Below are 140,239 nucleotides of genomic sequence, written 5' to 3'. Positions count from 1 at the left end.
CTGATGCAAAGCTAGCTAAGGATTTCCAAGCAGTCCTTAAAGAATTCCAGAAAGCTCAACGGTTAGCAGTTGAGAGAGAAGCTGCATATGCACCTTTTATTTCTCAAGCAGGTCTGCCACAGAGGTAATTTGCTGTACATATTTTTCTGCTTTGTTGCCATACTACAGTTTTTTTTTCCTTCTTCATTTCTAGCCTTCCTGGTAGTCCTGAAAAGTAGAATACCTGGAAACTATATCATGCCTCTGTTAGAATGAAATGATCAAGATTTTTGTGTGCCAGTTGTTAAGTGCAGTAAGATTCCCATCAGCTTCACTAAGATGCATATAGGAAATTCAGTTAATTATAATTAACAGTTCGTGATGCCTTTTAGGACTTATCTGTTCTCAACCAACTGTCCACACTCCACAGTTTTATCAATCCTGGCATACCTTCACACATCCACAGTATATTTATGGGGCATTGTAAATTCTGGTGCGAAGTTACTTGACAATTCAAAGCTAACCCAACCTTCCATAGACCTAAATATCCGAATTATATTCTGTTCTAAGATGAGCCTTTAAAGTGAATAATTTTAATTTCTCCTTAATATTTTCTAATGTTTTATTATTTGCCCTGTTATTGAAAGAAGTTGTGCTCACTACACATTTTTCCACAAGAAAGTTAAACTCATTTGACTAAGCACTAGCATTTAGTTAATGACTGCAGTTGTGGTTTGCTAGCCCCTGAGCCCAGCTGTCATAATCTCATTTTCTAGCTGGGAACACTTTTTTTTTGCAAGAAGTTAGGGAAAATGTGGCGGTTGTTTATTTTACATGACAAAAATTTTCATCTTGCATAGTTTATTTTAGTTGGCTCTTCAAGGGAAATAGTTAGTTAGTTAGTTAGTTACAGTAAACAGTGGCCTTCTGAAATTTTTTCCGTCATGTTTCAATACCTCGTTTTGTAATAATTTCCTTCTGTAATATGTGGACTCAATAAGTTTCAACCGTTGCTTCTTTTCTCCTTGTAATCTTCTTCTATTTCTAAAGCTGTTTCAGTTTATTACCACCTTATGCCTAACCTCAGAGTGGCCATGTTTTGCAGCTACAATTCAAGCGAGGTGAATAATGGTGCTGATAAGTTGGCTGAGCAGCGGACACAGCTTCTGGAATCTAGAAGGTAAGATGATTATGTATGCTGTGTTTTGTGGAACTACTTGTTCTGTACAGGTTGTATCGAGTTTTGCAGTTACTTTGTTTAGATTTCTATCGATTTATGTCTTGATATCTTTGGATATGCTGTAATTTCATTGTCTTTTCTAGTAATAAAATTCAGGCTTGCCTGTTGTGGACAAAAAATAGATTTATTAGCTTGTGTTCGCTTTGGCCACACATGTATTCCTTGTTTGATATACAAGATGCTTGGAAAGGCACATTCCCCTTTCTTTTCATGTCAAGAATGAGCCTTTTTTCCCCTTAAAAATGATCATTTTCTGAATATCACTAGGTGCTAATTTGATATCTTTGATTTACCACAGGCAAGAGCTTGTCTTCTTCGATAATGAAATTGTGTTCAACGAGGCCATCATCGAGGAGAGGGATCAGGGGATACAAGAGATTCAGCACCAAATTACTGAAGTAAACGAAATCTTCAAAGATCTTGCTGTGCTAGTCCACGACCAAGGAGCAATGATTGGTATGTAACCTGTTGGGCTGACAGATGAGATATCTGCATTTCAATATGTTCAAAGCAGGCCTGCCTATTTTCCCATCTAATTCCGTTTCTCTTATTTTGCTGCAGATGACATTGACTCCCATATAGAGAATGCAGTTGTTGCAACTTCACAGGCAAAAGGCCAGCTTTCAAAAGCTGCTAAAACTCAGAAGTCGAACTCTTCACTGGTAATTTCAGGAGCCCTCTGCTACACTATCATGATCCTTTTTTTTTTTGAGAAATAGAATCCTCCATCTTCGTCAATCTCACTTGGCCACACATTATCTTTCCCCCCTTCGTTGCAGATATGCTTGTTGCTGGTCATTTTCGGAGTTGTCCTGCTCATAGTGATAATAGTCCTTGCAGCCTAAAAAGCTTGAAGGGCTCCTGAGGCTCCGAAATCTGATCAAGCTTAGCATGAAGAATTCCTTCATAAGTTATTTTTGCTATGCAGTCAGGAATGTATCCTGGTTTCCGCCTGGAGGTGGTGGTTGGCGTTCTGGTTGTGGTATGGTGGTGTATGTGGTGATGGTGTGCGCCTGGAATGCATCAGTTCATATAAGCATAATCGTTTCCTGTCAGCCTAGTGCTTCTTGTCTCACAGCCTGCTCTGTTTATATCTGTAATGTATCGTCGATGATTGCGTGCTGTAGAACAAGGAGGCTTACATTATCTGTGGTATGACATTTCTTGATTCCGTAAGAAATCATTTGCAATATATCAATTTGGTGTTCCTTCTCCCATGTGGCTAGATGATATTATGGATAAAAACAAAGGATACAGGAGTGGCTGCTGAACCCAAAACAGCGTGGGAGTGATATTATTCGGATAGCACTCATTTTTCTCAGTGCCTTTTTTGTTTACCCTTGCGTATCCAATTTATTTGGCAACTATGACCCAATCTAGATTCAACCAGCAATAATTTTTAAAATATCTAATCACTTACATAAAAGTGCCACGGTTAAATCTACTAACAAAATTGTTACGTTCAAAAAATCACATCTACAGCTACTGGGTTTCTGTGCACTCTGAAGGTTCAGGTTGGATCTGCATTCTACGATTACTGCAGATTCCGTGCTCTGACTAACGGAGGAATGAGCATCTTGTTTCCAGATCCTGATACATGATTGTAAAAAAATAAACAAGAGCAGTATCTACAACAATATAACATTATAGCTTCAAAAAAATTTGCACACATCATCATCATCAAGGTGTGTAATAATTATTCAAACAACATTAGATGCCAAATCAAAATGTGCAGTCATCACTCGCAAACTCACAAAGAAAGTAATGACAGAAGCACAGATGGTTGGAATGATAGCATTAGGAAAACACAGGATTTCATATATATTAGGAAAACACAGGATTTCATATATATTACAAGAAAGAGAACTAGCACAGTTTGCATGCAACACAACATGGATGGGATAGAAGATTAGCTCCTAAAAGAAGAATAGTATAGTTTCAACATCTATACTAACATGGACCTGAAACTCCTAACCATCACGAAGATAACTGGAACAAACACCAAAAGTGAAATCAATTTGAGCACCAATTGATGCCCTCTTCTCTGGCCGGAGCTGCCTCCGCTGAATTTCAATCCACCAACCAGATAAGTGTTTATTAGGATAAACATCAAGCCCCAAGGACTCTATCACACCCGCATTCAGTACAAAGAACTTAGCAAACTCAACATGTGACCTTTTGCCCGAATAATAACTGATCTGTAATTTCTTGAGGTGGTGATTAAGGCATTCAATACGGCCCCGGGAACAATGACGCTGCGTGTTTTTCCCGGCTGTAGGTGTCTGAAAATGAATAATAAAACCAAGCCTCAGAACAACAAAGCTGCAGTAATAGAAAGGTAAGAAACAATTGGAGACTGAATAACAAAAAAAGGTAACCTTGATGTACAACTTCTCCATGCAGGGAAAGCATTTCATGAAGTTAATAACCACATCCAGTCTAAGATTATCAAGCCTGAGCTAAAACCATCACACTGCAGATCACAGTAGCTATTCTAACATCATGCAATCCCTGAGTGTATGGATCAGGTATATCCGTGACTTAGCAGAAAGGGAATGTATAGCCGTAAGTGATGAAGCTGAGAACAAAGAAAGCCGCGTATACCTTAAAAACATTGGTGCCAAGCTCAAGCCTGGAAATGTTATCAGCGAGGCGGCCAAGAATCTTCAATTTTGGTGCCGAAATTATTGAAATGTGCATGTTGTCTTCGTACGGCCCCTTGTGGTGAAGTGTTTCTAGACAAGAGGCATTCTCAACAACGAGTTCCTGTAGCCTATCTGCATATGAGCCATGGAAATACATCTCGACATACTTAAGCTTCAGGGCATTGATTTTGAATTGGTGGAAGCCAGAGCTATAACCCATGGTCAAGCTGTTCAGATCAGGGCAGCCGGAGAGCATGGCGTGTAAGGAGCCCTCTGAGATGGTGACCGTTTCAAGTACGAGCCTCTGGAGGTTAGGGAAGTGGACCTGGTTGACAATGGCTTCTGGAAAATGGCAGCTGCCAAATTCGGCAACGCGGATGTTGGACACGTGCAGGGCAGAAAGTGGCACCTGCGGTCCCGGTGAAGACCCATTGATGATGTATCTGAGTACAAATTTGTCCAGAGCGGGGCAGCCATCCAGCATGGCGTGCAGAGAGTCCTCCGAGATAGTCACTGATGCAAGTGCGAGGTGCTGCAGGTTGGGGAACTGGAGCTGCTGAGCTGCGTCTTCTGGGAATTTGCAGAAGCTGAATGTAGCGGCGCGGAGGGTGGACGCGAACCGCAGTGCAGAACGAGGCATCAGATGGCTGGGCAAGATGTAGGGGTGGAAGGATAAATTGAGCTATTGGAGCTGGTCGAGGGCTGGGGACCGGAGCCAGCCGTCCAAAGTGGCGGAGTCGTCAGGTCGGATGAAGGGCGGGCTGCTGAAACGACGACCAACGCCGTGGTGCTCGGAGAGGATGCGGGAGACGACGGCATGACTGAAGATTCCGTCAGAAGGGTCGAGGTTGAGGGGCGAGGAGCGCCAGAGGGGGCGCCATCGGGTGGAGAGGATCTGGGTGCGGGCACCTTCCTCGGTCGGGAGGAGCGAGATGACGCTGCCCAGGATCTCGTCGGGGAGAAGGCTGATCAGATCGGGGCCTCCCGCTTCTCCTCCGCCCCGAGGCGGCGGCTCTTCGCTGTCGGGTTGCTGCGACTTCATCCTCTTCGCTTGAGCACGGGTGACGACGCCCATGGCGGGATCAGATTGCTCGGAGCTGAGCCTGGGGAGCTGAGGAGCGAGGGGTTGCCGGGTAGCCGAGGAGCGACTGAGCGACCCGTCGAGAGGAGTGCGGGTGCGGCGGCGGCGGGGATGGGGACTGATTGGAGCAGGCGCCTCGTCGAACTCGGGCTCGGGGTAGAAGAGAGAGGTTCAGGAGAGGCATGGCCCGTGGGCCTCAAAAAAGTAAACCCAGCCAAGGAACCGAACGATGATGCGTGCTGAATTGGCTTTTTTAGCATATTTTTAATTATTTTTTACAGAAATAGTATCCCGATTTTTTTTAACAGTAATAGCCCCCTGTGCTATGACCTATGGCGCCAGGGGCCGGCGCCGTGGTCCATGGCACCACGACCCAAATGTAAAAAAAAAAAACATTTTGATCTTGGCGCCATGGTCCACGGCGCCAGGTCCCCTGGCGTCTATATAAGGCCCAAGCCTCTCATTTCTCTCCTCATTCTCTCATTTGATTCTTCATTTCATCCTGAAACGACTAGAAATAGAGAGGTGAGGGAAGAGCGAGGAAAGTAGCGAAGCTCTGCGGGAAATTCGTCGCGGCAATGAAAGGGATCGAGGGTGTGTCCGAGCGACCCAAAAGGGGGAGGGGTGAATTGGGTCACTAATCGTCTTCTAAAACCTTCAGCTCCAACTAGTGCATGAGATGAACCTAATACGTACTACACATGCTAGTTCACACTAAGGTTTATCTATGCGATCCTCAACTTACCCAAAAGGAGGCTTGCAATCTAGTTCCAATCCTAACCAAACTAACTAGAAAAGGTAAAGGCAAACAAGCAATGAAGAAACGTAAATACGGTAAGTAACGAGGTGAGGGCAAGAGGGATGCAAACTCCTGCAAAGACACGTGGATTTATCCCGTGGTATCGGTAGGCACAAAGCCACCCCTAGTCCACGTTGGCCGGCCACCAACGCACACAAGGGCCAAGCACCGAGTCTCTTCCGATCACCGTCTTGCACCAGACCACCAAGGCACACTGGCAAGCAAAGGCTAAGTAAGTGCACCAAGTCACCAAGACAAGATCACCGCCACCGTCTCTCTCGGTCACCACGGCACCATCTTCACTACGGAGCTTCTCCACCAAGGAGGGGGGCTCCTCTTCCCCCGCACAAAGTGTCGTCACCGCTCCACACCAAGTCGGAGGGTCGTCGACGTGTACACTTGCTTAACCGTGGCTAAGACTTCTCTTATGCTTGCTCTCTAAAAAACTAAGCCTATACAAGTGCACAAAGCACTCTCTCAAAGCTTCTCACAAGCTAGATGTGGCACTAAGCTCAACTAGGATGGTTGGAGATGATTGTTCACTTGGGCAGCACTTCCTTCAATTCTTCAGGGTTCCAACATTATGCTGCAACTAACCTTGGGGGTTTATATAGCCCACACACCCTAAAAGAGCCGTTGGAAAAGTGGCTGACAAAAAGCGCAATCACCGATAAAACCGATGATCCACTTTGTGCCATCACCGGTTTAACCGGTGAACACATTTTTCCAACTAGCCGTTATACTTCAACTGCTACATTAATCAACCGACGTTAATCAACCGGTGAATGTAATACTATCGTCGGTTTAACCGGTGAGTGTAATTTCTTCACGTTCCATGAAAAACCATCTCTCTGGACAACTGAACCGATGCAATTGACCGGTGCATCATCGGTTCAACCGGTGTATGTATTTCCTTGGTCTTCATGTGTCAATGCACCGACGTATGTATTTTCTTTAACGTCGATTTAACCGGTGTATATATTTTTCTTGGCCTTCATCTGCCAATGCACTGACGTATGTATTTTCTTTAACGTCTATTTAACTGGTGTATGTATTTTCCTTGGCCTTCATCTGCCAATGCACCGACGTATGTATTTTCTTTAATGTCTATTTAACCGGTGTATGTATTTTCCTTGACCTTCATGTATTGAGTCTTCGTCGGTTTTTTCAACTTGTTTTCTCCATATTTTCATCCCTTGGACCTACAGGGCTGTATATAATCAACTAAAATACACATATTAGTCCAAGTGTTAGGTTGTCATCAAATCACCAAAACGCATATGAGGAAATATGGCAACCATGACATGAGCGGTTATTTCCCTAAAAAAGGCCATTTTCCTTACAATCTCCCCCCTTTTTGGTGATTGGTGACAACACAACCAAAACAAGCAAAATTGCATATAGATATTGAAAGAATTGAGATACTTGAGTTGAGAAAAACTTAGCTTGCTTGGATGACTACTCAATGTCCAATGCTTATGTAAAGAATGTGTAGAGTTGATCTTAAGTATTGGCATTATGGTTCAAAGGATCATTGATGTTTCACTTCTCCCCCATTTTGAACCATAGATACCTCCCCCTATCACCATGCCTTCCATTTGCCATTGCACTTCCTTGATTTTCTCCCCCTTATTGATGGCCTTCTAGGATCTCTCCTAGAGATAGAATTTCACCGTGTTGAATCTTTCTTCTTAGATGCTTGAAGATGTGGGGTCTTTCCATTGTATGCTTGCTTTGAGACATCTCTCCCCCTTTGTCATCAAACACCCAAAAAGTGACCTAAAGGTCTACAACGGCCACTCACAAAGAAAGAGCATTAGTAGCAAAATAAATTAACTTGGTGAGAGGTGTTTTACCTAGCCATGCCTCCCTATATTATTTATCTCTTCAATCTTTGGGAGTTATAGCTTGGTCTCCTTCCCTTGTCCAACCTTTCTTGAATAATTGATACCAATTGTACGGTTAATTGCAATGTGCAACAATTTGATATCGAAGGATTGTGTGTATTACCATTTGAACTAAGGGAGTGTGACTACAACAAATATCACTTTGAAAGCATATTAGTCACAATTAAGACAAGATATAGAGCAAGCTCCCCATAAAAGTGTGCAATAAGATTTGAAATACATAGAAAAAGAATTATGCACTTGTAAAAGCTAACAAGGGGGGTACTAGCTCTATAGCTTGAAAGACATGGCACCAAAAGATAATATACATAAAACATGTACCATGATGGTTTCCACTTATTTTAGCTCATGTAGGTTGCATAAAGATTAGCGATAGATAAAGACAACCTACCATATGAAAGTCTAGGAAAGCACATAAGATGAAAAAGAAGCATATAAGCATGCAAACCTAGTGAGATATGAGCAAATTTAGTTGCATTGTAAGAAGCACCAAAAGTACCAAAGAAGTTTGATGCACCTTACCAATTGCATTGTTAATTTGTAATACCTTGCTCATACCTTTGTAAGTGGGTGAAAGGGAATTTGGGTAATTGATCCATAATACCCAATTTGACTCCAATCAAAATATGATGCATCCCACTTTATGCATCGTAGAACTCGCCAAGTCTCCAAATTCCCCGTCTCCTTCTTGGATCCTAAGTCTATGGAATCCAAACCATTTGAGTGCTTTCCATGGTTGTGAGCACTTCCTTTAGCATCCAAATAGGTCGGTTCCATCCTTGATGTCTCCACCCCATGACATGAGCAACCACCTTGCTATTTTCCTTCTTCTTGAGAATGTAGCGGTTGCTCTTTTGCTTGAATTTGTGGGTGGGCTTAGTGTACACCAATGAAGCCTTCAAGTATGGAGATTTGTTTTTCTTGACCTCCTTAGCCTTCTTGTGGCCCTCCTTGCTATTGTTCAAGTTCTTGGGCTTGCTGTTTTCTTTGCCCTTTGCTTTGCCCTCTTTCTTCTTGCATTGATAGGACTTGTGGCCTTCTTTGTGACACTTGAAGCAAGTCACGGTTTCTCCCTTCTCAAGCTTGTTCATGCCCTTGAGGCGGTTATCTTGAGAAGGTTGGGCTTGCTCTTGAGTGTGCTTTCCTTTGAGCTGCCTCAAGTCTTGCCGTAGCTTTTCTACTTCTTCCTTGAGCTTTTCATTTTCCTCGATAATGAGATCAATATTTGTTTCTAAGATCACATTCTCATTGAAAGAAGTTAGATCACAAGAGGTAGACGCATTTACCTTGATGATAGGTATAACACAAGGAATTTTGCAAGAAAATGATTTATCCGATGATGATTCACTTTTAGATTCAAGGCTCTCATATTTCTTTTAAGCTCTTCATGCTCATTGTCTAACAAATTGAATTTGTTTAGCAAGTTCTCATATCTTGAGACAAATGAGGTATGAATCTTTTATTTAGCTTTAAGAGCTTTGATTTCTTTATTTTGTTTAGTGAGATATTCTTGTTGATTATGGAGGAGTGTCATCATCTCACTAGTTTCATCGGTTTCAACATCGAATTCATCATTTGAGGAGGAGTCATCACTTACATAGTTACTACCTTGTGCCATAAGACACATGGGTGGTGGTGATGATCTCCGAGGGCGACGAGTGGTGGAGCTCTTGGAATTTTTGATGTTCTTGCTACTTGAGCTTTCACCACTTTTCTTGGGCTTGTAGATGGCGGAGAGAGCTTGAGATCTTGACTTGCTCTTTTTCTTTGCCATCTTCTCCATCCCCACCGCATTTTCTCTAATGAGAGTTTTGTACCCAAGCTTATAAAGCTCATGTACATGCTTGGCTATCTTGCGGTGGTGATATAGCACGACGCTTGGGTATTCTTCATCTTCACTTGAACTTGATTCATCATCACTTTCTTCCTCATCCTCTTCTTCTTGTTCACTTGAGCTTGATGAGTTTTGTCGCCTTGGTTGGTGCTTGCATGAGTGCTTGGCGGCGAGACTCTTGTGGCTTGAAGAAGAGGTGGATTCTTGCTCCTTCTTCTTTGTCATTCCCATACTATATTCATGGGCGATGATTTGATTGATGACTTGATTTGGTGTAAGCTTGACCAAGTCTTCCTTTTGCAAGTGTGAGTTGATGATGTCGTAGTCGGGCTTGCGAAGGCTTCGGAGGATCTTCCGGTTAATCTCCCAATCTTCAACTTGATTGAGACCTAAGGCATTAATTTCATTTACAAGAATATTTAATCGTGAGTACATGTCATGAGCATTTTCATTGGGAAGTTGCTTAAAGCTACTAAGCTCCTTGCCGAGAATATGATATTTTTTTATTGGCAACATCCTTTGTGCCCCCATGATTTTCGATGATTTGCGTCCATAGCTTATGAGCATCTTCACAAGCATAAACATGATTAAACACACTATCACATAAAGTGGACAATAGAGTAGATTTTGTAATGGCATCATATTGCCTCTCGGCCTTAGTCTCATTCTTTTTCCCTAACTCGGTGACACGCCAAATATCAAGCCCCCGGGATTGAAGGTATGCTTGCATAAGAACTTTCCACCATGGAAAACCCGTGCCATCGAAGAACGGAGCGCTATCGGTATTCATCCCTTCCGTCGGACACACAAACTCACTAGGCGGTGAAACCTATTGATCCAATGAGCAACGAGGCTCTGATACCAATTGAAAGGGATCGAATGTGTGTCCGAGCGACCCAAGAGGGGGAGGGGGTGAATTGTGTCACTAATCGTCTTCTAAAAACTTCGGCTCCAACTAGTGCATAAGATAAAACCCACACGTCCTACACATGCTAGTTCACACTAAGGTTTATCTATGCAATCCTCTACTTACCCAAAAGGAGGCTTGCAACCTAGTTCCAGTCCTAACCAAACTAACTAAAAAGGTAAAGGCAAACAAGCAATGCGGAAACATAAATACGGTAAGTAACGAGGTGAGGGCAAGAGGGAAGCAAACTCCCGCAACGACACGTGAATTTATCCCGTGGTATCGGTAGGCACAAAGCCACCCCTAGTCCACGTTGGCCGGCCACCAACGCACACAAGGGCCAAGCATCGAGTCTCTTCCGATCACCGTCTTGCACTAGGCCACCAAGGCACACTGGCAAGCAAAGGCTAAGTGCACCAAGTCACCAAGACAAGGTCACCGCCACCGTCACTCTCGGTCACCACGGCACCATCTTCACTACGGAGCTTCTCCACCAACGAGGGGGGCTCCTCTTCCCCCGCACAAAGTGTCGGCACCGCTCCACACTAAGTCGGAGGGTCGTCGACGTGTACACTTGCTTAGCCGTGGCTAAGATTTCTCTTAAGCTTGCTCTCTCAAGAACTAAGCCTATACAAGTGCACAAAGCACTCTCTCAAAGCTTCTCACAAGCTAGATGTGGCACTAAGCTCAACTAGGATGGTTGGAGATGATTGTTCACTTGGGCAGCACTTCCTTCAACTGTTCAGGGTTCCAACATTATGCTGCAACCGGCCTTGGGGGGTTTATATAGCCCACACACCCCAAAAGAGTCGTTGGAAAAGTGGCTGACAAAAAGCGCAATCACCGGTTAAACCGATGATCCACTTTATGCCATCACCGGTTTAACCGGTGAACACATTTTTCTAACTAGCTGTTATAATTCAACGGCTACATTAATCAACCGACGTTAATCAACCGGTGAATGTAATACTATCGTCGGTTTAACCGGTGAGTGTAATTTCTTCACGTTCCATGAAAAACCATCTCTCTGGACAACTGAACCGATGCAATTGACCGGTGCATCATCGGTTCAACCGGTGTATGTATTTCCTTGGTCTTCATGTGTCAATGCATCGACGTATGTATTTTCTTTAACGTCGATTTAACCGGTGTATGTATTTTCCTTGGCCTTCATCTGCCAATGCACCGACGTATGTATTTTCTTTAACATCTATTTAACCGGTGTATGTATTTTTCTTGGCCTTCATCTGCCAATGCACCGACGTATGTATTTTCTTTAACGTCTATTTAACCGGTGTATGTATTTTCCTTGGCCTTCATGTATTGAGTCTTTGTCGGTTTCTTCAACTTGTTTTCTCCATATTTTCATCCCTTGGACCTACAGGGCTGTATATAATCAACTAAAATACACATATTAGTCCAAGTGTTGGGTTATCATCAAATCACCAAAACACATATGAGGAAATATGGCAATCATGACATGAGAGGTTATTTCCCTAAAGGGGCCATTTTCCTTACAGGCAATTTCAGGTAAATTTTTTTCCACGTTTGTATATTACTAATTACTAGAGTAGACTATTAGTATTTTAATTAATAGAGTTATAGATGCTATTACTTTGTGTAATAGAGTAGATTAACAAAATACAGTAGGTTACTAGTACTGTAATTAGTATTGTACATTAGTATTTTTATAGAGTAGATTATTAAACTAGTAGTGTTTTAGTGTAATTAGTATTGTAGATTACTTTAGCTAACAGAGTAGATTACTTTATCTAACAGAGTAGATTAGTATTAGTATAGTAGATTATTATTTTAGTGCTATTATATGATTTATTGAAGTAGTTTTAATTAATAAAATATTTTAGTATTATAATTGATTGGATTATTAGTTTAGTAGTATTTTAGTATTTTCGTAATAGTACTGTAATGAATAGAGTATTATTTCAATGTAAATTTAAATTAGAAAGTATTAAGAAATATTAGAAAATGTTTAGAAATATTTAAATAACATTTAGGAAATAATTTAAAATGTTAGAAAATTTGAGAAAATATTAGAAAATATTTAAAAAGAAAGCTAATATTTTCAAATATTTATAAATATTAGAAAGTATTAGAAAAAATTTAAAAACATTATGACATATTAGGAAAAATTAGAAAATAGTTAAATAATATTTATAAAATATTTTAAAATATCATAAAATATGAGAAAATCTTAGAAATGATTAAACAATAAACTTAGTATTAGAAAATATTTGTAAATTTTTGAAAATATTAGAAACTATTAGAAAATATTTAGAAAACATTTTTACATATTAGGTGAAATTAGGAAATATTTAAATAATATTTAGGAAACAATTTGAAATATTTGAAATTTTGATAAAATATTTAGAAATATTAAAAAAATGAAGTTAATATTAGAAAATATTTGTAAATATTTGAAAATATTAGAAAGAAAACATTTTGACATATAAGGAGAAATTAGGAAATAGTTAAATAGTACTTAGAAAATTATTTTAAATATCAGAAAATATGAGAAAATCTTAGAAATTATTAAACAATGAAATTAATATTACAAAATATTTGTAAATTTCTGAAAATTTTAGAAAATTTGGTTTTGTAGTGTATCCTTGTATCGTATTATCCAAATAGCAAAAGCAATTATAATAGTGAAAGCAGTGAAATGACCATCTGTTTCCAGCAGATATGTCCAGCAAGGTGCAGTTCACGCTCTTTTTTGGATGGTACAGTTGACCGTGGACCAAACGGAGTTGAATTAAACAATTTCAAGAAGACAACTAAATATGTTGATAGACCAGCACAAAGGAGTTTCGAATCGATATATAATCGGCTGGTCCTTGGGCTGAGAACAAATGTGGAAACTCATTTACTGTCGATACAGACCCTTGTGAATTGGGGTAACGAAGGAGTAAATCTCTGGGAGTTGATGATGATTACCAACACTGATGACTAAAAAATATATATTGATAATGCCTTGCAACGTGGCTGGCCTCCAGCCATGGTTGTTCGGTGCTATCCGAATGGTCAAGGTGCAGTTGGTGGCCAGGAGGAAGATGAAGCTGAGGAAGAGGTCCCAGAAGATGTGCATGAGGAGGTTCCACGTGTCGAAGAAGACGTTGCCGTCGGTGCAGGGGCAGGAACAGGGGCACAAGCAGAAGGTGTGGCAGATGAAGGTGAGATTTTGCCTGCTATTGTGCAGCAAATGCAGACCGAAGATATGGAGGCTGCACAGATGGAGGAGCAAGAGTATTCGTCAGATGAAGACTTTCTTGTACCATAAGAATGGAGAGATCCTGGATTTGGTAACCCTATGATAGCTGCTCCAAGTGAACAGGAATGCGAGTACAGAGGAAACGAGGTGGTTCAGGGAGCCAGATATTCGAGCAGTGGTGATTTCAAGGACGCAGTCAAGAGATGGGCAGTATCTCTTGGTAAAGAAATCAGAGTTGCTCAATCAAACAACAGTGTCTACGATGTGGTATGTGTCAAGGAAGGCTGCCCACGGCGAGTTCATGCCTACAAGGGGATATTGAAGTCGTATTGGAAGGTTTCTATTGTCGTGGAGCATACTTGTGTTTTGGAAGGTGCGCAGAATGTCCACAGGAACATGACAACTGATTTCGTAGCTAATGAAATATATGGGATGGTAATGGAGAAGATGCACCTGGAGCTCAAAATGATAATAAGGCATATTTAGTGCACTTATCATTTCAGCATCAGCTATGGTAAGGTATGGCGGGCCAAGCATAGGGTGTTCGAGAGGAGGTTCGGTACGTATGAGGCATCATACGATAACCTACCTTGTTTGTTTGAAGTAATCGCACAGAGAAATCCTGGAAGTGCATATTCTATCAAGCAAATCCCTAACCACACTGGAGGGCCAAGCATACTACAGAGAGCCTTCTTTTGTCTCGGTCCATGTGTGAGAGCAGTCCAGTATTATCTACCAGTGCTTTGCATAGATGGTACCTTCCTGACCGGAAAGTACAGAGGAACAATATTGACAGCCATAGGAGTTGATGGCAATTAGCAGCTATTGCCGGTGGCTTTTGCATTCGTGGAGAGTGAGAACACGGACAGTTGGTTGTGGTTCCTTCAACTTGTTAAGCATCATGTGGTCATTGGTAGAACTAATGTATGCCTGATCAGTGATAGGCATGCAGGAATCCTGCAAGCTATCAATACCCTCCAGAATGGTGTTGATACTTTCCCTCCAGCATGGCCAGACATTCACAACCGGTGGTGCATGAAGTATATGGGGGCAAATTTTCATGATCATTTCAAGAATAAGGATCTTATGGACCTGTTCAAGAGGTTGGCATCTCAGAACCAAGAGCGCAAATTCAAAACCCTATGGAGGATGCATGATAGGTTGACTGCGAAGCACGCTGGAGACACTGCAGATCCACCAACAATAAGGCCTTTATCTGATTGGATTCGCAGTGTCCCTAAACTGAAATGGGCTCTGCTTTACGATACAGACGGTAGAAGATATGGAATCCAGACAACAAACAACGCTGAGTCATACAACATGATTATGCGGGGAGTGAGATCACTCCCGCTGGTTGGTATAGGTGAATTCATACTATTTGGTTGTGCAAAGTACTTCAAAGATCGTTACATGGCTGTCAGTCCATCCCTGGGTAACCCAGCAATGTTGTTTGGTTACAAAATAACAGAGTATATGAATTCCAAGATTACCAAATCCCGTCTGCACGACGTGCGAGTGATGGGAACAATGGAATGAAGGTTCGAGGTGACATGCAAAGGAAGATCGAACCGAGGCATGCATAGAAATCGAGTGCTGCACGAATGCGTGCTTGCTCAGGATGGGACAATCCATTGTTCGTGCTACAAGCCTAGCCTATTGCATAAGCCGTGCTCGCATGTCATTGGTGCTTGCAGCGAGGCAGGTGTTCAGCCGGGGTCATTTGTTTCCGCGTAATTCAGGAAGGACACCATTGCAGCAGTATGGAATCAGAAGGTGTTTGGGTTTGCAATGGTCGATACTTATGTGCAAGAAAACGCCCTCAAAATTTACATTCCTGATCCTGCAACAATGATTGCTCATCGAGGCCGTAGATAAACACGTCGGATCCGCAATGGAATGGATGAGGCAGAAGCTGGGAGGTCGATAAAATGTTGTACTAACTGTGGTAATTTTGGCCACAACTACAAGCGGTGTCCTCTGACGGACTTACCTGGGACAGCTGAGGCAGGCCCATCTGGCAATGCCGCTGATGGAGCGCCTCCGGACTTCAGAGCCTCATCGGCGCGGCGGTCAAGTGTTTCTGGCTCATCTGCACGCTCAAGCGTTTCCAGACGGTAATGAATACGTTTTGTTTAGGATGTATTTGCATTCGTGCTGTGTTTAATTTGATATTGTTTCATTTTTAATTTTTTAACATATTGTATTTGCTAATGCATGTAATGATTTATGGTGTCAGTTATGTATTGTTTTGTTTTTTATTGCAGGTATGGCGCAAGGTTTAGCACCCACACCTGAGTTGCTCGACCCCGCTATTGACTCCGGGCATCGCTCTTTTATAATAGCGGTTGAGCACAGACAGTTGTCCGTGTTGCGCCCTCGTCCGTCGGCGGAGCTTCTGCGCATTGACCATCGATGGACTGAGAGGTAATCTGAGTTTCTTTAGCTTAGGGCTCACTGTTTAGTAGTAAGAGTGAACTTAATGTTGTTTCTGAAACTGTTACAGGCTGAGCGGCGCGGGTCTTATCACCTTGGCACGGCTTGTCGATGCCACGGAGAGTTTGAGGTTAGCGGTTGACAGATCCCTGTTGACCGCGCTGGTTGATAGATGGAGGCCTGAGACGCACACATTCCACCTTCCATGTGGGGAGATGGCACACACCCTACAGGACGTTTCCTTTGTCCTCGGTCTTCCTCTGGTGGGGGAAGCTGTAGGACCCCGTGTGGTTCGGCCAACGTGGATGGCCGAGCTAGAGGCAAGGTTCGCCGGAGTGGATCGGATTGTGGATTTTGGGCCAATCATCCTGCACCCCGCGTCCGCGCGGGGGCCGGCGAAGAGGTGGCTTCTACAGTTTCAGGTTTGTTTATTCGCGTCCATATCAACTGCATTTGAAGAGTAGTAAAGGTATTGATTTTGCATGAATACTAACCCTGACTGTTTTTCTTGTAGTCGCATATGCTTGAGGAGGATGCCAGAATGTGTTGTCGGTCAAAACCCTCCGGCGAGTAGCGACAGGCAACACGAAGAGCCTGGAGGCTGGCACCAGTCCCTCGGTCAACGGCCCAGATCCTGGCACACGCCGACGCTTCCGAAGATGCAGGGTGTGCCACCTGACCTATACCCGATCAGGAAGGTGCGAACGTGATTTCGACGATTTGCCTGCTTGCACAAACATGTGTGAACATTAGTCCTAGCCGTGGTCGGCTCCCCAGGATGACTCTTGCATCGGCTTTACAGAGCCGATCGAGTCCCGGTGTCAGATCAGATCTGTATATCCGGATATTAATAGATAAAGCAAATAACTGCAAAAACTGCTTCAATTAGATCTAGCTAATCCAATCCACGACGGTAAAAGCTTCACTGCTAGATCAGAACATCCTACATGTAGTTAGGCCTAACGAGCGTAATAGATAACCAAACCTTAACCAGAATAGAGGCCTAAGAATAAGCGAAAGCCAATTCCCGGATCAATCCCTATTAAGATCAAGGCAAAGCATCTAATACGTCGCCGGATCGTCCAACCCGTTTGCAAGGCCTAGCCTAGCAGATATTAAGCTGATTCTTAAGTATAAGAATAAACCATAATAGATTAGATCTACTAGATAGAAAAGAAGCAGTGTGTTATCTCTACGCGACTAACTCTATGCAACGAGAATTAGCGTAAGATTAATACATGATCACGCAGAGATAACATGATATTCGTAGATGATAAACAACAAGAGCATGATAAATCTACTAAAAGTCATGCTACGAACATCAGGATAACTAGCACTACTCGTCATCAAAAATGCTTCAGTACGAGTAATACCAAGGTAAAAGCAAGAACAATGCTGCCCTGATCGCAAGATGGGATCAGGGCAGCATGACGCTTACGTGATGACGTTCTTCTCTTTACGAATATCATAGGGTACATATTTATAGTCCGGAGACTTGGAAAACAATCTAAACCAACGTGTCCAAATCGGACTCTATCTCTAATCCAAACTTAACTAAATCTAAAGATACATGGCCCACATGGCCCAAACACTCATGCAGGAGCCGATTCACAAGCCTTCTTTAATTCCTGCTTTAAGCCCAACTTGCTCGCGGCCCATTAATTAACCCTGTTAATTTATGGTGATAACACGATGATAGTGTCTCTAGATCGCTGGAGGCGTACCTGCTGTGGTTACTTGGCTTCGTGATGTTCAGCAACGGGCATGGAAAGTCCGTCGACAAGATCTTCCTACCGTACGCCCAGGAGATTACTGACACTGAGCCAGGTCAGGACGTCCCAGTGTGGAGCTGGGGCTCGGCCGTGCTTGCAGCGATGTATCATGGGCTCTGCGAAGGTTGCACAAAGACGGAGGAGAACGCAATCCTCAGTGGATGTCCACTTCTTCTGCAGTTGTGGGCGTATGAGAGGTTCGCGATAGGTCGTCCGATAGTCGACCTATCACCCTACGAGCAGGGGTACTACGAGCACGGCAATGACGACGAGATGCCAACGATGGGTACACTATGGTTGAGCAGTCGGATGGTAAGATGGTATTTCTTTTAAGTTCAATTCGAATCATGCGTATTTTTAACAAATGTTTAATTGGTATTCCTTTATTTTTTCTAGAGGAGCGGGGCAAATATTCAAACAAGACGATGGTATTATGAATTTATTTATGAGTTTGATCAGCTACACCACGACGATGTTATCTGGGAGCCATACAAGACGTCAACGGTAGCCTTGCGTGCTCCACTTGGACTGTCGCCTTGGTGCGGAGCGAACCCTGGATTGTGGTTCACGACGGCACTGTTGGTTTACGACATTTTTGTAGAGCCACACTGTTCGGACCGAGTTATGAGACAGTTCGGGTTCCGGCAGCCTTTTCCTGTACCGCCACCTCTACACCGGGTTCCACGACAGAACTACGGGTAAGGACGCACACTTGTGTTATACTTGCACGTCTGCAATCATCATAACCTAACACTTGTTTTTGCTTCTATAGTTTGACCAGGCTAGGACAGTCATGCACGAGGACTTGGGTCGACAAATTGCAGCCATGGGTTGAACGGTGGGACAACACAGACGAGGAGGTCATCCACCCGACAGGTCCCCACATGAACTCCTGGTTCGATGCTTACTTCGCCTGGTACCAGCCTGGTACTCGATGTACGATCACGTTTGCTCAGACACACCCTCAGATTCACGTACCGAGTACGAGGGATGTATATGCCCATCACCGGGATGAGGCCCTCGTGGGAGCGGTAAGTTAAAAATCTTCATTTTCTACTGCCCGTCATATTTTAATACCGTCTTACATTGCGTCTTATTTATGTGCTTGCAGGAACAAGTTGCCCTTCGTCTTTACAACGACCTAGACACGATTCATGATAGGGTCAGCCGCGGCTCACCACTGAGTCACATCGAGCAGAGGGAGCATCTATCGAGTTCCAGGGATCAAGCTTTGTACCTCCTCAACACATTCGGCCAGTACCCTCCAGCTAAATCCTCGCAGGGTTCGTCGCAGGTACCACCAGCACAGTCACAGTCGTACACCACAGGTAAACTTGGTCGTTATTACTCTACCGTACATTTGCAATTAACTTCATAAATATGAAATTATTGTTACAGCATCGTGGGTGCCTATGGGACCTCCGTCGTACGTGGGAGCGGGACCTTCTCATGCTCCCACTCAGGCCTACGCCACAGGTAAGCAATCGTAACACTAAATTAAGCAAACGTATTTTCATATGCTCACGTGCACTAATACGTTGTTACAGAAATGCCCGGATCCTCGCACGTGCCGACACACATCTTCGAGGGTCACAACACCGATGACCCGTTCAGTTTCTACATGGAGGACATATGTGGACCCGATGGCAATACCGATTTCGACATTCTCGGTTCCTCACAGATGGGAGGCGCGCCACTCTACCCCTCACAGAACGCGCCTACGCAGACCCCACTGCCAAAGCCACGTCCAACTCGAGACGCAGGTTCTCCGGATCGTTTCACCTACTCCGCGGGTCACGTTCGCGCACAGGACCGGGCAAGGAGGACACGTCGTCGTAGGGAAGGGTAGGCCAGTTTCACTATGTCTTTGATGGATTGTAATGCATGAACTTAATAATAATTTATGCGACGGTACATTTAATTTATTTGTGTGGACCGTTTATTATCAGTGCGTAACAAAATAATAACATCTTAAAATAACGACGTAATTAAAAGTCCGGGTTCATTCTAACGTCCGGATCGATTCGAACATGCAACAAACGATGTTTCAAATAGGTAACAAACAACGATATAATTAATAGTCCATTACATAAGAACACACATAAAAGTCTACTACAGGATAACACGTGAATAGAGCGCACAATTAAACCATACAACTACTGCGTGCAACGAGGCCACTTTCCCTTCCTCAATGCGTCTAGATTGTCCTCCAAAGCTGCTTTAACATGGCGAGCACGCTCAAGCTTCCGCTCCCTATCCTCCCTAAGCTCAGCAGCATGCCTTCTTTCCATTTCTTCTTTCCTCTCCTTTTCTGCAACCTCCTCCTGGCGTCTCTTCTCCACCCTCTCCAGGCGCTCCGCTTCCCACTTCTTGCACAACTCCATGTACCTCTTGTCCTCCGGGATGATCTCCATGTCAATCCACTGCTCAAAATCACAGAGCGGTGGAGGGGTCTGCAAAATATTCAATGGTTGCACGTGAATCATACATTTAAAATTATAACATCAAAAGTATTGCACCAAAAATATACATTCTCACCAGCAGCCCAATGCGAATCATACGACGTGGTGGGTCGAAGGCATAATTTGCGCACATCCAGTACCTCTGCTTATACGTGTCCTTTTCATCAGACTCGGCTACCTTGCAAGGATTGCCGCAAAAGCACATCGGCACATGAACTCCACTAGGCAGCGGCAAAGCGGCGTAAGCATTACCCACCGGCACCGTAGGCTTACTGGATTTACCACGCCTAGGCATCATACGGATTCATAAAACACGAATTAAAAATTTAAAAATAAAATCTTAGTACTGCAAACTACGGTTCAAAAATTAAAACCTAGTGGAAACTACGGTTCAAAAATACTAACTTAGACTATATATAATTCAACTAATATCAATGAAAATATAATTACTGGCACTACATTAATAAACAGACATTACATATTAAAACTAACTTAATTCTACTCTTTTAATTAAAATAATAGTACAAAAATAATATATTTCTACTCTACAAATGATATTTATATACTAATTTACATCTATATATTTATAATACAACAATATCTAAAATTCAGGAAAAAGACTTCCAAAACAATATATTTGCACGAAATAATATACGAACGCGGGAAAAAATTACCTGAAAGTGCCGCGTGAAAATTTCGTCAGCTTCGCTGCTTTCCTCCCTCTCCCCTCACCCCTCTCTTTCTGGTCGCGTGTGGATGAAATGAGGAGAGAAATGAGAGGCTTGGGCCTTATATAGGCACCAGGGGACCTGGCGCCGTGGGCCATGGTGCCATGGCCCACGGCGCCAGGACCCAAATATAATTTTTTTATATATATTTAGGTCCAGGCGCTGTGGGCCACGGCGCCAGGATCCCTGGCGCCATGGTCCACGGCGCCAGAGGGCTATTTCTGTAAAAAAAATTTGGGATGCCATTTCTGTAGAAAATGATTAAAAATATGCTAAAAATAAAAAAAGCCTGCTGAATTGCAGTCAAAGCTTAAAAAAAACTGGCGGTGTAGTGTTATGGAGAAACTGAAAGTGAAACACTGTCATTAGGTAACTGGTGGTGTTTGAGTTGAGAATTTGGTATCTGGCATATAAATCTGTTTGAATATGTTAATTAACCACAAATTGTCGTGAAAGATGACCACATGTGGGGGGTCCATGTGTGATGTCACGAAATTTCAATAATACCTATTTCCTCTGTATTTGGTATCAATTACACTACCATCATAGTTCATCCAAGAAAAGTTATATATGCTGCCGAAGTTTTTCTAGTAACATAAACTTTAACTTAACCCTTGTTGGGTCCGGAAATGACCGACTACTAGTCTACTGGATTGCATGTTATCGCACGTCGGATCGGATATGGTCTAGCACACAATAACTCGAGATTTATACGGGTTCAAGCTTGAATGCCCTACGTCCAGTTGCGAGGTGGTCGATCGTGTTGCTCGAGCCCGAGTGCTCAAAGAATTGGAGAGTTACAAGCTTTCAAGAGTGAGTGAGTGCGTGTGATCTCTCGATCTGTTGCTATATCTATATCTCTCCCTCCTACGCGGGGGACCCTTCTTTTATAGTTCAGGGGGGGCACCTTTTATAGAATGACTATCGTGCTGCTAAAGAAAAGAAATCGACTGGCTCGATCGGCCGGGGCTTCCTGTTTTTCCAGTCGGGTCGTCTTCCCTATCAGCCAGAGTAGGTAAGCAGCTTCCGACCGAGATCCTTCATGAGCTCTTGTCCCTGTTCGTCTCGTTCTGCCAGTCAAGGCGGATTTCTCGCTGATGAGCACGGTATGGCGACCTGCAGAGGGCCTTACCCTGTCACCATTCCGTGTGACGGGGTGTTAGTAGGGCGGTCATGATGACACCGTGTGAAGGGATATGAAGTGACGACCCCTTCCATCGCCTATCCTCGAGGACGGACAGATGAAACAACGTTCACTATTAGAGGTCAGTGGGCACTGTAACCCGTGTGAGTGGAGTGGCCGGTTGGTACGGCGCATCCGCCGCCCCTTCCCTCAGGCTTTCTCTCCAACGGCCCCCCCTCCAACTCCCCCTATATGTACTTTCTACTATATTTTACTATCTCCCTCTAAAAGGTTCCTCCTCCTATATTTCTTTCTCTCCGACCATTTCCCCATATACATTCCCCCTATACACTATACCTCATTCATTAATCATTTATTTATTATTTTTAAATTTTAAAAAAATCATATTATATTTGTAGTACCATAATACATATTATTATCATGTTACGAATTCCAAATAAATTTTTTATCATAAATAAATAGCGTGATTAAAGTATAGGGGGAGATGTGATCTCCCTCCATACATGGGGGGAGATTCATCTCTCCCCCTTACGTAGGGGGAGCTGTGGGAAAGCCATTGGAGCGCTCGCTCCCCAAAGCCCCCTAGGGGGGCGGTTTACGGTGCCCCTTGGAGAACGCCTCATGTGGGTTTGTTAGGGCGTGGCGTGCGACCGAAGCCTACCCACTCGCCGGTCGGGGTCGTGCCACGTGGAGGACAACGCCCAATCGGCGGGCTAGGACGTTTACTCTCCTGACTAACTGGTCGCTCGGCCTACATGGGCTCGGGTGTGGCTACGGCCCCTGAGAGCGGAATCTCCCTTCCGAGCGTCATTTGGCTTAGCTGTATTAGTTGCAGAAGTGGGTCTGCTGGGGACCGTGGACCCATCACCTCTGTTTGCATGATTCATATACAATTTTAAGTAATCTTTAGAAATGGTCATACTTCAAAAACATTGAGATTGACCCAAAAATTATTAACCTATTCCTGTATTTTTCTTCCTGCTTGGGCATTTGGCAACATTGAATTGTTTCAAACAATAGGACAGCACGAACCCTAAAAAAGTGGGATTAACCCCAACAAAGTTCCTTTGGTGTAACCAACAGCAAGCGCAATTATGGTGGGTGCTAATTGTTCTGTTTAGTTCACTGTACCTTTTGAAGTTTCCTTTCTTAAATGAAAGACCTCTCTTACGTATTCTAGAAAAGAATTGTAATGAAGGAATGCCGTTCAAATTGAACTAACTCGCGAGACAAAGTTATACTACAAACTTCCCTGACTATATTGCTCTTTCTGAAGAACAGTTCTGAATCACTAATATTCAACTCAAGTTTTATTCTGTGAAAATGACCCATACAGTAATCATCCAAAAACGACTGGATGATACAACCAGGCAGCGCCATGAAAACGCGTAGGCTTTAGCTTTGCAGGCACCGGGACAAGAACTTCCATAGGATCCCACCTCACACGCATTCCTTTTCCAATTTCTTAGGTTCCACTTGACAGTATTGTTATTTCACGACACGGAAACCGTATTACTGAACAAAGCAAGCAAGAACAAAGAGGGTATCCATGGCCCTCGGATAAACAGAGGTCTCCAGACAGCGATCGAGAAACGAGTTGACGAGGACTCCTCGCCTAGGTCTTGCCGTCTTGCCGGAGCAGAGGAGTAGAGGACCAGGTCCGTCAACCACTCGCACTCCCAGTTCAGTTAGCGCTAACTTCCCGCGTCCTTCTAGGAAATTACTTCACTCCTAGTGCTACCTTCCATGGGAAGCAACAAGGGAATCAACGAGCTCCTCCCACAGTCCTATATAATTGTTCGCGCAAGATGCAAGAAGCTCGCAAGAAGAGTACCTAGAATTCTCGCGCTTTGGTCACGCACGGATCTGCGAGCGAGATAGATGGACGCCGCCGGCAACGGCGACGGCGACCACGTCCAGATGGTGGAGTTGGGCCAGCAGCCGGGCGGCGACAACGACAACCCCCCGCAGAATGCTGGCGGCGGCGGCGGCGGCCGGCACGCGCCCAACTTCGACGCGAACGACGCGGGCACGCTGCTGGTGGTGGCGACGCTGATCTCGGGGCTGTCGTACCAGCTGGGGACCAACATCCCGGGAGGGTATTGGCAGGACGACGGCGCGGGGCACGTCGCCGGCGACCCGATCATGCGGGACAAGCACCGGCGGCGGTACTGGCTGTTCATGGCGGGGAGCTGGGTGGCGTTCGGGAACTCGATGCTGCTCACTGTGGGGCTCCTCACGGGGGTGCCCGCCGGGTCCCGGTTCATCCGGGGCGCCTTCCTGGTGGCCTACTCCAGCCTCGTGCTCACGTCATGGCCGCGCTCGCCGTGGTCACCTCGTACCTGCGCCTCGACAGGCTCCCCAGATGGGCGCAGGCAGCTTTCCGTCAGCTGCTGGGTCGGTGATCCGACCGTGAGCTTGTAAGTGTGATTCTTTTTTGGCCTAATGTTCTGTTAAAAAAAGGGTGTAGTGGTAGTTGTTGCTCTTGCTGTTCTCGTTCTTGTTCTCCGCTGCTGGTTGCTCAATCAATAACTACAGGGTATGTGAACTGCTCTGGTCGTAATGTGGTGTTTGTTTCTTCTTGGCCTCTTGGGCTGAGATGGTGTAGTGTCTTTTTCCCCCCTCTCCAGCATTTTTTTTGTTGTCCCGGTATGTTGTGTTCGTTTGCCAAAGCCGTCGTGTAAAACGACGAGAACAAACTTATCCGGAGTCGAAAGTGGAAACCAGCTGCAACTCTGCAACCTCACCATCCACCATCTCGGATGGATCCTCGGCCGGCAGCTCGGAGCAGCTCACATTTTGGAGCGTGCGAAGCAATCCCGGCGAGGGCCCCGGTCGGGCGGCAGGGCCCGAGCGAAGGACGACACGACGGTGCGGCGGAACTGTCAAATTAAAATTCTAAATTAAAACTCTAAATTAAATTTAATAATGGCATTTGAACATATCGAGCGCATTAGCTTAATAGTTTAATTTGACGGTCCGATCGAGATAACACCGATAGTCCCACGCGATGGTGGGCGCAGATGGTACAAGCACGACAATATACTTGAAAATAGAACAACACGACATAAATAATACACAACTTCTTACAAACCCAGTCCAAACAAAGTAGTTTTACAAAGTTTACATAAATACAATAATTTACAACTTTACACTAGGGAAGCCAGGTTCAAACATAAAGTAACCTACAACTAATTTAGTGTTCAGCCACTGCACTACCGGTCAGACCGGTTCGACCAACCGGTCAAACCGGTCTGCATGAATTCCCCACATGAACTACCGGTCCTTCGACCGATAAGTCCGGTCTAAGCAAAACAGAGGGGTTGCACCCTCAGCTCTCAAGCGTGCAACCCGCCAAACCCCTAATCTAAGGGTCTCGCTCCACGACCTGCCACCCCTCTGCATCCTGGCGGATGAACTTGACACAACAGGGGCAGAAGTCGACGTCCAGAGGTCCTGAAATAATTTGGGTAGCAACAAACCCTGAGCAACTAATACTCAGCAAGACTTACCCGTCCCGTGGGTATAACTTAGCCCACATATCTAGACATGTAAAATATTTGGCTGGTGGTTATTTTGCAGAAAAGCAACTAAAGTAATTCTTTACTTTCATTATTTTAGCCTCAGATTATATATGAATTAACTCTAATCTAGTATTTGCAGGAATCAACTATAACAAACATGGTGGTGCAATCCAAATAACTCAATGTGTTCAAGATTATATATATACATAAATAACTTACATTCTAACATTTTGCTACGATGCAGCAAAGAGATCAAGGCCCTCATATCTACGAGACACGGCAAATCGATTCGATTTAACCTTGCAAGGTAGACCTAACCAACACGGCACGCGTATGCCCCGTCGGACCACACGCACCAACCCTTCTCCTCCCCGCCTCGAACTATAGAACCACCCCACCTTCATATAGTCAGCCAAGCTCAACGTGAGACCACCAAAAGTAAACATATGCATCCCATTTCTCCGCGACTACTCGACTCGCCCTACGGGGTGGTGATGCAGTCCTGTACTTTCGAAGTGGGACAGTACTAGGCTTACCGGTTTCGACTACCTCCTACTCCCGGCATGTTGTTAGTACAATTCAATCCCCGATCAGCACTGCCGACAACGACCGGTCCTTAACCGACTCAAACGGGGCTAAGACAACCAGGAACCCGGTCCTGCTGCCATACCTATACATCATCATCACTCCCCGTTCGGTCTCATATTTTCATATCACATTCAATAACTCAGGGACTGTAACATAAATATATATAACTTATATCTCGCGAGTAACCGGAAATTACTTAACTTCTAAATATCCTATATCTCGCGAGTGACAAGAAGTCACTCGACTTCTATCGGGAACTTATTAAGCATAACATTTCTATCGTCCTATATATGCTAGTATAACTCAAGGAAACCTAGGGATCATGCAAATAGGGTTCCAAACAACTCCTAAACGTAATGCATAAGTAATAGATACATATATAGGTGTCATAATTAAAATAATAGGTTGTGCACCGGGGCTTGCCTTGCGTCTACGGCTCAGTGCTAGGGTGGGATGGGCTTTGGGCCGACTCCCCACGATCCTCCTGCTGCAGGGCTTGCCCCTGTGGCTCCTGTGGCTCCGCAACCACCTCGTACATAATTTCCTCCGCTGCGGCTGCTACACGTATGCATATGCATATGATATGAGAGAATACATGCATGACTTATAAAAATTACAAGTAACCTATATCCGAATTAATTTCTAACTAATTGCACCAACAACCACCTATTTAACCCTCTCAGCCACTGCCCTACCGGTCAGACCGGTACCCCATACCGGTCAGACCGATCCCTTTAACTTAACCACGACACCGGTCAGACCGGTCCCTCCGACCGGTCAGACCGGTCCTACCCAGACTAAAAGTTGGAATCCTTGGCGCGGCGAAAATCGCCCACTAATTCCAACATCCCTCTAGGGACTAGTTCCAGGGTGCCATTGGAGGTGTTTGACCAGAGGGAATCACCTAAGATCATCTAGAAAAGGAGATCGACTCGCACGAGCCTTCATACCTTGAGTGAGCTCCTTCTTGCACGAAGAACTCGAATCCCCGGCACCCTAGGGAGGGAATCGAGGGGAAGATGAGCCACCACACGGACTTGATCCTTTCCCCGGCCTTGGAATCAAAGGAAGAGGAAGGATTGATGAACTAGGGCTTGAGAAGGGGAGAGCTCGGGGAGAGTGAGTGAGAGAGCTGGTGAGGTCGAGTCCACAGGTGAGGAAGAGAGAGAGAGCAACTTAAATACTGTGGGGCCCAAAACGGTTGAAACCAGTTCAACCGATCAGACCGGTTGCTCCGACCAGTCAGACCGGTCTGGCCCAGGCTGACAGGAAATTTTTTGTTTAGCGATTTGTCGCGTGAGTTAGAACTAATGAACATAATACATTTTTACTTACAGGTGATTAATACCTAAAGTGTTACAATCCTACCCCCTAAAAGAAATCTCGTCCCGAGATTTATTGGAGTGCTAAATTGAAAAGATAGGAATTGGTGAATACCTCGATAGGCGTGCAGCAATTCAGGACATTTTGACTGGACAAAGTCCTCCGTTTCCCAAGTGGCTTTCCGCTCAGAGTGATTACTCCATTGCACCTTATAGAATTTGCCAACTTGGTTCCGGGTGACCCAAGTCTTGAAATCAACAATTTTCACTGGGTGCTCTGGATATGTAAGATCGGGCTCCAATTGTAACTCCTCTATATCAACAATCTTGGTGGGAACACGGAGGCATTTCCAGAGCTGAGATACATGGAATATATTATGGACCGCGGATAAGTGGGCAGGGAGTTCCAAACGGTATGCCACTGGCCCACATTGCTCAATAATAAGGAAAGGCCCAACATAGCGAGGTGCGAGCTTTCCCTCCACACCGAAGCGTTGAACTCCTTTCATTGGAGATACCCGCTGATAGACATGATCCCCCACTTGAAACATGATAGATTGACGCTTCTTGTCCACGTAACTCTTTTGTCGGGATTGGGCAATCTTCAAATTTTCCTGAATAACCCGAATCTGCTCTTCTGCTTTATTTACCATATCGGGCCCAAAGAAAGTTCTCTCCCCAGCTTCTGACCAATTCAATGGCATTCTGCATTTCCGTCAATATAAGGCTTCGAAAGGAGCCGTTCTGATGCTCTCTTGATAACTATTGTTATATGCAAACTCGGCCAACGGTAGACATTCATCTCATTTCTGGCTATATGTGAGCACGCAGGCTCTAAGCATGTCCTCTAATATTTGATTTATCCTTTCTGTCTGACCGTCAGTCTGGGGATGATAAGCCGAACTGCGGAGGAGTTGAGTGCCAAGGGCGGCATGAAAATGCTCCCAGAACCGGGCAATGAACTGAGTACCCCGGTCCGAAATGATTGTTTTGGGAATCCCATGAAGACTCACAATACGGTCCATATATAGTTGAGCGTATTGCTTCGCTGTATGTGTGGTCTTTACTGGTAGAAAATCGGCCGACTTGGTAAGACGATCCACAATAACCCATATCGAGTCATACCCCTTGGAAGTTTTGGGTAGACCGACAATGAAATTCATACTGATGTCCTCCCACTTCCAGGATGGAATACTCAAGGGCTACAAAGGGCTGGCTGATCTCAAGTGGCTCGTCTTAACCCTTCTGCAGGTGTCACATTCAGAAACATATTTGGCAACTTCTCGTTTCATTCTCGTCCACCAGAAACGCTGCCTCAGGTCTTGGTACATTTTATTACTGCCGGGGTGGATCGAGTACCTAGAGAGATGAGCTTCATCAAGAATTTGTTTTCGGAGTTCCCAATTCTTAGGTACTACCAACCGGTTCTTAAACCATAAAACACCCTCGCTATCCAGCTGGAAGCATGCCACACGAGGGTCACTTTCCCTGAGCCTTTGCCTAATCTTTTCCATGCCAATATTATTTCTCTGAGCAGCAATAATTTGATCCCACAGTGTTGAAGCGAGGGTAATGTTGGCAAGTGTACCCTCAGCTACCATAACCAGATTCAACTTCTCCATCTCTTGGCATAAGGTTGCATGCATATGTGTTGCTGATATGCAGTTGCAACTTGCCTTTCTACTCAATGCATCTGCAACAACATTGGCCTTGCCCGGATGATAATGAATTTCTAGATCATAATCTTTAATCAGCTCCAACCACCGTCTCTGGCGCAAATTCAACTCACTCTGTGTAAAAATATACTGGAGACTCTTGTGGTCTGAGTATATGTGAACAGGATTGCCCAGAAGATAATGGCGCCAGATTTTCAATGCATGTACCACTGCTGCTAGCTTCAAATCATGAGTGGCATAATTCTCTCGTGTCGCCTGAGGGCTCTGGAGGCATAAGCAATCACTCGCTGATCCTGCATAAGGACAAAGCCTAGGCCCGTACCTGATGCATCACAACAAGTATTAATGACCGAATAATATTCGGCGAAGACAAACAATGATGAGAATGTAACCAAGACCCGTACCTGACGCATCACAATACACATCAAAAGGCCGGGTAATATCTGACCGAGCGAGGACAGGGGCAGACGTCAATAACTTTCTCAAAGTCTGGAAAGCTTGTTCACATTTCTCGTCCCAAACAAACTTCACCCCTTTCTTAAGCAATTCCGTCATGGGCCTAGCAATTTTGGAGAAGTCCGGTACAAACCGCCGGTAGTAACCTGCTAGCCCAAGGAAACTCCGTATCTCGGGAACAGAGGTAGGAGCCTTCCAATTCAGGACATCCTGAATCTTGCTAGGATCAACGGAAATCCTCTTGTCTGAGATGATGTGACCCAAGAACTAGACTTCCTTGAGCCAGAAATCATATTTGCTGAATTTGGCATACAGCTGGTGTTCCCGCAGGCGCTGGAGCATGATACGGAGATGCTCTGCATGCTCTTCTTCATTCTTGGAAAATATAAGAATGTCGTCGATAAAAACCACGACAAACTTATCGAGCTCAGGCATAAACACCGAGTTCATGAGATACATGAAATGAGCAGGGGCATTTGTTAGCCCGAAAGACATGACCATGTATTCATAGAGCCCGTATCTGGTGGAAAAAGTCGTCTTGGGAATATCCTCAGCTCTAATCTTTATCTGATAATAACCAGAGCGGAGATTAATTTTTGAAAATATCTTGGCCCCGAATAGCTGATCAAACAGAATATCAATTCTGGAAAGGGGATATTTGTTCTTGATTGTGACGGCATTCAGAAGTCTATAGTCCACACACAATCTGAGGCTTTGATCTTTTTTCTTAACAAAGAGTGCAAGACAGCCCCAAGGTGAAGTGCTAGGACGAATGTAACCCTTATCAAGCAACTCCTGCAATTGTTTCTTTAGCTCGGCTAACTCATTGGGTGGCATCCGATAAGGTCTTCGGGAAATTGGTGATGTTCCCGGTTGCAATTCAATGGCAAACTCCACCTCACGATCAGGTGGCATCCCAGGCAAATCATCTGGAAAAACATCCGGGTATTCGCATACCACTGGTATGTCCTCTAGCTTTTTGTCCTCGACAAGATTCACCGTATGGGTCAACGGTGTGGGGCTCATAAGACACAATGTCATAGAACCATGAATGGGAGAATTTACGTGCACCGCACATGATGAGGTGTCCAGAATAATCCCATGAAATTTTATCCAATTCATAACGAGGATGATATCCACTTTCTGGGTTGGCAACATGATCAAATGGGTCGTAAAATTTTTTCCCTGAAGCCGTAGAGGCACTTGCTTGGTAGTCTGATTGGTTATCAATTGACCCCCGGGTGAATGAATATGATACGGCTTCGACATGTTTTTTACACCCAGCCCAAGTCTAGTAACACACTCTTTACTGATAAAGGTGTGAGATGCACCCGAGTCGAACAACACAGTAACAGGTTGATCATTTATGGGAAACATACTCGTCATCACTGGAGCTCCCTCAGGAATACCCTCAAGGGTGCTGTAGTGCACTTGTTCCGATTTGAAATGAGCCACTTGCTGCTTCTGACTCTGCTGACCGGACTGCTGGCCCTGCTTCGGTGGCATCGGGCAGTTGCGTGCGAAATGTCCAGGCTGCCCACAGTTGTAGCACGGGAATAAATTGGGGCGCATCCCCGGCTGCTGCATCCATACCTTCTGCTCACCCTGCTGAGGAACAGGAGGCCTGGCTATCCCCTGTGACGATGTGTACTGAGGGCTCCTGTATCCCCACTGCTGCTATGGCTGGTGCTGAAAAGGGGCTCTCTGTGGGCCCGACTGTACCAGACGGAACCTCTGGGGAGCGCTGCTCGAAGATCCCACTGCCAGCGCCTTTCTCTTCTTCTCCGCCTTATGAGCTAAGTGGGCATCCTCCTGAATGATAGCCCCATTGACTAGCTCACTGAATGTGTCAAATTTGATCATGGCCAGGCGATCCTGGAGCTTGCTGCTAAGCCCCTGTTGGAAGCACGCCTGCTTCTTCTCATCAGTGTCTACGTGGTACCCCGCGTACTGTGACAAAGTGTTGAAGGCCTGAGAGTACTGTAGTACACTGTAATTACCCTGCTTCAGGGCCAAGAACTCCGTGAGTTTTCTTCTGATCACCCCTGCTGGGATGTGATGTGCCCTGAATGCTTCTTTAAACTGGGCCCAGGTGAACCGAGTGCCCTCGGGAAACATGGCCACGTGATTGTCCCACCAAGTGCGTGCAGGGCCCCTGAGCTGCTGAGCTACAAACCCTGCCTTGTCCCCATCATTGTACAGGTGCAGAGTGAACTTGGACTCAATGGTCCGGAGCCAACTATGTGCTTCCAGTGGCTCGTCTGCTTTGTGGAACAGTGGCGGTTGAGTGCTCAGAAACTGCTCATATCCAGGGACAGCAGGCTGGTGGTGATGCTCATGCCGCTGCGCTCTGCCTTGCTCCACAATCTCCCGGAGGAGTGCCGTCTGCTCGTCGCGTCCGGTGAGCATGGCCGCAATGGCCTGAGCCAAATCAGGAGGGTTCGGGGGGTGCTGCCATTCTGCATTCAACCATGATTGGATTAGTTACATTTTTTATTACATAAAATAATCATGACTGCAACTAATATCGAATCATGGAAGAAATCGCAGGAAACAAATCATTTGAACACCGGTGTCTGCGCTCAATCGGTCAGACCGGTGCAACGGACCGGTCAGACCGGTCTGCATGGCGCTGTGTGGCTCAACGTGGACCAACCGGTCAGACCGGTAGCCAAGACCGGTCAGACTAGTCGCCACCCTGAAACTAAACTTCACTCTAAAACTTGGGTGACAACCCTTAAACCAATCCCATACGTGCAACTGAAATTAATGTATGCCATGTTGCATGCCATGATGCATAATTTGCAACAGAAGTTTTCAAATACAAAAGAAAAATATACAACAACATGATGCATGAGCGCCTTACGTTAATCTCTCACCAACACTGAACACTTACTCACAACTCTAGGAAAAAACTATATAGGGCTATTACAAGTAATCCCACCCACACTATTAAATGACTTTCATTCTCGGGAATTTATTTTTAATTTGTAATATTTGAAAATTAGTCGTGCTCGTACCATCCCCCGATGCGTTTCAGCTCTGATACCAGCTGTGACGTCCCGCCTCCCCGAGGTCGGGCCCGCTTACATCTGGCAGCTTTATAGGGCATAGACTACCCTCACAGACCAACACAAGTCTTTTCTGCGCATTTTGTCCTCACTCGTGCGCACCCGGGAATAACTTCCCGGTCAGTCACCCATCTCCAAATTGCCCCGGGCCAAGCACGCTTAACCTCGGAGTTCTTTGGAGACCGGCTTCTGGAAAAGAAGTTGCAACTTGTTGACATGAGTATTCTATCAATCCTATTAAGCCATGGACCGGGATGTCACAGATGGTACGAGGACGCGGCGTGCGGTCGTCGTCGGACTCGGCCGCTCGGGTCCTGCGCACGCATCGTCTAGCGCACGCGGCAGGGATGGGAGGGCGGACCGGCGGCTTACCCTTGGTGCGTCGCTCGCAGCGCAGGCAGGCAGCAACAACCATGACGACACGTGAAGTTCTTCAGGTTTTTCAAGCACCGAACAGCAACTTCCATGACGACGCTGCTCTCGGCTCTGCCGTACCAGAGGCAACGGGCACATCGCCGGCGACCCACTCATGCGGGGACGAGCGCCGGCGGCGGTGCTTGTTGTTCATGGAAGCCAGCTGGACGGGGTCCAGCAGCTCAATGCTGCTCCCGGGCGCGCCCACGCCGCCGTGGTACGCAGGCGGTGGGCCTACTCCAGCCTCGTGAGATGGCAATGGGTACCCAATACCCGGATATCCGATGGGTTTTACCCGATATAAAGGCGGGTATGGAATGAATTCTTCACCCGTGGGTATGTTAATGGGAACAATCCTCTACCCGTCGGGTAAATAGGTGCGGGTACGGGTGTGAACTACTCATACCCGCATTACCATGGGTAATTTATACCCGCAACAATCATGCATAGAACATAATAAATTAGATCCATATAGGTATATATATTCAAAAATTGATCAATTTGTTTGTTGCTATGTTATTAATTATTGTCTTCCTCTTTTTTACTTATATTTGATGATTTGTGATTGTATTTATATCATATATTTATTAGTTTTGTGTTATTTAATATGTGCATAGCGGGTACCTAATCGGGTACGGGTTACCCATCGAGTTTATTTTACCCGACGGGTACGGGTATGGGAACGATTTCGTACCCGCATACAGATATAGGTATTATAGCGGGTATATTTTTTTTTTTGCAGGTACGGGTATAGGATGGAACCACCCGGCGGGTATATACCCGTTGCCATCCCTAATCGTGCTTACGTTCGTGACGTCAGAGCCACGCACATCGCTGCCTCGCTGGCAATGATCCTCGTCAGGGTGCTGTTCGTGGTCACCCGAGTGGCCCGAGCAGACCCATCGCAGAAGAGCCCAGGGAAACTGGGTCGTGATTTTTTTTTACCGCCAACCCACGGCTGCTCTCTATGATTGGAACTAAATTATTCTCTTGGAACAAATTATTGCGTTTGAAAAAAAATTCCATTAGAACAGAAAAATAAAATTTGTCCAGTTGAAAAACAAATATTCCACTAGAATAAATTGTTCTGTTGGAACAAAATAGGAAAAAATATTTCATTAAAACTTTCAGGAGGAAAAATAAGAAAAACTAGACCTTCAACCTACTAGTGGGCTGGCAAACCACCCACCACCAGCAAGCAGACCGCGCGCCAGCGCTTGTGCGATAGGTTCGCACGCACACGCGCGCGTGATCCCGATTATTTGCGCCCTCGTATGTGCTCCCTATCGTTATAGATGGCCAAATGGGTTGCCCAGCCGAGCACAGCATGGGCCCATTGTGGCTTGATCTGATTTATCCCGGCCATGCAAACAGGCTATGCCAGGCTGCTTAGCCTAGCACGGCCCGACCTCGTTGTGGCCCGGCCCGATTACAGCCCAACTATGTAAACAGGCCGATTACAGCCCAACTATGTAAACGGGCCGTGCCGGGGCACCCGACATGCCACACCACCAGCCAGGCACAGCACGATGGCCATCTAATTGTGGCGGCCTGCTAGCCCGTGGAGGCCGCGCGGGAGCTTGGAGTAGCGGCTGGCGGAGCGCAGAGTCCGAGGGGCAGGCAGGAGCGGCAACCAGCGAGCGTAGAGGTCGAGTGGGAGGTCCGAGCGCCGGCGCGGGGAGGCCGCCAGCCGGCACGACGACGGCGCGAGCCGCGTGGGGAGGCCACCGGCCGCGTGGCGGCAATGGCGCGAGGGGTGACTGGTGCCCGTGCGGCAGGCACGACGCGAGGAATGGCGGGTGGTCATGCGGCGGCGGCGACACCGCGAGGCTGGCGCCAGCGCGACGTCAGCATCGTGAGGAGAGAGAAGAAAGGGAGTGGAGGATGGTCACTGGTGGCGGGCTGGCGGCTCGATAAGAGCAATGTTGGTGAAAATTAGAGTTAGGAGAGGTGTATATATACGGGGAAGAATAGATTGTAGGATATTAATGGGCCGCTATCGGGCTTGGCTCTTAGTCGGGTTATGCTCGGGCCAGCACTACGGGTCGGGATGGCGGCCTAGGCACAGCCCGCACGATGTAATGGGCCAGCCCAGGCACTACTGCAATTGTGCCAGGCGTGCCTGTTCCATGCTTTTCGGGGATCTTTTTTATTTTTATATTTTTTTTAAAAATGTTTTTTACAGAAATATATTTTTAGTTTCATAATTTACAGTTTTATACCTCTACCGCCCGGCTGCGGGGCGGCCGGCCCCGGCCGCCCCGCAGCCGGGCGGTAGGGACTTATATGTAAATAAAATTTAATTTTTCTTGCATGAAGATCCTGACCGGAGCCGGCCGTCCGCTGGCCAGGCGGTAGGCACTGGCCGCCCGCTGGCCGGGCGGCAGGCAGGGCACCCAGCCATTTCAAGGACAGTCTATCCTATGATGAGTCGAGTTCATTGGACAGTGCGGCTAGCCTATCCTATGATGAGTCGAGTTCACTGGACAGTGCAGGCTGCAGAGTGGAGACAGCCAGGCCTAGAGGGCTATACCCTGGGTGACTTACTGGCTAATCAGATGCAACGCAGTAGACAGCCCATCAAGATGGTTCTCCTCCACGCGGCTATGATTTTCTTTCAGATCATTTCTGAAACAAATTGTTGCTTGTAATGATCATATCAAGGAAGGGCCCACAGTATTTTCCACACCCACGAGATAATTTCAGACGACAGAACTGCCGTGCCCAGTCCCGTCATGTGTATAGAGCCTACTTCTCCTACTAACCACCTTGGTAGCCTGTCAAGCTCGATCCAATTGGAGTCCTTAACGTGACCATCTCACCGGGACCTTCTGACTGATGAACATTCTCTGCACACGTCACTGCTGTACCCAGCCTATTTGAGGGGGGCGCCTGCCGCCCCGCAGCAGGGCGACCGGCTCCGGCTAGAGATCTCCATGCATGAAAAACTAAATTTTATTTATATATAAGTCCCTACCGCCCGGCTACAGGGCGGCAGGGGGTCAGCCGCCCCGCAGCCAGGCAGTAGAGATATAAAATTATAAATTATGAAATCAAAAATATATTTCTGTAAAAATATTTTTTAAAAAATATAAAAATAAAAAAGCCGCTGCTTTTCGCATCGTGCTTCCGGCCGCCCATTTGGCCCATCTCATTTGGCCAACTATACCCATCGAGGCCAACGTTTGAATGGGTGCTGTCTCTGCCTCGTCAAGCCAAGGAGTAAAATAGTCCTCAAACCGATTTCAGGATATCATCTAGATTTCTAAAATTTTAAAATCCACATCCAATTCTTTAAATTTCTAGTCGTATTACCTGAGATCCAAATTTCTAAGTTTTATTAATTAATTTTAAAAAAACTTTTGAGTTTTGACTATTGCGTTTGCTTGAGATGCCTGACGAGGTGGTCCCACTAAGCAAGTGCCCCTACTCGACTTCACTGGAGCAGAGATTCAGGATCAGCACCGATTCGAGCGCATCTCTACAAACCCGCGGCGCCCACCAAAATGAATTGGAATGGAATAGACACCTTGATTAGGGTTGGGAAAAAAAAGCTCGTTAAGCTGGCTTGGTGGCTCGTTTCAAAATTGCTCCGATTACGTTCGTTCTTTTTTTAAAATAAAGATTAGTTGATTTGGAACAAAAGTCAATTTTGGCAGGCTCGGCTCGGCTCGGCTCGTTATGCTCGATTTGAAGTTGCATATCAAACAACACGGGAGACTATAATAAATACGAATATATTGATTTCGAAGAAAGCTCGAAAAAAGTCGAGGCTCGGCTCGATTCCACCCCTAACCTTGATGCCCTGTTTAGTTCTCACCTCATAAACCCCGTAAACGCAAAAAAGCCGTCAAATCGAATGTTTCGACACATGCATGGAATACTAAATTGCGAGACGAATCGAATGAGCCTACTTAATCCATATTTTGCAACAATAGTGCTACAGTAACCATCCGCTAATTATTTATTAATTATGGATTAATTAGCATCATTATATTCGTCTCGCGATTTACAACCCATCTGTGTAAAAAGTTTTATAAATAGACTTTATTTAGTACTTCAAATTAAGAAATTCCTTTTTGCGTTTCATCTATACAGACCCTGAGTGCTCCGGGCATCTGCTGCCCGGATCTTGCTGTCCATGGCTCCTTGAGCGCACGACGGTCGTCCGCCCCCCCCCCCCCCCCCCCCCAACCTTTTTCAGCTCCGGAAGCAGCCAGGCGAGCATCCTCGCGATCGCGCATCCGATGCGTGCGCACGCATGAGAATTGCCCAGCAAGCATGGCACAATCTGCCCCCGCCCCGGGGATCACCTCCGCGCTTCCGGATACTTCTCGCTCGCTCGCTCGAGATCGATAACCCGATCAGGAATCGACCGGCACCATCGGTGCTCTGAATCCTGTGTCCTGATGCTATCGATCACTGTGACGAAGCACGAGCAATAGCAGCGACCTTCGATTCGCTCGAAAGCAAATCATGGAGGAAATGGCAAGAGCTTACCGCCTTAAGGAACCCCCTTTTTCTCAGACAAAAAAAAGGGCTCGCAAAGACTTGCCCTGCCTGCGTGCACACCTTTCTTCCCCAGCAAACTATACCTTGCCTCCATCGGCACCAAGGAGTGGAGGGCGCGCGGGTGGATACCTGTATATACGCGCGCGCGCCCCTCGTGCTCATGGCAACACGCAAGCTGCATGCAGCTTCGTCAACAATGATGGCCTCCTCCTCCCTGCTGCTGCGGCTGCTGCTGACGTCCGTGCTCCTCCTCGCCGCCGCGCGCAGCGGCGACGGGCGAGCCGTGTTCGCCGGCCTGTCGTTCGAGAGCCCGGGCGAGGCGGAGGCCTTCGAGGACGCGCTGCTGCGCCAGGCGTGCTTCAACGTCTCGTCGGCCGGCGGGCGCGGCGAGGCGTGCGTGTCGCGGCTCGACACGGCGCGGGGCGGCGCGGGGAGCGGGTCCGTGCCGGTCCTCCGCGCCGCCCTGCGCGGCACGCTCGGCGAGGCCGTGGGCGCCGCGGGGGCCGTCGGGGCCCTCGCCTCGCTGTCCAACCACGCGCGCGAGGAGATGGCGGTGCGGGACTGCCTCGAGCTGCTGGGGTACTCCGTCGACGAGCTCGGGTGGGCGCTCGACGCCATGGCCGAGACGGACGACGGCCTGGAGGAGCCGGACGCGTCCGGGGCCCGCGGCGCGGCGGCGGCGCGGAACGCGGAGGACGACCTCCACGCGTGGCTCAGCGCGGCGCTGGGCAACCAGGACACCTGCCTCGAGAGCTTCCGCGGCACCGACGGGCGCCTGCTGCGCCGCGTCGAGGCGGCCGTGGCGCAGCTCTCGCAGCTGGTCAGCAACCTCCTCGCCATGCACAAGCGCCTGCGCAGCATCACGCCGCTGCTGCACCACGCGCCGCCGAGGAACAACGGCACGGGCGGCGGCGGCGCCGGCGACCCCGGCTCGGAGCTGCCGCCGTGGGTGATGGACATCGAGGGCGGCGGCGGGGATGAGGAGCTGCTGCTCAAGCGCGCCCGCGCCGGCGCCAGGTCGGCGCGCGTGGACGTCGTGGTGGCGCAGGACGGCAGCGGGCGGTACCGGACCGTCAGCGAGGCGGTGGCGCGGGCGCCGAGCCACAGCAAGAGGAAGTACGTGATCTACGTGAAGCGCGGCGTCTACCACGAGAACGTGGAGGTGAGGAAGAAGAAGACCAACATCGTGCTCGTCGGCGAGGGCATGGGCGAGACGGTGATCTCCGGCAGCCGGAGCTTCTCCGGCGGCTGGACCACCTTCCGGAGCGCCACATTCGGTATGTACATGACCGTCGATACTAAATTAAAGCTCGCGGCGGCAGAGTTATTGCCGTGCATTACTACTGCTTCGTTTAATTTCGAAAGGCAGGATGCACGTGTGTTCTTCCATTAATCTCAACCTTTGCTTGGCATGCAGCGGTGGCCGGAGGGGGGGTTCGTAGCGCGGGACCTGACGATCCGGAACACGGCGGGCCTGGCGGCGCACCAGGCGGTGGCGCTGCCCGTGGACTCGGACCGCTCCGCCTTCTTCCGCGTGGCGGTGGAGGGCCACCAGGACACGCTGTACGCGCACTCGCTCCGGCAGTTCTACCGCGACTGCCGCGTCGCCGGCACCGTCAACTTCGTCTTCGGCAACGGCGCCGCCGTGCTCCAGCGGACGCTGGTGGCCACGCTGCCGCCGCTGGCGCCCGGCCAGGCCGGCAGCGTCGCCACGCAGGGCCGCCGGGACCCGATCCAGAACACGGGCTTAGCCTTCCACGGCTGCGTGGTGGAGGCCCGGCACCCGACGTTCCTGGGCCGGCCGTGGAAGTCCTTTCTCGCGGGTGGTGGTCATGGAGTCCTACCTGGGCCCCGGCATGCAGCCCCGCGGGTGGCTGGAGTGGGCCGCCACCGGCGCCGGGGAGCGCGGCCCGGCGCTCGCCACGCTCTTCTACGGGGAGTACGGGAACTACGGGCCTGGCGCGCGCGTCGCGGGGCGGGTGAAGTGGCCCGGGTACCACATGATCGCCGTCGCCGGCCGGTTCACCGTCCGGCGTTTCATCGACGGGCTCGCCTGGCTGCCCGGCACAGGCGTCACCTTCACGGCCGACCTGTTCAAGAAACGAGGATGGCGACCGCCACCGCCATGGAGCCAATGGGGCCTCGTGGGATGGGTTCGTTTTTTGGAAGGGCGCACATCATGTTACTAGTACATTAACTTCACGTTGGAATGATTGTTTCGGCGGGTAACTAGGGTGGTCTGTATTATGCAACTATGGCCCTGTTTGAAACCAAATTTTTTTCAGAAGTCTCTATCACATTAAAAAGAATCTTACTATTTTACAGTATTAAATAAAATCTGTTTATAAATGTTTTTTTGACAGCTGAGTGCTTTTTCGCGAGACGAATCTAATGAGCCTAATTAATTCATAATTTGCTACAGTGATGCTACAGTACCATTCGCTAATCATAGATTAAGATACATCATTAGATTCGTCTCGCAGTTTAGCCCCAGGATTCTGCAGTTATTTTTAAAATTAACTTTTATTTAATACTTCTAAATACTAAAAAGTCCCTGAGACTTTTTTTTAAGTCCCTGGGACTTTTTTTTAAGTCCCTGTTCCAAAACACCCCCTATATAGAAGTGTCTCCTAATGTTGGTGTAGTAAATTAAATTACATGCCTTATCTGGTGTATTTTCTCTGTTCCAAAATAAGTGCACTTTTAGATTTGAGATGGAGCAATCAATGTTGTTAAGAAATTATATATACCCTTATAAAAGTGTAATCATTGTACTTTGAAAAAAGAGAAAGTAGAACAAAAGCAACTACAATTAGGTTGTCTATATTACACTTATTTTGGAACAAATTTTAAACTCTAAAAGTGCACTAATTATGGATGGAGGACGTATAGCCTTTTTATTTTCTCTGATAATCAAATGGTGTACTTCGTATGTGTCTTATCTGGTAATTGTCCAAGCAAATGAGCTCCATGTGGCAGAATCCCCTTCCAGTCAGCCCCGCAGCCGGACAGCTCAAAACACCAGGCCAGCCAGACATGATTGCGCGAGCTAGCCCTGGGCAAATAAAACCGAGAACGGAGAACCGAATCAAAAAAAACTAATAATCGGAGCCGAACCGAACCAAAACCGAGAATTTCGGTTCCTGGTTCTCAGGAACCGAAATACTCGATTCGGTTTCGGTTCCTAGACTGGTTAACCGAAGAATCGACCTCATTCTAGATTCAGCCCACTAACATGTTAGGTTGGCCCAAGGCCCAAACAAAATCCTAAATCACTACCTCCACTCGCCCACTCTCAACCTCGACCCCCTCCCTCTCCCTGCCTCCGCCTCCCACCCGCACCCCATCACACCGACGCGCCCCTGCCATCCCCGTGGCACCCCCGTCCTCGTCGCCCAATGCGTGTCGCGCGGTCGCGCCCCCGCCGGCCTCGGTCCGCGCCTGGCGCCTGCTTCCCCCGCCGCCAGCGCCCGGCCGCCGTCTCCCTCCCTCCTGGCCACCTTCTCCCTCCCTCCCTCCCTCCCTCCCTCTCCTCCCGGTGCGGCGGCGACGGATCGACGGCGCGCTGCCGCGACGGTGGCGGATCGACGGCGCGGTGGCCACTGGAGGGCGCGACGTTCGGAGATCGACGGCTTGGCGGCGGAGGAACGACGGTGCGCGGCCGCGGGTGAGCGCGGCGGCAGCGGATCGACGGTGCGGCGGTCTAGGGACGGTGTGGTGGCGTCAGATCGACGGCGCGGCAGCCATGGGAGGGTGCGGCGGAGGCGGATCAATGGCGCGGCCATGGGAGCACGCCAGCAGCTCGTCTCGCCGATGAATTTTTTTTCTTTTCTATTTTTTTCATTCTTTGTTTAGTAAACCTCGGTTAGTTTGGTTAGAACCGGAACCGAACCGAACTAACTGAAATCGAATTTTCTCGGTTCCCATTCCTGAGAAGAACCGATCGGTTCCTATTTTTTAGGAACCAAATTTTTGTAAGAACCGAGAAACCGAATCGATCGGTTCAGTTCTAACCGAATGCCCGGGGCTAGCGCGAGCGCACGAGGCCTGATTCCTTTCCATCCACAGCGGACAGCGGCGGCGCACAACACAACCGCGTCTGCGTCTCGGCCTCGACGGGTTTCCTCCTAGCTTCCAACAGACCAACACGTCTTGATCCAGATCTAGATCCAGTCGCAATTCCCTTCCGGTCTCCCCCCAAGACTATTCATTCCATTCGCCCATAGTTGTCCATACAGCCCGCAGCCCGACAGCCCGCCCGATAGCCCGGTTTTTTGGCCTGGCCCAAACCCAGCCCGTCCCGCTCCCCGTCGTGCCCGGGCTAGCCCGGTCCGTTAACCGTGCCCGGGCTTGGGCCGACACCCCAGCCCGTGGGCTGGCACAGCCCGGCACGGATTAATAGGCCGGCCCGTTGGAGGCCCGCTACCTCAGCCCAACAGGCACCGCCCCCCTCCCTCCGGCCTCCGCCTCTTCCACTCCGCCTCTCCCCTCCTCTCCTCAGTCATTCCTTAGTCATTCCCCGAGAGTCCGAGACCCCGACACCCGCGCCTCTGACGCCTCCCTCCCAGCCTCCCTCCACCTCTGACGCCTCCCTCCCTCCACCCTCTCCTCCAGGCAACCTCAGCGCCTCAGCCGCTTGCGCTCGCCCGCACCGGGCCTCCGGCGCTCCCTTCCCTCCCTGAGCTCCCTGCCTCCCTCCATCCTCCCTTCATCTCCGCGCATCCGCGGGCCGGGGCTCCGCCCCCTCCAGCCGGCGGAGCTGCAGATCCGGCCGACAGAGCTGCAGATCTGGGCATCCGGCCGGCTCTTCGGCCGATCTGGCCCGGGTTAGTGCGGCCGGCGCGACGGAAGCCAGCGGGCACGGCGGCGGCAAGCGAGGCGAGCCAGCGGGCGCGGTTGTGGGGCAGGCGCAGGTAAGGAACACCCCCGAGTTACTTTTCCCTTCTCGTCCCCGTCTCCCCTATTTCTACAGTAGACAGAGGCGACTCACGGGCGATTCTCGATCCCGGCCCGCTCCTCGCCGGATCTCTTCCCTCCAACGGCGTCTCCGGCGCTGGGAGGTGAGGGATCTGGTTGGGGACGGGTGCGGTTGTCCATACTACTACCTAGTATTGCTTTAGGTTGAGTATGAACTTGCGTTGGCCACATCTGAATTCTGAAGTAGTAAGAGAGGATGGAAGGGAGGAATGACTTGTATGATTAGCTTGTCGCTGCTTCCTATGAAGCAAGTAAATTGATTGAGTGCATAAGTCAATTCAGGCTGCAAAGTTGTAGAAATTGATTCATGATTTTTTTAATTTATGTCCGTCAAAGTGTCCCCTACGCCATATCATACAACTAGCACTTACCTGAAACTTTTGTTATGGATGGAGTTTTCAAGTGGGTTCTTTGCCTCTTGTTTCAATAATCATGTAACTCCATGAGACTATCATCTTTTATCTGTGCTGTCCAACAAGTCTTTCAACTATAAATGAAAAATCCAATAGTTTGCATATCATTGTCAGCAACTTTTGAGTGCACGAATCTAAATGCTGTTACGCTATTTGCACTTGCACCCATTTGCATTCAACACTTGTTATTTTGTTAAGCTCCTCTTTTGAATTATATTGCTATTTACAAGACCAAGAGACTGTACTCTCTGAATGTTTGGAAGCCAATTGGAAATTTGGTTCAATCAAGATGCAAAGTTTTCCAGCAGTTCCATTTTGTGCCCCACATGGAACACTTGCAACCTGAAGTTCTGATCCCATCATTGCCTCCGTTATATACCTGTATCATATTTTCAAAATTTTAAATTATGATATTATGCATTCTGCTACCTCTTTTACACTATGAATCAGGTGTTATTAGCTTGAAAGAAACAATCACCTTAGCAACATTTTTATTTTGACAACCTGATGCACTGTAGCTCCAGACTTACTGTTGTTTTTTTTTTTGGATTGACACTGGCTCGACGAAAACCATGCTTGGTACTATCCACAACTTGCTTATACTGATTCTGTTCTTTTCGCTTGGCATTATCAGAAGCGCAGCATGGCGAAGCTCAAGCCAAAGGCGTTGCTGGCACAAAGCAAAGTGAAGAAGGTCCCTAGCCAAATCAGTGTGATCACGATCTTCACCTACTTGGTCCTCGGTGTCGTAGTCGTGTCCTCTGTTTATGCTGCTTACAAATACTGGGTAGGCAACGGACCAGCAGTGACAGCAGCAGGCGTGGAGGGGAACTAAACCCCCAAACTATGTAACTGATTTTGTTGTTGTATCATCCAGTTGGATAATTTTGGTTGCTGCAGCCCAGTAAACGGAATATGGATAGATTGTATCTTGCTACAGTTTTACTGTAAACCTTGGGTACATTATATTGATATATGTATGCTAAATTTCTTTCCTCCATATGGATGTCTCTGCTCGAAGCCTGGGACTACCTCAAGTTTGTTATGGTACTCATGCTGTTATGGGATCTCTTGTAAGTGGTTGAAGACACTTGAAAGGTGCGGTGTAAACTTATGCTCATGATGGCAGTGGATATGATTGGAAAATATTTTTTTAGATAAAGGATTAACCCGGCCTCTATACCCACAAGGTGGGTGTATACAGCTAAAACGTTACAAGAATTCTTATTCTAAACTTCAAACGAGGATTTCTCAGAACAAGGAAAAAAGCTAGAAAACAAATATAATTGGGAATTATACTGTGCGCAAAACTAGAATGAGTTTATACTGTGGGGCAAAAGATAACACTACGTCCCTTCGTTTATAGTAGGCATAATAATATGATTTGAAAAGTTATATTTGGATCTCCAATTTCTCCTACAATATTTTTTTTGAAATGTAAAAAAAATATTTATCTTTCAATATACTATATCATAATCAAATGCTGAATTAAAGGATATCTGAAATTTGAACATATTCAAAAACGTTAAAACATTGAACTCTGCATGTAGTTCGATTAACTGTTCGTCAAAATTTACGTTTGATCTTTCAAAATTCCAATGCATGTACTAAAAAAGGCAAAATAGATGTTTGCGTCACTCAACTTTGCTCCGGGGCTCAAATTCATCCCTCAACATCCCTCAACTTTTGAAATGAATCAAGAATTCAAGACTAAAAACAGTAACTAAACTATGTCATATATAAGCGATTGATCCAACAAAAAGTTGTTGCATAAATCACTAACGTAGCTATTCAACACATGATTTCCCTTACAGAAAAGTGTATATTTCATCCCTTAAGTATCGCTAAAGTGTGACTTTCATCTCCTATGTTTTAATTGGTGCATATCAACCCCTTAACTAACTAAACCGGTGCACTAATCATCTATATCTCGATTAAACAAATTGTTCACTAATCATCCTATGTTAGTACCATCTAGAACCGTTTTAGGGCATACAATCATCCAACTAATCATACTGTTCACTAAAGCTTATTTTCTCTCTCCTCCCTCCCCGTCACAAAACCATATGGAGCTCGTGAGCCACAAATTGTGGCTCAGGCTCCTCTAACACTACGGTAGCTCTTGGTGAAGCTGGAGGCAGCTAAAGCCTAGCCAAACAGGCTCATACTCTTAGGGGCGAAGCCACTTTGATCTACCCTAGTGCCATGGCACCAGGGTAAAATTTTGTTTTACCACTAGCATGATCTAAATACTCCATGTATTTCTAGTATGAATTGTATTTCGTTTAAGCGGTGCACCAGGGTTAGTTCATAGCTAGCTTCATCTCTTATACTCTTTTCCCTTTTAGTTATGACAGATAAGTGGTACTCCCTCCGTTCTGAATTATAGGTCATTTAACTTTTTGACACAAAGTTTGACCACCCACCTTATTTAAAAATTTATGCAAAATATTACTTTTTTTTGTTGTGGCTTACTTTATCCATACAAGTTCTTGAAGAATAACTTAAATTTGACTATATTTGCATACATTTTTTTAATAAGACGAGTGCATGTGACATTCTTGGGTATGAATCATGCAATTCAGCCCATTTTCCATGCAACAAAGGATTTGACATAGATCTGAAATAAAAAAATGTTGGAAATAAAATAAGAAATAAAGAAGATAGAGGCGTGCGTGCCTGATGCTCCAATCTGTATGTACGTATTGAAGTTTTTTTTATTCACGTGTGAATAGAACAGGAAAGAAAGCTGTATGCGTGCCAATTTACATGCGAGCGGGTTAGACGCACAATGGAGGAAAATATATACTAAATAGGAAAGAAAACATTTGTTGGAGATAAAATAGGAAGGAAGAAGTAGCAAGTGCCAAGTAGGTATATGCGATGCTTCAAGGACAAACTGTTTGGTTTTGTGAGAAACCAGAGCCGGACACATGGATTTCCATCTGACAAGATAAGTGCCAACCATAAAAAATAGTAATTCCTCATGCACCAGATACTCCAACAAACAACAATTAATAATAATCTCCCTAAAAATCTTCGGTCCAAAAAGAGTGCCGATAAAATCATGCACCATATTTTATTGACTTGTATGTAAAAAAAAATTACCCTCCATATATATCTGCATGTATGGAATCTCCCAAAACTTTTTTATACTAAACTCCATTTACTTGTACAGAAAATCTTGATGGGTTTTAGGAGTCCTAGGTTTCACCTTGAATCCTTGATCGAGAAGATTCCTATCAGATTTTAAAAGCATTTTAAAAAACCATGAGAGCAAGTATTACAACGGGCGAAGAGCCGGCGAAATACCGACGTGGAAGAGAGAGAGGGTATGAGAGAGAAGGCAGCAAGCGTCTGGCGAGTCGCCGGCATTCAGCGGGCGAAAGCACCCAGCAGCGGCGCTTTCTCCGTTCTCATTGGTTGCCGTCCCTTTCATGCAATAAATGAGGCCACAGCTGCTGAATAAAAAATACAGCACCAGCTGAGCTGGAGCTCCTTCTCGCCGGCAAGCAGGCGACGTTATAAATCTTGCTCTGATCCTCCTTTGACGCCACCGGACGTGTTCCAACTCCAAACTCTGAAGTACCAGCGCCGAAGGCCGCCGCCGCCAGACGTACGAGGACGAGGGATCCAATGGCCAAGACCGAAGTGGTCACCGTGACTCCGTGAGATTCGGGCACGACGCGATCACCACCACCGTCACGTCCTCCGGCAAGGCCGTGGAGCGCTGGATCACGGAGGTCCTCTCCGCGCGCCGCATCGACGGCAGCCGCTACGACATGGTCGCCAGGCTCGACGTCGAGTGGCGCCCCAGCTACCGCGGCAAGCAGAACCCCGTAGCCACCCTGCAGCTCTGCGTCGACCGCCGCTGCCTCATCTTCCAGCTCCTCCACGCCGACTACCTCCACGCCGCGCTGCCCGGGTTCCTCGGCGACCGCGCGGTCCGCTTCTTCGGCGTCGGCGTGGACGCGGACGCGGCGCGGCTCAGGGCCGACCACGGCCTGGAGGTGGGCAGGGCGGTGGACCTCCGGGGCTACGCGGAGGAGTACGCGGGCCGCCCGGACCTCCGCCAGGCTGGGCTGCGCGCCATCGCCGCCGCCGTCTTGGGCGTCGACCTCGCGAAGCCGCACGGGGTGACCACGAGCCGCTGGGACGCGCGCAGCCTCAGCGACGAGCAGATCACCTATGCCTGCCTCGACGCCTTCGTCTCTTCCGAGGTCGCCCGCAAGCTGCAACGCCAGGAGCAGATCTTCAGGTGCGTCTCGTGAAGCTGCTCGAGGGCGGCTACCGACCGATCGATCTGCGCGGTGTCCAACGATTGCAAATAAATTCGTTCTAGCTTGTTTTAGTGGTTAAGTTTGTTCTAGTTTAAATTATTTGCATCAGAAAAAAATGTTTGTCATGGTGCGTTGAGACATGCATGGTTCTTGCTGCATGGTCCGAAACCTGCTTGGACTTGGAGCTCCGGTTGCTGCGGGGCCGATCTCCCAGGCGACGACCCTACCCCGACTCGGAGTCCGGCCCGCTCCTCCCTTCCCTTTATATATCGAAGCTGCAGCGCACAAGCAGAAGCATCTTGGAATCGTTCGAGCTCGAGCCGATCCATCGTCGTCGAATTGCAGAGACCTGAGACTGAGAGAGGCAAGCGCGTGCCCCTTCGCTTCTGCGATGAGGAACACGAACACGTTCGCGTACGACACCGACGTCGTCATGGACGACGGCACCACCTCGATCCGCACCACCGTCACCAACTCCGGCGACGCCGTGGAGCGCTACCTCCGAGAGGTCTGCGACGAGCACGGCCAGCGCCTCCTCGTCGGCCTCGACACCGAGTGGCGGGCCATCCGGAGCGGCGCGCACCGGATGGCCGTGCTGCAGCTCTGCGTGGGCCGCCGCTGCCTCGTCTTCCAGATCTCCCGCGCCGACTACGTCCCGGCAGCCCTGGGCCGGTTCCTCGCCGACCCGGGCCACGTCTTCGCCGCCGTCGGGGTCGACAACGACGTCGAGCGGCTCTGCGACGACTGCGGGCTCTTCGTCGCCAACGCGGTGGACCTGGCGCCCGCCGCGGCGGAGGTGCTGCGCCGGCCGGAGCTCCGGAGGGCGGGGCTCAAGACCCTGGCGCGCGAGGTGATGGGCGCGCACGTCGACAAGGACAAGGGTGTGACGCGGAGCGAGTGGGGCCGGACCCTGTCGGCGGTGCAGGTCCGGTACGCCTGCATCGACGCGTTCGTGTCGTACGAGGTTGGCCGGCTGTTGCGGGAGCAAGCGGGGATGGGAGATGTGGGGGCGACCAGCGCGACGATGGCGCCATTTGTGGGGTTCGAGCTGCCGTAAGGCCTGGAGATGATTGTCAGGGCTGTTTTTTTTTTTGCGAAAGAGAGAGCTTCATTCATTAACCAGAAGAGTTTATATCTCGGGCAATAAGTTGCTCCACACAAAAAGGGGCGCGATAACGCTAGACTGCATTATGGTTTAAGCGCCTCGCGAGCTGCGCAAGCGCATGAGCAAGAGTTCAGCTCTCTCTTAACTTAACGAAACACTACACTCGGTAGCCTGTTTGCTTCATCCAGCGCCTCCTGGATCGGGAACATCGAGGGCGACCGTTGGGTCTTTGGCTGAGTCAGAGATTTGATTACGCTGGAGCAGTCGCTTTCGACGATCGCCGGCCAGACTGTCCATTCGGCAGCCAGAGAAAGTCCTTCGGCCCTGTTTGGTTTCCCTATCATACCTATCACACACGATTCCCGAAAAAAAAATCTTACATGCATGGAGTACTAAACGAAGTTTATTTGCAAAACCTTTTCACGGATGGATGTAACTTTTCACGACGAATCTAATGATAGTAATTAATCGATGATTGGCTACAGTGATGCTACAGTAATCATCCTCTAATCGTGCGGTCAAAGACCTCATTAAGTTCGTCTCGCGAAGTAGCGCAGGGTTGTGGAGTTAGTTTTGTAAATTGTCTTTATTTAGTACCCCTAATTATTGGTCAAAATTTTTGTACTACTTATGCTACTCCAAACCAAACAGGCCTTCGTTCCTTGCACGCGAGGGCCTCCACCTCCTCCGCTGAACCTGGAGCCTGTTTGGTTACTGGATCCAAAAATTTGGATCAAAGAATCTTTGCATGCATGGTATATTAAATAAAGTCTATTTGCGAAACCTCTTCACAGATGGGTGTAACTTTGCGTGACGAATCTAATGACGGTAATTAAGTCATGATTTGTTACAGTGATGCTACAGTAATCATTCACTAATCGTAGATTAATATACCTCGTTAGAATCGTCTCGCAAAATTGCCCTAGGGTTCTGCAATTAGTTTTATGATTAGACTTTATTTAATACTTCAAAATGACAAGATTCTTCCATCCAAAATTTTGGATCCCTTCAACCAAACAGGGCCCTGCATCAGAAATATGTTTCCAAGCAGTCAGTAGCACCTGGCCAGAGCTATCTCTGATAATCACGCCAATTCCAGCCTCCCCTGAATCCTCCATGTAGGCCCCATCTACATTAATCTTCACCCAGCCTACATCAGGGGCGGACCAGGCCTCCCAGATAGCCGGCAGTTTCACCATCGGCCTTGCACAGGTCTCCAGGATCGGCCGTTTCCCTTTGATCGTGTCCCCAACATCTTGTCGGATGGTGAACAGTGAATTCCAATAGCTTGAGAGGAACTCCGCCGACGCCATGGTCCTGGTCCACTTGCCCTCATGAGTCCATTTGTTGCGGACAAACCATGCCCTCCACAGGATAAGAATGAGCTGACTGGCAGTATCCGGCGGTGACATGCCGATTACGTTCAGTAACCAGTCAGGGCTCGTGGGTTTTAGGTATTGCTCCTCCGGCAAAGACCAGCGTTCTCTCATGGAATTTCTCAGCAGTGTGGCGTGGGGCATCGCATGACAGCATGGAACTCTGATTCCTCCTCAGCACCGCAGATTGTACACATCGCTTCCGCTTCCAATTTCCTTTTGTGCTTATTTGCCCTGGTCGCCAGACCGCCATGGATCAGTTTCCATGCGAAGATGCTGACTTTATGGGGAATTGGCAGGGCCCAAAATTTCTTCCAGATCGGCCAGTTTCCATCCGGGTGGCTGTCCGATTCAACATCCCTGAGGCTGACAGCTAACCTGTATGCACTTCTGACAGTGAAGTATCTAGATTTTTCATGGTGCCAAGCCACAAAATCCTCCGACGGGCGACTGGGGATTTGGATCCTCTTAATTATCTCCACGTCATGCTGATATAAGTAGCGAGTTAGCAAGCTTTCCTTCCAAGTCCACGACTCCGAGTCGATCAATTGACTGACCCACTTTCGGCGACATGGCCGCTTACTACCAGACGGTCTTAGCGAAAGACCCCTCGGGATCCACGTGTCACTACTACAAAATAATTTGTAGCAACGCTCCGATTTTTTTAGAGACAGATTAAAAATTGACGTGTTACTATAAATGACGTGAAGTTATTGGAGCAGCCGACCCGCCCCTGAAAATATATTTTTAGGAGCAAGTCATCCTTCACCCGTCCCTAAAAATAAGATCATTTTTAGGAGCGGGTAATTGGACCACCCGCCCCTAGAAATATCATTTTCAGGGGCGAGTGATAGGACCACCCGCCCCTAAAAATAAACACCCATTTTTAGGGGCGGGTGACAGCTCCACCCGTCCCTACAAAAATTGAAAAGGAGTGGCGCTCAAGCGGTCCCTCTCTCTCCTTATCTGCAGACCCATCTCTCCTCTCCACCATAGGCGGAGCTGCCCATACCGCATGGTGGGGCAGCTGCCCCAGCTACTCCGCTGCACAAAAGCCCCTCCCCTCTCTTCCCTGCGATCCAGTGGCTCTCAAATCAAAGCTTGCGGCAGCGTCTGGATGACTGGACGTCAGACATCATCTTGTTGTTAATTGAAGAAGACGATGAATATATATGGGTCGGGAGTAGATAAGTCGATAATAGCCCATTTGGTGGGTCGGGTGATCCTATATGACATTAGGTGGGTGGTGTGGCCCAAGATGACGCTTTAGTTTTAAAGCACCTAAAGAACGTGGGTATGCCCAAACAGACTAGCTCTTTTATATACGTTTGTGCAGCTGTGCATGTTGAGGCATCACAGAAATGCATGTTTTGCTTGTAGCATTCAGATATGGCACAAGACATTCACTGGAGCCGGTCAACGTCTTATATCCTAGCAAACTAATGGAACTATAATACATGCCTTTATGGTTATGGGATTATTCATGTGTTTCCATGATCTTTGTGATGCATCGATGGTGCTCATCACGAATGTAAATGGGTCACTGAACTAGTTTATCTTGTATGACAATTGGTTGAATTAAAAATGAAACAATCTCATTTATGTTTCTCTATGACCAAAGCGGCAACAACATGACTGCTATAGCTAGCGAGCAAAGCCGCAATTGTCGTAGGAACTAGACAAGGTGGATTTAGCATTTGCACCATTCAAAATTGATGTAAATTATATTTTTTATGACCAAAACGGCAACAACATGACTGCTATGGCCAGCGAGCAAAGGTGGATTTAGCATTTCCACCATTCAAAATTGATGTAAATCCTACCCCAACTAAATTTTTTTGCCAGCTCCGCCACTGCTCTCCGCCACCCATACCGGCATACCCCCACTGTCTTGTCTCTTTATTTTCTATCTTCTCCCCATCTCTCTCCCACGCTGAGCAGGTGAGGAGCTTGGCCTGGATCCGTCGGTCTTCTCCCCATCTCTCTCCCACGCTGAGCGAGTGCGGCGGCGGCCTGGTGCGGCGGGTGCGGCCCTTGCAGATCCGGCTTCTTCCCGACGGACGAAGAGCTCATCACCTGCTACCTCGCTAGGAAGGCCATGGACGTCAGCTTCACCTCGCCGGCCATCCGCGACGTCGACCTCTACAAGTCCGAGCCATGGGACTACCTGCCATGTACGTAGCAGCATTAGCCTTGCCATGCATCCATCCAGGCATATCCAAAGTAAGTTAGCTCTAGCTGCTAGCTCATTGATGTTAGTTGATGTTTCCACGCGACCTGCAGGAGGGCTACTTCTTCTGCACCAGGGGCAGCAAGTACCTGTCCGGCGTGCGCGCCTGCCGCGCGACGCGGTGCGGGTACTGGAAGTCGACGGGGAAGGACAAGGCCGAGCACTGCAGGGACGGCCGCCTCGTCGGGAGGAGGAAGACGCTGGTGTTCTACCGGAGGCGCGACGCGGAGCGGCGGCCGCCGCCCTCAGCTCCGGCGCGACCAGACCCGGCGCGACGCGGCTCGGCGGGCGGGCGGCACGGCGCGCGCTGCTCGGCGGGCCGCGGCATGGCGCGAGGCGGCAGGCGGCGGCGTGCGCGACTGGGCACGGCTAGTCTTTTTATTTTTATTTTTTTAATCAATTACTAGCGGCGTAGATATTTTAGCTGCGGAAAGCAGTGCACGGTGCGGCATCCATCTTTAAAAATACTATTTTACCCGTCTCTACAAATCTTTTATCTTTTATGTAGTAGTGCGTGGCGCCAAATTTTGATCTCTGTACCCCGGCCTACTCTCCAGATCGCACCCTTCTTCAGCCGTTCCAGGCCGTGCATAATGGATCTCCAGGTTGGTGATACTTGGTTAGGGAAAGCGGTATCCAAAAAGATCTCCATTGGGAAAATATTTGGCCTTCAACAATCTTGAACACAGGCTGTCAGGAAACTCAATTAGACGCCAAGCTTGTCTGGCCAGTAGCGCTTGATTAAAGAGTCTAATGTCTCTGAATCCCAGGGCTGTTTGGATTGTTACTTGACCAATCTCGCACGTTTGTATTTCTTTCAAGGAAATTTGGATGATTCAGTGTGTTAGGTTGATATGATGATTTTCCCAGTCAATTCATGCTTCGGTACATGCTCAGCTTTTCCAGTCAAATTTGCATGCCGTCGTGACTTAGCAGTCGTCACTCTGTCTCTGCAGTTATCTTACGGCAATCGGCAGCACATATATACTCCTTGCAAATTTACTCTTATATAACTTAGGTTTATTAACTTAGGTTTTATTTCACGCCAAATTTCAAGAAAATTTGAACATGCAAAAGCACATACATCTGATTTTTAATCTTTTTCTTATTCACCATAAAAAATAGTGTCATTTACTCTTATATAATATATCCAAGAAACTACGAGCACTTGACTCGAACTTAGATGGGCGTACGTGTTCCTAAAACAACTTGGTAGTTATGCTTAGTTTGCACTTTGCACCATCCTCTCATGCTCCTTGCATTTTCTAGTCCCCCACGAGGTCCGCCCCTAATTCTTTTTCATCTCTAGTGTCGTAGATTGTGGAAGAGGTCGAGGAAGAAGTACCTTTAAATTATTTTTGTCCAATTAATTGATTAAGCAAAGTGAAAATATTTGTAAAAAGACAAATTGTTAAACGAATGGAAAAAGTTTAGTGATCACAAATATTCGTTTATCCAGACTCAACAGTGCGTGGGCCTGTACAAACATTAAAAAAATAGCCCAAAGCAAAGCCATACCAATCGTGTATGTAAGATCCATCGATAAGATTACGTGTGTCTATAATGTACATGTTGTTAAAAGGAATCGGGTGCCCATACCCTAAGAGGGGGAGGAAATGAATTTAGGCAACTTAAACTCCAACTAGTTTGTGTAATATTTAAATTAAAACATGCTATTTAAATATGCAAGTATGGTTCTTCTTATATAAAACTCCCATCCAAAAAGAGTTTTGCAACATATATAAACTGTACATATTTAGTCACATACTCACATAGCAAAACAGGCCCATCACTAAAGAAACAAAATAATCCCAACTAACAAGTAACAATGGAGCATGAAATAGACTAGTAGCAAAATTACTCATCCAGAGGCACCAACAGTAGAAAAGGAACGACTTGCATTCTCTCGGTGCTCCTCACTGCCAACATTATCTTTGTTCTCCAAAAAAAAGTGAATAAAAACGAGAGAACACAAACTATACAGTTCGAAGCTACAGAATACTGAACCCGTATCCTAAACTAAATATTACCAAACAAAACAAAGTTGCAACTTTCTCGCACATTTCTCGGTTGGTGAGGTTATACATATTTCTCGCCATCCTTCTACGTTCTTGCAATGGCCCTAAAAGTTTTAAAAAAAATTATAATAAAGATTTTTTTTTAAAAAAAAGAGTGTATTTGTGGAAGTTGCAAGGTGCAGAAACAGCGACGAACACTAGCATCGTCCACACCCACCGGCACCGGCAGTAAAAATCAACGGAGGGCTCGAGGCTGACGGGATCGCTCGCACTGGTAGAAGGCACAACTGTGAATTGGCTGGCTTTGCATTCCCGGTCGCCGTCGTCCGGGGGAGGGCGGCCGAGCTGCTTCCTGGCATGACCGGCAGGCGACCGGGACTCGAGCTGGTGGCGTCGTCGCTCTCGCCCATCCCCTTGCTCCACTAGCGGCCATTGACGGGACAAACAGCAGCAGCGACGGCTCCGATCGACAATGTCCGTCGCGGTTGAGGAGCTAGCGACGACCGTACCGTGCCGCTGGGCGTTGGCTGCTGCAGTGCCGTGACATGAGTATGTGACCGAGCGACATAAGCGACTGGTGATCCATACTGCAACAACCTGGTCTACGAAAGAACTAAACCACTCAGATCTACTCTATATGTTGAATGGACCATAACTGCTGACTAACTCTTTTGCGCTTTCGTTTTCGTTTCGCGCAAAAAGTTCCAACTGTAGTTAACTAGCTTCTTTAATCTTTACTGCTAGTAACGATGGAACCAGCTTACCCAGTGCTGACGCATGTGCCAATGGACCACACCTGTTGACTAACGCTTTTGTGCTTTCGTGCTCGCTGTGTGCAAAAGGTTGCAATCGGAGTTAACTAACTAGCTTACCCAGTGCCGACGCATGAGCTGCTAGTGCACCCTAATCGAACGATCGATCCAGCTTACCTAGTGTCGGCGCATGAGCTGCTAGTGCAGCCTGATCGAACGATCGAACCAGCTTACCAATGCCGATGCATGTGCCAATGGACCACACCCCCTGACTAACGCTCTTGCGCTTTCATCCTCGCTTGCACAAAAGGTTGCAACCGGAGTTAACTAACCAGCTTACCCAGTGCCGGCACATGAGCTGCTAGTGTAGCCGATCGAACGATCGAACCAGCTTACCCAGTACCGGCGCATGACCTGCTAGTGTAGCCTGATCGAACCATCGAACCAGCTTACCCAATGCCGGCGCATGTGCCAATGGACCACACCTGCTGACTAACGCTCTTGCGCTTTCGTCTTAGTTCACATGGACTAAAAAACGGCTAAGATTCACTCTACATGGCCTACTAGGAAACGCACTTGCTAACTAATTCTCTTGCACATTCGTCCTCATTTTGCGTAAAACATTGCAACTGGAATTAACTAGCTTCCTTAGGCTCAGTATTTAAGTTGGTCTAGCTCACTCTTAGCTTCCAATATACTCCCTCCGTCCCAAAATAAATACAATTCTAGGACTAAGCACGCAAACCAATGCTAGGTGTAAAATTACCAAAATACTCTTTGTCTTTTATAATAAGTGGATGATGTGTTAGTTGTCTTTTGTGAGAATATTTCAGAAATTATCTTGTCTTTTGTGGTAGGTAAGTCAAAGTTACCATTTTTTGTGAGACAAATTTTGAACTCTATAATTACAATTATTTTGGAATGCGGAGAGTAGGACTAAAGGTTCCTTAGCTGCTGCTAGTACACCCTGCACTAGCACGCTCATTGGGCTCGGCCCGACAGCCACATGGGCTGGGCTGTTACACACACGGTCCGTTTACTTAGGAGCTCAAGTCTTCCCAAGATATCGATCGTCCACCCGTTTCGCTGTCAACAGCACGCCAGCAAACGACGCAGGATAAAAAGATTCAGACAGCCTTAGCAATTTATTCCCAACTCAAAACGAAGACGGAAAAGGAGAGGCAATGTACAAGGCGCTGATGAATCGCTAACGTACGTTGACGTCACGCGTGTCTCATCGATACGGCTTGGTATTGGTTTAGTGGTAAACACGTTGTGTTCAAAGAAGAAGAAGAAGAGTTTAAACTGAAAATGGTCCAAGGACTGCCATTCTCCTATCCCATCGCTCCTCGTCTAGTTAGGATAGGTTTTCCGACAGTCCCAAAGGATACGACGACGCTGCCTACTCAGACGACCCCACTAAAGTACTACTAGATCTAGTCACTACTGTTGAATGTTGACTGTTATGCTGTCACAAGTTGCGTCTATGTTTGGATCCCCTAAAATAGGATAAAGTTTAATCCTAAATGTGCTAATAAGGCTAAATATGAGCTAATGAGAGCTAATTAAAAACTAATGTGCTCTAATGACTAGTTAGTTTATGTAATTAAATCAGCAAGTAGCCCATATTTAGTCCTACTATTTGGTATGTAAATAAGTAGGCCAAAGTTTAGCCTCTTCCGACTGGTGCTTCGTTGAGCGCTGGTGCGGATTGCTTCCTCTTCTGTTCGTGCCATGGGGATGGCTGATGCGCGTTCAGTGGATTCAAAGCATCATGGATGGTCCAAGGTGCCGGGTCTTGCAGCAGTGTCCAAGATATTGGAGTCCCTTGACATGGCGGAAGGAGGATTTGGCCGGGCTTCAGTCGTCTGAGGTCGCCGGCGTGGAGAACGAAGATGGATACATCGCCAGATGTGTGCGTCATTTTCAAATGTACTGGGGTGTTTCCTGCAAAAAGGCAGGGGTGTACTGTATGCGACTTTAATACAGTTCTCCCTTTCGCAAAAAAAAAAGTTTAGCCTCTTGGACCCGCAAAAAAAAAGCTTAGCCTCTTGGATCCAAACACCGCCTAAACTTCCACGTAATTCCATTTCTCTGCCATTTTGCTAGCTTCAGTGCTGTGAAAATGGTTAAGCAGCTGCAACGATTGTACTGGAATGTCACCAACTATGTCCTCAAGGGTCGTTCGTTGTTGGCCAGCATTTTTCCCCCTCCCGTATAGGCGTATACGGTATACTTATATGGACTGTTGCATTAATTCTGCAAATACAATGATATTAAATGGGGAGGACCATGGCCATTCATACTGAGGCCTTTAATACGAGGAGATCACGTTTATCATGTCTCGTTGAGAAGAAGCGATCGAGCTGATACCAAGGTCCCAATTAGTCGTAACCCAGAAACTACGCCGCACGCTCCACAGCTTCACTGTTCTTTCCACGAAAAATTAACTAGGATTAGCGATGCCAATTAAGCAAAAGAAAGAAGAAAAAACATGAACTGAACTGCTGCTGTCAGGTTTCAAAAATCTATCCCAAAGGTCAGTTTCACCCATTTACCTGGTCCGCGGAATATATATAAATTAAATGAACAAAGGCTATATATAAATCCCATATGCAATTGACTAGCTCCATTAATCCGACCCGGTCGCACTCAATCATGGCGTTGGTGAGCGACGGCATTGGGACAGCATGTATTTCGATGAGACGAGACGAGACGAGACGCAAGGGTGATGATCCGGCCACGAGCAAGCAAGGCTGTGTTTAGATGAGGGGAAAATGGAGAGAAAAAGTCACATCAGTCACTGTAGCACACTGTACCACTTTTCGTTTGTTTATGGTAAATATTGTCCTACCATGACCTAACTAGGCTCAAAAGATTCGTCTCGTAACGTACATCAAAACTATGCAATTAGTTTTTTTATTTAACTACATTTAGTACTCTATGCATGAGTTATTTGCTATATTTAATGTTTCGATGTGATAGGAGATGTGATGGATGTGATGGAAAATTTGGAAATTTTGTGGGAACTAAACACACCCCAAGTACCGAAAGGTACACTACCGGCCAAGTAGTAGTAGCATAACTAAATTAATGGCCTACAGGGTACAGCTATTAATGTGACCGATGATAACCTTCACTGACGGTGGCCCCAGGTGCTACACAGCTGACAGTATTTTTTCTTTTTTTGAAGGAAAAAGACAAATCCTCTGCGCCTCCTCTTCATCAATTTGTTCAGACACATGCACTCTGCTCGTCAGTCATCACAGAAATTGAAGTCAAAGCTCCATGCAGAAGATGGGAAGGGGAGAACAAGCGTGGAATGGGAAGCCGGCCTGAGCGGCTCCCGGTCAGTACGAGGTTGCTTGATCCACGGCGACCGGGAGAATATAATCTCCGCATTATCGATGCATCACCGAGTGACAGCAGGCAAGGGAAGGTGACCGTCTGATCGAGAGCTATCCGTCTGCGCGCACGCAACCCTGCAGCGGCGAGATCGACCACGGCGGCGCGTCGGCGCTCGTGGCACCGCCGGCGCGCGGCGGAGTGGAGGACGGGGAAGGTTGCGGACCGGCCGGACCGGGCGGCGCAGGACGGATGGATTCCTTCTCCACTCAACTTTCGGCGAACGCGCTTCACGAAAGGAAACCTATCTTTGCACCTGCTTTTCCGGAAGTGCGAGCAGCCGTGTACTGTTTGCGACTGAAAGAGAAGTGCGAGCTTCCTTTTTCTTTTTGCCCTCAAAAAACAAGTTTTCTTTTTCTTTTGTTATTTGGATATCATCCAGAATTCTAGAACGCGCTTCCCGAGAAAAAATATCGCATCCATGAAGTACTAAATGAAGTCTATTTGCTAAACCTTTTTCAGAAATGAGTGTAACTTTTCGTGACCAATCTAATGATGATAATTAATTGATGATTGGCTACAATGACGCTATAGTAACCATCCTCCAATCGCGCGGTTAAAGATCTCATTAGATTCGTCAGGGTTTTGGAGTTGATTTTGTAAACTATTTATATTTGACACCTCTAATTAGTGGTTAAGCCCCGTTGTAGAATCTCTAGAACACAAACCGATCTCTAGGAAGGGTGACTAGTCAAATGTCAGACCTCTCAGGTCCTCTCAGGTCAGGGATCGGAGTAGTGCGTGGAAGTCAGTGTACGTGAGGGTTGGGTCCCGTTTGATCCCCCAAAAAAAGAGGGTTTTTCCGTTCATCTCAGACTAAAGTTGACTAAATTTTAGGTGTAAATTTTGCCCATGCCTATTTCGATATATGAATATGAACTAAACTTAGGTAGGAAACCATTTAAAACACAAAAATAGACGAAACTTAGGTGAGGATGAAACTAAACTTAGGTAAGAAGCCATTTTAGTTGGGATGAAACTAAACTTTAATCCACCTAATTATAAACTAAACTTTAGGTCTAAAAATTAGTTCATGGATCCAAACAGGGATGCATGCCATGAGTCAGTAGTGCTGAGGAGGAAGAGTTAGAGCAGCTCCAGCGTTGGAATTTTGTGGGTGCTCTGAAGCACCTGATATCAGATTCTCTGTGTCCATACCCTAGAGGAGGGGGTGGGGGTGCTACCAAGATTCACCTTAGCACGGGTGCTCAGTTTTGCACCGAGTGCTTCAAATAAAATAATAAGCTCTGCTGCTCAGGGGTGTCTGGTGAGCCCGTGCGTGCTCCGGCGGCCACAGAAAAATGGCCACAGTTTCGTTGCTTATCTAACGTTGGAGTGGTTTGTTTCACAGAGCACCCAGATGACGGGTGGGAGCTTGGCACTATCCCAGGACTTATACGCGGCGGCTGCTCTTAGTAAACAAGGTATGCATCAATCTGCTGGAGAACAAAACCATGCTACTGACTAGTGGTGCAATGGGACAACACTGAATTATTAGGAAATACGCCCTCCCTCCATTTCAAATTGTACATCATTAAGCGAATTTGGATACATAGTTTTTACTACATATCTATACACATAGTGTCGCTGCGGAAAATGGACGACTACTAAATTACTCGAATGCTCGTTTGTTGTGCGCTTGATCGGATATGGTCTAGCACGCAAAGACTCGAGGATTTAGACTGGTTCAGGCCGAATGTGCCCTACGTCCAGTATGGAGGGTGGTGTTCTTACTCTATTGCTCTCGAGCCCGGGTGCTCACAGTTCAGAGGGGAGCTTACAAGCTGGTCAAGCAGTGTCGAACTTCTAGGAGTCCAACCCTTTCCTACGTGGGAGCTTTCCCTTTTATAGTCCAAGGTGGGGCCCCCATTTACTTGTACCTAGCGCTGTGTCTTGGCACCGTCAGGGCGTCCTTCGTCCTTGTCAGTCGTCGGGGCCCACTCGTTCGGTCGAGAGTGGGGAGACTTGATCCTGGTGATCTTCTTGGGCAACGGGTTATCCAAGCGTTGTCCCATCCTTGACCAGTCGGGGAGGCCTGGTCACTCGGATGGTTGCTCGGGGGTTACCTCCGGTCTTGTCCGCCTGGGCCTATGTTCCCCACCTGCAAGGCTACCTCACGCCTCCTTTGCGTAGCCCCTGCCAGCAAGATAGCTCACCCGATGAGGGGTGCCTTATCGAGGTCAGGCCGGGGGCGTCCGGTCACACTCGCTGGCGTAATGGGGTAGTGCGCAGGGGCAACCATCATTACGGCGAGAGAGGCGACGTCCGTTGACACCCCCTCCTATAGTGTCGTGGGGCCCGCGCGGGCGGCGTTGTCCCTCTGTCAGAGAGTCTTGTAGCCTATGTCTACGCCGCAAGATAAGGGGAGCTGTCGTCGCGGAGCCTGTACGGAGGCCTGGCTTGACCGGCACGTCTGGCAGGGAGGGCGGCTGCCTTGGAGCGCACGACCCGGGTCATCCGGCATGGATCTGACCCGGAGCGCCAGGTCGGGGGACTGCCATGTGTCCCGGAAGGTCGGGCTCCCGGCCGCATTGCCTTACGAGCGACGGCAGCTGCCCACGCGGGTTGACGGGCCGTGTTGTGCCCGGCCTAGGGAATCTGTTGGGCTTCTTCCTCTACGAGTCAGGCCCGTCGGGGGCTCCGAGTTTACACTCCCGTCACATAGCATCTAGAAATTTTAAACTGACACATAATTTAGAACGGGAAAATTAAGTGGGACACCATATCATATATAGTTTTGACGGCAAGTATCTTGATTTCGTGGCAAGACCTTCCCCGTGAAATCGGCTACGGATATACAACTACTCGTTGGAAAGAAATGCCGGCAATGTGTTTTGAGTAAGAAAAGATGGCATGCTAAAATGTGTACAAAGTACAAAAAAGTACAAACCAATTTATAGGTAAGACTTAGATGGATGATTGTTTGGATCAATTATGCCGTATATATAAAAAGCTATACCTGGCTAATAAAAAGCTTGAGGCAGTTGGATCGTTAGTTGTGGTACGGTGTGTGTGTGCAAAATCGATTAGTTAAAAATAGGTGGATAAGACCAACTCATTATATTGCAGAAAGCTGGGAGTTGGCTAATAATAAAAAGCTACTAGATTATTATGTGCTCTGTTTAGAACTTTTTTGGTAATTTTTTATAGTCTCCAGCTAATTCAAATAAGGTAGCCGCGCTCCGCGTGAGACTACTGTCGTAGGCTCACAGCTGGCCTCACTACGTCAAAAGCTTCTTTAAAGAGAAAGAAACTGATGTAGAATGCGTACAAAACAGCGTAGATCAACGTTTTCACACAGTGATTAGACGCTCGTGGTGGTGCCGTAGTCATGGAGAAAAAAACATACACGCAACATCGATCGTGAAATGATGCCTTTTTTGTCGAGGATTTGAATGTGTCCATCCCTTGCTAACTGCTCCAGGAAAGTCTTTCAGGTGTAAATGAAAAGTAGACAAAGGCTTTGCTAGTCTTGTAGTACTAGTATACTCCTACAATGCACACTACACGATCACTGGGAAAAAGGGACGGAGACATGGAGGATGGTACGGGCGACCCGCCTGCGCCTTGCTCCTCTAACCCTCCAGCCGGAGGAATTCGAGGGCCCCCTCCCCTCGCGGCTCGCGCGCACGACGTCGCCGGCGACAGACACGTCACGGCTGGCAAGTACCCCCTGCTCCCCAAGTGGCGCATCAAATCAAGACTCTGTTTGTTTAGATCCATAAAAAGTGGTAAAAAGAGTAATATCGGACACTGTAGTACACTGTAACACTTTCGTTTATTTGTGATAATTATTGTCCTACTATGACCTAACTAGGCTTAAAAGATTCGTCTCGTCGTGGACATCAAAACTATGCAATTAGTTTTTTATTTATCTACATTTAATGCTCCATGTATAAGACAAAAGATTTGATGTGATAGATGAATAGTGAAGTTTGGAAAGAAAAATTTTGAAACTAAACACAGCCTTTGTTGTGCTACTCGCGCTAAAAAAATCTTGCATACATACAGTACTAAATGGAGTCTATTTGCAAAAAATTTTCACAGATGAGTGTAACTTTGCGCTACGAATCTAATAACAGTAGTTAATCTATTGACTATAGTAATAGTACAGTAACCATCCTCTAATCATGCGGTCAAAGGTTTTATTAGTTTTGTCTCGCGAAGTAGCGCAAGAATTGTGAAATTAGTTTTGCAAGCTGTATTTATTTAATACTCCTAATTATTAATCAAAGTTTGCTACGATTGTTTACGTTAAAAAAAAACAAACAGAGCTCAAACGGCTCCTTGTTACCCAAAAACAAATGCACTTTGCACTTGCCACGCCCAGCGCTCACCGCAGGTGACTGTACCCCCTGTCGGACGCCCCAAAAGGAATCTCCTCCTGTTGGCGAAATCACAGGCGCACGTGAGCGGAGCCCGCCCGGCCCGGCCAATCCTCCACCGTCCGCCGCCCGTGCCCCTCTCTCTTCTCCCCGCGCCTTCTACGGTGGCCAGTGGCCCGGCCTGGCTGCTGGTCGTCTCTGCCAGGTCTGCCCTGCGGCCGCGCGGCTCTGCTCGTTCAAACCCAGCCACAGCCAGCGGCCCCCACACGGCCAGCCACTGGGGCACTGCCGCTGCTGCCACCCGCCCACCCGGTCCTGTCGTGTCGGGCCCTGTTTGTTTCCATAGCACAGTAGCGCACACGATTCTCGAGAAAAAAATCTCGTATGCATGGAGTACTAAACGAAATTTATTTGAATTTTTTTTTCACGGATGGATGTTATTTTTCACGACGAATCTAATGACAGTAATTAATCGTTGATTGGCTACAGTGATGCTACAGTGCCATCCTCTAATCGTGCGTCAAAGGTCTCGTTAGGTTCGTCTCGCGAAGTAGCGCAGAGTTGTAGAATTAGTTTTATAAATTGTCTTTATTTAGTAACTCTAATTATTGGTCAAAATTTTTGTACTACTTGTGTAAAAAACCAAACTGGGCCACTATCACTCCGTCTCCCGTCCACCTCACCAGTCACCACCCGCGCCGAGATTTTCTTTTTCTATCCCAAGCAAGTGCGGGGTTTTTCCGCGAGCAAACAACACGTAACGGACCCCCCCTCCGACTTCTCGCCGCGCGCAGCGCGAGAGATCACGAGACGTTCTCGCGCAAATACACGAGATCTCCCGCTTGCCGTAAGGCCTCCGGGGGGCTGCGCTGCGTCGCGTGGTTTCTAGAGACATCCATCCAGCACCACCCGTCGCGAGGCCGACACCCGGTCCCGGGGTGGCGCCACACACCCGTCGCTGTCGTCGCCCCTCTCCGCCCCCGTTCCGTTCTCCTCCCCTCGTCTCCTTCTCGCGCCGCTTCTTCTTCCTCCCCGCGAGATCTCCCTCTCCTGCGCTCCAGCTCGCGCTCGCGAGATGGTTGGTTATTACGGCTGGGACGTCGCGAGAGGCGACGGGGGTTGGCGTTTGGTTTGGCTTGCCCATTCTTTGATTGGCGACTTTTCTGGGGTTCCACATGCTTCGGCAGCCAGCACAGGGAAAAGATGAGCCCTTTCGGTTTCCCGGGTGCACCGGCGCACCGCGCACCCGCTCGCTCGCTCGGGGGAGAAAACGCTCGCAACTTGCCGAGGAAGCATCTGGTCAGTGGTTACTCAGTTATTACTCCTGCCTTGCTTGTAGGGTGAAAACCTACGAAGGATTGCTGCCACAAGCTGCGGGCCAAGATTTCAACTTTTTTGAAATAACTTTTTTTTTGAAATAAGATTTCAACTTTTGAAGTGCCTCGCCGCCGGACATCCCTCTGCTCCAAGCCAAGTTCAAGTCGAGGAGTTACGGCGTCTAAAAAAAAAGTTGAGGAGTTACGGATGCGGTTTGGTTAGCGCTACGAGAAAATCTTATATACATGGAGTACAACTTTGCGCGATAAATCTAATGAGCCTAATTAATCCATAATAGACTACAGTAATATTACAGTAATCATTCTCTAATTGTACGATCAAATGTCTCATTAGATCCGTCTCGCGAAGTAGCACATGAGTTGTGAAGTTAGTTTTGTAAACTATCTTTATTTAATACCTCTAATTAATGGTTAAAGTTGGCTACAGACCTATAGTATCCTGTGCTATAAAACCAAACAGGGCCATGGTATGCGGGCGATGTTTCCTGTTGAGAAAGTAGTATAATGTGATCACATGTTTGTTTGCTTCTTAGGTATTTGTGGAAGAATTCTTGAACCGTCCTTCTTTTCTACTAGGTATCAAGTATGTTTGGTTGCCAACTACACTTTATCACATTTAAAGTTAGGCAAGTGTGGCAAAAGACCAAACAGTATTCTGTGCTATAAAACCAAACATGACCATGGTATGCGGGCGATGTTTCCTGTTGAGAAAGTAGTATAATGTGATCACATGTTTGTTTGCTTCTTAGGTATTTGTGGAAGAATTCTTGCACCGTCCTTCTTCTCTACTAGGTATCAAGTATGTTTAGTTGCCAACTACACTTTGTCACATTTAAAGTTAGGCAAGTGTGGCAAAAAATTTGGCGACCATATTTTTCTTGCATAAGATAATCTTGGCACATTTTTTCTTGTCTATGACATGTGGAGTCCAAAAAAAATCTTGTCTAAGCTTGGTTACCAATCAAATACCTACCAACTTGACCAAACTTATCTAAGATTAGGTGTGGCAAAGTGTGATTAGGAAACCAAACACCCCGTTGAACTGTCAATGAAATTTCCACACGTTTCCATTTTAAAAGAAACCCTTTGCATGTATTAAACGGATTGTCTTCTGCACCCCTTGTGAAATCTTTCGTGTTATTATGGATAAAGCAACGATGAGTAAGTGTTATTACCGTATCATGGTCACAAAAATATGTGTATTGTAGCTAAGAAAGTTTGCCACCGCCCACGCCGCACAAAATTGTTGATTTCTAACGTGTTTTTTTATCTTCTAGTATTCCTCCTGATGGCATGCACGTGGTCACTACCTTCCTTTAGTTGTTGCAAGATAAATGTCACCATACGCATATGCAAATAAATTGGTTGTGCGACAAGCAGGGCAGAAACCTAATGCTACCCTACGGGACATATTATTGGCTAGAATATCCATTAGCCCTATCCCTTTTGATATGTAATGGCTATCTGCTGAGCTATACATAGACATCACGTGACTTGTCAAAATACGTCATGATGTGTCCTTTGCACCATTAACGAATGCAATATGGTTGTCATTTCACCCTGCTAATGGTTTGAGTTAAAATGAGTTTAATTGATTGAGTTTTGATATGAATTGTATTTGGGTGTATTCAAATTAGTTATATATATAATGGGATGGGGTGGAGTGGGTTCTATGTAAATATAAATTGAAGTGGATTGGGGTGGGCTGAAATTGATTTTTTATACAAAATAGTATGATTATATATAAATATCGGTCTCGTAAGAGCCGGACCTTAAAAATAAAACCTCGCGTTCACATTATAAAATTTTATCGAAATTGACTGAAATTTATTGGAGATGACTCAGTATGACTAGCAGCTACTTTATGCAAAGCAGTAGGGCTAGAATTACACGTGGGTCCCATGCCAAGAGCCGGACTCTAAAAATAAAACATCGCGTTCACACTATAAAATTTTATCGAAATTGATTGAAGTTTGTTGGAGATGACTCGATATAACTGACAGCTACTCTGTGCAAAACGGTGTGGCAAAATCTAAACTATAATTTATTTTTTGGGAAATGAGTTTTTATTGGGTTGTAACCATAGTTTGGCTACTAGTTTATTACATCATGAGTTGAAATGTTTGGGTTGAATTGGATTGTGGTGGCGGTGGTTTGGAGTGGTGTGGGTAATGTTAATTTTCCTAATGAGAATGGATTGGTGTGAGTATAGTTTGGTTTCCAACTCATTTGCAGGGTGATTGTCATTATAGCTCAATCGTGGTTATTGCTATCTTGTATGTACTCGCCGGTAACGGTGGTAATGCACGACGGCTCTCTAATCCGACAAAATCCTCACTAAAAACTTGCGCCAAATCTCCATATTATGCCAAAAGAATAGAGAAAATAGAGATGATATACGCCGATCGAACGTACAAAACAAAGACGTGTAAAAATTCATGGTACACTTGGTGTCTGTTTTGCCTCGACTTACGAATATTCACATATTGTCTAGATTCACCCGTGCATCGTAGTATTAGACGTCATGTATTCTGTTCTCTAAGTTTCATAATTTTAACAAAAGTTTAAGTTAACACACTATGTATCACATCAAAAAAGAAATCTTTTTTCTAAAAATACCATTATTACTTTTATAAACTTTGTCAAACTCGGTATGAATTCGACTTGGGCCTCGTTTAGTTGCACGTGTAAAGTTTTTAAAATGGAATTTTTACACATTTGAAGTATTAAATATGGATTAATCACAAAAGTAATTACAGAACTCGTCTGTAAACTATGAGACGAATTTATTAAGACTAATTAATTCGTTATTAGCACATATGTACTGTGTAGAAGTTATAGATTCGTCTCGCAATTTATAAGCAAACTATGCAATTTGTTTTTTATTTCATATAGATTTAATATTTTATACATGTAAATTTTTTTCGACATAATAGTTTTAGAATTTTGAATTTTACAACTAAATAAGACCTTGCAATAAACTCAGAGATCGCGTTGTGTTTTCGGATGGAGGGAGAGGACGGAGAGAGTACTCATCTCATCTGGCTTCACCGAAACGCGAAAAGCGACAGCTCAGTTGGAGGTCTACTGTCCACTCAAGCAAGTGGCTGTTTAGTTTGCGAAAATTTTTAAGTTTGGATACGGTAGTATTTTCATTATTATTTGGCAACTAATATCCAATCATGAATTAATTAGGTTTAAAAGATTCGTCTCGTCATTTACAGTTGAACTGTATAATTAGTTATTTTTTCAACTATATTTAATATTTTATGCATGTGTCCAAAAATTCGATAGGATGGTACTGTAGAAATTTTTTTAGGAAGAGCCTAAACAAAATCGGCAAAAGCCTCGTAAAAGCGGGCGGCTGGCAGAGGTTTACCAGGGCATCACCCCATTAATCACAGGGACACGTGACCCTGGCCCACTCGGGGAAAGCTATTCATCGCGCGCGTGGGTGGCAGCGAAGCTGTCGCAGAAGCGCCGCAACGCGTCCTATTCATCTTCTACCTCCAGCCAGTGAGGGGGGAGTGCCCGCCGGCGAGCTAGGGGAGGGGGTGGCCGGCGAGGGTGGTTGGTGGGGGGAACGGCCGTCGGCGAGGTCGCCGGCGGCCGGGGTGGTGGAGGGCGGCGGCGGTCTTAGGATCCGGGGTTGCTGGGATGGGGCGGCTCCATGGCCACCGGACCTAGAAGAACAGGTGGGGGGGAGAGGAATCGACCGGCGGTGGGCGGTGGTGTGTGGGCGGGCGGCGAGGCGGTGCGGCGGAGCGCCGCCGGCCGGGGTGGTGGGCGCCGGCGGCCGAGCCAGGTCCCGGGCGGGGGCGTGGCGCCGGGGGAGGGTGGGGATGCGACCTCGGTTAGCGTCGATGGTGGTAGAAGGCGGCAGCGGAGCTGGAGGAGACAGGGGAAGGCGCTGAGATCTTCTGCAATATATCAACAACAAATCGCACGAAGCAATGAATAGACTCCCCCTCCCCCTCCCCCTCCCCGCAGTCGGTGCCGGGCGCCACTGCTTCCCATCCCACCCCACCCCACGCGACCTGACGCGAGCGCGCGCCCGATCCGAGAAACCGCGCATCGGACGCGAACCGCCTCCAGCAGGCGCAGCCGGAGCCACGCGCGCGCATCTCGTCTCCTGCCGTCTCCTCTCGTCCCGTCCCGTATGCTCACCCCGATCGCTCCGACGCGAAACCGCCCCCCTCCCTCACCCTTTTCCCTCCTCGCGATCTCTAGCGTCTCATCTCGCGCGCACGTCGCCCTCACGACCGGACGCCAGCTCACGAATATCCACCCGATTTAATCCCGGCCCCTTCGATTCCGCCGCTCGCGGCATATCGCATAAGTGCACGCGCATATCGATAGGCTGGATTGCTTATCAATAAGGGAGCGTGCTTCTCGCAGATAAGCCAGTGGTGGGTGGCGTGGGGAGAGAGAAAAGGGCGAGAGGTCTGCAACGCATCGAAGAAAGCGAGACTAAAGTTTCTCTCTCCCCCCCAACCCCTCTTCCACATCTCCGCTTCTCTCTCGTCTCCGCCTCGCTCGCGAGAGGAGAGGAGGGGGCCGACGACGGAACCCTAGGATTCGCGGCCGCCCGGGCGGCCCCGGCACCAGCGCCGCGCCCTCCGTGCCAGGCGGCGCCAGCCGAGCTCCGGGCCGCGCGGATCGAGCACCGGGCGGGCTCCCCCCGCCGCCGCCGCCGACGCCATGTCGTCGCTCAGCCGCGAGCTCGTCTTCCTCATCCTCCAGTTCCTCGACGAGGAGAAGTTCAAGGAGACCGTGCACAAGTGCGTCGTCGCCCTCCTCCGCCCCTCCCTCCCGCCTCGTCCGGTGGTTACCTGCGCGTGCTCGGTTGGTGGGTGGTTACCTGCGCGTGCTCCTCTGCGGCTTTAGGGGATTTGATTTGCCACGCCGCCCGTCTCGTTTTCCGCTTCTCTCTCCGTGATGAATTCGGCGGTTTTCTAGGTCTTTTTCTTTTCTGGTTCTGGACTTCCATGGTTGCAGCCAAAAAAAGGGTTTCTCTCCAACTCGGTTCGATTTGTTGTGCGCGGTAAATTCGTGGAAGTTTCGGGTTATTTCGGTCAAAACATTTTATCCCTTCCTCGTGGTCGTTCTCCGTGATAGTCGTTGTTTTATTTATTTATTATTAATCCGGTCAAAATCAATTTTCGTGGTCTCAGTTTCTCTTTTATTCCGAAAAAAAAATTCAGGGGCGCATTTGAAATTATGGAGCTTGCATGTGCGGTTTCCTACACCAATCGCGCGCCTGGTGTTTTTTCTTCTTTTGTCAACTGGGCTGCGCCTTCTCTGTCGGTTACTTAATTTCCGTCGGAGCGCATAGATTAGTGTGATCAATTCCGTGATTGGTGTGCTGGCGCTTTGGTCCCCTTGTCGTGTCCTGCGAGTGATATAAACGTTGCGGTAGCTGGCAGTTTAGCTGGATTGTTTCATTTCGGACAGGAATGAACTTTGGCCTCGCAATTCGGTCTCATTAACTCGTAGGAGGTTCTGTTTTTAATGTGTTCCGCACTCTGCTCTGCTCTGTTCTGCTCCACGTTCTGCTTTGCAGAACACACACACAGGAGGTTTGACAGAATTAGACTGTCTGACTTCGTTTCTTCTACAATAAATGGCATGAACTTACTTGGTGGTTTAGGATCAGTTTCCCAAGCTCAAACCTTGCAGTGTGGTTGGCTGTTTAAGTGGTTTATGCCATGCCTTGACCATTGGAGTTGTGGGCACTTTAGTGTACTCATTCTGTGTACTGATTGGAAAAGTTGGCTACTCATGCTCTCACGTTTATTGCTCCAACAATTAGAATTATCTGTGGTCTGCATATCGATATGTAGTAATTTCCTATGTCACATTGTGTTGTAGGCTTGAGCAAGAGTCAGGGTTCTTCTTCAATATGAAGTACTTTGAGGAGAATGTACATGCTGGGGAATGGGATGAGGTGGAGAAATACTTGTCAGGTTTCACCAAGGTAGATGACAATAGGTATTCAATGAAGATATTCTTTGAGATCAGGAAGCAGAAGTATTTGGAAGCACTTGATAGGTACTGTTCTCTAATATTTCACTTCATTTGAAAGAGAAGCTGGGTTTTCCATCCACTTTTTTTTTATACTGTAAAATTTACTGACTTTTCGTTCTACATGTTCTGAACAGGCATGACAGAGCAAAGGCTGTAGATATTCTTGTCAAGGATCTTAAAGTCTTCTCGACATTCAATGAGGAGTTATATAAGGAGATAACCCAGCTTCTCACTCTTGAGAATTTTAGGTTTGTTCGTCTTGCTTTATGTCATAAGATTGTTGAGAAGCAGTTAAATGAAATCTTTCTTAGAGCTCCTATAATTGTTAAAAGCTTATCCTATTTGGTGCATTGCAATGAATTTATTTTCACAGGTGATGAAAATAGGACATGTATTAATAGATCACGAACCATTTGGAAATCATAGCAAGCAACAACTACATATATGTTAACTGAGCAGCCATGCCAAGCTGACAACAGCATAAATCTTTTAGCTAAGCCAGATGCTTATTTGTAAAAATAGTTAAGGTTTGTTCAAGATATTCATTTAATAGCTTTTATGTTATGCTATTTTTTCCTGTATATTTTTAAGGAAAATGTTGGTTCATTAACAATTAAAATTTATTGCTATTTCCTCTGAATGTTTTATTCCAATTATTGGAATTCCTTAACCTGCTGCTTCTGTTTACAATTTTAGCTCAAATCGTCAAATAAATGTTGCTTTGTTGCAGGGAAAATGAACAGTTGTCGAAGTATGGGGATACTAAATCAGCTCGCAGTATTATGCTGATTGAGCTAAAAAAACTTATTGAAGCAAACCCCCTTTTCCGGGAAAAACTTGTCTTTCCGACTCTTAAGGCATCACGCCTGCGAACTCTGATTAACCAAAGGTTTGAAAATAACAGTCACTACATACCAGACGTTCTGTTTTCATGTAAGTTGAATTCGTGTTTTTTTTGGCAACATGTGCAGCTTGAATTGGCAGCATCAGCTTTGTAAGAACCCTCGTCCAAATCCAGATATCAAAACTTTATTCACTGATCATACTTGCACTCCTCCCAATGGACCTCGTGCACCATCAGTGTCTGTACCACTAGCAGCTGTTCCAAAGGCTGGTGCCGCATACCCACCACTCACAACTCATACTGTATGTTTGCTTGATCATTTTCTGCTTGTGCATGGCTTTTATGATCTTTTGTTTCTTACATTATGTGTTTATTCATGCAGCCATTTCAACCTCCTCCACCTGGTCCATCTTTAGCTGGTTGGATGGCAAATGCTGCTGCCTCTTCAGCTGTTCAGTCTGCTGTTGTAGCAGCATCACCAATACCTGTTCCACCGAATCAAGGTATTGAAGTGTGATGCCAAGTTTCTCTGGAAATGCATCTGGTTGCTTGTTTTGAGCGTATCTGCATGAATATATGTTCTTTTTTTTGCAATTCAATGGATATGTTAAGCACTAAAATTTGTGGCGTTTGGTTTAGTATGCCTTGTACTTTGCATCAGCACATTCGTGTAACAATTGACATGTGAAACTTCAGTTCCAGGCTTATAACAGATGCTGCTAATTTGTTATATTTACACATTACTCAGTGATAAATATGATGTAGCTGATAGGCATTGATGGTCTCAATCTTAGTTTATTGGTAGCTGTAAAATAAGCTTCAACCCTATTCTATATACGGGTAGCTGTAAAGTAACACTATTCTTTGGTAGTTTACGATGTAAAGTTGGTAGTTTATTCGTTGCATATTCTTGTCCTTCTGAGTTTTTCATGTTTGTCCATATAGTAAGAAGTGTGATATTACATACAGCAATTAGTTAGTAATGCAGTTAAGATATACTGTAAAGCTTAAGCTCACAAAAGGGAGCATTCAATTTTGCTTAGAACCTTTTTGTATGTTGTCATGGGACATGCATTTATGTTGTCAGTTATTTGCATGTCTCAAAACTTCACATGACGCAATTTATATTACATTTTTTTCCCTCAGCTGTCTCCATGTTGAAACGACCAACTATAACAGATTATCAAAGTGCAGAGTCTGAGCAACTAATGAAGCGACTGAGGCCTAGTGGACATGGCGTTGATGAGGTAATATTGCATTTGCACTCAGAAAACATGACATTTTTTATTTTTTATGAATTTTAAGAATCAATAATGCTTATGCAGGCCACCTATCCTGCCCCCATCCCTCAACCTGCATGGTCAGTGGATGATCTTCCTAGGACAGTTGCTTGTTCATTGTCGCATGGATCTAATGTAACTAGCATGGATTTCCACCCGACTCGTCATACACTACTTCTAGGTACTAATCACGATAACTATGTTATTTGATTATCTTAAAAAAATGTCTAGTATGTACTGTATCATGTAATACGTGTGAATTCTATACACAACAATATATTAATTTTATTATGTGTTTGACACCACAGTTGGATCTGCTAATGGTGAATTCACACTTTATGAGATTGGTCTGCGTGAGATGTTGCTTTCAAAGCCCTTCAAAATTCGGGACATAAATGCTTGTTCACCACAGTTTCAGGTATTTATATACAAGCTGAAGTCATAGTTGTAGTTTGCTTGTACCTTATCCTTTTGATGTCTGCATATGTGTGTGTGTTTTCATCTTATTATAAGACTCATTATTTGCCTATCCTGTGTAAAGAATGCTGTGGTCAAAGATTCCTCGATATCCATTAATCGAGTTACCTGGAGCCCCGATGGAGAATTGATTGGTCAGTGTCAATACTGTACCTTTTCAGTTAATACGTGTACAGGGAATAATTTTCATTTAAACCTACCTTTGTGGTTTCTCAGGAGTCGCATTCACAAAACATTTGATCCATCTACATGCTTATCAACAACCAAATGAGACACGCCATGTTCTAGAGGTACTGCAACAAACTCTTATAGATATTAAAAATGAGATATTATCAATTGTGTTACAAATATCTTATTCACCGTGTCAGATTGAGGCTCATTCTGGAGGAGTAAATGACATAGCTTTCTCCCGACCAAACAAGCAACTTTGTGTTGTCACCTGTGGAGATGATAAACTAATAAAGGTGTGATGTGACTTGGATGGTTAATATTCATACTTAGCCTGTCTTCTTGAACTTCCCTTTCTTTTTATAGGTTTGGGATATGCACGGACAGAAACTATTCACATTTGAAGGACATGAGGCGCCTGTGTATTCTATCTGTCCTCATCATAAAGAGAGTATTCAGGTGCATTTTCATACTCTGGCTATCAATATCTCAGGATGCATTAATCTTTGCTGTTGATGCTTTTTCTACGCCAAGTTCGATTTTTCTCCAGTTTAAAATTAGAAAAGCAATCATGATGTTTCTACTTTTACATAATGGAACCTAATTAATGATATACCTATTCAAGTGGAAAAGATGGGTCTGCAAATGCATGACTTTTAAGACAAATGTTGATTCTAGGGTACCCTTGATTCTAATAGTTAATGTGTAGCTCCCATTAATTCGCCATATTACATTTGTCCTAGAGCATGCACACAACTCCATATTGTCTATCATTATGTATCAAATTCATGATTTAATAATTTATTATAGTTTAATGATTAGTAGAAGAGTGGTCTTATCTGAATCTAAACTGCTTTATAATGTTCACTTATTCAGACAGCTCTGTGTTTCGATTTCCACTTCTCAGGATGTGATCAAAATCAAGTCTAATACATGATTTTCTTATGCTTAACGCAGTTCATCTTCTCAACTTCCCTCGATGGAAAAATCAAGGCCTGGCTTTATGACAATGTGGGATCTAGGGTGGACTATGATGCTCCTGGGAAGTGGTGTACTACTATGCTCTATAGTGCTGATGGAACTAGGTAAGAATAGATAGGTTATCCCTTATTTTTCCACCAAAAGGGGTTCCAGTTTTTACTAACCTAGCAATTTGCTGTCAATATGAAGGTTGTTCTCATGTGGAACAGGCAAAGAGGGAGACTCATATTTGGTTGAGTGGAATGAAAGTGAAGGATCTATTAAGAGGACATATTCTGGATTTCGTAAAAGATCTGCTGGTGTAGTGCAGTTTGATACAGCTCAGAATCACTTTTTGGCTGCTGGTGAAGATAACCAGATTAAATTCTGGGATGTTGATAATACTAATATGCTGACCTGTACTGAAGCTGACGGAGGCCTCCCAGTTAGTCTCTGCTCCCTGTCATATTTATCCTTGATTTGGGGGGATTCTAATCTAGCCATTTTACATTATTACCAGGCTCTTCCTCGCTTGAGGTTCAATAAAGAAGGCAATCTCCTTGCTGTTACTACAGTGGACAATGGTTTTAAGATACTTGCAAATGCTGATGGACTCAGAACTCTACGTTCTTTTGGAAGCCGACCTTTCGAAGCATTTAGGCCGCAATATGAAGCTTCTTCTATGAAGGTTCTTACATGACTTTTTGTCTGCCTTTTTTCTTTTATGTTTTTTTAGATTGATCCTGACACTAATTTTGAATTTATAGGTCTCGGGTGCTCCTGTTGTTGCTAGCATCTCTCCTAACATAGGCCGAATGGATCATTTAGATAGGAATTCTCCTGCAAAGCCATCTCCTATTCTGGTATCGTGATTCATATTTTCAGACAAATAGAGATTGATTCCTCCTTACCTATTAATCAACAATTTAAACAACATCTGACTTAATATGAATTTGAATAGAATGGTGGAGATACAGCATCAAGAAGCACAGATATAAAGCCAAGAATATCAGAAGAGAAACCTGATAAAGCAAAACCTTGGGAGCTGATGGAGGTTTTAAATCCCCAGCAATGCCGTGTAGCTACAATGCCAGAAACTCCCGATCAGCCCAGAAAGGTTCTTTTATTTTGATGTATGTTTCATAATTCTCATCGTGGAATATGTGAGAGGGTTTAACAACATTTATGTGCAGTTCGTCCGCCTTCTGTACACAAATTCTGGTGTTGGGTTACTAGCATTAGGGTCTAATGCCATTCAAAGATTATGGAAATGGAGTCGAAATGAGCAAAATCCGAGTGGAAAGGTACATATTACTTTCTGTTGGTTATTTTTAGGTTAATCAAGTTTGTGGTATAATTTTTGTCCATTCTACCAAGCAGGCCACAGCTGGTGTTGTGCCACACCATTGGCAGCCAAATAGCGGTCTTGTCATGACAAATGATACAGCAGATACCAATCCAGAGGAGGCAGTTCCATGCATCGCACTCTCCAAAAACGATTCTTATGTGATGTCTGCTTGTGGTGGCAAGGTTTCATTGTTTAACATGATGACATTTAAGGTAATGTTTAACTATTTTATTCGGATGCATTTTTCAGACTTCAAGAAGATTTGATCATGCATCTCCCATGCAGGTGATGACAACATTCATGCCACCTCCACCAGCATCAACATTTTTAGCATTTCACCCTCAAGACAATAACATCATAGCGATAGGAATGGAAGATTCAACCATCCACATATACAATGTCAGGGTAGATGAGGTAATAAATGCCTAACGTCTGCACAGATTATGTCTTTTTGAATCATTTCATTCATCCTTGTGACCTTTGGTTTTTCAGGTAAAAACTAGACTCAAAGGACATCAGAAAAGGATAACTGGGTTAGCCTTCTCCACCAACCTTGGTGTACTTGTTTCTTCAGGCGCTGATGCACAGGTTACTATTACTAATGCATTTCTTGTTTGTGTCACAAGATGACCATGTTTTCAACAACCCCCACATCCCTACATCTTGCCTTTTTCTCTCTCTCTGAATTCATTCTGATAGTAGTCAACTCACTTTCATATTCAGCTTTGTGTGTGGGCCAATGACACCTGGGAGAAAAAGAGAACAGTTTCTATACAAATGCCAGCCGGAAAGACTCCTTCAGGAGATACAAGGGTCCAGTTTAGTTCTGACCAAAGTCATTTGCTAGTAGTACACGAAACTCAACTAGCTATATATGATGCATCAAAAATGGAGAGGATCTATCAGGTGACACTTCGTATAGATTGTCAAAAGTCAACTATTTTGTCACAGCCTTGCCTATTAAATATCTCTCTTTCTTGATTCAGTGGATACCCCAGGACACGTTGTCAGCTCCTATATCGCATGCATCGTACTCATGCAACAGCCAGCTTGTTTTTGCTGCCTTCACTGATGGTAACATAGGTGTCTTTGATGCGGAGAACCTGAGATTAAGATGCCGAATTGCGCCGTTAGTATACATGTCTTCAACAGCCATAAACAGGTACTACCCTCTTTGTACACTGAGTTCATGTTATTTAGCTGACCATATGAGAAGTTCGATGTGCTGGTGCATTTTTTATTTTCACTTTGGTAACATTTGATGTCAGCCAATGCATATTCTCTTTGTAATTAGAAGCTTTGTTGATTCAAAAGAAGAGAGGGATAGGGCACTGGATGTTCCTTAAGCCAAGTTTGCTAAAATAAATAACTGGCATTTTTGTGGGGCCAAGTTTTGATGGGGGATTCTCTGTGGTTTGGCTTAGTTAGTTGATTTTGGGGTTTATTAGCTTACTAGTTGAGTGTCATGCGTCTTCTGGATTTTGCTGGTGATTTAAGTCTGGATAGGTTATCATCACTATTCTGAGATTATTGTGTTAAACTCGCGGCACAATTGTTGACATGCATACCCTATTATTGGTAGCGCCCGTGAGCTGATTCAGGGCTTCAGGCAGCTGTGGTACTATTCTTCCTCTGGTGCTGTTGTCCTTGGATTGGGAGCATTATGGCAAATTAAGAAAATATCGGATAATGAACTTTCAGACGCACTTCTACATTTGAATGCATGTTCATTCCATAATGCCATGTGATCTTGTTATATAGCTCCTAGGACCTAAGATATGTTTGTTTCCTGGTTCCAGCAATCCACCTGTTCACCCTCTTGTTGTCGCTGCACATCCCCATGAGCCAAACCAATTTGCGGTCGGGCTGTCAGATGGGTGTGTTAAAGTGCTTGAGCCCTTGGAGTCTGATGGCAAGTGGGGAACTCCCGCTCCAGCCGACAATGGGATTCCCAATGGCAAGACGCCGGCGTCATCAGCTACAAGCAACCATGCCGCTGATCAAATCCAAAGATAGATGTTTCGCCAAAGCTTTCTCTGTAAATTTTCTAATTGAACTGACTTATTTGTATGTGAATGTCGTTAGGATATTATTGTTGCATTTCTTGGAAAAAGCATGACAGAACAGGTAAAGGTCAAGCGTGCTGTTACTTGCAAGATGTCATTACCTTAGTGGTTCTCATGCAAGATGTTTGCAATAGGGGACAGTAGTGTCCATAAAGTGTGTTGGCTTAGGTGTTCTCAGGTTTAGATCAAATGATGATGTAAGCTATATTTCTTAATGCATGTAAAGCAGTACATAGTTTTTCTCCAATCCTGTTCTCGCCTATTCCATATTCTCCTATTATTATTATTACCCTTACAAAGGACAAAGGGAGGCAAATCGCAAAAAAAAAAAAGAGGACGAAGGGAGGCAGTGCTGTGGTGATCACTCGAAATGACACCACGTTTGAGTGAGCTGAGGTACCTGTGATCAATTTTTGACCTATTTTGTTTTTGTTTTCTTTCTGCCTGCGTGTGTGTCGTGCCACAAATTTTCTGGAGACCAATTCTTGTTATCAGATTTAGAAATGATCCCTCGATTTGGAGTTTGGAAGACCTGTCAAACCCGATTCAGAAACTGAACATATTCTGTTGACCACCTTGAAAATTCGTTTATCAAAAGGCCAGGAAGGCCACTAAATATAACTATATTCTATATTCTTATATTAATAAAGTTTTATCTGATATTAAAGGAAGCAGTGAATACGAAATCATTTCCTTATAAATATACAAGCTAAACTATTCAATTTGCTAACAAACTTAGCGCAACATCGTGAAATAGGAGAAATGTAAGTTGCAAGAAATAGCCACCAGACAGAAGAGAACTTAGGCCCCGTTTAGTTCCCAAAAAATTTTCTACAGTACCTGTCACGTTGAATCTTCGGACACATGCATGAAGCATTAAATGCAGTTGAAAAAAATAACTAACTACACAGTTCTACTGGAAATGACGAGATGAATCATTTAAGCCTAATTAGTTCATAATTGAATATTAATTATCAAATAACAACAAAAGTGCTACAGTCCCCAAACCCAAAAATTTTCATGAACTAAACATAGCCTTAGGCTCATCCTCTAATATTTCACGAACCATTCGATATCAATAATACAAACATAACATAAGCCAGCAATACTGGCATGAGAATTTTCTATATTTCCAACATCGGTAATGTTCCAACTACTGGGTCTCGAACTAGTACCGTCTATTTTTAACAAAAATGAATTGCATACTAAGTAGCTTGAGTGGTACAAAATTTGACTTCAAACATAGTATCTATTACAAGTTTAATGTATTCTATTGTTCGATAAAATATTAACAAGAGGATGAATTTTATGTATATGCTTATTCCTCCTCTTCGTTTACAGTTCACATACACCTACTTTAAAAATCTTGAAGACGCCAATTCCATCCATACTTCCATCTTTACTGCCTTATTACCCGCATCACGTGTTTTTTTTTTCTCCCTGCTTTGCCTTCTCAACCGTTAGATGAGATGGTACGTATACCATTGCTTCAAAAAAAGAGTAAAAGTGCGTCACCGGTCCCTAAACTTATTCGACTGTGTCATTCTGGTCCCTAAACTCGTAAATCGATTGTTTAGGTCCTCAAACTTGTTTGGCTGTGTCATTTCGGTCCCTAAACTTATAAACCATCTATTTAGATCCTCAAACTTGTCCAGTCGTGTCATCTCAGTCCCTAAATTTTGTTTTGATCTCATCTAAGTTCAAACCGGACGATCTAAAACCTCTATATCAAAAATAATTTATAACTTTTCATATGAACTCGAATTAAGATAAACTTTATATCAAAATTGTATCTCTCGATGCGATCTACAACTTTACAGTTGAAAATTTTTTGAACTAAAATTGTTTAGAGTCCCAAAATTTAATTTTAACTTTTAAATTTCAAAATCTATAAACTTACAACAATATTTTGAGACCCTAAATAATTTTAATTCAAAAATATTTCAACTACAAAATTGTAGATTATGTCGAGGGCTACCATTTTAATATAAAGTTTATCTTCATTCAAGTTCATATCAAAAAGTTATGAATATAGATTTTAGATCGCTTTGTTTTGATCCATATGAGACTCAAAATCAAGTTTAGGGACCGGAATGACATGATTGAACAGATATGAGGACGTAAATGTTTGATTTTATAGTTTAGGGACCGGGATGACACTATAGAACAAGTTTATGGACCGAGATGACACAGATGGACAAGTTTGAGGATCTGAACGGTCAATTTGTGAGTTTAGGGATTGGGATGCCACAATGACACAAGTTTAGGGACCGGTGAAATAAATTGTGTTAGATTTCTTAAATTATTCTCTATTTAATAAATAAGCAATTTAGGTTTTGTTTTCTTAAGTAAAATGAATCAAGTAATCTCAATTAAAATGTAAAGACTTGTTTAGACATATTTAATTAGAAGTGAATTGAGAAAGAAGTTTTCAAGTGTGTTTATTGTTGAATTACAACATTATAGGGGTTTAAAATTTCAATTCAATTCTTTCAAATGTTTGCATTCATGCACTAACATTGCATTTCATTACAACTAGAATCCGAAGTCGCGGACGTCAGCTTCGAGTATATCGAGTTACCGCCTGAGGGACCCACCGGGGAGGAGGAGGTGATCGTGATAGAGCACGAGCCTGATTCCCAAGTCGAAGCTCCCCCTACTGAAGCAAATCAAGGCAAGCACCGGAGCATCTACACCTACTAATTTTATAACTATTGTTGTTATTTTATGCTATTGCACATGAATGCTTAAGTCTAGGAGTTGCTTGAAACCCATTTCATGCATGTTCAACTTCCTTGATTTAAGGACATCTTTCCCACCTTCTCAACTAGTTAGTTCAAACCTAAGGGTCTAAAAGAAACCTACACTAAAAGCAACAAAAGTCTAGATATTACTCGGAGGTTCACTTGATGATACCAGACACTGGTTGATGATGGGTATGGTGGTCGTTGAGTACAGAGCAGAAGAGGAGTTCTAGCTGTGTCCTCACTTCCAAAGAAAGAATAAGGAACTATGGTATGTTTGACCATAGAGAGAGAGAGGAACCTACTGGTCACATGTTGACATATGGAACCAGTAAGCCCGGTGGCTTGGTGGACATAAATTTTTGAACCAAATTGTACCCCACTCGACGCGGAATTGGTGGCGGGGTCGTAGCCTGAAACCCGTGTTGAGATCAGGCCCGACGGGGGGGGGGGGGGGGGTCCTTCACGGGGGTGCGATCCCGGGTGCTGGTAATCTTGGTTCAGGGTTTAGTATCTTCCTTATGAAAGGTTGCCACGTGCGGTTTACGCGAGACTCGTACGTGACGTGTGATCTGTATCCCTTGCAGAGTGTAAAATCGATTCGAATCGCCGCAATTCTCGGACGTGAATGCCGCTTGATCTCACTTAAACATCGTAACTAATTACGATGCAACCAGTATAAAAATGTTGCTTGTGAACCTAGAGGTATCTTTGTGCCTGTACATTAATGTTATTCTAGAGTTAATGTCTATATGTGAGTCTTTGGATAGGTACACGCTGTCTAGAGTCTAAACCTTTGAAAAATGAACCAGTCCACCAAATATAGCCTTGCATACTCCTTGATCTTATGTTTATTTTCGGTTAGTCGGGTTAGTCTTGCTGAGTACCTTTTTGTACTCAGTGTTTGTGCTTAAATGTTTTTAGGCGTGCCACCGGAGGATCCACAGGAGTGAAGCCCCAAGACTCAGAGAGTATGCTGAGTCCATACTCCTCCGAGTGTTTTACAAACTCTTATACTATAAGAACTTGTATGGTAATAATCCCTAAGACTGTAGGTGTTCTTTTGAAAACTCTGTAGAGTCGGTTTGCACTAAGTTCGTTCTTATACTGTAATAACACTTTCCTGGTTTTATGTTCTGTAATAAATGCCTGTGTGTAATATCTAAAGTTTTATGCCAAGTGATCCCTTATGCATGATGACGGAACGGTTGTATGGTGGAGAGTTCGGGTGAAGCTCGACGGACTACCGGATTTGTTCCGTTTTAGGGGTGTTGACTGAATTACCCCTTGGGGGAATTACCGAATGCCCTTATTACGGAATAGATTGGGCGGTTCCGCCACAACCGGTGATGGACTTTACTCCTTAAAAAAATACTAACCCTACTTGCCTCAAAGACCCTGTTCCCTATCACCGCCGCCGCCATTTTACCTTATCGCGTGTGTTTCTTCCATCCGTCAGATCAAATCTCACAGTCCCAAATCACTCTTATGTTCTTATTTATTTATAAGCACATAGCACCAACCCTAACATCCAAATCATACCGTCGCCGGCGCATTACTAGTGTATCCATTGCTTCAAAAAGTACTAGCCTAACCCTACTTGTCTCAAGACCCTATTCCCTATTACCGCGCCACCATTTTACCTTATTGAATACGTTTTCTCCCTCTCTTCCATTCGTCAAATCAAATCTCACAGTCCCAAATTAGTCCTATATTTTTATTTAAGCACATAGCACCAACTCTAACATCCCAAACCTTACCCGCCGTCTGTGCGTTACTTGTATTCATCTTCGATGTAAAAATATCACTTCTACACTAACTCTGTTTGGCTGGATTGTCAACCAATGAGTCAACAGTGTTTTTTTCTTATACTTAATCAGCATCAACCATGAGCCAATCAACAGTACTTTTCTCTTACAATAAATCAGTACTAACTACCAACCACATCCAGCTGAAGAGTCACCGAGGGTATTCCTACTCATTTTGGCGTAGGTTATTGACAACCTCTTATATTCAATTAATAATTGGTGATGTTGCATCCGGACACGGTGCTTTTATCACGGTTGTGTTTAGTTCGCGAAAACTTTTGAATTTTGGTACTGTAGCATTTTTGTTATTATTTGGTAATTAATGTCCAATCATAGATTAGTTAGGCTTAAAAAATTTATCTCGTCCTAATTAGTTAAATTATGTAATTAATTATTTTTAACTGTATTTAATGCTCTATGCATATATCCAAAGATTTGATGTGATAGATACTGTAGAAAAATTTTTGGGAACTAAACTAGGAGTTTTTACTGATGATATCTCATCTCGATCTCAAAAGATGTGCGAAAACACGTGTTAGCTGTCCGGATAAAAGCAGAGGGGGTTATTTTCAACAAAAAAAAAGTATTAGATGATTTTTAAAGATATTCCGTCGTGTGTTAGTTGGTGGTTGGTGATTACTCCTGGGAATGGATCGTGATCCAATATCCAACTAACATCCAGTTAATGTGACCCAATCGTCCAATCCAATCCTACTACATAGTTCCCACCATCCAATCCTGTCCAATCCAACCTCATCTACATATTATCCATCCAACCAATCCAAATTGAATTTGACCAGCATGGTTCGACCTTTCCTGTGAACCACACACTGAATCCAGCAGGTTGTTGACGCTCCTTAGCGCTCCAATTTATGTACCGCAAGCACACGGATCGTGGTAGCTTTTCCCTTAGAGTACTCCCCCAAGGTTTATCAATCCGTGGATCGACAAAGAACTACCTAAGGTTTTCCATCTAATCTAACGGATTTATCCTAACATGAAGGATAGATTGCATATAAACTGAACACTTGATAGATATGAATGAAGCATAAGTGTTCATCACACCCACAACCGTAGATGAGATAACACAACTAAGGAGCTAGGGCCTATCATCTCTAGGTACGGTTCTAGTAAAAAAGGTGATCAAAACATAGATTGCATCTCAACTAAAGGTACACAGAATCATCTCTCAGAAAGGCGGCTCGCAAGCGGCCTACTTTCCCAAGGTCGCCGGTGCGAGGTGCGTGTTGATGCCTAAGGTTTCCCAAAGCTTTACCCCAAGCGCCCAACAAGTGCTCTTACTCAAAACTCCTCATCTTGGTGGCCGTGCAACGACTCCCATAGTACTCACCATCGATCCTATTCCACATCATGTCATCGCAAGAACTTTTCCCTCCGTCATGCTGTCACCACACCGGGGTAATCAACCAACTAGCTAAAACACGCTACCTCAACGTATCCACAAGATATAGACTAATCACCACGAATATATCTAATCTTACTATGAACATATGGAGGCATCACATATGAGAAAGAAAGCATGCATTGAAGTAGACCAAAGTCGAGACAACTAGAATAAAGAGTAGATTGATATCACCATCGTGTGTGTACATACCCCGACGAATGTTGGGGATGACTCCCAAATTCCACCATGGCACAACCTCGCAGGGAGGCCATGGCGGCTAGGGGTGGCCTAAGCCATCTCCTAGGTACCCTCGAAGACTCGTGGCGGCCGTTAGCCTCCTTCGGTGTTGGCCCTAGGTTTTCGTCGAGTTCTGGGTGGATGGATGCCGCGAGTTGAATAAGGTGTGAGCTATTTATGAGCCGAGGAAGCCACCGGTCGAAGGGGAGGCCGAATGCCTCGGAAACGGGTTAGGCCGGCCGGCTCATGGTCCTAGGCCGGCCGGCCTACCCTCTTTCGGGCCCGCCTCGGTCTCATCTTTCGCGTGTAGACTCCTCGCATCTTCTAGAGTTTATGTCCTTCACGATTGCACCTCTTTTGACGTCGTTATCTTGGAGATATCTTCGAGGAAAGGATAGGATAGAGAATCCTTCCTTAAATCTTCATTTGCTTTGCTTAATCCCGAAGTATCTTGATCTCATCTTCGTGGGCTTGATCCTTTGGGCTCTCTTGGAGGATGGATGTGCATGAATAGGCTTCGAATCAACATGGGCTTTGGTCCTTTCTTTGGGCTTTGGCCTTCGTCTTTCTCCATGTTAGCGCTCGATCATGGGCCTCGTCATTTCATGCTCCAAAATAGGCCAAAAACCTACAAAAATGAAGTTCCTCCAAAATATATGTGCAAATTTGAAAATGACCAATAATACGTCGGGGTTAGGACGGTTAGTGATTTTGATATTAAATTCATGCCATTATCAAGGATAAACAAGGGATAAAATGGGTAGTTAAGGAACGCCAACATTCCCCCCATGCTTAAACCTTGCTCGTGTTCGAGTAAGTCCAGGAGCTTTGCTTATAAAGAAATCAGCGTTGCCCCTCAATGTCCTCTCTGCACTTAGTCATACATAACAAGACATATTGGTCTCTCAAGTATTTAGCATTTAAGTTCATGTTGTGACCGGCTACTTTTTCATTATGGGAGATAGACTAGCAATTAAAGAACAAGGCACAATAATAAATAAATGCAATGCTCTCAAACTTAAGCGAACATCAAACATTTACCTTGTTTCATCGTGAAGAGTTTTCAAAAGAATGCATATCAAACATAAGTGAGGTTCTCTTGCGAAAGATCATGGAAATACTCATCTCATCAAATCTCTCAAGCCTACATTAGATTGTCTTCAACCTATTCTACTCATATATAAAAGTGGAAGGCTTATGTGGAGCTTGGTAGGTAAAAACAATCCTAGCAAAACATTATACTTGAAATATTATCAAACTAAGAGAGAGATCTAATGGAATTACCGAGACTAGTCAAAAAGGCCATTGGAAAATAATGTTGGAGAGGGAGAAAGATGAAACACACACATTTAGATAGGTGGACATGTGCAAGTGGCAAATGGATGATCCCAAGACACAAATGAAGTTCTCGTTATCGGATTGCACATGGTTGGAAGATTTGAGTATGGAATAATTATTCAAAGTAACTTGGAAAATTAATGAAGCCAAAAAGAGCTAAGGAGCATTTTATTCTTCTCTTTTTTCTTTCATTTTTCTATTTTTCTCTTTCTTTCTTTTTGCTTCTTAGAACTTTTGATAACATAGAATACTTACCCAGCCATCCCCTCATGCTTGAACGAATGCTCGTCCTCGAGTATGAATAGTGGGAGAACCAACTAGCTAGGGTAAGTATCTCAAATTCACCTTCTTCTTCGTAGAACCGCTTGAATCTTCGTGGATATCCAGCGAGGTTTGCAAAATTCCCGAAGTAGAAACTCACAATGCATGGATAAATAGGCTAGCAAAAAAAGGTTACACAAAAAAAACATAATGACCAGCTTCTTAGTCTCATACCAAAGAAATCATTCTTAATCCAACTCATCAAAATATAAGTTTGCATTCTAAAGGTTTCATCAGGAAAGAATATGTATGTATAGGCTTTGGTAGGTAGAACTTTGCCAGAGATTCACAAATGTGGATAGCATAGGAATTAAGTTTTCAAATTAAATAATACAAGATATAAGGTCATCGGTAAACTTAAATCCAAGAGCTACATAGAGTATGTGGGTCTAAAATTTAGTCATTTAACCTCCACAAATAAAAAAACCGGTATTTAGTCAATTTTAATTTATTTTAAGAGAGAGCAAATAGTCAAGTCACATATAATATTGTGTAGGTAAAACAAAGCGGCAACTTTCATCACTTTTCCATAAGCAAGAGCATATAAGAATATCATAGTGGTGAGCTCAAGGTGATGGTGGTTATCATTTATTGAAAACAAAAACAAATCTAGGTTGTACTCCTAGTAGCCATGTTATTATAGGAAGAGATATACAAAGTTTGCATCATGTCTATGGTCGAAGGCTTATATACACAGGCATTTAGAAAGAGATGGACAAGAGAAGGTGTAGGAAAAGTTTACCTTTTGATGCTTATGAAGAGTTGTAGCACAGCCTCCCCCATGCTTAAGCATTGTGCTTAGCATGGAAGAAGGAGAGTTAGCATCTTCTAGTGATCGTGATCTTCTTCTCATCAGTTCCCCCATGCTTAGCATTGTGCTAGGCACGGGAGGAGAGGATGAAGCTTGTTCTCCATATCTGGAGCTCGTCTTTATGCGTCTTCACTTTTGTCGTCTTTATTGTCCTTCAATTTCTCCTCTTTTCCTTTCATGAAAGTGTATCATCATGCCTGCAAAACAATTCAAGTGCACAATCTACCCCCAATGTGACAGTTGGGAGTAGAAACAATTGCCAACAAACCAGAAACATCCCCTAATATACTTAACTTGTGGCATAATTAGTCTAGTGAAAATTAAACCTAATGGGTGTATGTGAATGCAAGTGGGAGGTGTGTGTATGCAAAAGAGAGGAAGGTGCATAAGCAAAGACAATGTTTACACCTAATTCGAAGCACCATGCTTACAACTAGGTTGCTGAATTTCCCTTGGCCATAAAGATTTATTAACCAAAGGTTGAACACCATGTTTATCCCGAGGTCAATAATTCTTCATAGCACAAGAAAAACCAAGCGCATTGCAAAGCTTATATACCACCCAACGCAATATGGAAGTTAGCAAGGTTTATTGTTGACACTCCTTAGAGTCCCAATTTATGTACCGCAAGCGCACGGATCGTGGTAGCTTTTCCCTTAGAGTACTCCCCCAAGGTTTATCAATCCGTGGATCGGAAGCGAACCGACTAGAGTTTACCATCTAATCTATCGAACCTATCCTAAACATGAAGCGAAGATTGCATATAAACTGAACACTTGATAGATATGAATGAAGCATAAGTGTTCATCACACCCACAACCGTAGATGAGATAACACAACCAAGGAGCTAGGGCCTATCGTCTCTAGGTACAGTTCTAGTCAAAAAGGTGATCAAAACATAGATTGCATCTCAACTAAAGGTGCACGAAATCATCTCTCAGAAAGGCGGCTCGGAATCGGCCTACTTTCCCAAGGTCACCGGTGCGAGGTGCGTGTCGACGCCTAAGGTTTCCCAAAGCTTTACCCCAAACACCCACCAAGTGCTCTTACTCGAAGCTCCTCCTCTTGGTGGCCGCGCAACGACTCCCATGGTACTCGCCATCGATCCTATTCCACATCATGTCGTCGCTAGAATTTTTCCCTCCGCCATGCTGTCACCACACCGGGGTAATCAACCAACTAGCTAAAACACGATACCTCAACGTATCCGCAAGATATAGACTAATCACCACGAATAGATCTAATCTTACTATGAACATATGGATGCATCACATATGAGAAAGAAAGCATGCATTGAAGTAGACCAAAGTCGAGACAACTAGAATAAAGAGTAGATTGATATCACCATCGTGTGTGTACATACCCCGACGAATGTTGGGGATGACTCCCAAACTCCACCATGGCACAACCTCGCAGGGAGGCCATGGCGGCTAGGGGTGGCCTAAGCCATCTCCTAGGTACCCTCGAAGACTCGCGGCGGCCGTTAGCCTCCTTCGGTGTTGGCCCTAGGTTTTCGTCGAGTTCTGGGTGGATGGATGCCGCGAGTTGAATAAGGTGCGAGCTATTTATGAGCCGAGGAAGCCACCGGTCGAAGGGGAGGCCGAACCGCCTCGGAAACGAGCTAGGCCGGCCGGCTCATGGGCCTAGGCCGGCTGGCCTACCCTCTTTTGGGCCCGCCTCAGTCTCATCTTTCACGTGTAGACTCCTCGCATCTTCTAGAGTTTATGTCCTTCACGATTGCACCCCTTTGGACGTTGTTATCTTAGAGATATCTTCGAGGAAAGGATAGGATAGAGAATCCTTCCTTAAATCTTCATTTGCTTTGCTTAATCCCGAAGTATTTTGATCTCATCTTCGTGGGCTTGGTCCTTTGGGCTCTCTTGGAGGATGGATGTGCATGAATGAGCTTCGAATCAACATGGGTTTTGGTCCTTCTTTTGGGCTTTGGTCTTCGTCTTTCTCCGTGTTAGCGCTCGATCACGGGCCTCGTCATTTCATGCTCCAAAATAGGCAAAAAATTTGCAAAAATGAAGTTCCTCCAAAATATATGTGCAAATGTGAAAATGACCAATAATTAGGCCGGGGTTAGGACGGTTAGTGATTTTGATATTAAATTCATGCCATTATCAAGGATAAACAAGGGATAAAATGGGTACTTAAGGAGCGCCAACACAGGTAGGAGAAAGAAAGGGGCAACAACTTGTGAAATGCTGAAGAAATAAGAAGACACGGGGGTTTTCTCACACTCAAATGAACCACAATTCCACAAATTTGGAAGAAGAAAAAAGAGAGAGAAAAGAACTGAATTGCTGTAAAAAGAAGAGCTTACATCAGTAGTTTACAATGTCTCCAACAGCAAACTGAAGATTGATTCTAGGGGAGAAAATTACCATTATGCCTAGAGAATCCATTGGACACCCAACGACCTGCAACCATCGCCAACACAGTACTACAACTTAGAGCATCACTAATCCTACACCAAAGTGAGCAGCAATTATCATCAGCCAGCAAAGTTATCTCTCATCCAGAGGTTAGTTGAAGACAGTACATTTCAGTTCTCAGACTCCAAATTTTAGATGGGTACCACAGTACTACAACAGAGAGATGACAAAACCAAAACACCAACAAAGTCCTTTAGGAATAAAGATAGTATTTTTTGCCAACTTGAATCCAAAAACTTGCAAAATCTTGGGAAGGAGAACTAATTCAGTACTTGATCTATCACGACCCCTGCACCAAATTACATCGATGAGAACACTATGAGAAATTGATAAAAAAAAGAACACTATGAGAAAAGATAGTTTTTGTCATCAACATTGCAAGGTGATCAACAACAGAAATAACAAGACACAAAGTTAAAAGGAAATATGTTATCTTCATCATCTTCATCGTCTGAGATGTACACTTTAAGCCAATCCTTAGCACATATTAGTGCTTCCACTGTTTCTGAACTTAAAGAACTACGATGTTTGTTAATTACCATCCCAGCAGTACTAAATGTCAATTCAAAGGCCACTGTTGATAATGGAATGGCCAAAAAGTCACGAGCCATCTTTGCTAGTACAGGATATTGATCCTGGTTTCTTTTCCACCAATTGAGAACATCAAATTCTTCACCATCCCTTAAAGGAACCAATGAATCATCAAGATAAGTATCAGCTTCTAACCTTTTTGAGCGATGAGGTCTATTTCTCTGCTTGAACAAAGCAAATTCCAACCCTAGCTTACGTTTCCCAGACACCGAAGACAACATACTTGAAGAACTACTGACTTCAGGAGATGATGAAATATTACTTTGGGAACTCCTTTGCTGCATGTTTTTGTAATGAGAATAATATGCTTTGAACCAGATAAGAGCATAATTTACTTTTCTATCAGCTACTTCCTCTCCATACACTCTCATCAGACAGTATTTTAGAAAGGTTAATTTGTACCGCGGGTCCAGCAAAGATGCTACCAAAAGGATTTTGTTAGGTTCATCCCAATATTTGTCAAACTTGGAATTCATGTCATCACACAACACCTTCAAGAATTTATCGCTTCTATTTTTTCATCAAGAAGCAGTTCCCTTATCCCCCAAACCTCTTCAACATACCTGTGAGCACTCGGAGTTTTATGCTGTGAGAAGACTTTTGTTGTATCAGAGAAATGTTTCAAAAATCTAAACACTCTTTCTATCAGGCTCCACTGTTCAAGGTTGGGTCCTTGAATGTTTTGCAGATTAGCATAGTGGGTTAATGCATCCTTGTACTCAAGAGCTTCCTCCAGCATGTAATACATAGAATTCCATCTTGTAGAAACAACTAAATTGAAACCCCTCTTAGGTTTAAGGTTGAATTGTTGTGGGATGGTATTGAAAATTTGCAACCGGGAGCTGGATGATGTAATATGTTTAATAACATCCCTAACAGGCTCAACAGCACTCTGTATGGTTTTCATCCCATCTTGGACAACCAAGTTCAATATGTGAGCTGTGCACCTGACATGAAGATCATCACCTTCTAAAAGCATATGTGTCCAAAGAGTTTCACTTAGCTTTTTGACGGCTCTATCATTAGATGTGGCATTGTCTAGAGTAAAAGCAAATGCTTTATTGGACAGATCCCACTCATAAAGGCAATCCATTATGGTGCTATGTATTGCAGCCGCATTATGTGGGTGAGGAACTTGCTTAAAGTTGATTGTATGGTGGTGCAAATTGAAATCTCCATCTATATAATGTGCAATTAAACAAATATATCCAAGATTTTGGACAGAAGTCCACATATCCGAGGTAAAGCTCACACAAGAATCTGTATTGGCAAAACCATTCGCAATCTTTTTTCTCTCTTCTCGATACACTAGCATGCAATCATTCTTAAGTGTCTATCTACCATGGACTTCAAGGCTAGGATGGGCTGATCTCATCATTCTCTTGAAAAAACCATTTTCTATCTTTCTAAAGGCAATGTTTCCAGTGATCCAAAACTTAGTCATAAAATCTCTCACTAACTTAGGATCCAGCACAAAATTGCGAACATCCACAGAAGACACACTTTTTGGGAAAATGGATTTACGATTGATATCTGGTGGAAGTTCTCTGCATGATGATCTAATATGGTTTTGTAGGTGAGATATTCCAATACCTTTGTGATAAGCAAATTTTGAGCCGCAATGGATGCATTTTGCCTCTCCTTCATTAGGTAATTCTTCATTATATTGCCAAACTGCAGATCTCTTCCTGCTGCGATTGGAAGTTTGTGCAACTTCACCAGCACTTTCAGGAAGTAATGCCACACTTTCGCTATTAGACATCCTCTCAGTTGACCTGTTCATAAAACAATACAGAGAGTTAATTGTTGGAAACCTAACAAAAAGGCATACAAGCTGAATCCCAATATTTGTTAGTTTCCCTGCCTAAATAACTGCTGCACATATCCAGGTCAAGCTGAACAAGAAAATGAAATGATGTTAGCTGCTAAAACAATTTTAATATTGTACTACCTACTGCTTTATACTTTATCAGTTCTCCAACCTGAACACCGTACCTTTGTATGTGATCACTACAGCTTGTCCTTAACATTTCTTTGGCTGCTGTATGTGGATAGTGCATTGACACTATGATTCTACTTTATCAGCATTAGTAATTGAGGCGCCTGTCTTTCTTGTCAGGTCAACCGAAGTCCGCTCCCAACAAAAAAAAAAGAGGAAATTTTCCCTCTCCTTCTCAGCCCATCCAGAAGCTTCAAACGCTGCCTCTTTCTCGAGTCCCCAAAGGGAGTAGCGCCGACCAGACAACTGAAGACAAAGTGATTTCGATCCAAAAAGCATCAACCAGTGTAAGTCTCCTTGGCATCAACTGACAGGTGACAGATTGAAGGCAGTGGGGTTATGCTACGGTTAGGACGCGCCTTGGATCTATGGTGCTTTGTGCAGGTTGTAGAATGTTTCAGTTCAGGTAATCCAGACAGCAAGTTCCCTTTTCTTCAGATTCCTCATCATTTTGCAACCGTTTTTGGTCCTATTTTCCGCATATGCAAGTGAATATTCCAAAGGGCACTAGGGAGGAGTAGCAAAGCAGTTGAAACAATCATGAAGCAATCCAACCAAAAATGATGGGGAAAACAAGTCATTTCTGAAGGAGGAAAAGGAACTCTCTAGTACACAACATGACAAGAATATGACTTGACATAATTTGCTTTCTGAATTTCTAGGCTTTAGATTTTTCAAAAAATGTGTAGGCTTTACCAAGGAAAAAGGCCCCAAGCCCGGGTAAAGGAGGAGGGTTGTGTTAAGGCTTGGCGAGCCAACATAAAAACATTGCCACTCGTATGGAGATGAAACCCAAGAGAAAACCGTTGGGGCGTAACCCTCTTAGCGACGCGCCATATCGGAACCCGGATATGGTGTTAAGTGAGAAAGGGCCGGGTCGTCACCCTCGTGGCGCGCCGTGTCTTGATCTGGATACGGTGTCAAGTGAGCAAGGATCGGGTCGTCGCTTCCTCAGTGGCGCGCTACATCGGCGCCCGGGTGTAGTGAAAAGTGAGAAAGGGTCTTCGCATCTGACTCGGCGGGTGCGAAGGGCAAGGAAGCTAGTCGAGCTAACTAGGATTCGTCTAGGTAGTTGGAACGTAGGGTCCCTTACGAGTAGGTTAAGAGAGTTAGTTGATTCAGCGATTAGGAGGCGTGTAAATATTCTATGCGTTCAGGAGACTAAATGGAAGGGCCAAAAAGCGAAGGAGGTAGAGGATACTGGCTTCAAGCTTTGGTACACAGGAACGACTGCAAATAGGAATGGAGTGGGAGTTTTGATTGATAAGAGCCTCAAGGATGATGTGGTGGATGTCAGAAGGCGAGGAGATAGGATCATCTTAGTCAAGCTCGTTGTTGGTGACTTAGTCCTGAACGTTATTAGTGCTTATGCCCCCCAAGTAGGACACGATGAGAGTGCTAAGAGACAGTTCTGGGATGACTTAGATGACATGGTTAGAGCTGTACCTATTAGGGAGAAGCTTTTTATAGGAGGAGATCTTAATGGTCATGTAGGAACTACAAACACAGGGTTCAAGGCAGCACATGGGGGTTTTGGTTTTGGTAGCATAAATCCGGAAGGGGAGGAAGTCTTAGACTTTGCTGTAGCTTTTGACCTAATGCTAGCCAACACTTTCTTTCAAAAGAGAGAGTTCCACTTAGTGACCTTTAGTAGTGGCCAACACACTAGTCAGATCGACTTTATCCTCACAAGAAGAGAGGATAAACGAGCATGCTTCGATTGTAAGGTGATACCCAGAGAGTGTGTAGTTTCCCAACATAAGCTGCTGGTGGCCGACTTTCGTTTTCAGATGCGTGCCCGTAGGTCTAAACAAGTCAAGATCGCAAGAACGAAGTGGTGGAAGCTAAAAGGGGAGATGGCCGAGGTATTCAAGGGAAGAGTTATTGTGGAGGGCTCTTGGAATGAAGAGGGCGACGCAAACTACATGTGGGAGAAGATGGCGACCTGCATTCGGAAGGTAGCTTCGGAAGTTTTTGGGATGACCAGAGGGGGTGGGTGCAAAACTAAAGACACGTGGTGGTGGAACAAGGACGTCCAGAGGGCTATTAAGGAGAAGAAAGAGTGTTATAAGCGTTTGTTTCTTGATAGGAGTGCAGATAATATAGAGAAGTACAAGGTGGCAAAGAAGATCGCAAAGCGCTGTGAGTGAGGCGAAGGGTCGGGCTTATGAGGATATGTACCAACGACTGAATACAAAGGAAGAAGAGAAGGACATCTATAGGATGGCGAGGGTGCGTGAGAGAAAGACGAGGGACTTCAGCCAGGTTAAGTGCATTAAGGACGATATGGATCAGCTCTTGGTGAAGGAGGATGAAATCAGACTTAGATGGCAAGAGTATTTTGACAGACTGTATAACGGGGATAATGAGAATACAACTTTTCAGCTGGACGACTCTTTTGATGACATCAACAGGTGCTTTATGAGGAGGATTCAAGAATCTGAGGTCAAAGAGGCGCTGAAAAGGATGAAAGGAGGTAAGGCGACAGATCCTGATGGCATTCCAGTCGAGGTGTGGAGGTGCCTAGGTGATATAGCTATAATTTGGCTAACAAAACTTTTCAACCGTATTTTTCGGTCGAACAAGATGCCTGAAGAGTGGAGAAGAGGTATATTGGTGCCGATCTACAAGAATAAAGGGGATATTCAAAGCTGCACCAACTACCGGGGAATTAAGTTGATGAGCCATACTATGAAGCTATGGGAGAGAGTTATTGAGCATCTTTTGAGAGGGATGACGCGGGTCACTATGAATCAGTTTGGTTTCATGCCTGGAAGGTCAACCATGGAAGCAATTTTCCTAATAAGACATGTCATGGAGCGGTATAGAGAGCAGAAGAAGGACCTACACATGGTTTTCATTGACTTGGAGAAGGCTTATGACAAGATACCACGGAATGTGATGTGGTGGGTTTTGGATAGGCATAAAGTCCCAACAAAGTATATGGCCTTCATTAAGGACATGTACAATAATGTAATGACTAGGGTCCGAACAAGTGATGGTGACACAGACGACTTTCCGATTAAGATAGGACTACATCAAGGATCAGCTTTGAGCCCGTATCTTTTTGCCCTAGTGATGGAGACATACAAGGTGATATTCCTTGGTGTATACTTTTCGCTGATGATGTCGTGTTAGTTGATGAAAGCTGTGCGGGAGTGAATAGGAAGCTGGAGTTGTGGCGACAAACGCTAGAGTCCAAAGGTTTTAGACTTAGCAAGACTAAAACTGAGTATATGAGGTGTGACTTCGGCGCCACTCAGGAGGAGGGAGATGTTAGTTTGGAAGGCCAAGTAGTGCCCAAGAGGAATACCTTTCGATATTTGGGATCGATGCTACAGAGAGATGGAGATATTGATGAGGATGTTAGTCATAGAATCAAAGCGGGATGGATGAAGTGGCGCCAAGCATCTGGCGTCCTTTGTGACAAGAAGGTACCTCAGAAGTTAAAAGGCAAGTTTTATAGAACGGCGATTAGACCGGCAATGTTGTATGGTGCGAAATGTTGGCCTACAAAAAGGCGGCACATCCAACAATTAAGTGTTGCAGAAATGTGCATGTTGCGTTGGATTTGTGGGCATACAAGGATGGATCGAGTTCGAAATGATGATATACGGGATAGGCTAGGGATAGCACCAATTGAAGAAAAGCTTATCCAACACCAGCTGAGATGGTTTGGACATGTCCAACGGAGACCGCCAGAGGCACCAGTGCATAGTGGTATCCTAAAGCACGACGGTAATATGAGGAGAGGAAGGGGCCGGCCGAAGTTGACATGGGAAGAAACAATTAGAAGAGACTTGAAAGACTGGAGTATACCTAGAGATTTGTCTTTGGATAGGAGTGCTTGGAAAGCTGCGATTCACGTGGCAGAACCATGAATAATGGTCTTTGTTGGGTTTCAACTCTAGCCTATCCCAACTTGCTTGGGATTAAAAGGCTTTGTTGATGTGTTGATGTGTTTACCAAGTAAAAAGGTGATGCACTGCATACACTGCAATAATTCAAAACAATGATAGGGAGGCACCAAGAACCTAATGCAAAAATCAGCACTGCATATGCAGGAATATTTGACAAAAAAAAAAGCACGAGACACCGAACAACCTGTGCATTGATGCAGCAGGCACTAGTGCTGAGAAACCTACTACGAATCAAAAAGAAGAAATTTCCTACTCACATTGAAAAGAAGAAATACACACAGAAAGACTGTAACGACATCGCACGGCCAACCTGCAATCATTTTTCACACAACCTAACGGTTGAATGAATCAACCATCGATCACTGATGTACCGGACTAGATACTAGTAGTATCTTATCTTCAGAGAGGATCCACACCACATGATCAGTTAAGGCACAAAAATGGAGAGGGTGTGTTTAGATCCTAAACTTCTCCAAATTTTCCAAATTTTTCATCACATCGAAACATTAAATATAGCAAATGACTCATACATGGAGTACTAAATATAGGTAAATAAAAAAACTAATTACATAGTTTTGATGTACGTTGCGAGACGAATCTTTTGAGCCTAATTAGATCACGGTAGGACAATATTTACCACAAACAAACAAAAAGTGCTACAATATGCTACAGTATCCAATATAACCTTTTCTGTCCGTTTTCCAAGAATCTAAACACAGTCAGAAGCAAGCAGCGGCCACAAAAGATGCTGATGCGCAGCTAGGGGTGGTAAAGGGCCCAACATTTTGAACTAGAAAATCTAAGGATCGGACCCTAAAAGGGCCGGGCTCTAAACATATGTATTTTTGAACTAAAAATTTTAATTTTAAGGGCTTTATTGGGCTGTGAAGAGGCCATTAAGGCCATGGCCCATTACCACCCCTATGCGCAGCACAGACAGTAGCAGGTCTCGTATACTTAGGCCGTGTTCAGTTTCAAAATTCAAAATTCCAAAAAAAAATTTCGGCACTTGCATGGAGACTTAAATCTAGACGAAATAAAAAACGCATTGTGACTGCTATCTGTAAATAGCGAGACGAATCTAATGAACATAATTAGACTGTAATCGGACGCTAAATTGCTACAGTAATGCTACAGTAAACAACCACTAAAGACGGATTAATTAGGCTCATTAGATTCGTCTCGCGATTTACAGACGAGTTCTGTAATTATTTTTGTGATTAGTTTATGTTTAATACTTCAAATGTAGAAAGATGACTTTTCAAAAATTTTACAACGCGCAACCAAACTGGACCTTACAGATGCATATGCTCGGCGTTGACAAAGGCGGCCTGGCACTGGAGCTTCTTGCAGGCGTAGGGATGTGCAGCACTAGCTTCTCAGCGTTGATGAAGGCGAGGCCGGAGAGCTCTGCGCCGCGGCCGGGAGAGATCCGCGCGGCGGCCGGGAGAGCTCTAACAGTAGGGCTGGGCGTTCGGTTGAAACCGACGATTCGGTTTGGTTTATTCGGTTTCCACAAAATTCGGTTTGCAAGAAATGAGAACCGATCGGTGTATAGCAAAACAAGAAACCGAAGGCTTCGGTCTACGGTTCCTCGGTTCGGTTTGTCGGTTAAACCGAACTACACAACACAACACAAGAAGGTATAAAGAACAGAACACATCGAAACCAACAAAGATAGTGCACACCGCAGCGCATGCTAACCAAAATCCAATAATTCAGCTTACAGGCAAGGGATGCAAGAGTAGGAAGCTAATAGGCTGATCAACTTGTCATCTCGCCGCTGTAGCAATGCTTCGCTGTAGGCCTGTAGCCTGCTCGGCTGCTCCGCCGTTCGTGCTTTGTGTTGCCATCGCGCGACTTGGCCGCGCACAGCCCATGGACATGTGCTGCTCCCCCGCTCCGCTCATGCCTTGTCTTGGCTCGCTCGGATGCGCTGCGCCGCCAGCCGCTGGCCGCCGCCAGCCGCTGGCCGCCGCCGCCGCCGCCTATCGATGCGCCATGCGGAGGGTCGGAGTGGATGAATATTTTGCGAGAAAGAGAAGAATAGCGCGTGGCCTGTGGTGGGATATTGGGCTGAAACAACCGGCCCAGGAAGGAAGGTGGGGGCGCTGAGAAGTCAGAGTCACACAGCACCGGACTACCAGAGTCGCCAGTTCGGTTGGTTCGGGAGTTCGGTTCGTCAGAAAGGAAAACCGAAGCCGATGGAAAATCTTCGGTTAGGAAAATCTGAAAACCGAAGCCGAAACCGAAAACCGAAAAAACTGGCACTTCGGCTCGGTTCGGTTCGGTTCGGCTCGGTTCTCAGTTTTCGGTGTTGAAGTGCCCAGCCCTATCTAACAGTATTTGATGATTTTTAAAGATATTCCATCGTGTGTTGGTGGTGAACTGGTGATGTTTTTTTAATGAAGGGTCATGATTTTTAATCCGCACTGCTGGCCAACGTACAACGCTCCTGATCTGACGGCAAGAGGAGGTTCTTCTAGAAAGAGTAAATTTTATTTTAGGTCCATAAATTTTTCCCGAAGTCCTATCTAGGTCCATCAACTTTTAAATGGGTCATTTAGGTCCACGATCTATTTAAGTGTTGCTGTGGAGGTCCAAATGCCTACACAAAGGCTTCTCTTGCCTACGTGGATTGTCCAAAGTGGAGGCTGGATCATGCGAGCTGTTACATGTCTGGTTTTATTTTGCAATCCTCTGGAAGGCCTATTCCTCCAACCACTGCCACCAAATCTGGAAGGGTGTCGAGACCATCGGCCAAGAGGAAGACTATAGAACAATCAACAAAGAAGAAGGGTACTGAACCGGCAACTAAAAAAAAGTATTCTGGAGCAGCAACAAAGAAGAAGGCTGGATAGTAAGGTCCGAAATGGAGGCTGGCCAATATTTTGTGGATGATAGTTGTCTTTTGTGTAGTTATATACACCTGCAAGCATCTTTTGCGGATGATACTTGTCTTTTGTAAATGGCAATGTTGCCTTTTTGTGTCATATTTAGGGAAAGCAACCACCTGAAACTACAACGTGATGGCATATCAGATAGTTTATCCTGTAAGATGAAACTACTACTACATTATGCAATGCAACGCATTGTATAACTGATCCTTCTCATAGTATTATCACTTCATTTCAAATGATCAGATAGATAAAACTTGCATTCATTCAAACAAAGATATGAACGGACGAAGTCTATGGAGGGCTGCATTGCAAAATAAATCAGGCGTCCAACAGCTCGCATGACCCAACCTCCACGCTGGACAATCCACGTAGACAAAAGAAGCCTCCGTGTAGACATTTGGACCTCCACAGCAACGATTAAATAAATTGTGAACCTAAATGATCGATTTAAAAGTTGATGGACCTAGATGGGACTTCGGGAAAAGTTTATGGGCCTACAGTGAAATTTACTCTTAAACAAGCAGACGCCACCGAAGAATCTAGAACAGAGCACCCAGGCCACGCAGACCACAAGCAGAAGAAAAGAGGAAGAAATATTCCTCCCGTCGAAAGCCAAGCCGGCGACGGAAAGAGCGACAAGGCAGCAGGAGAGTAGGACGCGCCGACCGATCTGCTGCGTAGAGGAGGGGATCGCCGGAGAGGAGAGCAGAGATGTTCCTGGTGGACTGGTTCTACGGGGTGCTGGCGTCGCTGGGGCTGTGGCAGAAGGAAGCCAAGATCCTCTTCCTCGGCCTCGACAACGCCGGCAAGACCACCCTCCTCCACATGCTCAAGGACGAGGTCCCTCTCTCCCTCCGATCCACGGCTCTTTCCCCTTGCGAATTTCGGTCCTCTTGTTGTGATTTTTCCCTTGACGCGGATTCCTTATCTGGTTTGGTTGGATTGATCGCAGCGGCTCGTACAGCACCAGCCGACGCAGTACCCCACGTCGGAGGAGCTGAGCATCGGCAAGATCAAGTTCAAGGCCTTCGACCTCGGCGGCCACCAGATCGCTCGCCGCGTCTGGAAGGACTACTACGCCAAGGTTGATCTCCTTCCTCCTGCAGCTCGTTTCGTTTCTATTATTATTACTGTTAGAGCGCTTCCCTGTACAGTTTTTGTGAGGTTTGGCGTTGGAATCTGGGTTGAGATGGAGATGGTAGGGTTTTAGTTGCAAGTAGTATCTCGGGTTAAACTAGAAACGTCCGAATTTTGTTAGATTGCTTCCATATGTTTTTGTTTGATTTGGCGAAAATTTTGGTTGAGACAAAGACGATAGGGTTTTAGATATTAGTATATGTAGTATTTGGGGTTAATTAAACTTTAAACATACTACATCTGAATAGCTGAATAGGCAAGGTGCTGTAGGAATAGGAAATTTGTAGAACGTAACAGCATTCTCAGAGCTATGATTTTTGTGTAGATAGATTGTCATCTCATGCAACCATGGACAACACACCCTCTGAGAGATTCTGGCCACCTGTTATGCTGTTATTTGAGCTCCTACATCCAGATTAGCTGCCCGTTTGCAATGGTCCACTGCAATTTTAGTGGGGATGCCTATTGTTTCCATTGAGTCTTCATCATCAAACATTCAGAGTGAGGTTTATAGGATGTAACTCTGTATCCAACAAGCGTACACAATCTACATGTGCAAGTGGAACTAGTTGGTATTTCCTAGCATGGATGTTACCTAACCTTAGTAGAAGTATTGAACAAACTTTTTGCGACGCATACCTAGTCTTTTTTAATTCTTTTGCAATTCTTTATTTCAACAGAACACAGCTTCAAACAAAAATATGGGAAAATTGTCTGTGTACCACTGTGCACAGAAAGCTTTCCAAATGTACAGTTCATGCTTTCCACTTGACTGTTCTTGGATGAGACTTGCTGAGAACACCTGAGTCTACTATTCGTTTTCTTTTCATTCAAAAAAAAAGTGTGACCTGAAGTGGTGGGAACAAGACAGGTTTCCTTTGTCTTCTATGTTCTTTATTTCAGCAAAGTACAGCCTGAAATAAGAATGTGGAAATTTTCCCTGAATCACTGTTTGAAGAGCTTTCCTAATGTGCAACTCATGCTTCTCACTTGACCAAATTACCACTAGTAAGGCTATGAGATGCCTACTTACAACTATTGAGCAATTTTGCTCCTCCATCTCTCATGCATCAGACCTCTGGTCAGTGCCTTGCTGGAGTTGTGGCTTAGTCTGAGCATGCAGAATATGGAGAGGTGAAGCTGCCCATTAGTGGTGAACGGGTTTTTGTGGTAATTTGGCGATGTGGGAAGTCTGAGTGCTATAAGTGCAAAGCTCTCCAGACACACTGGTTTTTTGTATTTTTTTTTGCTAAAAGAAACATTAGGCTTTTAAGAGCAGCGCTAGTAGTTTTTATTTTGGATTGGAAAATCATTGATGTGGAATTCAGTTCAAGAGCTCCATTGCTGCATTCGATCATTAAGGAAAATATTAAAAAAAAACTGTGAGCTGCTTGTTTGTTGGGCAGATGGAGGCATGGAGCTTCACATGCCTGACACCCATGACCCATGCCCTGTCCTCCTGTGCGTGGAATATTTTAACCAGCTAGTAGCTCATGGGTGGACTCGTCTTAGAGCAAGACTAATAGCGGCGCCGACGGCTGGCTGGGAGGCACAGGGTGATGGTGGCGGGCCCCGCCAGCTCAGCCAATGGCAGCGGACGGAGGGCCTCTCCGCCGGCTTGAGCGGGCGCGGAGCGAGACGCCCGCCTCCGTCTCTCTCCTCGTCCACGCAAGCTCCCAGCCGACTTCCAGCTGATTAGTATACTTGCTCTTAGGAGTTTGGTCATCTATAGATCGATTTCTATATGTACACTGGAGCTGCTTTAACTGAAATCCACTTTATGCCTTGTACTGTTGCTGGATGAGTCTCTGAAAGGTCTTGAACTCTTGATTTCATTTGTGGCTTTTCATAAAACCCCCATCTGACCTAGAATGTAGGGAACAAGATAAGCAAACTGAGCGGTCGTTGGTTGTGCCCACCAGCCAGGGTTCGAACCCTGGTATTTGCACCCAAAATAACCCCCCTCGCTGTGCTCGCTGGCTTGGGCTGTTGCGTCGCTGGCCCAGGTTGCGGTGCGCTGCGCCAGCCTGTGTGTTACGGTGGTCGCCGGCCCAAGTTCAGTTTGTCCCTTGTGGGCATGGGACAGGGTTCAGGGGGGTTTCTCGACCGGGGTCATACGGTCCCTTCTTAATGCAATGCCGTGGGGGCGGTTCTTCCCTCACCGGTCGAGTTTCTTATATTTCTTTATTTCAGCAAGCACAATCTGAAATAAAAATATGGAAAAGTTGTCCATGTATCACTGTGTTTGGAGAGCTTTCCAATTGTATGACTCAGGCTCCCCCCTGACCAAATTACCACTAATAAGACTATGAAGTTTTCCTGTTTAGAACTATTGTGAAGTTCTGCTCCTGCATCCTTTGGTTTTTGTGATAGTTGATAAACAGGTTAATGTCACAGTTTTTGTGGTAATTTGGCAATGTGGGAAGTCTGAGTGCTATGAGTGCAAAGCTCTTCAGAGACACTGGTTCTGGGTCAATCTTTTGTAAAAGAAACTAAAAGACTTTTAACCATATCCTCCACTGCAGCCTGATATAAAAATACTTAGAGCATTTCGAATGTACTATCCATGCTTATTACTATTGGACGATTTTGGTCCTCCATCCAATGTTTACAAATCGCCTAGTCGAACCTAGTCGCCATGGGACCGACTAGGTGACTAATCGCGATTAGTCGTCGACCAGACCGATTAGTCGAGACTAGTCGATCCTAGTCGTCCATATAATCGTCCTGCATATCAGGACCTATACGACTATATATATACACGTATATATACTATATTGTCTGTACAATAAATCAAGCGTATGGCTACATTAGTGTTTAGCTGCTGACTTACTTGTGAGGGATGGGGGAGGAGGGAAGGTGGGAAAGGCACACACCGTCGGAGGAGGAGCTCATCACGAAGACCGGCCGGTAGCCGGCGCAGAGACGCCGACGGGAGGAGGATGTGCGATGGCGAGAGAGGGGCGAGAAGGAGGATGCACGAGAAACAGGGGATGTGCGTGGTGTAGGGCAGAAAAGAGCGCGCGCGCAGGGTGTAGGGCAGAGGCGGAAAAGCGCGCGCGTAGGGGTGGTAATGGGCCATGGCCCTAATGGCCTCTTCACAGCCCAATAAAGCCCTTAACATTTTTAGTTCAAAAATACATATGTTTAGAGCCCGGCCCTTTTAGGGCCCGATCCTTAGATTTTCTAGTTCAAAATGTTGGGCCCTTTACCACCCCTACGCGCGCGCGAGAGAGGGGCGGGAAGGAGAGCGCGCGCGAGAGAGAAGGGCGGGAAGGAGAGCGGCGCGCGCGGGAAGGATGACGTCGCAGCGGCGCAGCTGCGCGGACGAAAAGGAATTGCGGCGCAGCGGAGGCGGTGGGAAGCAAAGACGTCGCCTGGCTGCCTGCCTACTGTCCCAACCCTAAAAGCCCATACTACAGCCCATACTACCAGCCCATGCTACCAGCCCATGTCCCAGGAAATCAGCCCACAAATCAGCCAGCCCTGGAACCAAGTCGTCTATGTCCAAGTCGGACGATTAATCGCGATTAGTCTTCGACTAATCGGACGACCAGAGTTTTGATCGAACAAATCGCGTCAGTTGCCCTTATCGGATGCCAGGGACCGATAAGGTCGACTAATCGCGATTAGTCGGACGACTTGTAAACATTGCCTCCATCTACGCTGGGGTCTGGGGAGCATATGAACTCTGATGAGCACCTTGCTCTTTCTGGCGCCCTTACTAGGCTTTCTCTACTGCTGCATCTTCTTATCTGTCAAGCCTGTCAACCTTGGGAGGAACAGACTCCACAGTGCGAGTGATGGCAGTGCCCTTGGATTGAGACTCAGCAGCCCATGTGAATGGTGCCGGTGCAGTTGTGTTGGAGACAATGATAAGGATCGACTCGCGGAAAGGATTTGTGGTGGTGGATAGGATGATAAAACTAGAATCACTCGGAGATTACTCAACAAGATCAACTAGCACCGGAGATTACTCGATGGATTTCTCAACTAGGATAGCTCGGAGATTACTCAACGAGGATCAACTAGCACCGTAGGTTACTCTACAGGTTTCTCAAAGAAGAGCCACTCAATTCTCGTATCATATCAATTCATCCCACTCAAATGATGGATTACATGGTTTATTTATACTAGGAACATCCCTCCCTAGTTGGGTGTGAACATAAGCATAAATAAAACCAAGTGGAACATCATCTTGGTGGAGAAATTGAAGAGTCTTCTTTCATTCTCGCGCAGCCACCAACAGCCTGTGCAGTCTCCACTATAATAGCCATAACTCCTAGCTCGGAAGTCCAAAAGATGCACCGTTTGTTGCGTTGGAAACCAGAGTCATATATCTTTCTAATGATATAGCATATGAATGCTAAAACCATAAATATTAATGCCAGCAAGCCACGAAATATAGGATTAATTCTGCATGCTTCACTTGGCCTTATCACAGACTGGCAGAGAAAGGTAGGTAGAGCTCCTCTATTGGTAAACAGGTTATGGTCACATTTTTTGACATGTTGGAAAACTGGAGAGGTTTAGAAGACTCCTGGATTTGGCGCTTTGTAGTGTTCTTGGATTAGACTTGCTTAAGTACCTGAAGTCACTTGTGGATTTTGCAACATAACCCCAGCTGGCCTAAAACGGTGGGGAACAACAAAAATCATGTAGTTTCATCTTGATATAATCAAGAATGGTGTACATTATGTTGTTTACCCATTGTGTTTTGCTATTTTGCTACAAGAGAACTAGGGAAGTGAATAACAAGGAGGGAATATGTAAATTCGTCTACAACAGCTGGAAATGATTCAAAACTTGAATTTGTGTACTCATCTTCATGTAAACTGCATAAAAACTGCCCCAATGTCATTACTACTCCCATCCATCTTGCCCCCCAAAACCCAAAAGATCTTATTTGCATGACTAAATCTTGTCTAACACAAGTTGCTTGAGGTTTCAGTTTATCTTTTCAGAACACCGTGTTTGAGCCATGTTGAATTGATTGATTCAGTTTTTGATTCAATGTTTGGTCAGGGAAAAAATGCGACTGTTTAGCGCTAGGTATTTAATACCAGGGCCCAAGTTCAGCTATTACTTTATTCCCCTGGCTGAACAATATCCCAGGCTTTAACGTGTAACTGTAAACTTAATAAGTTCTATACTTCACAGTTTATTGTTTTAGCATATGCTTTTGTCTAGCTCTTTCTAATTTTTTTCTGTCTTATAGGTGGATGCTGTCGTGTACTTGGTGGATGCTGTTGACAAGGAACGGTTTGCCGAGTCAAAGAAAGAGCTTGATGCTCTTCTTGCAGATGACTCGCTTGCGAACGTTCCTTTCCTCATACTGGGCAATAAGATTGACATCCCGTACGCAGCTTCAGAGGAGGAGCTGCGCTACTACCTTGGGCTGAGCAACTTCACAACCGGAAAGGGCAATGTGAACTTGTCTGACTCCAATGTTCGCCCCCTGGAGATCTTCATGTGCAGTGTGGTGCGCAAGATGGGCTACGGCGAAGGCTTCAAATGGATGTCTCAGTACATCAAGTGAAGCGCCGCACACCTCTGTCCATAGCACTGGCGTAGGTGCTCTCGCAGGTGGTCGGAGTCAGGTCTGGTCGTCACACTATGGAGAAATCCTCAGCTGTATGAAAAAGTTTATGGTAGCTAGTGGTAGGCAAATCCTGTAAGTTTGTGTTAATCCTAGATATGTGATGGGGTCGATTTTCTTTTCTGATTGCTTGTGAGTGACGGTCACAGTAAAAAAAAAAAAGCGGTTTCTGGAACCGCTGCCAGGCAGCGAGAAGTATTCCAGCTTATGTAATCACGTTACTTCAACCAGTGAAATATCTGGTAGCAGCTTTGGTGAACTTTCGTCCCTAACGATGCTTTTGTGGTTCCTGAAAGCATGGTTGTATGAAGTGGTCTCTCAACTGAGGACAAATCGTGCATTTCTTAGGCTTGGAGTGATGACACCAGCTCACCAAGAATGCTTGATGAAAGGTTGCGTTGGTAAAATTTGCAGCTTGTACCGCAACGAAGCGGCACGCCAATTCTGAACATCATTGTCAATTCGAAAAAGGAGAGAGCACTTTTTGCACAGGAACGTGAAATGATGAAAATGGCTGGAAAGGTGGATAAATATATCACGAATGACATGGCATTGGATTTTCAGGCTGGAGTTCCTATCCGGACAATTCCATCTGTCGAGAGCCCGGGCGAGAGCGATACTTGCGGCCAGTGAACGGGCCGTGCAACCCCTCGGCTGCTTCCTCCCGGACGCACGCACCCGTCCCAGGTGCGATGCCAAACGAAGCGACCTTTCCTTCCTTTCCCTCTGACCCAACGCCAAGACAAGAACGCCAGACCAGAGGGTTTTCGTACCGACGCTTCGCTCGACGGCCTCGTTCCGGCGAACCATCACGTGGTGGCGGTCGAGTACTCGGTCACGTGACACGGTGACAGCACCTGGTTCCGTTTCCGGCTTGTACGCGACCTCCGGCCGTCGGGCGGATGAGTCGGAACGGAACGGAACGGAACGGAACGGAACGGGGCGCGAGGTTCCGTGCAGGCTTCTTCGTTCGTTCGTTCGTTCGCTGCGGCCGGGCGGGTTCCTTCTGTAGCCGGCTCACCTCCGATCCGGCGTCGCCTAGCGCGGCGGTCGCTCTCCGCCGGCCGCGATAGGCCCCGGAGGGGGCCGAGACGGCGAGCGCCACGCAAACCAAACCGCCGCGTCGGATGGGGATCGGCCCGGCACGTCCGCGCGCCGTCGTATCCGACCCGAGGACCCGGCCGGCCCCGCCCCCGCGCCGGCGACCCCGCACAGCCGGGTCGGCAGGCACGACCGCGGGCGCGGACTCCTGCCTTGGCAGCTCTCGCGCGCTCGGCGCGCCCCGCGTGCGCGTGGGCTTTGCCGCTTGCCAGCGGTGCGCGCGGCGGGCACGGCCGGATCGAGTGCCTCGATCCGGACCGACGGCGAACCGAGCCTGTGCTAGCTGTGGGTGTGCGCGTGCGCCTAGGGTTGAAAATGGGACGGGAAAATCCCGTCCCGACCGGCTCCGTTTACCGTTTAAACCGACCGTATACCGTTTCTGCGAAAAAAATGGGAAAATAGGAAAACAAAACAGGAAAACGGGCGGGAACGGGAACGGTTGGGGTGTTTTCCCGACCGTTTTCACGGTTCCCGTTTTCAGCCGGGAAAATTCCCGCGGGAATTCCCGTATTTGTCGTAGTCGGCTGTGTTACCTGTGTTGGAAACGTGAATTGTTGTTTGCATGTGTTCCAACGTGAATTGTGAATTCGTGATTCACTTTACCTGTGTTTCTTAGTTATACGAGTCTTGTTTCCATGTTATTTATGCATAGTTGTAATTATTTTATCGAGTTAAATGTCTGAAGTGGTTGTATGTATTTTCCCGTTTTGAGTTATCGATTCCCGATCGTAATCGGCATGCTCCCGACCGATTGATTCCGTTCCCGATATCCCGTAATACCGATTTCGTTTTCCCGTCCGATTTTCCCGTTCCCGTTTCCGTTCCCGACCAAAAAATACAGTTGCGGGAACGGTTGAGGGGTTTTCCCGACCGTTCCCGACCGTATTCATCCCTACCTGCGCCGATAGCAACGGCAACCCTTTCCTTTTGCGTCGGCGTGTTCGCTCGCTCTCGGTACACGTGCGCTGCTTCTCTTCGGTGCTCTACGGCAGCTACTACGTACGTGAACGCAACGGAGCCGTGTGTGGTCTATATTTGCTGCTCGGCCCGAGATCTCCCCCCCCCCCCCCCCCCCCCCCTTCTTTGTTGTTGCTGCCTGCTGGTGCTGGGGTCGTGAGAACGGAAACGCAGAGAAAATTTCTGAAAGAATGAAAGAAAGTTTCTATTTCCATTTCACATGCGTCCTGGGGACGCGTTTCTGTTACAAAAGAATCGTGTGAATGATGAATCTATCGACGGTCCAATGGACGGACGGACGGACGGATCGAACCCCCTATCACCTGAGCCTAGCGACGACCAGGAGCGCGCCGTGGGCGAGCAGCTCCGCGGGGAGCAGCACCACCGCCAGCAGGTGCGCGCGCCGCGCCGCCTCGGCCACGGCGTCCACGAACCCGCCGCCGCCGCGGCGCCCCGCGCCCGACGGCAGCACGCCGTGCACGCTGAAGGGCCACCACAGGAGGAGGCGCCAGCGGTCGCGCTCGGCCTCCCGCGCGCGCCGGGCCTCCTTGCGCACCACGCCGCGCACGGACCGGAGGTACGAGTTCACGTCGTGGTCGCGGTACACGGAGCCCCGGGGCCCGTAGGCGGCGCCGTCCTTGAGGATCTCCAGCGGGTGCGGGGAGTTGAAGAAGGCCGACAGCGCGGACCGGAGCTCCGCCAGGGAGGCGTCGCCGGGCGCCGACGAGGACTTGCCGCCGCCACCGCCGCCCAGGCGGTAGATACCGCTGTCCGGTGGGAGCAGGTGGTGGTGCGGGGACAGCCGCTCGTCCGGCTGCAGGATCAGCACCTCACCCATTGGCGCGTACAGAAGTTTCTGCAGTTGGCCAGTTGGAATTGGATCAACAACATTTCTGAAGACGAATCGTAGTTCACAACACAAATGCTACAGAAATGTGACATGATCAGAACACAAGCAAACTAGAGCACGAACATGTATGTACCTGGTTTGTGAGGCACGGGTGGCTGCGGAAGTTCCCGTTGGCGAGCTTGAGGATGTTGGCGACGTGGTCAGGGTAGTGGCACGAGAACACGCGGGGCACGATGTCCCGGTGCATGGTGATGGACTGCACGTGGCTCCGTGGCAGCCCGAGCCGGCGGAGCAGGAGGTCGCCGCCGCACATGATGCACGGGGCACCGAACGTGATCACCGGCAGCAGTGCCGAAGCGGGGGCCTCGCCCCGCATCAGCAGCATCAGGTTCACGAGCAGGGCCAGGCTCCCGCCGAGGGAGTGGCCGGTGAACCGCAGCCTGGCAGATTTGCCGCAGGCTTCCAGGTGGGATTTCACGTATGGTAGCATCTGTTGATATATCCCCTTTGCAGCCTCGTATATGCCCCTGTGAACTAGCACGTCGAGTTCCTGCAGGATCGCATAAAAATGTTCATGATCTTGCTTCATTCAATCTGGTTGCTCGTGCTTCCAACATTTGTGCAGCATTGGTTTCATCCTAGGTGAGAGCTACATGAAACTGAATTTTAGCCACAGCTAGCAACATACCTCAAATTTGACAGGCTCAAATAAAAGGTTGGCCTGCCAAGAAGCAATTGATTCTGAGCCCTGCAGATTACACAAACAAGAAACCGCAGTGGCACAAGATAAGCTACAACATTAAGAAGTATTAAAAACAGGAAACTATCGAACCATCATGAGAATTTGGGCATGAGCATTACCTGAACCACGAAGTACCTTGTGCTGTTTTGATCATCATCACAAACGAACCACTCGCAGGGGCAAGATCTCGAAGAATTCAGATCATCTGCGACAGCTTGCCTTGTCTCTTCCTTTGCCGCAACCATGGAAGTTACTGAATTCGTTGTGGCCACGAATGAGGCTTCGTCCATACTTAACCCTTCACCATTCTCACCGTTCATAAATGCCATGATGGCCATCGGATCTTCCTTGACATCATTCCTAGAACCAAATGGCATAATGCCCATGGCCCGGGAATGCAAGTAAGATGCAGCAGATGACACAACATGGTACGCACCGAAGGGGTTTATCCCCAGGCCAATGCGATCCTCTTTGCTTGTGGATGCAGCATTGCCGACAGCTTCAGATACTTCATCTTGAGATTCATCCTTTGTGTTGTTATGCTCCTGCTTCTGTTCAGGGATAGTTCTGGCCTTGTCTTGCACTGACGAAGTCACAAACCGCAAATTGTACCTCCGGAGACATTTTGGCTGAGATGGGCGGCACGTAAGCAAACAATTCGCAAGTTAAACAGCGAAAAGGCAACTTTATAGAAATAGGTAGGATATTTGCAACGCCAATTCAATTACATTAGATCAATGAGGTAATGCTGCAACCAGCAACTAGTAAGACAAAAACCACATCACAACCAAATAGGAGATCTGAAGGGTCACATATATGCATGATCATCTGTTCTTCTTTAGATCAAATTTAATTATCTACTATCCATAAGCCAGAAAAGCAGTTCATGACAAGTAACCAATCGGTAACAAGACAAATGGTATTTCAGAGATGGATCAATCCAAGAGTAACTTATGGAAAATAATACTCGCAGAAAAGTAATCAACGAACTTCAAAACAGGCTAAATTTAGCTTTGAACATTCCTAGAAAAATACCACCATCTGGAACCAGCATTGACGCTGAAAATTCACAGCATGAACTAGATCACGACACCTGCCTGGCATGATTAAAGCCTTAAAGGCTCATGAGCCAAATTTACCCAAAGTAATCAGGAACAGACCAAATTCGCCATAGACGAACTGCGATTTGGCGCGTGAAATTACAGCAGAAGCGTTCCTCTAAAAGAAATTACAGCAGAAGCTGGCGACGAAGATGTTACCTGAATCCTGGGGATCATGTAGGCGATGTTGCAGAGGTAGGACATCATGGAGTACTCCTTGGCCTCGCCGAGCGACGTCTTCCGCAGGAGCCGCGAGAAGGACGCGCGGTCGAACACCTCGCCCTCGTCGTACCCGACGGCGCAGCCTTCGTCCTCGCCCCCGGCGCCGCAGGAAGCGCACTCCTCGACGCCACCGCCAGCGGCCTCCGCCTCCTCCCCCTCCGGTTCTCGTCCGCCGCCGCCGCCGCCGCCGCCGCCGGTAGCCTCCGCGTCCGCCGCGTCCGCCCACCGCGGCTGCACCCGCAGCATCTGCAGCACCCAGTTCGAATTCCCCTGCCCGCGCCCGCCCGCCTCCGCCTCCCGCTCCTCCTCGGGCGGAGGACTACTCCTCGGCTCCGCGCCGCGGACAGCGCCGCCCGCCGCGGCCGGTTTCTCTCCCCCGGCCCCGCCCCCGCCGCGCGGCCACAGGCGGAGCAGCGGCGCGCGCGGCGGGTGCTGCTGCTGCTGCTGCCGCCGCCGCTGCTGCGCCGGCATCGTCGGCGGCGGCACCGAGGCCGGCGCCACCGGAGGCTGCGGCGGCGGCGGCGCGGCGGCGCGCACGAACCTCAGCGCGTCCATGGCCTTCGTCGCCCCACACCCCCTGGGCGCGCGCGCCTCCGAGACGTGGCCTCCTCCTCGCCTTCCCCCGTGCGCACGAGCACTCGGGCGCGGTTAAGCCTCCGCTGATTAATAATAGCGCGGTTAAGTTTAGGATTCCCCGACGGCTGCCGGGACTCGAGGCGGCTTGGCTGACGCCGTGGTCTGTGGCCTGTGGGGATCGCTCGCCGGCTGGGTGGACAGGTGGTTAACCCTTCTTCTTCTCCTACCTCAGCTCACCTGAGTAGATCCTGATGACCGACAGCGGCTGCCCAGCTGCGGTGATTGTGAGACCTGGCTGCCGGGGATGGGAGGGAAGAGAAGGGGGGAGGCGCATTGGAGGAGAGCTCCTCCTATATACGTGGAGACACATGGAGAAGAGGGGAGGTGGGTTGAGGTAGGCGATGACTGCGGATCGTTTGTGAGCGGAGGAAAAATCTGCTGGTTGCTTGCTCGTGGGGATCCTTTGACACGGATGTTTCCCGTTTTCTTGTGGTGCTTTTTGGGTGCGGATTCCAGCTGAGATGGTGTCCCACACCGTCAGCTATGTGTTCTTGAGACACAATCCTACGTTTAGCAGCAGTGGTACCTAACCAAGGGTCAGATTCTAATTGGATCTTGAAATGTGACTTGCTAGAGTGTGGGTATATCCAAAATTTTGACGTTCGTTTGGTTGAATACCAAAAATCGGCATATCAAAATTTATTCCCAAATCGGCGATGTTTAGCTCGTCCACATCTTAGTTGTTGGTGCTGATCCTCCCTATGGTATTTGTATTTTGACATCAAACCAATTGATGGTCAAAATTTTAGCTATTACTCCTTCCGTCCTAATTATTATTTATTTTAATTTTTCTAGATATATTAATTTTACTATATGTCTAGACATACATGATATATATCTAGATGCATGAAAAAATTATGCATTTAAAAAATAAAAAAATAATAATTTAAAATAGAGACTGAGTACATTTTAGCATCCAACCAATTGCTATTCTTGCCATGCTTTGGCAAATAAATTTTCCATATCCGTATTTTGGCATGGCCACAATTTAGTAGGATAAATAAATTTTGGAGCCCAAACCAATCAAACACATAGCATTGTGGGAGATAAAACGGAAAAATGATCACAAAGCGACCATGGAGTATTCATCTGGATTCAACATTGTTGCAAGAAAAATAAAAAGAAAAAGTAAAAAAACAAAGAGAGAAGACGGTGAGAGTCTCGTGGTTTTCCCCGTGGAGTTTTGTTTGTTATGTAACAAGACATGTCTGTCCGTGGCATTGGATCACAGTGCCGTGACGCGATCCAAGGCCAAAGGATAAATAAACGCTTGCAATTTCGGTAAGCTTGCGCGGGTCAGCGTGACACGGCAGGTCGGCACACGGCAGCAGCGCCGCGTCCGTTTCCCTTCCGGGGGGTCGTGAACCGTTAGGCGCAGAAGATCCGGAGAGTTACTTGCGTGGACGCGTCAGCCGGCGGGAGCGGGGGCGAGTGCGACACGTCAGCGGATGAGGCCGCTTGCGCGGACGTACACGTGCTGGGCGCGCGGGCGCCCGCCATGCAACGGGCTCAAACTCGCGGACGAGGCGGGGAGTCCAGAAACAACGGGCCGGTGGGCTGAAAATGGGCCGCAGAAGCAACGGGCCGGAGGGGGTACTACTAAAGCCCAATTCGGTGGAAAGGCCGGAGGAGATTCGGCCTGTCCCTACTAGTGTCATTTTCCTCTTCGCGGAAATGGACAGGCTTTTCGTTTCCCTTCACGAGGCCCGTTTCCGGGACGAGAATTCGGCCTCTACTGTGTAATCTCCAAAAAAAAAAAAACCCACCACCTTCGAGATTTGCAACTGCAGACAGGCTATTAAGCATGTGCAGCTGTGCAGGTCATTTTTTTTTGGGGGGTCAATACACCTCTCAGAAACACGAAGCAGGTGCTCGTGTCGACCTCTGACCCGTCGCGCTACCTTCCTTCAGGGTGCGAGTTGCATGCATATGCCTCTGCCTGATGAAACAAACTGAGATAGTGCCGGTTACCATGGTTCACCTCCGATAGATTTCCGATAATTCCGATATTTCTGTTTTACCGATGAGTCCTGATAGAATTAGTTTATCATCTAAAAATATCACTATTTTAAATTTAACACTCCATTCGACTAACCCAGAAGCTTGTGCACATACTTTTTACCCACTATAACAAGTAAAAAGAGCATGTAACCATCTTTTAACCCTAATCCATTCATTTGCTTTTATTCCACCATCCAATCCTTCATATTCTAGTGAGAACCGACATAACAGACATGTCTCCCTACCGGCTATTTCCTTTTATTTCTCTACGTTATTATGTATAGTTTTTTAGACTATATGGTTTGAAAAAAAATCTATGTTTATTTCTGCACAAAATGAGAGTTTTTTCTCTAAATTTTGTCCGAATTTTTTTTCTATCACCAATAGAATTCCGATATATCCGATATTCTCGTTTATTACCCACCTCCGATATTTTTTATTTATCGATAAGGTAAACCCTGCCGGTTACCACTGCACTGCCCAAGCCTTGCCTTGGGTGCCTTGGTGAGGTTTTTCCTAGGTAGCCCAGCAGACGGCGAACCGTGCTCGCGGTGTGCCCCTGACCTGACTGGTGGTTACTTGCACGGGTCGCGTCTTCGTCGTCTCCGTCCCTTTCCACCTCTCCCGACTCCGGGAGAACGAACCTGGAGGATGCACGGACGTCAGCGCGCGCACGAGTAGGTTCCTCCCGGGCCACCAGACCCTCACCACACCCCCCACACCTTAGCTGAAAACAAAACCCTCGCAAAGTCTCAATCAGGTGTCAGAGGATGAGAGGATTCACCGCCGAAGCAACATGTCGTTCCATCATGAAAGAGCACGTTCTTGCAGAAAAACGATTCCAGAAGAGAAGGTGACCGTGCGCCGAGCACGGAGGACGCAGAGCACCGGGTCGAGGGGCTCTAGATCGTCGGTGCGCCGAAAGGGACACGGCTGAGGCAACTATAAAAGATGGCATGCGCGCGGAGCATCTCGTGTGATCTGGTCAGGTTAGTTGGCCTGCCCCGAGGAAACCAGGGCCAAACCGGAGCGCGGCGGAGCAGGGGCTTGGTGGAAACGGTCGTGCACTGGCCAAACCACAGCTTATGCGCATGGGCGGACAACGATCGGACGGCAGCGACATGCGTGCGCAGCTGTGTAACCCCGAACGGCACTATATATATTCAGATCAAGTGATCGATCAATCAACGGTGGTGCTCTGCTCGATCACACGGCCCTTCTTCTTCCTCGCACGCCGGCACACCGTTCCATATTTCCGCACCCCTCGGCGTCGAGAGCTTGCTTGCAAGGAGCCTGGCTCCTCCCATGGCGTCCGTTCCCAGCAGCCGGGCGCTGTGCTGCTTCCTGCTGGCGTGCATCTCCTGCTGCCTGCTGCTGGTCCCTTGCTGCACATCAGATGGCTCCGTGGCTGCTGCCGCCGCCTTCCATGGCCAGAAGAGAGACGCCCCGGAAATAGTCGGGAGAGCCCTCGTCTGCTTCGACGACCGCTACGTAAGTGCACGGATCACCTCACTGTCTAATAATTCGATAAGATCTGAAGCTCGAGCTGCTGTAACGATCGATCATGGCGTGCCCATGCGACAACCAGATCTACAGCGGGTGCCAGGGCTCGTTCAGGCTGGGCCCGCAGGGCGCGCTGGACGTGCCGCCGGGGTCGGCCGACGCCTTCTGCGGCGGGCCCTGCCTGGCCGAGACGGAGCTCGTGCTCCGCTGCGTCGACGGCATCATGGGCAACTTCCGCTTCTACAACGGCGCCACCGCCGCCGACGTCCGCTCCGCGCTCGACCGGGGATGCGGCCGCTCGGGCCTCCGCGGCGACTTCGACCTGCTGCGCCGCCTCGGAGCGGGCGGCGACAACTACGGCGACGGGTACTTCTACGGCCGCGCGGCCGGCGCCCGGCGGCCCGCCTCGCTCGTCGGCAGCCTCGCGCCGCCGCCGCCGCTGCTGGGCGCGGCCGCCGCGATCCTCGCGTGGGCGTGACCGATCACATCAACGGAGCACACATCGGTGCCTGCTACTCGATCGGATCAAGCATAGTGTAGTGGTAGTGTAACTAATTAGTTATTAGCCGCAGTGCATGAATCGACTTGATGCATCGAGATAGGAGACGGAGACCTGTACATGATCGACCACGGCCACTCGTCCTGCAGCGGAATGAGAAGAACTGCTGCTACAGCGAAGTGCAAAATAAATCTGCTACGCTAGTACTCGCGTGAAAAGTCATGAACAGAAGTTGTTCTTGTTCTCTTTACCTGTTTGATTGACAAGAAGTAGATCGATGGAAAGCTTCAGGTAAATACAAGTCTTCCAATTTTATTATCATTGGACGTGTTTGGATTCAAGAGCTAGAGCTATTTTTAGCCTAAAATAGTCCAAAATAGCTCAAAATCCCCAAATATGAGGGCTAGTTCTTGGCTATTTGCAAATAGCCTAACTCAAAAAACTATCCCACCCAAAAGGTGATTATTTGGGCTATTTCAAGTGGGCCCACTGTAGAGAGGTAATAGAGCTCCATTGATTGGGAAAAGATGCTTTAAAGGCTAAATAGCTTTTGGATCCAAATATGTCAAGAGCTATTTTATTAGAGGGCTATTTACTTGAGCTAATTAGCTCCAGCTCAAATAGCTCGAGCTCTTGGATCCAAACATGGCCATTGTTTAAACAGACCCTCTGGGAGTCTCAGCGTTTTGGCATAATTTAATATACATGAACAGGAGGACCAGGAACACCAGCACCGAAACACAGCTACAAACATATCCAATGGCGTCACCTAGTAGATTGTTTTTTTATACACAATATAGAGATAGATGTGCATATATACTTAAACCTATGAATATAGCTATGCAACTCTATTAAACCGCAATCTTAAAATTGACGAAATCACTATATACGTACGTGAGTGTCTCGCTATCCATAGGCATGCATATTGCCTACCACAGAAACAATAGTGTTGCTTATATCCTAGAATAAAATCCTATTTAGGTCACTTAAAATTATAGTTTAGTTTGAACGTTGAATTCCAGAACGAAAAGTTAACTGGAAGACAAAGGTAGTCCACCTTTTCGACATGTGCGAAGGGATAAGGTAGACATATGTAATCTGGTTGTTTCTCACATGGTTGGTTTTTCCTACTTTTAATTCGAATTAGATGGGTATGGAGAACTAATGGTCAGTTGTGGGGTGACTAAAAATTTAGCACACTTTTTTACCCTCTTGTTTTTGTATATTACCAAATACATTAAAGTTTAATTTAAATCATATGATCCAAACAGGATCTGAATTCGAAAAAATTGCTACTACCTGAGATTCATTCAGCTCACGTCACCACAAGTTTCAAAAGTTGAGGGGTAAATCTGGCTTTAGGTTGGCAAGCATAAATAGATAGGTGAGGGTCAAATAGACCTTTCCCCCCTTCATTTCGCACCGGCAAAACGCCCAACCCAGCCCAATCCAGATCCAGTCCAGCCCAGCCCAGTCCAGCCTTTCAGCTCTAGTACTGCTCTAGCGGCGGTGCCGCGGTGGTTCCCTTCCCGGCGGAATCACATCAAAACCCTCGCCTTCCCATCCCCCGCTCCCGTACCGAATTCCGATGACGGCCGCCGGCGACGACGGCCTCGCTGCGCTGCGCGAGCAGGTCGCCCTCGCCTCCTCCGCCGCCGTTTCCGCCCGCGACCTCGACCACGCCTTTCAGCTCCAGCTCGACGAAGCCATCCAAGCCTCCCTCCGTGCCCATACCTGGACCTCCGTTGCGGAGACGTATCTGGTGCAATCATGGAACTGGTGAAATCATCGTGCAATCCATCGAGTGCCTCTCCCAATGCGGCCACATCCTCTTGGACGCAAGCCGCCCCCACGCTCCCCGAGCCTTCCTCCGACGTCGCCTACGCTCTCGAGCTCCAGGCCACCGAACTTGCGCTCGCCGAGCAGGACCGCCGGGACGCCCTCGCCTGCCGCGCTGCCCACTCCCAAGCTGCAGCCTCCGTCCGCATCGCCGCGCACGACGCCCTCTTCGCGCGCGAGCTCGCCGCCATCCCGGAGGATCGCTGGGCCCACGACGGCGACTACTTCGAGCGCCCCCTGGAGCTAGCCTCGTCCCTGTCCAGCCCGCTCTTCAGCGTCTTCTTCAAGGGCATGGTGAGCAGCGAGGCGGTGGGGCCGAGGGACCGGGACCCCGGCTTGGCGGTGCTGGCGGTGGCCTTGTGCGGGCCGCAGGGGAACGTCGTGCTCAGGATACAGAAGCCGGTGGAGGAGGTGTTTGCGGGCGACGGCGAGGTGCTGGAGGTGATGGCGCTGCTGGAGGGCCTCCAGGCGGCGCTGGAGCTGGACATCCGCAACGTCAAGGTCCTCACCGATCACAAGACGCTGCACAACCATGTATGTCATGTTTCCCGAGTTGCCCGAAAGCGAGACTGTCACAAACTCACAATAGAGAATTCTCTGATTGAATTGAGTATGTTTCTAGTAGCTGTTGCATTTGGTGATGATGCTTTCGTATGTTTAGGAATTAGGATATTTGATATTTCGGCTGCTCGTTTTTGCTAATCCTATTGGAACTTTAGCAAAGAGGAGAGGAATACAGTACCATGGTTTGTACAGGACGACATTTGGGAGGTCACATACCTTAAGTTAGACTTTATAGCCCATTTTGCTCAAGCCTAGTATCTAGTCCACTTGCTTTGACTGTTTTCTAGGCTTCAAATTCTTGGTATCCTTTTGGCCTCTCCTTTTGGGTTGGCACAAACAAGAGATAGGCACAGCAAGTGGGTCGAGCTCCTTTATCATTCATAGAGATAGCATAAGGGAAAATAATATCGGCGAAATTTCACCGAAATTTCCGATATTTCGCTTTTATCGGTGAGTAGAGAAAAGGAAAAATACCGGTATAGTATTTTTTTTTGTTTTTTGCGCAAATTTAATTAATTTTTAAAATAGAAAATTCCGATAAATACGAAATTTCCGAAATTTCGTATTTATCGGCAGGTGCCGAAATTTTTTCTCTACCGGTAAAAAAAACCATGTTGGATGCCAACTGCCAAGCTTGAGCCACATTAGCTGAAGGGTGCAATCTATGTTTTAGCAGGGATATTCGACATGAATTGAGACTTGAAGGTGGTTGACTGTTATCTTTGAACTTGTGTGGTTTTCTATTTTTTGTGTTATTATGACAGCTAATTTTGAAATTCAATACCTCACGTTCTCTACTAAGTGTGGATGTCATCATAAGTAAAGTTGTTTAATGGAGACAAACAACATATTTTCTTTAACAGATATTTTAGGAGTACTTATTTTTCTTGAACACACAAGAGAGCTGCATATGAAAAGGGGTAAAAGAGTCCCAACAGAAACAAAACCAACCCGCACAAACTCACTCATACGCTTATAAGACATAACACCAGTAGCACCTTTGCACAAAGGAAAAAACGACCACTAACTGGATCAACCAAGGAGCTAAACAGCGCCAAGCAGCGGGGCAATATACAAGGTGATGCCCTTAGACCAGCTAAACCCCATAGCCTCATTTCCTCTACGACCAAGCTAAGACAATAGCCTAGTGCTAATATTGATGATCAAAGTTGTTTTCAGGAGATTGTATAGTGTCCAAAACACCATATGAACAGATCGTCTAGGAGCACTTAGTACATGCAAACACTTCGATGTAGGTCAAGACTAAAATGTCGCATCTACAACTAGACAAGTTTATGATGATTTTTAGTTTTACGGTTTCTTTTTTCAGCAAGAATTGGAACCTTTAAGGGTGATATATCACAGTTTAGTGTAGTTAAATGCCAGTCTTGATGTTGCTTACGCAATACATGTTTGGTCCCCTTGTGCATCAGCTGTGGTATGTGAATAATGCATGAAGGACATGTAATTTCAAATCCAGTGTGTGAATGCCTTATTCTATTATGGTCTGATGATTGTATCTCCTTGTATGTGCTCCTCAAATATGATAATGCATTCTTGTGATTATTCCCTAATATCTTTACAATGGCAGATGCTTGGGATTTGGCGTCCATCAGGGAAGAAGCTAGCAGATATTGTCAATCAGGTCCTGACAGTCCGGAGGAAATTCGAGCTATGTGAAATCTCACTTGTTGAGCCTAACCAAGTCAGTTATGTGGTCAAATTAGCAAGAGATTCAATAGCTGTTCAGATTGCCAAAGCTCTTGCTGTCAATGCCAGCAACGAAAAAAGAGAGACCTGCACTATCTGCTTGGAAGACGCTGACATTACAAAAATTCATGCAGTTGAAGGTTGTGCACATCGGTTTTGCTTCTCCTGCATGAAGGAGCACGTGAAAGTTAAGCTACTCCATGGAATGCTCCCATCTTGCCCACAAGATGGTTGCACCACAAAGCTAAGTGTGGAAGGATCAAAGGCATTCCTATCACCACTGCTGTTGGAGATTATGGTGCAACGAGTCAGGGAAGAACAGATCGTACCGAGTCAAAAGATTTATTGCCCATACCCCAAGTGTTCAGCCTTGATGTCCTTGAGTGAAGTAATCCATCCAATGCAAGAATCCTGTTCGAAGTACACATTTGCTGCTGCTGCCACGTTGAGGAAGTGTGTCAAATGCAGAGGCTCTTTCTGCATGAGTTGTATGGTCCCATGGCATGACATGATGAGTTGCGATGAGTACAAGACACATTACACCCATGCTCATCCAGAAGATACAAGGTTAGAGAGCCTTGCAAAGACACATTTGTGGCGGCAATGTGTCAAATGCAGGCACATGATTGAGCTTGCAGAGGGTTGCTACCACATAACCTGTGTGTATGGTCCATTCTCTTTGCTCTCGGTTGCATAATTTCTGTACTCTAGTTGTCATGGTTTATATGGTTTTCTTAACTGGTATGCTTTATAGGGTTTCCTGTTGACTCCAGCTTCTGAAAATTTGCTTGTTGCTTTTTTTAGGTGCGGCCATGAATTCTGCTACACTTGTGGGAAAGAATGGAAGGAGAAGAAGGCAACCTGCTCATGCTTGCTGTGGGACGAACGCAATATCATCACAGCTCAGAGATGATTGCATAGGTTTACTAGGCTGCAGAAGGATGATTTGATTAGTCTCATTTTGGTGATGGAGGGTGTCCTAGCTGGAGAAATTTGGGTTACTGGAACTACCGCCCATTTTGCAGGGGGTTTAAGTACTAGAAACTGTCAAGTTATTAATTGAGTTAGTAGTATATATGTAAGCAGTCAACTACTTGCATGCGGTAGACGAGCAGGACCTCGACCGTAATGTTTGGTTGTTTTAGTTGCGTCGACTGAGCAGAATACATTGGGATGATGGCATACGTGCTTTACTGTTTTAAACTACTAGTATATGTTAAGAAATGACTGATCTTCAGTAAGAGCCCAAGTTACTACCGTTGCTGCTTATTTTGTGTTTATCACTGACACCCATGGTGGCATGATCCCAACATTAGCCAAATTCGCATCAGTCATCTTGCTTATCTTTTTTTTTTGCCGTGATAGTCAGTTCTGAAGAATATATGTTATTGATGATTGATGATTTCCTTTTTTCCATTACCAGTTTGAGCTGAAGTGCTCGAACCGTTTTGAGTTTTTTTAGGGGAACCGTTTTGAATTCATGTTAAAAAGCAAGGTTAGTGTCGGGGGTGAGGACGTGACGTATAAGATATTTCCATTCAGGAACAAAAAAAAAGGCTTCCGAATTTGAAAGAGAATTTGATTGGAGTATGTAATTAAAATGGCACTTATACTAGACCGTCTGGCAGGCAGCATTTGATGTTTACGTTGAAATGCAATGGAATTGTGCAACACACTAAAATTCACAATTTCAATGTTACTAAAATTAATAGAATTTATTTGATTTTGTTTCAGGATTTAAGGATTTTTCTAGAATTTAATGTAGGTATAATATGCTTTGACGCATTTTTTGTTGGTGCATTTATTTTGTACTATCTTTCAATCAAGTTCAAATTTTTTTGTTTTCATACCTTTCATTTTTCCTTTCTTTTCTTTTCTTCCCTTTCAATCTGCCAGGATCAGATGACCTAGCTCGACTCGCCTCCCTCTCCTCACCCGATCCCTTTCCCCTCTCGACACCAAGATGGAGCAAAGATTGAAATGACCCTGGTGCTTCTGCACTTTCCATTGCATAGAACAAAATTGATATAATTTCAATGGTAAAATTTGAGTCAAGTACTAGGAATTTGTTTTCACCATGGTGCATTTGCATTTGCACCAGGGAGGCAGGGAAAGTGAATGTGGCTTCGCCCCTGCTCAACACATCAGTTGAGCACCGGCCCAGCTTCCTTTCTTCTCTCTCCTTCTCAATGACACTCGGGATGAAAAATATTTAGTTAACTTTTTTATTAGGGACAATTGCATAACTGTCTTTGTTTTGAGTTGTAATTGCACATCTGCCCTTATTTTTTTAACTTTGCATGTTTGTCCTTGGTTTTCAAAATTGAAGGCACCGTTTGCCCCTGTTTGTCAACACCGTGAGATGGACTTCAATAATAGTCCCAAAAAAATTTCACAAAAAAGAAAAAAAGGGAAAAGACTATACTACCCCTTATCCAAAACATTACTCCCCTCCCAATCTCCTCTGCTTCATGACTCGGCGGCCGGCGGCATCGTGCTGGTGGTGCGAACGGCGCGGCAGAGGTGGGCGGGGAGCGCGCGCGGCGGAGGCGGGCGGGCCCTGGCGCAGCGGCTCGGGCCCCTCGGCGCGGAGGAGGCGGGTGGGGACCGGCGCGGCAGCAGGCGGGCGGGGACTCGCGCGGAGGCAGGCCGCTCGGCGAGGCGGAGGCTACCGCCACGCCCCCACGCCATTAATGCGGCCGAGCTCACCGGCCGGGCACCAACACCGCACCCCCTCCTCCCACCTCGCCCCGACCTATAAATAGGCCTCCACTGCACCTCCGCCCCTCCACGAGCTCGCCCACCGCCGCCAGCGCCCCTGCCCAGCCCCGCAGCGCCACCGCCACGCCCGCCAGTGCCGCCTGCCGCCATGGCCAGGCCACCTCGCTGCCTCTTCGCCCGAGGTGAGGGCAAGGGTAGGACCCCGTCCACCTCCTCAAGCTCGTCCGCCGCCGCTAGCCCCCTCCCCAACCTTGCAGCGCCGCCACCATGGCCGCCGCCGCTCACCTTCGCCCGCCGCCGTCGCACCACCCCTACAGGCTGCCTCCGCCCAAATTAAGGGAGGGAATTGATTCCCCGCGGCCCCCTCTCCGTTTCCCCCTAGCCCGGGCACCGCCGCGCCCTGGGCCGCCGGCGAGGGCCGTCGCCGGCGCCCTGCCCCCCTCCTCTATTTCACGGGAGAGAGGAGGAAGAAGAGCAAAATTGCCCAAAGACCCCTGCCCTTTCCTTTTTTTTATTTAAAAGCCCCCCTTCTCTCCTTCACGGAACAGGGGCAATTGACATGTTGAGAGCATTTTTGTCTTTTCAGCTTGCACTTAACACCGTTAACTCTTCTTTACGGAATAGAGTCAAGTGAAACCTTCAGATTCAAAAAATAGAGGCAAACATGCAATTACAGCTCAAAACAAGGGCAGTATTGCAATAGACCATTTTTGTTATAGGTGGAATAAAGTACATTTCTCTACACTAATAAACTACCAACTCAGTCTGATTTATCATCTCACATATGACGTAGGGTCACGTAAGACGGGCTTATGTGGCGCTACAGAGACGTCAGAACCATCCAGCGGAGAAAATCTGATGGTTTCAAAAATTTACGGAAAATGGAATTCTGTTTTTTGTTGGAAAGTTGAAAATCGAACTTGGGCCAACTGGACCTTTTCTACTACTTCTAGTGGTTTTCTTGAGCTTTAAAGCCCAGTCCAGCTAACCCCATCACACCAGGCATTTTGTCACCGGTAGAAATTTTGGCAACAGCAGCGGCGACTCGCCAAAACCCTCGCCGGCTTCGGCTCCGTTTCTTCCCCCTTTCCCTTTCTCTGTCTCTCCCCTCCCTTGGTCTTCCTTTCCTGGCGGCGCCGACTGGGCGAGCGGCGGCGCCATTCGTCACGTCTTCGCCGGGCCCTCCGCCGGCGACGAACACTCACCAGGTATGCCCGCACCTTCTCCTCCCTTCTGCCGTGCGGAATGGAGCACCCCAAACCCTAACGAAGCTATTTGCATTCGGATCTGTCCCAGACGAAATATATTTCCTAGTAAGTTCGATTTGATTTGCAAAAAATTATCGGGTGTGCACGTGTACTCCCACGTCCTATGCTGGGTCCGCCCCTTCCATGTACTGTACTTTGAACAAGCATGTGTTGTTGTGCAAAATGTCTTGCTGTGATTTTCACGCTAATTGTGCTGGCAGAAATTCTGAAGACTGTTCTTGTGAATTTCTAGCCATGCAGATATTATCGTATCACATCCATAACACCCAAAACGTTTAGCTCAGGGTGCATGAATATTATAGGCCATTTACAAGTCACATTGCCAACGCATGCATCAGAGACTTCGTAGTGTTGAAAATAAAGTCTCGTACATGTTTAGCTGTAGAGAACCTCTCCAAGCACCTGTTCATCATACTGCTGTCTTTGAAATAATGGTTTGACGTGATATGTATAATTAATTTATTTGCTTCTCTGTTTGCTAGATGATAGTACTAGATTACAATTACATTGACAGTTCTGAAATTCTGAATTGCCAACTTTTGCAGAGATGGACACATCAAGCCCTGCAGCATTCGTCAATGGAGAGATTCTGAAAATGTTTCTTGGGCGAAGAGTGCGCACGGTGGTTCAAGTCCAACGCATTGAAGGTGGAATGGTTGTCGGCCAGTCCACTGATGGGCGTCTGTTGACTATCAAAAGTGCCATGGACATTCCTGTATCGCACTTCATGGAGGTTTATGGAATTGCTGAAAACGACCAGACCATCCGCGCTGAAGTTTGCACAGATTTTGGTCCCAACTTTGGTGAGATTTGACACACCTATGGTGTTTGTCTTTGTCCTGTGGATCATAGTAATGTCCTGTGGATCATAGTAATGTGAACTGTTAGCATATTCTGCTTGCTCATGGTTTAAACTTTCCAACATTCAAGCTTGTTAGCTCTTATATCTTGAAGTGTTATCCTAAACGCTAAACGGTAAACAGTCGGTCACCTACCGTTTAGCCCATTATTCGGGCAAAGCGGGTGTTTAAACGGGAAAAACGGTCGTTTAAACGGTGAAAACAACCAATTAAACGGAAACGGTGTGCCACTGTGTAGCGTTTAAACGGGCTAAACGACCGTTTAGGCGAACAATGATATCTTCCATGACATTACATTATTGTAGTGTACATATTTCATTCTTAACGGTAACCTATGTACAATAAGGAGCAAGTGAAAAAGAAGTACTCTTTGTCCCCTTTTCCCCTTAACCTGTTAAATGTTTGGGTTTGTTATTCCTGGGTATGATGAGCAAACATCTGTTTTTCCATCAGAACTTGATCTGATTTTTAGAATACCAGAGCAGCCTGAGTGATTTATGTGTTTACACAATTACAGATTAAGAAGTTTTTTCCCCTCAATTATTCAAACTGCTCTCAGTATGTGTATATGGAAATTAGATTTACAATTAGATGCTGGGTGTTTCTTGACCTAGACCAAAATTGGCTTAAATTGTTACAAGGAATGTGGATCTTCTTTTGTTATTTTTTTAATGTGTTCTAGCTACCTTTGCAAGGTTTTAGTCTTATCCCCTAAGTGGTGTGTTAAATCTCTCAACCGTCATCTTAGAAAGTATTTCAGGATGAGAACCATATTATCTGGTGGGAAATTTAATCATGTTATCTCCACTAACAATAAGAGGAGCTCACCAATGGTGTGAAGTTTGTTTAGATGTATTTGTTCTGCACTTCAGGTGCAAATAATAATTGTACTTAGGCTCTCTTTCATGCTGCCTCTTGCTGCAACAGCTTTATCCTACACAACATTCATACTCATTTTCCCCTACGCATAACACAATTTTTGTCTTCGCCATGTTTATCTGGCAGATGCCAAGGCATTTGATGGGTTGTGCAAGCTCGCAAGTGACAAGTTCAAGCATCTGTTCCTGTAGAGGTCATCATTGTTCGGAGGACCTTTGGCCGACTAAAGCTTTTTCAATGCTGATGACGTCTCTAGATTTAAGATTTTGCTAAATGTTCTGGCATTGAGCCCAGTACTGTTACTTAAAAGTCAGTATTGGACAGCTATTAGTACGTATTAACCCAAGCAGTGTTAGGACTATGAAGACAAGCGAAATCTATCTAGTCGAAGAACTTATGGTCTTTCCTGCTTCTAAGCAAAGCAAATCTATGCTTTATGTTGCTGTCACGTGCATTTGGATCCTGAGAAGTTGCCGTAATGGTCATGCAGCTTGATGTGTGCTAATTGCATGAGATACCTGAAGAAATTGTGGTTTGATGTTGTGGTCTGACACCTAATTCAGACATGTGAATCTGTATTTCAGGTTCAGGAGCTACTAAACTTCAGTAGTATCAAAGCTGCTAGATCCTGAAACCCTATTTTCTGTTGAAATTATTGGGTTTAATGCTTGTGATTTAAGTTTTTGTGCTAGTGATTCTGCAGATTCCCTTCAATCCACTTATTATACGTGATGGTTACTCAGTAGTGGCATATATGATGATGCTGGTGAAGAGTGTTGTTTTTCTAAGGTCCATATCAGCTATTGCTAGCTAGTTTGGTATGGAAAGAGCTACCAAAAGTGGCTTTTGCTATTTAGATTCTCCATGTTAGGGATAACTAAACGAGTGTCAATTCCACGATATCGTTCTGTTTTATCTCTCGACAGTTTTTTAGTTGCATGCGCCCACAGTTTTTCCGTTCTTCAGATTTCCTCAGATATTGAAAAAAAAAATGCTGATGACCAACGAGCCAAGCTGAATGATTCCTGTAAGGAGATCCTTCAAAGTTTCAACACTAGGATCAATACCGCCTGCCTTACTTAACAGAGTGGATGGTTTGGTGGCATGCTGCTATCTTATACCTATAAAAGTGTAATCCTGTGACTGCGATGCCCCATCTTTCACCTGACAGCAACGGGAACAAATTCAAGACGCATAATAAAAGAACAGAAAGGTCTCTTTTGTTCTCTTTGGCTTCATCCGGAGTCCTGCATTTGTCACAACCCAGTTCCGCTTCTGCAACGAAGTACCAGGATTCCCAAAAGAAATAAATGAACACCAAGCTTTGCGGAATAAATAATGGTTGATGGCGATAACAATGGTTTAACAACGTTCAGGTTGTGCCTTTCACTTCATCTCTCAGGACCACACGATTGGAACTGGTCTTATTGATTCTAGAAATGATCATACACCGTATGTCACTCAAGCAGCTGCAGCCTGCAGATGTCTTTGCACCGCGGCGAGTTTATCCATCTTTCTCTCCCATGTTTCCAACTCCTTTCTACTCGCCATTTGTGGGATTTGTATTAGCCTACGGAATATTATTTAGCGGAACAAGTTTCAGGAGTAGCATTTGTATCATTCCTCAACTCTATATTGGTCGCCTCGATTACCCAGCAATCAGTTAGTTAAGACTCATTACAAGAGATATAAAGCTCCGTCTATCAAACCAAACGACACAAGAACAAATGGAGGTTTCTAGTAGGAATCACCAATGGACAACAAAAGCCCGACAAAATTAAATCTTGCATTTGTTCCCTTTAAAATGAAAAACTAATCATACTCCATAGCATATCATGAAAAATTGCAAAATTTCAATTTACATACTTGATTTTTTGTCTCATGGATAAGCACTGCTACTTGAAATCGAATCATTTTCCATGGAACCCATGAAATTTCTTGAAACACCGTGAATCCACGATTTTTTTTTTCTTTTTGGCCTGACCACACCTCATCGAATTCTTCCTTGCGCTTTCACCGGGAGGAGAGGGGATGCATGGACTTGGCGAGCCCGTAGCTCCGGGCCCCGAAGCCCAGGCATCCGAGGACGAGCCCCTGGCGGTACGGCAGCGACGTGGTGCGCCGCGCACTGCCGCCGCCCGGCGCCCTCTTAGCCGGCGCCGGCGCCGCGGCCCTGTCCGACGAGGTGGACCGGCGTCCCGGCTGCGGCGGCGCGGGGGCCGGGCCGGGCAGCAGCGTCTTCCTGGACGACCGCGACGGCCATATGGACGGCGGCCAGAAACCCGTCCTGCTGATCTCGGCGCCTGGCGCCTGATCCGGCCCCGTGCGGGCGAGCAGGTCCCGCAGCGACATCCGCCGCCGGATGTTCTTCGCCGAGGACGACGACGACGAGGAAGAGGAGGAAGACGAGGACGCGAAGGGGTCGGACGACGTCTCCGCCGCGCCCCCGGTGGCCCGCGGGCTCCGCGGCGGGGATGCCGACCTCGCTCGTCGGGTAGCCCGCGGCGTGCGTCCGCCGCCGCGCTCCCGCTCCGCGTCCCCGCCGCCACCGCCGCATACCTCCCACTCCTCCTCCTCCTGCGGACCCTCGGCCGCCCCCTCCTGGCGGATCGGGGAGAGGCCGCCGCCGCAGCGGACGCGGATGCGGCCTGCGACGAAGAGGTCCTCGGCGGAGCTCATGATCGCCGCGCCGGCCTCGGGCCCCGGCGCTCCGCGCGCTGCGAACTCGAACTCGCCCCCCGCGGCCGCCAAGGAATCCGCATCGGCATCGGCGGGGGCGGCGAACTGGGTCTGGGAGGCGGCGGCGGCGGTGGAGGAGGGCGGGGAGCGGAGGATGTAGTGCACGGGGCTCGCCGGCGCGCTGAAGAAGAAGTAGTGGCCGTCCGCGTCGCCCTGCATTCTCGGCGGAGGCCAACGGGCGGAGAGAGAGAGAGAGAGAGAGAGAGAGAGAGAGCCAGGAGTCCGGGAGGCGCGCGGGGTTTTGAAGGGAAGGGAAGGCAAGCAGGCTGCGGGCGGCGAGTGAGGTGAGGTGCATGGGCGAGGGAGGGGGGAGGAGGGCACGTGTAACGGCGGGGACGGTTGGATGGATCGTGTGCCGGGACGTGGTCTCCTGCCGCGTTTCGTTTGTTTGCTCGTGTCTGCGCGTAACTTCCCCTCCACCCTGCACAAGTTCTGTTTGCTCGGCCATCACCAGTTGGTGGGGCGCCGAGGATTTTGAAAATCCATCGAACGCAGAGCTGCAGCGTAGCTCATAAAGCGGCCTTCAATTCATTTGCTCGTTAATTTTAGAATAAACGCAGTTTGAATTTCGAACTTTTTTCCCAGCAAACGGCTTGAAAAATTAAAACCAAATCAAAACTCGAGGATTAAACCGATGGATCGGCGCGTGCGATGGCGATTTGACGCCCCGGCGGGTCAGCAGTTAATTTGTTGCCCGGCGACTCCGATCATCGAACGACGCGTTTGCTTGTTCGTTCGGTAGACTTCAGATGGCGGGCGTGAGGAGCACCAGCACGCGCGCGCTGATGGCTCGTCTCCTGGTTGGAGATCGAGCAATGGGGAGCGGGGACGAGACTAGCAAGATTGCACGGCTTTCCAATTCTCGTTGGGAGGCGTTCCAATTCGACCTATTCATCTTTTGTTGTATTGCTCAATCTGAACTTTTATCTTCTTTTTAATATAAATCGGTAGCTCTCCTGCTCGGTTTGTTTCACAAAAGAAAATACTCACCATGTTTTTGACTTCCTGCAAGATTACTGCCCTTAAGGTCCTAACAATTATGTCTCTTGTTCCATTTTGTGATTTTTTTTCTTCCTACACGCTTCTCTCTACATCTGTCCATTCGTTGTCTGTCGGCAAGCAAGATAAAAGTTGCTGTTAGCCTCTTTCAGCTTTCCGGGAGACCTTGAAGCCAAAGTACACAAACACTCCTTGGATTGCAAGTCCCATAAAGGGCTCCGGCATGCCATGCCTCGTCGCTTTTCGCTTCGAGACAATTAGACAAGAAAAAGATTACGAATCCAAGAAAAAAGCCCGTTTGGATTTGCACGAGAGGAGACGACGACGGTGGCTCGCTCGATGATCTTGGGCCCTGTCGGCTTAATGGCGGTGCCACCGGCATGTTTACCGGCCGCCTGCTGATCAAGCATATGAAAATCGCCCTCGCTCCGAGCAGGGAATCCAAACCACTGCTAATTAGCTCACCAGTTTATGGTTCCGTGTTCCCTTTGTTATTTTCCGGTGATTGTTCTCGTTGTATTCTTCTTCATCTTTCTCCTTGACTTTTCAGTTTATGTGTGTGTGTCTATATATATATATATATATATATATATATATATATAAAATCCTAAACGCAGTTCCCTACGTGTTCTTGAAAAAGAATCTTTATTGTAAAGTAGAACATTTTTTATGTAATTGTAAGTATATATAAAAGTAGAACTCTCACATAGTTTTTTTATGTAAAAAAGAATAACGGCACGAAGAAAACTATGTGAAGGCTGAATGTGTATGAGTATGATAAAGGTGGTTGTTGGAGGTCAGGGCTATTAGATTTGGTTGCGGTCTGCTCTCAGCCTCTCACATCCAGGAGTCTACGGGGCAACTGCTGGTATAGTGATGCACACGTCCTCCCCAAGCTAATCAATCGATTGGTGTGGGCCATATATAGTTCAGAAAGGATAAGCATTCACAAAGAAAAAAAAGAAGCTCAGAGGATAAAATAGCTACTCGTCGCAACCAACTCATGCTCATCTCTTTCAATCCTTAGAAATATCGAAATATCAAAACAGAACTGAGGGTCAGTCTCACATCAGAATGAACGAATGCAGAGCATGGAGAGCAGTGCTCAGTTAAAATTTGGAGTAAAACGTTAGATGAGTGCTCGGTGGGTCTCTCTAGATGTTTCGGTAATACCGTAATACTAGAATTTTCAACGATTTAATATGCAACTCGTGAAGCTTGGCTACGGAGACGTGCGACGCAAAAAGGAAATCAACTACGAGAGTGGCAGTACAGAGGTGGATACTTTGGGTTGTTTTTTTTTGATGTGCATGTGTTCATGTGATAGCGACATAGCGTGTACGTTTTGACTCACCTTATAGTCAACCAAAAAAAAAGAAGTAAAAATGAAGGAGGCATGCAAATGTTTGGGCTTCTCAAGGAAGCGCGCTTGCGCCATTCTGATTTCTGGAGCTTTGTCCTGGCCAGAAAGAAGCTTCAAAATGATTTTGAACGGGTGAAGTGAAGTTAGAGCTGGGCCCATGAAACGAACCACTCTCCGTTTTCTGTGGGCCTGCAAACTAGACCGAGCGAGCGAGCTGGCCATTTCTATTCATCTTCCACAAGATTTGAGTCAATTGACCCTTCCACTGAGATCCGTGCAGCATCATTGGATGGCTGAGGTCATGTTTAGTTCTAATTTTTTTTCAAGATTCTCCGTCACATCAAATTTTTAGACACATCCATGAAGTATTAAATATAGTTTAAAAAATAACAAATTACACAATTTAGCTATAAATGATGAGATGAATTTTTTGAGCCTAATTAGTCCATGATTAAACACTAATTACCAAATAAAAACGAAAATACTATAATAGTAGAATCCAAAAAAATTTACGAACTAAACACACCCTGAGATTGCATTCTACTAAGACTCTCACGCATAAGTATTTTTGCCTCTGCTAGGCACTGTGCACGCGAGATAACCCCTCCAACAGAGGAGGCAACCGCGGAAGGCATATTGTCTTCGAGGAGAGAGACGAAGCAAAATTGCATCGCCTCTCTCCTCAAAGGCATCGGCAGGGGAGGGAGAGGGAGGGGCCAGGGAGGCCGGCCGAGGGAGGAGGGAGCTCCGGGCGTAGGAAGGAGGGACAAGGCCGGCCGCGAGGAGGTCCCGCCGGCCGCCGCGAGGAGGGCTGGGGAGCAGAGGCCGGCGAGGCGGATCGAGCTTCCCCCGCCGGCCCGTCCTCCCGCCGCCTCCCTCCCTCTCCAGGCCGACGGAGGAGCAGAGGGACGGGTGACTCCGGGGGCGGCAGGGCGGAGCTCTGGTGGCGGCGCGTCGATGTGGGGACGGGCGGAGGCGAGCACGGCCCCCTGCTCACCTCCGCTCCATCCGCCGCGCGCTGGCCGCGAGCTCCGGCGCCGGCCGCGCGGGTGAGGAAGGCAGGTTCTGACGCGACTCGTCGCTTCGTTCAAGGTCCCCCGCCGTCACCCCCTCCGACTCCGCCGTGAACGGGCACCAGCCGCGCGGGCCCGAGCGTGCGAGCTCTGCCGGGCCGCAAGCGCAGGAGCTCCGCCCGGACGTGCCGCGAGTGCGGGTGCTCCGCCCGGCCGCGAGGCCAGTGCCAACCGATTATGCTGGGGATTTGAACCTTCAGGTAGTTGTCTTGCAGACGCTTGATACATTAGGCTGGGAGGAGAGCTACTGCCAAGATGTTCTTGCGCTCTTGCCAAGGCGTTCTGCCGGATGCTTCTTGGTGTTTTCTGGTTGATCCATGACGAGCACTTGTATGTGCTGATCGATTCCTCTAGGTAAACCTGTTCAATTTGGCAAGAGCTCAGAGATTGAATGGTATTTCGTCTTGTTGGGAAAAAATTTGTTCTTGTACGAGATGGAGATTTCCTAGAGTTTGAGTTGGAATTGGGTGATGATTCTTTTGGGATAGCTTCTCAACTCTGTCGTGATCCCCTCTGCTAGTTTTGAGGGCAAGTCGTTTTGTTTTTCGTCAAATTTCTTTGATTCCTCATCCGCTCTCTTCTTTGTTCTTGCGTTCATCGTTCTCCTGTACTCTGGAACGAGCAAATCAGCACAGCTGTGTGCTCGCCCTTGGTGGGCTGTTCGCCACAAATTCTTAAGCTACTTGTGGCCGCGCCGGAGTCGGACGACGCTGTCGTGGGCTTCGCCGGCCGGCCGGCCCCGGCCGCGAGTGTGGCTTGTCCGGGCGGCGCGTTCGCTGGCTTCACGAGCGGCGCGCGAGAGGAACGGCCGGCGGTGATGCATCTGCTTTTCCTTAAGCTGTTGGAGACGAGAATTTTTACGGGGGTGATGAATTTACTGTGTGTATGATGTAAACGGAGGAATGCCTCTCCCATTTTGCATGTCTTGTTGGAGTCAGTCTAACAGGTGCGTAATGCTGAGCATGCAGCACGGGCGGACAACAGCTTACGGTGAACACGTGTCAGAACATGAGTGCAAGAAGCGGGAAGGAAAGCTTAATTTAGATTAAAACTTCAACCGATGTTTTCTTTTAAACGAGACATCCAATTTTAGATGCACATGAACCACGCTATTCGATTCAATTAATGCAATATATTATTATTTATTATTTATTTTATGATTTCAATATTTTAATGTACCAGTTCAACATTTCTAGTGGTGTACCGTTTCAATATTAGTGAAACTTCTCTTCCTTCCCATTGATATGGAAGCAGATTACTCCAACTCCCACGTCAATGCGAGCATCAGTGGTGCTTAGAAACGGGCGCCCAAGAATGAGGGGCGTCTCCTTGTCGACATCTGTTGACAGCCAAAATTGGCATCAACCGGTCTGACCGGTATGACCGAGCGGTCTAACCGGTCAAGTCACTGTGGCCTGTCCGGCAGGGGCCGACCGGTCTGACCGGTCCAGGTAGACTCCGAGTACAACTAGAGATTTTTATAGATTTAGATCTGTAAACAGGATTTCTTGCGGGATAAGTCCACCCACCCTATAAATATAAAGGGTCACGGCCGATTAGAGAATACAATCGAACAAAATCAATACAAACTCTACTTTTTATCTTCTTCTCCAAACCCTAGCTTTTCCAACCCCATCTGCTGTTCTTCCTTCGTCTCTGCGACGTTTGAAGGCGTTCTAGGTGGCCTGCCGATCCTAGAACAACCCTACGTGCGCCTACCCTGACGGGGTCTTTCCCGGGTTCGCGTTCGTCGGCCGTTGCCGATTCTCACCGGCGACCGGTCGGACCGGTCCCTTAGACCGGTCTGACCGCTCCACACAGAGAGAGCTGCATCGAGCTCTTTCTCGCGCCGCCCGATCTAGTGCGTTCGTGTGTTGACCGAGATTTGCGTCAACATACTTTTTGGCGACTCCGCTGGGGAAGAAAGATCTTGGTTAATAGAACCGATCTAATCTACTCCAAAGAAGATGGGCTCCAACACAGAAATCGACAAGGAGAACATCATCCCTTCATATGAGCATCTTCCGGAGGACGTTCGTTTGCTGCTGGAGGAGCGCAAGAAGAAGCGTGATGAAGAAGATCTACAAGCGGCGCTTGCGAGCATCAAGGTCGGTCGATGCGGCAAAGTCTCCAAGATCAAAGAGATCGACTTCACTTCTACCTCCTCGGATGCATCTACTGAGGTAACATCTGCTGCAACTGCTCCACCTTCTGGTGTTACTATGGAACAAATTCAGAAATTGTTAGCTGAGCGTGATGTTTATTGGGTTAATTGGCTTAGCTCTAAGGAAAGGGAATCGGCTGGTAAGAAACCAGAATCAGCCGATGAACCTCCATCTCTTTCTACTTTTGAATTTTATGTTCCTCAACCATCGGCAGCATCTCCTACGAGTCAACCTCAATATGGGATGCCGATAAATTATTTCAGTGGTCAAACTGTTACACCCACATACACTGATCCTATTATGAGTATTCCTGGTTCGGCCAACATTAGCCGAACGAACGAGATTGTTCAGTACACCCCACCAGAAATCTCCAGGAATTCAGTGCCACACCCCGGTCCTATCTCCGACGAGATGTTTGACCGATATGTGCAGCGTTGGCAAAACCGGCAGAGACCGGTCAGACCGGTATATCAGCCCGGTCAGACCGGTTCCCCCCAACCGGTTCGACCGATCGTACCGACCGGTCCGACCGGTCCATCCGGTCAGTTTGTTTCAAACCAGCGAGAGGTATCTACATCCACACAGCCAAATTCTTCGAGTAATTTCGATAAAATGCTTACTGATTATAAGAATGATTTGGCTAATCTGCTTAGGGAAAGTTTTGGAGTGGATGTTAGAAGTAAAACCCGCACATACCAAAAGCCGTATCCTACTTCGTTTGATTCGGTTGCATACCCTGCTGGTTTTAGGTTGCCTGAGTTTGTTAAATTCAGTGGGGAAGATACTAGGAGTACATTTGAGCATATTAGTCAGTATCTTGCCCAATTAGGAGAAGCTGGAGTTGAAAGTGCGTTTATTTTCTTTATCTCTAACTGGAACCGCTTTCTCATGGTTTTCATCTTTGGCACCTAATTCTATTGGTTCATGGGAACAATTAGAGCAGAAGTTCCATGAGCACTTTTTCTGTGGGCACGATGAGCTTAAATTGTCTCACTTAACATCGGTTAGACAATCGCGTGATGAATCTGTCAATGATTATATAAGACAATTCCGCGATACGAAAAACCGATGCTTTAGTGTGAATATTTCAGAAAAAGATTTAGCTGATTTGGCTTTTAATGGCTTGCGCTCTCATATTAAAGAAAGATTAGAGGGCTATGATTTCTTTACCGTTACTCAGGTGCATCAAAGAGCTTTGGGTATAGAAAGCCGAAGCAAAGAGCCTCAAGAGTCTCAAAGACATCATCGTTCTAGTGTGCATACTTTAGAATGCAATTCAAATTGTTCGAACGATGAATCTAATGATGTGTATGCTGCTGAGTTTGCTTGGCCATCTCAAAATAAACCATTTACTTGTTCTGCTCTTAAGCCGATTCAGAAAAATCGGCAAGATGAACGATTTACTTTTGATGTATCCAAGTGCGAGAGAATATTTGATGAGTTATATAGGATTGGATATGTTAAGATGTCACATACTCTACCGCCGCCTGAAGAGTTGAAGCGGCGAGCATATTGCAAGTTTCATAATACTTTTTCACATGCTACTAATGATTGCAATGTGTTACGTAGACAAATTCAATCGGCCATTAATGAAGGACGATTGGTTACTCCTAATATGCAGGTTGATCAGAATCCTTTCCCAGTGCATATGTTGGAATTGAAAAATCCTAAAGTGCTAGTTCGGCCGAGTCAAGCCGAATCAACCAAGGGAAAGAATGTAGTTATTGGTGATGAAAGACCTGAAAAAAAGCTGACACAGAAGATCCCTCAAGGTGCAAAAACACTCGGGGGGCAAGACAAGAAGAAGGCCGACAACAATTCGACCGGTCTGACCAGCCACAGCGGCGGTCTGACTGGTCATGGGACCGGTCTGACCGGTGCGCCCAGTAAATCTGGGAACTCCTCCAAAATTAAGACAAGGCCGAGTTTTAAAGAACTCTTGGCTAAATATGAGAAGGAAGGGAGTGCTCAGAGACAGAAGGGGCCACCAAGCAAAGTCAAGGATATGGGATCATCGTCAAGACATCAAGAGCAATCGAGTCAAAGTAATTATACTTCATCTAGTGGACCGATTGCTTTATGGTATTGTTGGTATCCTTATTTTTATACACCTATGGATTATAGTAGGATGCATATGCAATCATATTATATTCAATATCCTCCTATGTATCCAAATCATGCATTATTATAAAGACCGATTGTTGCTAGCAATAATCCGGTCAAGCAAGATGTTGATTGCATCAAAGAGAATGGGAAGAGCAAGGAGCAAGATTCAAAGTATTTACAGCCGAGGTGGTGTCCCTCAGGTTTGTCTCATACTCAGAAGCGAAGGCTGCAACGTATGCGCAAGAAGGAGGCAATGGGACAACAAGTGGTGACCGTGCCAAAGACGTCAACGACAATGAAGAAGGTGTGGCGGCCCAAACAAGTTGTTTCAACATTGACTTGAGCAAAATATGGCCGATGTAGTGTTAATTATCGCCCTTAGACAATTTTGGCTCAGAAGAATGTTTTTTGGTAAGCAAGCTTTACCAAAAAACAAGGGGGCATATGTTGATAGCCAAAATTGGCACCAACCGGTCTGACCGGTATGACCGAGCGGTCTAACCGATCAAGGCACTGTGGCCTGTCCGGCAGGGGCCGACCGGTAGGTCCGACCGGTCTGACCGGTCCAGGTAGAGTCCGAGTACAACTAGAGATTTTTATAGATTTAGATCTGTAAACAGGATTTCTTGCGGGATAAGTCCACCCCACCCTATAAATATAAAGGGTCACGGCCGATTAGAGAATACAATCGAACAAAATCAATACAAACTCTACTTTTTATCTTCTTCTCCAAACCCTAGCTTTTCCAACCCCATCTGCTGTTCTTCCTTCGTCTCCGCGACGTTTGAAGGCGTTCTAGGTGGCCTGCCGATCCTAGAACAACCCTACGTGCGCCTACCCTGACGGGGTCTCTCCCGGGTTCGCGTTCGTCGGCCGTCGCCGATTCTCGCCGGCGACCGGTCTGACCAGTCCCTTAGACCGGTCTGACCGCTCCACGCAGAGAGAGCTGCATCGAGCTCTTTCTCGCACCGCACGATCTAGTGCGTTCGTGTGTTGACCGAGATTTGCGTCAACAACATCCATATCCAGCACTAAGAAATCCACATGGACGAAGCATTCCCGGATTTTCATTTCATAGGGAATTCCATTATTGTTTCTAAGCTGAAATTGAATTTTCTCTTTGAGAAGTGTGTCATTTAAAATGTAAAATTTTGGTATGTCAACAAGAATGAGCATTGGAGCAAAGCTATTTTTTTCTTAACACCATAAAGCAAGCTTTTATTGATCATATAAAACAGTTACATCACGTGCAACAGCACTCAAAATAAAATATGGGGTTTCATCAACTCAAAATAAAAGCACTCAAAGCTATTTTCTTTTATTTGATTGAGGGTATCAACGGCCCTGAGGACGAGCGTCAGAGCACTTTGCTTATTTGGTGGCAGAACATTTTTAAATTTTCTTGTAGAAGCAAACACGCTCCATAATGTTGTGGAGAATATTCACTGCCCAATTTTGTTTCAATATAATCAACAAAACATTTAATTAAATGTAATTTTTATATTTCAGTTCAGCTTCTTGTCTAAGATACTTCCCCCATTCTTAAATTATTGTTGTCGCCATTGAATTTTTTTGTTATGTTTGACTATTCGTCTTATTAAAAAAGTTATGATGTATTTCATTATCATATGTTTCATCATTAAAATAAATTTTAACATAACTTATAATTTTACATATTTGAGCAAACATTTTGAATAAGACGAACGGTAAAAAAAAACAAAAATGTCAACGTGACAACAAATTAAGAATGGAGGGAGTAGGGGTATTTTACATTTGGTACATAAAGTCCTACCCCAAAAATATCATCTCAATACACATCTGGTTAACATGAGTACAACTCTGAAGTAGTAAATTACTAATTCAGCCCTCGGAATACGCCATAAGTACCTTAATGTTCCCCATCCCTGAAGCCAAAAGAGGTTATTTTTCTGCTGGAGGGATCACCACCAATAGGTCTATATCCATCTTAAACGTGGAATCAGGCTACAAAGATGCATGTAATCCAACAAATAACCTCAAGACACGAGTTAGCTAGACTAAACAGCATGAAGAACAATTTAACAAACACTCACAGGTATCTCACTCATCCCCCTTTTCCCATATCCAAGCTCCGGAGGTACAATGTGCATGACAAAGATCAAGTCAATAAAACAACATACCCTCTCCGTTTTTAAATTGTTGTCGTTAGGACTAGTTCAAAAGTGAACTAAAGTTGTTGTCCTGATGACAACAATTTATGAACGGAGAGAGTACGTTGGAAGACCGAATTGTTTTTATTGAGTAGTGCTTGTTGTACCTTTCCCCCTACTTTCGTCCCTTCAGTTATCGTGTACATGGCAGCTGGAGGCTTTGGTGCGGCTTGTGCTGAGTATAGTCCATTCGCATTGTCTGCAAAGTCCCGCTTTCGTTCTTTACCAGGCAGTGACCCGACAGTGAACTCATAAGGCTACTAGAAGAAGATATGCAAACATCTTAATCCACTTTATCCTAAAGCAGGAATATTAATTAATATCAGTGACAAGGATCAGGAGCAGGTCTTCACTTAACCTGTGCGATACTTCGGTTCCCTGCTAGGAGCTTGGATTCACGGCTCGACACTGCGGTGACGCAACGGTATATGGAGTCAAAATGAACCTTCAAGAGTTGAGAAGATAGGCATTAGTCTCAGTAAAGAAGGAAGGGTGGTGTTTGGATGAGATCAGTTCACCAGAACAGTGGAGCCCTTTTCAGCAGTTTGGCCCTTGCCTTCAACAATATCATACTACTTCAGTCCATCAGCTGCTTCCAAGAGGTTTCAGATCAGATTACTCGAATGGAGTCACACTTAATTAATTAAGTGAACAATTCACCAAAGCATAATAAGCACATTCGACTTGGAAACTGCATTTGCAGTATAAAATCGTGTGACTGTACAACAAACAACTATAATTAGCAGCAGTTGAGTCCAAAGGAGGCAACTTTAGCAATAATCTGAACCCCATATGCAGAGATCACGAAACCATCGGCTCAAGCAAGGAGAAACACTGACTTACGTCCAGAGATGTAATCCTGGTAAGTCTGACCATGATAAGTCTCAATTTATTACTTAGGTACTTACAAGGAATGTCAACTACTATGAATAATATAAATACAACCAGACCAAGGGCATGACACTTTTAAAGTAAATACATCAATACAGATCTTGGTGTTTTGTTGATTCTATTCAGTGCATACATGTGGCACAAAGGCAAAATGAAAATATAAAAGGTGAACCGGACAAGCATAGACTCAAAGAAGGTAAAAAATATTGAAGATAAAAATTCACTGCATGGCCGAATTCAGCAGTCCTATGTATTAGAGATAGAATATGTTCTAGAAGAAAGCTCTGGTTTCGGTTTTGATATTCCCAAAGCGGGAGTGAAAAAACCGAAACTAGGTGCGACCTCACCTATCAACACCAAAAAATTTGAAACAATTACTTAAACATTTTGAAAAATTATGAAACTTGATATCCACATAGGTGACGTAGTGACATATATGCACACAAAGTTTCAACTCCAAATTGTACGCTATCTAAAAGATATAACATTAACAAATTGTACTATGAAATTGTACTTTTAAGTGTATGCTCAAATGTACTGCATTATACGTAAGAAACTGTATGATCAATAAGTTGGGGAATAGAGTACATTTGAGCATACAGTTTCTTATTGATCACACACAACCAAACTGCTCGTTTACAAAGTACATGCTAATTGTTTATTTTCACACGGGCTGATATGTAACAGTGATTCTACACGCTGCAGCATATAGTGAGAAACAGGGAGCTCACCGCTAGTAACTAGATTTCCTTGATGGTCCGCATACTTCATCTTGCGTGCCATATCAACAATTTCTTCTAGAGATCCATCACGCAAGTTGCACTTGAGAAGATAATACTCCCTCCGTTCTTAAATATATGACACCATTGACTTTTTTTCTTCATTTGACTATTCGTCTTTTCTACAAATATTTATGCAAATAGCAAATCTTCAAGTTAGATTCAAGATACTCTTGATAATAGACGTAAATGTACTCATTTCACTTCATTTAACTAACTGATTAATTAAATAATGTTGGTCAAAGTTGGAGAAAAAAGTCAACGGTGTCATATAAAAAACAACGGAGGGAGTAGGTATCAACCGAGAGGAATACCTTGTCCTGGTCGGCCGAAGGGCAACAATGAAGCCTAAGCCGCCTTGGTATGGGCAAGCGGATGCGACAGCACAGTGACCATGCAAGATCTTTTCCATCAGCATCCTCCGCCAACCAAATCTCTGCATCCCACTGTGAGTTCGAGTCGATATAGCCTAACTTCCCACCAATCTCGCATAGCATGTCATACGTGCTTCGAAAGCCCCTGCATGGTGGATTGGGGTGCACGGTGAAGGTTTCATCGCGCAAACTAAATCTGAGGATAACATGTGACCTTACCTTGTCGTCGCCATGGCCGCCGGTCAAGGAGTGAAGAGCACTCCAGTAGAAGAACCCTGGCAGACAAGCCGGAGTCCTAGGAATGATGGGGTAAGGTGGGTCCACAGTGGCCCTCCACCTCAAACTCTCTTGATCATCACCACCTAGGGTTAAGACCTCATGCCCAGCGTCGTGCAGCACAACTGTACATGTGCTCTGTCCAGCGGCATCGATGGTCTCGCTAAATGAGCGAAAGAAATGCCTGGTCACCTTATACTTGCCACTTGAGGGGTCGAACCCAAAGGCGACCCTACACTGGAGTGATACAAGGCCGCTTCCCGGTGGAAGCTGGACAAACTCCCTAGTTGCAGGATTGCACAAAAATGTCCTTCCAAATAAGCAAGGGATCAGAATCAGCCTGTCGCGGTGCAAAGGCAAGGTGAACATCGGGATCCTCAATTCCTTCTGCATTAGGAGCGGGGCGATCTTGGTAGGGAGCTGCTCCGGCTCAAATCTGAAGATGGACAAACCCTTAATGCCATAGCTGTAGTCCTTGTTAGACCTCCGGGGCGTCAGGAGAAAAGAGGATTTGGATCTCAAACGCTCGAGGTGACGGTGGGCAAAATGAGTGCTGGTTATGGTTGCGCGCCACAGTTTGCACACCGATTGGAGGCGCAAAAGGCACTTTACCGGAAGTAGTACCAGAATTTCGAAGAAGAGTATATCCTCATGAATCCTACTGCCAACGGAAGCCATCCGTCGGCGTCGCTTTGGGAGCTGGTGTTCAGAAGGGCACAACATTGGTGCCGGTTGCCTCGAGTCTTGCCTGCCGCTGCTCCGATCCTCTCCTGAATATATAGAGATAGTCAGAGTAAGCAGACTCGGATCTGGTACTCGAAACCGATACGTGTATGAACAGTAAGTAGATCAGAGAACCGACCGAAATACACTACGGATCTAGCTAGAGCCGGTAACAGGAAAAAGAAATTGATGGATACGATTCGAACACAGACTACAGGATTATGCGATGAAAAAAGATGAAAAAATTTCTTGTAAGGCCTTCAAACAAATAGCACTCCCTTCTATGACCCTGGGAAATCCAAACTTCCTTCTTTGACCTTAGTTTTATTTTCAATCTCTCCCTTGGCCTTACCGTGAGATCTGTTAGTTGGTTCCGTTTTTGCCATGACAGACGGTGCCTGCAGCCGTGAAGACCTGACCTCTTGCTTCTCCAGCAATGGCATCATGACACCCCAGCCTTCCTACATCTGCGGGCCGGTAGGCCGGCCGGCCAGCCCCACACACCCCACCTCTTTCAGATCCACGCAAACAGCAGCCTCTGCTTCTTCTTCTTCTCTCCTCGGCAGCCATGCCGCAGCACTTCAGTAGCCCTCCACCTCTGCTCCTCAAACAGCACGCCGACTAGCAACAGTAGGCTCGCGGCCACGCAGCAGGCGCGCCGAGGCTAGCGCGGGGCTGTCGGCGCGAAGGCTGTGCCGCGCAGAGCAGCGGCGGGCGGGCGAGCGGCCGTGCAGCAGAGCGGGGCGGC

General features: G+C 46.4%; 13 protein-coding genes, 2 long non-coding RNA genes and 2 pseudogenes across 17 annotated transcripts in view; 11 read left to right on the top strand and 6 right to left on the bottom strand.

Moving 5' to 3' along the window:
• LOC120676519 (syntaxin-22-like) overlaps nt 1-2,434 on the top strand; it is a 4,847-nt gene extending 2,413 nt beyond the window's left edge. Inside the window, exons 3-7 of the mRNA XM_039957844.1 lie at nt 1-124; nt 1,085-1,159; nt 1,518-1,675; nt 1,781-1,881; nt 1,999-2,434. The exon at nt 1-124 is cut by the window's left edge and continues 16 nt beyond it. Coding sequence (XP_039813778.1) covers nt 1-124; nt 1,085-1,159; nt 1,518-1,675; nt 1,781-1,881; nt 1,999-2,064 — 524 coding nt within the window. The 3' untranslated portion in view covers nt 2,065-2,434. The remainder of the gene's footprint in view (nt 125-1,084; nt 1,160-1,517; nt 1,676-1,780; nt 1,882-1,998) is intronic.
• A 582-nt stretch (nt 2,435-3,016) lies between these two features.
• LOC120676551 lies at nt 3,017-4,536 on the bottom strand. Its single transcript, XM_039957882.1, has 2 exons — nt 3,824-4,536; nt 3,017-3,501 (listed from the first exon to the last, which is right to left on the bottom strand). The coding sequence occupies exons 1-2, from the start codon at nt 4,502-4,504 to the stop codon at nt 3,190-3,192; spliced, it is 993 nt and encodes a 330-aa protein (XP_039813816.1). The 5' UTR covers nt 4,505-4,536; the 3' UTR covers nt 3,017-3,189.
• LOC120676553 (F-box/FBD/LRR-repeat protein At1g16930-like) lies at nt 3,017-5,101 on the bottom strand. Its single transcript, XM_039957884.1, has one exon. It carries the CDS (start codon nt 4,937-4,939, stop codon nt 4,547-4,549), a length of 393 nt encoding a protein of 130 aa, XP_039813818.1. The 5' UTR covers nt 4,940-5,101; the 3' UTR covers nt 3,017-4,546.
• An 18,605-nt stretch (nt 5,102-23,706) lies between these two features.
• LOC120676542 lies at nt 23,707-24,778 on the top strand (annotated as a pseudogene).
• Nucleotides 24,779-37,459: 12,681 nt separating this feature from the next.
• Nucleotides 37,460-40,020, top strand: LOC120676565 (annotated as a pseudogene).
• Nucleotides 40,021-42,222: 2,202 nt separating this feature from the next.
• On the top strand, nt 42,223-44,113 carry LOC120676573. The gene is made up of 2 exons (XR_005675881.1): nt 42,223-42,636; nt 43,748-44,113. It is a non-coding gene; the product is annotated as an uncharacterized LOC120676573 (long non-coding RNA).
• A 2,512-nt stretch (nt 44,114-46,625) lies between these two features.
• LOC120676527 lies at nt 46,626-48,592 on the top strand. The gene has a single exon (XM_039957856.1). It carries the CDS (start codon nt 47,533-47,535, stop codon nt 48,448-48,450), a length of 918 nt encoding a protein of 305 aa, XP_039813790.1. The 5' UTR covers nt 46,626-47,532; the 3' UTR covers nt 48,451-48,592.
• On the top strand, nt 46,791-47,531 carry LOC120676546 (Werner Syndrome-like exonuclease). The gene has a single exon (XM_039957876.1). The coding sequence runs from the start codon at nt 46,896-46,898 to the stop codon at nt 47,382-47,384; it is 489 nt and encodes a 162-aa protein (XP_039813810.1). The 5' UTR covers nt 46,791-46,895; the 3' UTR covers nt 47,385-47,531.
• A 19,806-nt stretch (nt 48,593-68,398) lies between the features above and the next one.
• Nucleotides 68,399-77,351, top strand: LOC120676452 (protein TPR1-like). 2 transcript variants are annotated; one of them, XM_039957715.1, is made up of 25 exons: nt 68,399-68,722; nt 69,813-69,992; nt 70,103-70,216; nt 70,699-70,857; nt 70,940-71,114; nt 71,195-71,315; nt 72,007-72,059; nt 72,138-72,273; nt 72,401-72,510; nt 72,634-72,703; nt 72,786-72,859; nt 72,938-73,033; nt 73,104-73,196; nt 73,695-73,822; nt 73,908-74,142; nt 74,218-74,385; nt 74,465-74,560; nt 74,659-74,814; nt 74,891-75,001; nt 75,078-75,257; nt 75,331-75,459; nt 75,538-75,633; nt 75,769-75,951; nt 76,032-76,207; nt 76,845-77,346. In XM_039957715.1, exons 1-25 carry the CDS (start codon nt 68,643-68,645, stop codon nt 77,059-77,061), a joined length of 3,336 nt encoding a protein of 1,111 aa, XP_039813649.1. In that variant the 5' UTR covers nt 68,399-68,642; the 3' UTR covers nt 77,062-77,346. The 2 variants fall into 2 exon arrangements, with proteins under 2 accessions (XP_039813649.1, XP_039813648.1); XM_039957714.1 differs by having other exon boundaries at nt 68,411-68,722; nt 71,959-72,059; nt 76,845-77,351.
• Nucleotides 77,352-88,052: 10,701 nt separating this feature from the next.
• Nucleotides 88,053-96,579, bottom strand: LOC120674571. Its single transcript, XM_039955734.1, has 4 exons — nt 96,541-96,579; nt 96,026-96,347; nt 90,401-90,582; nt 88,053-88,248 (listed from the first exon to the last, which is right to left on the bottom strand). The coding sequence occupies exons 1-4, from the start codon at nt 96,577-96,579 to the stop codon at nt 88,243-88,245; spliced, it is 549 nt and encodes a 182-aa protein (XP_039811668.1). The 3' UTR covers nt 88,053-88,242.
• A 1,581-nt stretch (nt 96,580-98,160) lies between these two features.
• LOC120676534 (GTP-binding protein SAR1A-like) lies at nt 98,161-104,657 on the top strand. Its single transcript, XM_039957862.1, has 3 exons — nt 98,161-98,466; nt 98,579-98,710; nt 103,982-104,657. Exons 1-3 carry the CDS (start codon nt 98,338-98,340, stop codon nt 104,300-104,302), a joined length of 582 nt encoding a protein of 193 aa, XP_039813796.1. The 5' UTR covers nt 98,161-98,337; the 3' UTR covers nt 104,303-104,657.
• Nucleotides 104,658-106,600: 1,943 nt separating this feature from the next.
• On the bottom strand, nt 106,601-110,299 carry LOC120676467 (phospholipase A1 PLIP3, chloroplastic-like). Its single transcript, XM_039957762.1, has 5 exons — nt 109,272-110,299; nt 108,132-108,641; nt 107,959-108,018; nt 107,404-107,820; nt 106,601-107,276 (listed from the first exon to the last, which is right to left on the bottom strand). The coding sequence occupies exons 1-5, from the start codon at nt 109,887-109,889 to the stop codon at nt 106,740-106,742; spliced, it is 2,142 nt and encodes a 713-aa protein (XP_039813696.1). The 5' UTR covers nt 109,890-110,299; the 3' UTR covers nt 106,601-106,739.
• A 2,874-nt stretch (nt 110,300-113,173) lies between these two features.
• Nucleotides 113,174-114,292, top strand: LOC120676536. Its single transcript, XM_039957863.1, has 2 exons — nt 113,174-113,462; nt 113,560-114,292. Exons 1-2 carry the CDS (start codon nt 113,277-113,279, stop codon nt 113,950-113,952), a joined length of 579 nt encoding a protein of 192 aa, XP_039813797.1. The 5' UTR covers nt 113,174-113,276; the 3' UTR covers nt 113,953-114,292.
• A 1,186-nt stretch (nt 114,293-115,478) lies between these two features.
• LOC120676567 (ATP-dependent RNA helicase DEAH12, chloroplastic-like) lies at nt 115,479-119,323 on the top strand. Its single transcript, XM_039957900.1, has 4 exons — nt 115,479-115,695; nt 115,779-116,346; nt 117,968-118,749; nt 118,891-119,323. Exons 1-4 carry the CDS (start codon nt 115,562-115,564, stop codon nt 118,997-118,999), a joined length of 1,593 nt encoding a protein of 530 aa, XP_039813834.1. The 5' UTR covers nt 115,479-115,561; the 3' UTR covers nt 119,000-119,323.
• A 2,509-nt stretch (nt 119,324-121,832) lies between these two features.
• Nucleotides 121,833-124,488, top strand: LOC120676558 (replication protein A 14 kDa subunit-like). The gene is made up of 3 exons (XM_039957891.1): nt 121,833-122,015; nt 122,621-122,878; nt 123,941-124,488. Exons 2-3 carry the CDS (start codon nt 122,623-122,625, stop codon nt 124,003-124,005), a joined length of 321 nt encoding a protein of 106 aa, XP_039813825.1. The 5' UTR covers nt 121,833-122,015; nt 122,621-122,622; the 3' UTR covers nt 124,006-124,488.
• A 937-nt stretch (nt 124,489-125,425) lies between these two features.
• Nucleotides 125,426-126,768, bottom strand: LOC120676516 (zinc finger CCCH domain-containing protein 18-like). The gene has a single exon (XM_039957842.1). The coding sequence runs from the start codon at nt 126,710-126,712 to the stop codon at nt 125,828-125,830; it is 885 nt and encodes a 294-aa protein (XP_039813776.1). The 5' UTR covers nt 126,713-126,768; the 3' UTR covers nt 125,426-125,827.
• Nucleotides 126,769-136,164: 9,396 nt separating this feature from the next.
• LOC120676583 lies at nt 136,165-139,504 on the bottom strand. 2 transcript variants are annotated; one of them, XR_005675901.1, is made up of 6 exons: nt 138,712-139,504; nt 138,433-138,637; nt 138,071-138,240; nt 136,967-137,037; nt 136,807-136,893; nt 136,165-136,708 (listed from the first exon to the last, which is right to left on the bottom strand). It is a non-coding gene; the product is annotated as an uncharacterized LOC120676583 (long non-coding RNA). The 2 variants fall into 2 exon arrangements; XR_005675902.1 differs by having other exon boundaries at nt 138,961-139,504.
• Between the last annotated feature and the right edge of the window lie 735 nt (nt 139,505-140,239).

Source organism: Panicum virgatum, chromosome 5N, assembly GCF_016808335.1.
Source record: "Panicum virgatum strain AP13 chromosome 5N, P.virgatum_v5, whole genome shotgun sequence".
Taxonomy (NCBI): domain Eukaryota; kingdom Viridiplantae; phylum Streptophyta; class Magnoliopsida; order Poales; family Poaceae; genus Panicum; species Panicum virgatum.
Note: the sequence above shows the minus strand (reverse complement) of the source record. Positions and strands in the feature narration are given on the sequence as shown.

Coding starts and splice junctions, on each gene's coding strand:
- LOC120676551 (XM_039957882.1), bottom strand. CDS start 4,504: ATGCCTCGTTCTGCACTGCGGTTCGCGTCCACCCTCCGCGCCGCTACA. Junction 3,502..3,823: donor TTGGCACCAATGTTTTTAAG/GTATACGCGGCT, acceptor ATTCATTTTCAG/ACACCTACAGCCGGGAAAAA.
- LOC120676553 (XM_039957884.1), bottom strand. CDS start 4,939: ATGGGCGTCGTCACCCGTGCTCAAGCGAAGAGGATGAAGTCGCAGCAA.
- LOC120676546 (XM_039957876.1), top strand. CDS start 46,896: ATGGTCGCCAGGCTCGACGTCGAGTGGCGCCCCAGCTACCGCGGCAAG.
- LOC120676527 (XM_039957856.1), top strand. CDS start 47,533: ATGCATGGTTCTTGCTGCATGGTCCGAAACCTGCTTGGACTTGGAGCT.
- LOC120676452 (XM_039957714.1), top strand. CDS start 68,643: ATGTCGTCGCTCAGCCGCGAGCTCGTCTTCCTCATCCTCCAGTTCCTC. Junction 71,115..71,194: donor CACCACTCACAACTCATACT/GTATGTTTGCTT, acceptor TTATTCATGCAG/CCATTTCAACCTCCTCCACC. Junction 74,386..74,464: donor ATGAAGCTTCTTCTATGAAG/GTTCTTACATGA, acceptor TTGAATTTATAG/GTCTCGGGTGCTCCTGTTGT.
- LOC120674571 (XM_039955734.1), bottom strand. CDS start 96,579: ATGGCAACACAAAGCACGAACGGCGGAGCAGCCGAGCAG. Junction 96,348..96,540: donor ACGGCGGAGCAGCCGAGCAG/GCTACAGGCCTA, acceptor TGTGTTGTGTAG/TTCGGTTTAACCGACAAACC. Junction 90,583..96,025: donor AACGCCGAGCATATGCATCT/GTAAGGTCCAGT, acceptor TTTTATGAACAG/GTCAACTGAGAGGATGTCTA.
- LOC120676534 (XM_039957862.1), top strand. CDS start 98,338: ATGTTCCTGGTGGACTGGTTCTACGGGGTGCTGGCGTCGCTGGGGCTG. Junction 98,467..98,578: donor TCCACATGCTCAAGGACGAG/GTCCCTCTCTCC, acceptor GATTGATCGCAG/CGGCTCGTACAGCACCAGCC. Junction 98,711..103,981: donor GGAAGGACTACTACGCCAAG/GTTGATCTCCTT, acceptor TCTGTCTTATAG/GTGGATGCTGTCGTGTACTT.
- LOC120676467 (XM_039957762.1), bottom strand. CDS start 109,889: ATGGACGCGCTGAGGTTCGTGCGCGCCGCCGCGCCGCCGCCGCCGCAG. Junction 107,821..107,958: donor TTGAGCCTGTCAAATTTGAG/GTATGTTGCTAG, acceptor GCGATCCTGCAG/GAACTCGACGTGCTAGTTCA. Junction 107,277..107,403: donor ACCCGTGCCTCACAAACCAG/GTACATACATGT, acceptor GGCCAACTGCAG/AAACTTCTGTACGCGCCAAT.
- LOC120676536 (XM_039957863.1), top strand. CDS start 113,277: ATGGCGTCCGTTCCCAGCAGCCGGGCGCTGTGCTGCTTCCTGCTGGCG. Junction 113,463..113,559: donor TCTGCTTCGACGACCGCTAC/GTAAGTGCACGG, acceptor TGCGACAACCAG/ATCTACAGCGGGTGCCAGGG.
- LOC120676567 (XM_039957900.1), top strand. CDS start 115,562: ATGACGGCCGCCGGCGACGACGGCCTCGCTGCGCTGCGCGAGCAGGTC. Junction 116,347..117,967: donor ACAAGACGCTGCACAACCAT/GTATGTCATGTT, acceptor TTACAATGGCAG/ATGCTTGGGATTTGGCGTCC. Junction 118,750..118,890: donor TGCTACCACATAACCTGTGT/GTATGGTCCATT, acceptor TGCTTTTTTTAG/GTGCGGCCATGAATTCTGCT.
- LOC120676558 (XM_039957891.1), top strand. CDS start 122,623: ATGGACACATCAAGCCCTGCAGCATTCGTCAATGGAGAGATTCTGAAA. Junction 122,879..123,940: donor AGATTTTGGTCCCAACTTTG/GTGAGATTTGAC, acceptor TTTATCTGGCAG/ATGCCAAGGCATTTGATGGG.
- LOC120676516 (XM_039957842.1), bottom strand. CDS start 126,712: ATGCAGGGCGACGCGGACGGCCACTACTTCTTCTTCAGCGCGCCGGCG.